This window comes from Atractosteus spatula, chromosome 7, assembly GCF_055471065.1.
Source record: "Atractosteus spatula isolate fAtrSpa1 chromosome 7, fAtrSpa1.hap1, whole genome shotgun sequence".
Lineage (NCBI taxonomy): Eukaryota > Metazoa > Chordata > Actinopteri > Semionotiformes > Lepisosteidae > Atractosteus > Atractosteus spatula.
Window position 1 is genome coordinate 1,383,252 of NC_142712.1, and position 109,767 is coordinate 1,493,018.

General features: G+C 47.6%; 8 protein-coding genes across 20 annotated transcripts; 5 read left to right on the top strand and 3 right to left on the bottom strand.

Moving 5' to 3' along the window:
- Positions 1–2,022: 2,022 nt before the first annotated feature.
- On the bottom strand, positions 2,023–19,737 carry LOC148830049 (immunoglobulin superfamily member 5-like). The gene is made up of 9 exons (XM_088921500.1): positions 19,602–19,737; positions 18,239–18,318; positions 15,934–16,242; positions 12,041–12,340; positions 10,633–10,770; positions 6,542–6,575; positions 4,972–5,069; positions 4,384–4,454; positions 2,023–3,513 (listed from the first exon to the last, which is right to left on the bottom strand). The coding sequence occupies exons 2-9, from the start codon at positions 18,282–18,284 to the stop codon at positions 3,403–3,405; spliced, it is 1,107 nt and encodes a 368-aa protein (XP_088777626.1). The 5' UTR covers positions 18,285–18,318; positions 19,602–19,737; the 3' UTR covers positions 2,023–3,402.
- A 758-nt stretch (positions 19,738–20,495) lies between these two features.
- sh3bgr (SH3 domain binding glutamate-rich protein) lies at positions 20,496–30,937 on the bottom strand. Of its 9 annotated transcripts, XM_088922520.1 has the most exons (11): positions 30,770–30,937; positions 29,484–29,669; positions 29,170–29,250; positions 28,950–29,021; positions 27,835–27,873; positions 24,778–24,804; positions 23,968–23,994; positions 23,584–23,610; positions 23,013–23,042; positions 21,989–22,050; positions 20,496–21,249 (listed from the first exon to the last, which is right to left on the bottom strand). In XM_088922520.1, the coding sequence occupies exons 1-10, from the start codon at positions 30,812–30,814 to the stop codon at positions 22,027–22,029; spliced, it is 558 nt and encodes a 185-aa protein (XP_088778646.1). In that variant the 5' UTR covers positions 30,815–30,937; the 3' UTR covers positions 20,496–21,249; positions 21,989–22,026. The 9 variants fall into 9 exon arrangements, with proteins under 9 accessions (XP_088778646.1, XP_088778648.1, XP_088778647.1 ...); XM_088922522.1 differs by lacking the exon at positions 24,778–24,804 and having other exon boundaries at positions 30,770–30,935; XM_088922521.1 differs by lacking the exon at positions 23,584–23,610 and having other exon boundaries at positions 30,770–30,935.
- Positions 30,938–32,392: 1,455 nt separating this feature from the next.
- Positions 32,393–35,042, top strand: LOC148830051 (lebercilin-like protein). The gene is made up of 3 exons (XM_088921447.1): positions 32,393–32,530; positions 33,286–33,627; positions 34,444–35,042. The coding sequence occupies exons 2-3, from the start codon at positions 33,303–33,305 to the stop codon at positions 35,040–35,042; spliced, it is 924 nt and encodes a 307-aa protein (XP_088777573.1). The 5' UTR covers positions 32,393–32,530; positions 33,286–33,302.
- Positions 35,043–35,204: 162 nt separating this feature from the next.
- On the top strand, positions 35,205–38,465 carry LOC148830052 (lebercilin-like protein). The gene is made up of 5 exons (XM_088921463.1): positions 35,205–35,384; positions 36,174–36,243; positions 36,527–36,639; positions 36,986–37,103; positions 37,443–38,465. Exons 1-5 carry the CDS (start codon positions 35,205–35,207, stop codon positions 38,141–38,143), a joined length of 1,182 nt encoding a protein of 393 aa, XP_088777589.1. The 3' UTR covers positions 38,144–38,465.
- Positions 38,466–39,631: 1,166 nt separating this feature from the next.
- get1 (guided entry of tail-anchored proteins factor 1) lies at positions 39,632–45,012 on the bottom strand. The gene is made up of 5 exons (XM_088922535.1): positions 44,631–45,012; positions 42,047–42,212; positions 41,065–41,132; positions 40,798–40,912; positions 39,632–40,571 (listed from the first exon to the last, which is right to left on the bottom strand). The coding sequence occupies exons 1-5, from the start codon at positions 44,718–44,720 to the stop codon at positions 40,498–40,500; spliced, it is 513 nt and encodes a 170-aa protein (XP_088778661.1). The 5' UTR covers positions 44,721–45,012; the 3' UTR covers positions 39,632–40,497.
- hmgn1a (high mobility group nucleosome binding domain 1a) lies at positions 44,994–52,020 on the top strand. The gene is made up of 6 exons (XM_088922536.1): positions 44,994–45,346; positions 47,703–47,729; positions 48,483–48,512; positions 48,613–48,648; positions 49,751–49,858; positions 50,630–52,020. Exons 1-6 carry the CDS (start codon positions 45,329–45,331, stop codon positions 50,675–50,677), a joined length of 267 nt encoding a protein of 88 aa, XP_088778662.1. The 5' UTR covers positions 44,994–45,328; the 3' UTR covers positions 50,678–52,020.
- Positions 52,021–53,708: 1,688 nt separating this feature from the next.
- LOC148830055 (bromodomain and WD repeat-containing protein 3-like) lies at positions 53,709–77,436 on the top strand. 5 transcript variants are annotated; one of them, XM_088922529.1, is made up of 43 exons: positions 53,709–54,212; positions 54,322–54,380; positions 54,485–54,514; positions 54,682–54,741; positions 56,127–56,277; positions 56,670–56,768; positions 56,894–57,054; positions 57,339–57,560; positions 57,741–57,841; positions 58,069–58,139; positions 58,580–58,680; positions 58,775–58,815; positions 58,989–59,087; positions 59,476–59,629; positions 59,812–59,946; positions 60,248–60,376; positions 60,855–61,080; positions 61,287–61,460; positions 61,897–62,080; positions 62,373–62,460; positions 62,819–62,965; positions 63,289–63,377; positions 63,539–63,734; positions 64,075–64,179; positions 64,385–64,492; positions 64,998–65,122; positions 65,519–65,601; positions 65,882–65,993; positions 66,465–66,526; positions 66,740–66,895; positions 67,566–67,686; positions 67,883–68,008; positions 68,188–68,257; positions 68,561–68,614; positions 69,254–69,379; positions 70,048–70,200; positions 70,291–70,460; positions 70,715–70,917; positions 71,464–71,601; positions 72,312–72,458; positions 72,778–73,125; positions 73,455–73,586; positions 73,732–77,436. In XM_088922529.1, the coding sequence occupies exons 1-43, from the start codon at positions 54,164–54,166 to the stop codon at positions 75,786–75,788; spliced, it is 7,362 nt and encodes a 2,453-aa protein (XP_088778655.1). In that variant the 5' UTR covers positions 53,709–54,163; the 3' UTR covers positions 75,789–77,436. The 5 variants fall into 5 exon arrangements, with proteins under 5 accessions (XP_088778655.1, XP_088778657.1, XP_088778658.1 ...); XM_088922531.1 differs by having other exon boundaries at positions 63,542–63,734; XM_088922532.1 differs by lacking the exon at positions 54,485–54,514.
- A 1,467-nt stretch (positions 77,437–78,903) lies between these two features.
- On the top strand, positions 78,904–108,905 carry LOC148830056 (mitochondrial intermediate peptidase-like). The gene is made up of 19 exons (XM_088922289.1): positions 78,904–79,284; positions 79,849–80,022; positions 80,196–80,284; positions 80,365–80,451; positions 80,888–80,951; positions 81,043–81,225; positions 81,596–81,752; positions 81,843–81,891; positions 82,480–82,540; positions 83,201–83,253; positions 86,618–86,771; positions 87,237–87,314; positions 87,819–88,023; positions 88,623–88,732; positions 90,338–90,412; positions 91,758–91,874; positions 98,335–98,456; positions 99,487–99,560; positions 107,909–108,905. The coding sequence occupies exons 1-19, from the start codon at positions 79,138–79,140 to the stop codon at positions 108,004–108,006; spliced, it is 2,097 nt and encodes a 698-aa protein (XP_088778415.1). The 5' UTR covers positions 78,904–79,137; the 3' UTR covers positions 108,007–108,905.
- The last annotated feature ends 862 nt before the right edge of the window (positions 108,906–109,767 follow it).

Here is a 109,767-nt window from a genome sequence, read left to right on the forward strand (position 1 = left end):
TCAGCATTTTAAAAGTCTGGTAAATTGTGCTGAAAAAGTTGCATCATTTTCATTGTGAAATATGAAAAAGGACTGTAGAAACAAAATATATATATTGAATATGCTTATGAGGACACAATATAGCTATTTTAAGGTGAAGCAAGTGATATTAAATTTACTTGGCTAAACTCATAATATCCTAGTACTGTTAGAATCTGGGCAGCAAATCAGCTTATAAAACGGGAAAATGGATTTTAAAATTAAAAGTTATATAAATACACAGTAGAAATGATGGACGAGTTTCATCTCTTCATGGATACTGTACCTAATAAAAAGCACCACTTTCCTCCATCTGGAATGTACAGAGATTATAGACAGACCAAGCTACCAAAATCTGATCTCTCACCAGATCCCTCCCACCCCCCGCAAATATTCTGCTTAATTAGGCAGGTCTGAGAGTGCACAGATCTCCGCTCACACACAGACCCGCGTCAGTTCGTCAGGCTCAGCCTGTGGACAGAGCCCACCGCAGTCAGAAGATCATAGGAATGGTTGCAGGCAAGACCAGGCTCATCTAGCTTGTTTGGTAGTTAGAAGCTAATTCAACTGAGGATCACATCCAGGGTATCAGCTTCCAGAGCACAACCATGTCTATAAAGAAGTGATTCCCAGTGTCAGCTTTAAATGCCCTTGCCCTGAAGAGAGTGAGCATGTGTTGCAGGGAACTAAATGTTATTAAAGAAGGGCAAACAAAATGCTGAAATAAACTGTAGCTCTAAATAACTAATTGCTTACTGTTGCACACAGGCCCAGTGAATGAGGCGCAGATTTTGATTTCATTTTGATTTACACGTAGGATGCTTTCCTAAACAGATTGCTTTCACAGGACCTCATACAAGCAGACAATTAACCAGAGTGGGAAAACTAAGAAATAAATCATCCGGGCTGTCCCTGTTCTCCAGCACGAGCCAGAGCACGTGGGCCTGCAGCCGAGCCGAGCGCTGTCACGCTGCGGCACAGGGGCTTTTCCAGGGAGGGCTGTAGAACACCACCTGCCGGGGTGACCCCTGTTGCAAAGATAGCTGAGCTTCTGGACGATTGACTCCAGAGAGGCTCTGTGTGTGAGCCTGCCCCGCTCTGCCCCGCTCTGCAGGGTAATCTGCAAGAAAATTTGACGACATCTGCTAATCGCTATGAAAGGACAATCGAGGTTCTCCTGAAAGCAGATCAAATAATACAAACTTGACTCAGTGGGGAGGAGCACAGAGTGATGAAGCCAGTTCAGAGATGGGGCTTATTAGGAGGCCATGATGGGTAAAGGCCAGGGGGAAATTTGGCCAGGACACCGGGGTTACACCCCTACTCTTTTTGGGAAACACCCTGGGATTATTAACGAACACAGAGTCAGGACCTCAGTTTTACATCTCATCTGAAAGATGGCACCTTTTTACAGTATAGTGTCCCCATCACTATATAGGGGCAGTAGGACCCACACAGACCATAGGGTAAGCGCCCCCTACTGGCACCACCTCTTCCAGCAGCAACCTTAGCTTTCCCAGGAGTCTCCCATCCAGGTACTGGCCAGGCTCACACCTGCTGAGCTCCAGTGGGCTGCCAGCTGTGAGTTGCAGGGTGATATGCATGATATTTATACACAGCAGTTATAATACAAGCCTGAGCACGTGGTGGTGGAAGCACTGGGGAGTTCTTTCAGCTGAGCCCTTAACCAATCCTAGAAGTCTTTGGAATCTTGCGAACCATGTGAGCCAGCAACTGCGATCACCAGCACCAGACCGGGGGAGGGTTTGAACACTGGGTTTCCCTGCTACACAGCGGGTGAGATATTGAGTCACAGCTGGAGCGATCCACTCACTCCTCTCGATCATCCTCGCCTGCGTTTAAAGGGAAGGACTGGTTCCACATGCAGACAACTAACTGATAAAAAATGGGAAAAAAATGATACTCCAATGATACTTGATACCATGAGTAACCATTTAAACTTGGTTAAGTGGACCAAAATGAAGAATATACTAGCTTAGAACATTTTAAAAGACCTGAAATGTCTTGGCATTTTATTTTTATTATTATCTTAAACTGCAAAACACAGGAGGATTTAATGTTCAGCTTTGCACAAACACAAGGTTTCTAGCCAGCATACACCAGGAATGAGAGTTGTGGCTTGACTGTAGCTCTCGTTTTCGTAATAAAGATCACAATCAGGTGGTGTGTGACATGGAACAGTGAGGAACAGCTGCTGGAGGGCAGAAACTGCAATGTGCACACAGTGCAATGGGTTTAGAAACACATAATGAAATGTTGCAACATAATCTGAGGTCTCATTAGCAGCCAGTAATGGCCTGCATTTTTCTGGTTTGATCACTGGGGTATGGCCATTCCAAGGAATAAATGTAGCAGTAATTAAATAATGGCACTTAGCAATAATTTGACAGATGATGAGTAAAGTAAAGGCAAATTGCAGATCCTTTCTACAGACTACAAACTGATTAGCTCACTGCTCTTCGTGTGGTCAGTAGTGTAGAAGGGCATGCGGTGGAGAGGTGCTTAGTGGGCTCTTCTCAGATTGTTTCAACACAACACACAACCTGAACAAGCCACAGCTCCTGGTCCCTCCCTGCCAGGATCACACGAGCCAGCTCTGGAGAAGAGTCACTTAATCACCGCAGTAGAGCCATATGCATGCTTTTGTCAGGCAAGGGAAGCCCTTGATTTTAATGAGGTGTCAGGGCCCTGATTTTATGAGCTGCCCACAGAGCTGGGGAAACGATCTTTGCAGAAAATAGGCATTTAATTTAAAAAGATGAACAGCCCCCCCTGCTCCCATAAAGGAGCCCAGTGGTACTAAAGTAGCCCTTAGCATGACATTTAAAAAATGTACCCAGGTTTATACAAATATTTCTGGTCATTTCTTGCTGAAGAACAGTGCACTGCTACCTGTGAGATCTCTATGCCGCCTGCCTCCAGCCTAGTAACCCTGCAATCAACAGCAGCAACATTTATTTCTAAACAGTACCTCTGGCCCCAGTCTCGCTCCCTGGATGTGCCCCTGGACTGTTCCTGTGTGTCCACTCTCTGCGCACTGCACGCTGGAGGAGCAGCTGCCATCCCACCTGTGAGTTTCTAACAGGTACAAGGTATGCGAACCACAACAGAATACAGGAGGACCATTTGAATTTGCTAAGACCACACAGTACGAAACCTGCTCGGAGCACGCAGCCAGAGGAGGGTGAGACGAGGGTGACTGTAGCCCTTTCTGTGCCAAAAGAAGAGAACAGGGGAAGCTCACTATGGAGGAGGGAAAGGAGAGACGGTTTTGATCAATTCCATTACGGCACCCCAGCCTGACCTGTGACCTTGCACAGGTCCAGGTCTCCGTGTCCAGCTCCTGTGCACACTGTCCTTGAGTCAAACAGAGGTGACGTGCCTCACTTTCTTGGCACCATCTGGGTAGACTGAGCCTGTATAGTTGGTTTGCGAAAAATTTGAGCAGAAACTCCCTTGAATTACATCAGGTATCTGCAAAAGAAAAAAGTGAGAAATACAATGAAAACGTTTCCTCTGAGCACTTACTGTACAACAGTAGAGTCCTGTTAAAAAACTGGCACGCACACATGAAAAGAAAAGTGAAAACTGTAGTGAACCAGAGGTAGTTGTGGGAAAACAGAGAGTAAACAAAACACGGAGACACGGGAATGTGCGAGAATTGTGGTGAAGTACACAAGTGCACACCAGACAGAATCTGTCACAAGGAATTTATGTGTTACCATACAGACAGTACAGATCAGTTTTTCACTATAGCGATTCTTTCACTGGTAAGTTTGTGGGGCATTTTTGGGTGAAGTGACAAGCAATAAAACTTGAACTGAGAAGTGGGATCTCCCACGTGTCTCAATCAGCATAAGAAGGCCCCTCAGGGTGGGCTGGGGGTCTCTCCTATCAGGGAAACCGCTATCCTGCCACCTGCTGGGCACAGTGAGGCTGGCAGTACAGCCAGTAAGAGACCAGCCGTGCCTCCAGTCTGCACAGACTCTCCTGTCAGGCCCTTTCCAGGAGATTCCAGTGTGGCCCGGACAGGTCTACATCTTGCACGTACTCATTCTCCTTGGGAATGGTACAGGAGAAACTGCAGTGAAGAGGGGTCTTTGAAAAAAACTGGTCACTCCCAATTGGATGGCTATATCAACAAAAATATTAGTCATGTCCAGATGTCTAAGTAAAATAATCTCAAGGGATAGCTAGACAGATTTAACACTGCCCGCTGCATGCCTGTTGACCTGCCCGGGCACAGCAGTGTCCAGTCTGCTGTCCTCGTCAGTGAGCCCATCACTGGTGTCACGGAGAGCTCTCTGAATAATTGAAGCACCAAGAACCTCGGGCTTCTGTTACCTCTGATCCCTCCATGGAGTTTTTCTGGTTCCTGTTACTGTTGCTTAGAGCGTAATCATTATAGTAATGACCTGTGAAATAAAAATTTACATTTTAGATAAGACTTCAAAATCTCTTCAGTGCTCACACTTAAACCGATGACGAACGTACGTTGTATGGGATAATGATGATGATGACGAATGTATGTTTTATCTGATGATGATGATGAATGCATGCATGTTTTATCTGATGATGATGATGATGAATGCATGCGTATTTTATCTGATGATGATGAATGTGTGTTTTATCAAAAAGTCTGCTTCTCTTACCCCTTTCGTATTTCTTATTGCACCAAATTATTTCTTCTTGACAGCTCGCTGCTGTAGTCCACACTTGGACAAATTGCCATGCTAGCTAAAATCAGCCAAAACAAAACAGCTTCCTGCAAAAACTATTTCTCAAAGCTGGAGGAAAATAATCTGAGTTGGAAAAATGGAGGCAGCACAATCCTCTGAAGCCAGCTGGTGACCCCATCTGTGTAGACCTAACATGCAGTGCACATAGTCTCACTGGGCTCTCACGTCCCTCCAGCACAGACCCCAGTCTCACCTGCTGGAGTGTTCTTGGAGAATCCCAGGTTGTCCTTTCCCTGGATTGGCAGTGTCTGTGGGGCTTTTCCATTCTGTGCTCTCTGCTGTGAGTCTTTTCTGTGAAGACACGGGCAGCCTGGGTCAGACCGGCTGGATATCAAGAACTAGAACTTTAGAAATGCCAAAGGTTCAGGGTCAAGACAGTGAAGAGAGCCAAGGTGAGGTACAGTGATGTTGGGATTATTGAGATATTGTTCTTTACCAACGCCGAGTATCACATCACATTTTAACCTACACAGTGTGGGTGATGTTCTGCCAAATACAGCCCCTCAGCATGCTTCCAGTTCTTCTGTTTGGAACCTTTATTCACTATATTGTTATGAAGTTATGGACCCTAAAACTTCCTGTTCAAAATATTATTTGCATTATGCACAATGAAGCCCTTAAAAAAGTACATATAAAAAAATATCAAAACATCGTTCAAATGAATCTGCATTGTTTCAAGGATGCTAGCAGACATGGCACCCTCGATGAAACTGCGATTGTTTTTTCGAAGTGCTTGGTTCCAGTTAGAAGGGCTTGTTCGCTATGCTTGGGTGCTTCCTCCAGCCCAGCAGCTTGTCGCTGATGTCACAGCCCATGCCATGACCGAGAGCCGGTACATGGAGGAGGGTGTGTTCTACACTGAGGTCAGGTTTTCCTAGGGGAAAACACACACTAGTAGCCACACAGAAGGCCAAAACACAACCAATGCAAGTCTCAACGCCCCTTCATTTGTTTCTCGGTACATCTGAGAGTAATCCTTAATCAAAAGGGACTAGGCAAAGTCCTCAGTGTCTCTTTTTCAGACTGTTAGGACTGAAGACAAAATGGACAGTGCAAAGTACTGGAGGTGATTGGGGTGAAAATTCACATTTTCAGCAGGATAAGCAGACACATAAGGACAAAGCTACATTGGAGCAGTTTCAGATTAACAATCCTGTGCATTGTAAGAATCTGTGGAAAGTTTTGGTGACTGCTGCCCATAAACAATTCCCAAGACATGAGAAAGCTCAGGCAAATCTGCCAAGAAGATTGGACAAAAATTGCACCAAGACAGTGTGCAAAGTTGGTAGAGACTCCCCCAAAAAACTGGTGGCTGTAATTACAAACCCTAACCCTAACCCTAACCCAAAGGTGCCTAAATATTGAGTTCATGGGTCAGAATACTTAAGCAATCAACATATTTAATCTTTATCTTTAGTATTTGCTTACATTTACTGTAACTTATCTTACCCTTCAAAGTCTTTAGTTTGAACATTCAAGATTTGAATAAAATATTATCTTATTAAAAACTCTTTCATGCATCATTTTGTAATTTCACAGAATGGGGCATTATAGAAAGGGTATTCCCTGACTGTAGGGAGTGAATTTTTGTTATCATTTACAACTTGCATCAGGCCCTGATTAATTTATTGTAATTTTAATACCTAACATACTCATAGGGTTTTGGATGTGGTTAGTGGGGAGACCTGACAGTGAAAAGAAGTAGAGTCTTTCAGTGCTTTTGAAGCTGCAGACCATGTCAGTCAGCCAGGAAATTCACTTGCCTTGTTTCCTCCTCATAGCTCTCATAGCTGGGTTCTGAAAGAGAATGAAATATGGCTTTAATATAGAGGATAATTGCATGATTTGTCTTGGGATTCATAAAGTTTCTTTTTCCGATTGTGTGTGTGTGAGAACGTGAATTAATATGATATAAAAGGTTTAATAACCTCGAGAGAAACAGCCTGATCTGGATGAAAATGACACCACATTTCTCACAGGCTTGCCCCTGGCCCTTTGGCTATATCTATTGTCTCCGTATCAAAATCAATTCAGCCGATGTTGCTTTAGATATGCACAACTGCAGTCCGCAGGCGGTCCTCAGTCCCAGTAGAAGAGACTGCTCTAACCATGAATGAATCGCACCGCAGTGGCACGCTTCTCCTCCCCCCCCGGGTTCACGAGGAGGTAAGAGTGCTTACAGAATGGCACGGCGGGAGGTGACTGAAGGGCTGGGTCGTGTTGAGAGGAGCACAAAAGAAAGATCCTTGGAGGAGCAGAACACGATTCGAGATGTCTCCCTGGGCTACCAGCCTACAACGTCCAATTGTGTGGTTGTGCCGTGTTCTAAAAATAACGCCAGTGCAGTGTTCTGTCAGTAGGTTATAGACAGGCTTGACGTGAGTCATCTACTGCATTTCCGAAGCAAGCTGTGCTGTTGAGGGAGCATGTCAAGCTGGAACTGCACTGTGTGAAATTCAAGTGAAAATGGTTTGGGGTGCTATATCTAGGAATTCTGATTATCTAAGAAGTGTGATGTGATATTTGCAATAAACTAATTGAGCTAAACAAGACAGTCCAAAAAATGTATGCACAAACCGTAGAACAGTTTTGGGCTACATTTTGTTGAAGTCATTTTAAACTTGTGTTTAGGTGTGTATACCTGTCTAAAATTGGAACTCGGCACAAAGGCATGTCCTTGACTTTCTCTAGTCCTCAATCTGTCACAGATATTAAACCATTTTAATACATGACTCACAAGCACGTCTGTTATCACAGACATACAGGAAGCTTCACTGCTGAGGACACCTATCTATTTGGGATGGCTTCATAAGACTCAAGGAAACATCTTAACAAACCTGCTACCTGGCCAAAAAAACTGCAGGTTCTTTGGCTCATGGGAGGCTCAGATCTCAGCAGTAGTAAGTAGACACAACTTTCCAGCCTTGCTTGAGATTCCTGTTTTTTATATATGTTTTTGTATATCTTTTATACTGACATAGGTTTAAAGGATCCTAATAAAACACCTCACCCAGATCCATTACACTATAACTTTAGTTGCATAGTAGATAGGTCCTGGCAACAGTTATCAATAACGTGTGCTGTGGATCTGGCAATACTGTCCTGTTGCACACAACGGCCTGTGAAGTCCTACGTCCTTTTCTTCAGAGCTGTAGCATTTGAAATGAATCTTACTACTGCAATGCTGAAACTGTTTTGTTTTCATCAATGCAATTATATCACCACATAATAATGCAATAATGCAAAAAAATGTTTTTTTCTTTAGAGCAATTATGAGCAATTATGTAAAACCACACCATTCCTGTGGAACTGAGAGTGTATTAAAAATCTTTTTTTTTTCAAAACATGTGTCAGATGCTAACAAGCAAAGGGCTCAGTTGAGTTTAGTGGAAAGGGAAGACTAGTAAGTATTGCCTAAAGTGGAATTTAAAATCCTAGTTTAGTACTCCTGCAAGTTAAGCTTTGTGGAGATCCTCAGATCTGCTAAGGCCTTCAGAGCTCACAGCGTGGGCCTGAGCTGGAGCTCTGCTCTGAGCTGAGCTGTGACGAGTGCTCGAGTGTCATGTGATGAGGATCTCTGCCACTGCAGTTGTTTCTTTCAGGAACTCGACTTGAAATCAGGCTCACAGAGGCAACACGAGGTACTGGTTCTGAGAAGGATCTCCGGATCACACCTCAGCTTCCTGCCTGCGTAAAAACCTGATTCCCAGTCCAGGCGCCTGTCTCTTCCGGCTTTCATGCAAATTCTGCACATTCTTATTTGATTTTAATTAATCTTGAATTGAACTTTTTTATTAAAAAATCACTTCAGCTCTTAAATACAGTAGTCACAGAAAACGGTGTGATCCCTGTGCCAGGGGCCAGTTTTCAGAGTTTCAGGTGAAATGATTAGTTCACAACCTCACTAAAAATGCGGACTATGGGAACATTTGACACGCGTTCCTCCCACCTCTTTCCATACATCATGACATAATAATCAATTAGGTACTATTTAGGAAAGCACGAAGGAACAGTAATCTTAAACCTTGTTGAAACAAAGATCTGGTCACTCCATCCTGGAAATACCTTCAAAAGAGATTATCTGTGAAACTAAGCACTGATTAATTGGCTAAATTATGAGTTCAATAATGAAACAAATTACAAGCTCAGCTGGAACAAAACCCAGAAGACACATTTTTACTGCAGGACCAGGACATAATACCGCTGTCCCACAAAAGGGCCACAAAACTGCAGCTGCTCAGGTTAATCTTCTGCGCCACTCAGCTTCTGGGAAGCACTTTCAAATGGTGTTACATCCCCAGTGAAATCCAAACATGAATATGTTTTACACTTCCCATAAAAGAAAAAAATGAGTCATTGAGTTATTCCTCAAGAGATAGACAGAAGCAATTCTGTAATAAACCCACATCTTTAGGGTGGTAAGCCTGCCCTCCTGGGTTGATTATTTGGGATGTAGCGCCACCTGGTGGTGGGGAGCTGACACTAATTTTTCTTCTCCAAGAGCACTGGGTGCTGACAGGCCTGTTTTAATTGTCGCCGCACGGACCACAGCGAGAGTGTATATGACGGGACCTGCCTTGCTGTGAGCCTTGTGTTTGTGTGGGTGGATGGCGGAAGCTTAATTTCAGAGGAGGATAAGACAATTAATCATTCTAATTAAGATGAACTTGAACTTGAACTTTATTGCCATATGTAACCGGTACTGGTACAATGGAATTCTTACTTACAGAAGGTCTCTCGATTGTAAAACAAGTGTAAAAAACAAAACAAAGTGCAAACAGTGCATCAAGACAATGTACAAACAAACAATAGACAATGTGCAAGTAAACATGTAGACAGTTTGAATGTAAACAATACAGACGTGTAAACAATGACTGGAGATGTGCAACAGATAAGAAATCATAATGAGGTAGATGGTGATGGTGTAGGTGTGGTCCGAGGGGCTAAATGTGTTCGCCAATCGCCCTGCTTGTGGATAGAAGCTATTGAAGAATCTAGTGGTAAGTGTCCATGTGCTCTTATATCTCTTGCCTGAGGGCAGTGAAGAGCTCATGCCCGGGGTGGTGACTGTCCTCTGTGATGGCCAGAATTCTACCACGGCAGCGGTCCTCATAGAGCTGTTTAATCTCGGTGAGACCGCAGCCGATGATCTTCTGGGCCATATTGACCATTCTCTGCAGTGCCTTTCTTTCTCGCGAAGAGGTGTTGCCATACCACACGGTGATCCCGTTGGTGAGGACGCTCTCGATGGTGCAGCGGTAGAAGTTCACCAACACATGTATTGGCATCCCCCATCGCTTGAGGCACCTCAAGAAATAAAGGCGCTGCTGAGCCTTCTTTATGATAGAGTCTGTGTTCACAGTCCAGGTTAGATCTTTAGAGATGTGAATTCCCAAAAACCTAAAGCTGGTGACTGTTTCCACTTCCGTTCCATCAATACTGATTTGATTTATGATATGATTTAAAACGCCAGGAGCTGCTGATTGAGGGCTGCAGAGCATCAAAGGGACTCAGCAGTGTTGAACTTCCATTCAGTTACCATTACTTTTTTTAAAATAACATCCTTAACCAATTTGGTTAATTGAATTAACTGGCAATCCATGAGGCACCGACGTAGTGAGTTCTTCAGTTTTCCATAGAAGACGGGTATTGAATAAATTTCTAACAAAATATCTCTTTACTTTTTGAAGTTGTGGGTGTAAGTATTGCAATGGAGTTTAAATTGTCCCCTGCATAAAAACATTTGAAATATCCTACAGGATCATGAATTACTATCATTATCGGTTTTCTGGATTGAGGGGAAGATTCCCCGGCCAGGGAAAACACTGTACAAAGAAACCAAGAAACTACTCACGGGGTCTTCTTTTCCTTTTGCAACAGAACACAATCAGTATGACAAGCAGCACCAGCAGAATAGCGGCCGAGACGGACACGGTGACTGCTATCAGCACGGTCCTGTCGATCCTGGGCTGGCCAGGGGCTGGAAAGAGAACTGGGGGAGGAAGAGGGTAAGACTTTGGCTGGGGTCAGTGTGTCACACTCACTCACGACAGAACTCCACTCGCATTGCTGTGACGTCACCTCATCCACCACTGTAAGTGCTTGTTATGGCAGAAAATCAATACCACCTGCTCATAATGAGGATCGCACTGCACTGGATGTTTAAGAGAAGTTTCCACACCATGCCCTACATCTTAGCTTAGGCATTCTCTGGTTTGTTTTTCTCTGGTTTTCGGCTTGGCTCTGTTTTGGTTTGGTTTCATTTTCATATTACCCCTGTGTTTGCTACTGTGCTTCGTTACGGGCTTTGCCCGTCCAGACTTATCCTGGATGTTAAGACCAGTTCTAACCGGACCCTGTGCGGACGACACAATCCAGAATAGTGAGGAAGGAATACACTAGGGAAAAGTCATGCAGGAACAGGGATGGACAGGGGGGCGTGTCCATATGGTGCTGGTGATCCGGGGAGTTGTGGCCGAGGCGAACAGTCCAGAATAAATCCAAAAGGGGGAATCCAAAAACGAAAGCAAAAGGTCCAAGGCTGAGAAATCTGTCCAAACAGGAGATTAAAATCAGGTGCCGGGTCGGGACCGGCGGGGGGGACAAGGACAGGAGCAGGAAGTTAAAAACATGACGGAGCCAGGCGCCACCAGGTCCTGGGCTCGCACGATGCGGGGATCAGATGCAGATGCGGGGATCCTGGCTTTTAAAGGCGAACAGAAACAGGGAAGAAACAAGGAACAGGTGGCCGGAATGATACAAACGAGGAAGGGCTGGAGCGCCCTTAAGAGGAGGGGTTGCGATCGTGACACTGGATTGTTTCCCTCATCACCGATTTCCCCGCTTCTGGGCTCAAACCTGCTACATAGACTGTTGCTCTGCTTCAGATAAGAGCAGCACATTACCCAGTCTTGTGAAGAGGGACAGGAGCCACAGCTAGAGACGGGTTTAGCTTTAGCGCGGGGTCGGGGGGAGCACAGACACTGGGTCATGGTGAGGGTCGAGAGCAGGATCGGCTGCAGGGGTGCAGTTAAGGGTAAATCTGGATTAAAGTTCGGGTTGAGAGTTAATGTTCGTGTTAACTCCCCATCTCACCCTTGGTAATGACAACACTGCATTATAGACGTCTCAGCACTCTTAACTACAAGCACGTTCATCTTGTCTGCACGGTCATGTTTACTGTAATTGCACACAGCTGGAGCTCGTCCGGTAGAAAGGGAATGAAGGGACATGCCAGCACTATGCCCAGCTACACTGCTCACCTTCCGTCACGACCAGGGAGGCGTTGACACGGAGAGGGACGTGCAGGACGGGGATGGAGGCCTGACACTCCACTGTGAGGTTGTGGGTGGGGGTGATGTGCAGGGTGCTGGTCGAGACGTACAGCCCGGTGTCATCGATGCTGCTCTCTGTGCTGTAGCCGCCTGGGTCAGCGGGCGAGCCGTCCAGCATCCAGGCCATGCCAGGACATGGGTACCAGCCTCTGGCCCGACACAGGACGGTGGCGGACTGGTTCCACTGCACCTCCAGGCTGTTGTTCAAGATCTCCAGCCTACCCGGCACTGGAGACAAACACAAGCAACACCGAACAGCTTCATGCACACTCACTGCTTTGTGGCGTTTTCTGTTGTGGCGGTCTATGTTTTGCTCCTGCACATCTGTGCGGTGGCTCTGTGGCTCAGGATCTGTGCCTGTTGCTGGAAGGTTGCCGGTTCAAATCCCACGGCCGGCAGAGGAATCTTACTCTGTTGGGCCCCTGAGCAAGGTCCTTAACCCCACCCGTTCCAGGGGTGCTGTGCAAATGGCTGACCCTGTGCTCTGACCCCAAGCTTCTCTCCCTTTCTGTGTGTCTCATGGAGAGCAAGTTGGTGTATGCAAAAAGACAAATTCCTCATACAAGAAATTGTATATGGCCAGTAAAGTGATCTCATCTCTTACCTGTACCACCTGCACTACCAGCTACCAGGCCTTCAGTACTGTGTGCAAACTTGTTATTGTAACAGTCACCAGCTGGGAAGGTATGCACTCTTTGCTCATGACTAACACACTCTCATCAGATCACAAGCAGACGCTCTCCTTGCTACCAGTGTTCAATGTAACTGTTCCCAAAATAAGGCACATGACTAATGAATGATCTTTCTCAGTCAAGTTCTCACTGTGCTACTAATTCTTTAAAAGGTAGTATGATCACTTGCAGCTTAGAGTTCCTTGGAGGTTTTTCTTGGATGACAAATGAGACCTGGGAAATGCAGAACAGCTATAAGAGAGGTCAATCGGAATAAAATAGAAAGAAAATTGAGTGGTGTGTGTAATGCTACAGTTTATAAAATGACTTAACATGGCAAGCAAATGTGAATTCAAACATCAGAATAACTCCAAACAACAACAAATGCTTATAGGGCTGAAGCACTTCTGGTGACCTTTACTGGAAATTAATGCACCCTCTAGTCTTTGCTTACCACTCATTTTTCTAAACTTGGCATGCTGTTAGCCCATCACAGATGCAGTCTCATTGTAATCAAATTCAACTTGCATGTTTCAGAGACTATTAAAAATGCAGACATGCAGCACTATAGACAGAGGATGAAAAATAAATCCTGACAAAGCAATTTGGACAGCAGAGAGATTGTCTCTCAGAAGAATCCACATTAATGACTGCGCTGCTGTCAAAACTCTGGCGTATCTATTAATTCCTCTATTCCACACAGCTTTTCTGATACAGTGGGGAAAATTATTAGCAAATGACAAGGATGACAGTCTAAGTGAGGCATCATCCTTCTTGGTAGAACAGGTTGGTTTATTTTTTTAATAACATATGGAGGAGTAAATAAAGGTCTGATTCCCTCTATGTATTCACCAACTGCTAAATGAATTGATTAGCAGTGAAAGACTTTAAAGCTTGCTGTTTTTCAAAATGACCCAGCTCTCTCAACTGCCATTGCCTCATGAAATTTGCAGGTTTAAATACAACATTTAATCTGTAAGAAGGATGACCTCTGTCTTCATTAATTCTGCTTTCCTCTCTTTCTCTCACACTTGAGGAGTGTTAAAAGCCCGTTTGCTGCTAATTTCTGCATTACATCATGGGCTCGATTGCTTTCCCACTATGAAATGTAGTAACTTACATACAGATTCATACAGGATAATGAGAATGAAGTTAAAAAAGCAGGCTTACTTCTTCGAAAGATTTGTGGATCCCATCCACCAATAAATTGAAATGAATGTTCCACAAATCACCAGCTCACTTGCTGACTGTTCACTTGCAATGCCAGGATGCACATTTAATTAAAAAATCAGTCTGTATGGAAAGTTCTTCTGGTCCTTCATTGAAGTATTTTATCTACCATATAATATTGTTAATGGCTATTCAAGTCAGCAGGAATGTGCAGCACCGTCAATACTGAGCCCCACCAGGTAATATATTAAAGGCAAAGGGTCATTGCTTTGTTTTCTCAACACCTCTTCTTCTTCTCCCCAGAGTGTCCTTCTTGCTTTTAGCTTAGATCTCACCTCTGAGCACATTAGGTTTATAATACAGGAAATCTGAATTTGCATCTCAGTGATCCAGGTAAAGCTCTCGAAAATGATCTCCCAGACAGTCATTCCTCTCAGACTTTCACTAGCAACTTTCACCCCATGAATAAGTCCTGCATCTTTATCTGAATGTACACAGCACAGCAAATCATTGCATTCATTCTGCACAGCAGGCCCTCAGCTCTCCTGTTATCCTGAAGGCACAGAGGCTGCAGGACCTGGCCACGTCTGCAGAGCGAGGGCTGAAGGAAGCTGCACGTTACCGGTCCATACCGAAAAGGCATCAGTGCCCATCTACACGGCAGCTCACCTTCAGATTCCTAGCCTGAGAGAAGCCTGGGCTATTAATGACTCTCCAGAGATGGACTAATTGCAATACGAAAAAGTAATGAATTATTTTTGAATTCTTATCACTCAACTAAATTCATAATTTATCAGTATGATTACGAGCTTGATATTATTTCCATAACCATTACTGTAGGTCTGGTTTGTTGCCCATACTTATGATGAATAATCACACTACTTAACAATTTCATCTTCATCTGCATGTGTCTGTGAATAGAATTTGGCACATTTATAAACATTCCTGCTCTATTAGTTTACTGTGCAGGTAGGGGCATTTTGTTCTTTTGGGTGCGAAAGCTCGCTCCAGACATGACAGATTTATTTGCTTGAAAAAATTGAAAAAATGTACGTTTTTGCTAAACAGTATTTTTTTTGGTATGGTATGGTAGACAGTTTGTAAAAGCAGCGTTAATAGTGCAATAAATCAGTGCGTACATGGAATTCATATCTAATAAAGATCAGTTATAGGCACACAGCCCACACTCTGTAGCTCTACCCCGTGATGAGGTATTTCTCCCACTGAGGGGGGTTGACTGTGCAGACAACTGCAGTGAAGTACAGTAAATCTCGGGAAGAGTTACAGTGCCCCCCTGGCAGTCCTGGCTGAGAGACAGTATTTCTTACAGCACCATCGATCTCCACCTGACCCCCACAGCTCAGGCTATGCTAATGAAGGGACCTGAGGCCTCAGAACCGTTTCCACAGCGGTCTGTCACCACCGGCCAGAACCGTTTCCACAGCGGTCTGTCACCACGGGCCAAAACCGTTTCCACAGCGGTCTGTCACCACGGGCCAGAACCGTTTCCACAGCGGTCTGTCCCCACCGGCCAGAACCGTTTCCACAGCGGTCTGTCACCACGGGCCAAAACCGTTTCCACAGCGGTCTGTCCCCACCGGCCAGAACCGTTTCCACAGCGGTCTGTCACCACGGGCCAAAACCGTTTCCACAGCGGTCTGTCCCCACCGGCCAGAACCGTTTCCACTGCAGACAAAATTGCTGTGGTCCTGGTCAGCACACGCAACATAGCCGCCACCATGGAGCCCCCAGGAACGTACTCTTCTGTTCCAGAGCACTGTGTCTCTCACCACATGCAGTCTGCACGGACTTCTTTTTCCCTCACCTGTCTTTTGCAACGTGACCAACAATGACAATAAGATCCACAATCTTATTCAAAACCTACATGTAATTTTTCCTAAAGTACTGAGGTACTGAGTATAAAATAAATCCATTGCATTTCCTTGCTATTGCATTGGCGATGAGATTCAAACAACCTACCTTCGACAGACAGATTGGCGTCCTTGTTCCCCACGTTCTGCAGCCCGCAGGTGAGGGGGCCGCTGTCCTGGCGCGAGACGTTGTGGATGATGAACTCGGAGGTGAAGGTGTCCAGAGTGGTGTAGTTCTGCACGTCGTAACGGCCAGAGACTCCCACGGGCCCAACCTGAGCCACGATCGTCAGCATAGGCACATCCTTGAGCGCCCAGATCAAGACCAGCCAGTCCTTCGACACAGTGCAGTTGAACCTGGCGGTTCTGCTGAGCAGCACTGTGGCGTCCTGAGGACCTTGAATTAACCTGGCAGCACCTGTGAACAGCACACAAGGAAGTGACCATCACTGGCCTTTGCATGACAAATGTCTGTGGGGCTTCTTAACTCTGTTGCATTATCGTCCCTGCTACTTCAGTGCTGCTGAACACACACTCGAGAGCCCCGGCTGAGAGTACGATGCAGGCTCTGACTTCATCCAGCCCAGACGCGCACAAGGTGTTGAAGCAGTCACATTTCTAGCCCAGTACGTCCTTTAGTGCCGCTTATTGTCATTGAATTCCCATTACACCCCGAGCCAAATAGATTCTGCCTCTGTACGGGCTTTTTAAAAATATCTCCTGATCGAGAGTGTAGGATGGGTGTGTCTGAGGCCCCGAGAGGGCAGGGCGCTCTGCTTTGTGGTGTTTCTGTTTGCTGTAGGGGCGGACAGGGCGCTGTCTTGACTCCGTCCCACAGGAAGCACGCTGCTGTGTATTGGGCAGGATCCACTGAAGAAAAAACCATTAGTGGCTGGTAGGTCACCCAGAGATATGGAGAGAATTATAAGTAAATGTCAATCAATCTCGACTTATTAATTCATGGCAATTGTACAGCAGACATTAAAAATAACAATCCTCAGAATCAGATCAGAAATGAGAGCAATAAAAAACTAATATTGGGAATAGACGTAGCAGTACGCCATCAGCAGCATCATTAGTTTGTCCCCAGACATGACCAGAATGTGTTTATAAGGCAAAACGTCCAGCTTGGAGCTGCAGGTGCTGTCTGCTGAGCTCAGAGGCCGAGGGAAGATCACAGGCTCTGCCTTCGACGGGAACCTTTCTGGTCGCTAAAGAACAGCCGCAGCCGCCAGGGTGGCGCGGGGGCAGCGCGTGGCCACCAGGCCCTGCCCTGAGGCGAGGTCTCGGCCAGCGTGCAGAGACTGTGTTTACTTCCAGAGCAGACAGGTTCTGAGTAAGAGGAAATCGACCAAAGCGAAGGAGCATTAATAATGGAAGGGAGATAAACAAGTGCAGAGTGTGGCCATTAACTTTCCTCCCCAAGTGTCAAACTTTTCCCACGTATTAATTTAAATGGCTCTTCTGTAATTAAGTTTTGTAATTGCTATTGTATGGGACAGAATATAAATGGTTTTCTTGTGGCATTTGCGCAGCGTTTAAATCAATCCCCAGGGCTCAGACTCTTGTGCAGCCACAATCCTGCATTCATCTTTGTGCTTGAAAGCCACATGGAAGTTTTCTTATCGATGCGCAGCTCTGCTTCTACACTTCTCTCATTAAGTGGCAGCAGAAAAAAGCCAGTCCAGCCCCGTCCTGATGTCACTGAGCTCTCAGAGCTCCAGAGGTATGTAGAGGGTGGGGGAGGATTGACTACGTGTAGGAGACACACCCACTTAACCAGTCGCCAGCCAACGTAAAATCTGTGCACTTCTGTAACACTCGAATACACACGAGTTACTTCAGATTCCGGCCCCAACATTGGTATTTCATTATGATATTCACAGCAATGTGGTCAAAGAATCTATAGTAGTCTTTGCTTTATAGGCACAAATGATGAAACTGTGCTTCTGAGCAAACAAGCTGAGAATCTCAGGAAAGTAAGCAGTTACAGCACAGTTCTAACAACCCCATCGCTCACCTTCGGCTGCAAGAGTGACAGTGCGCTGTGCATTATGGGCCTTTCAGGACAGCCTTGACATCTCAGTGGACACGTTGCTCGTCCCCTCTTAAATGCTCTCCGTTTGTATGTTTTCCTGATACGATTCCACCTTTCAGTTATTTGGATTGACTTGGTTTCATGTCCATGGTTTGGTCTGAGCAGCCTTGTGTGTTTTTTTGTTAAAAAATAGGCAAAATCAATAAACGCAAAAGGTTAGAAGAATGTGTCTTTAAATCATCCAAAATGACTAACAGTATTTATTTAATGACAAGGGGGCACTGGAAATAACTGTCTGAGTGAAGGAGGAAAGAGTTAATCCTTGTGAAGGAGACAGGTATGCTGGAGGACTCATCCCTGCAGGTTTAAAGCTCACCTATGGCTGAGGGCAGTAAAACAGCCAGGAAGACAAGGCTGCGCATGGTGTCCCAGCACTGCTCATGCCAGAGTCCGGAGCTGAAAGGAGAAACAGGCAGGAAGTGGGGGAGAGAACAGCTCCGGACCTCACAGAACCTGTCACTCCCTGCTATTGTCCTGCATTGCTGTGAATGTAAGCACGCTGCTACAAGATCAGTATGCCTGCAAATATCCAATATCAGTGCTCTGCCTGAAATATTATCATAACTAAACTGACATTCCAGTTTTGCTCTTTTTAACACACTTGGATAGATGAGGATTATAAATAATTCACACTTTAAGAGTCCATGGAAATCCGTGACATGAACATTAAATTCGTGATGATTCTTAATGAATAACATTCCTGCTGGAGTGCGAAAACTATTAAATGTTAACAATGGTAATATTTTATTGTATCCCCATGAAATCTTGCTTAACCAAATAAGGATCTCCACAGCACTTTTTATCTGTGCGCTGCAAATGGATTTCTGCACTCTGAAAGCAAATGCAAACTGCAGGTTCTAACATATGGATTGAGATAAGATGCATTATTAACACACATTTCAGTTAATCTTCAGAGTTCACAGAGACGCTGGCAGGTCTGTTAATTGTGTAATTAATGCAGATACGTGCTCAGAAATGCCAGGAGGTCCTAATCCACTTCTCCCCCATTATGAAAAATAATTTTTACCTTTCAGTTGCAAGATGCACAAAGACAACTTCCTTTAAAATGAACTCTGAGAAAAAAGCAAAGAAAAAGCTCCCATACTGAGCACGTCTGAGTCTCATGTCATGAATATATTCCACTGACGCACTGTGCAAATAGGTTACAGAAAGTGTGTCGATTATTGTCGCAGTCCTCCATTTTAAATTGTCCAGCTTTACTTTGTAAAAAAATATTAACTGAGCTGGAAGCATGAAAGAGGAACAGCCTTCTCTAAACAGGTGTCTTCTATCAGAGAAAAGATCAGGTGACAGAAGGTGACAACTGCAAAACCAAAACTAGCCTTTATTAGTATCAAGGTAGAAAGATGTGCTTTGCTTTTTATTCGCTTTAATCTTTGTACCTCTTCAAAATGCATGTCTTATTAGTTGATCACGTTTGATCATTTTCGTGAAGCATTATCAAACAGCAAAGCTATACCAAACGAACTGCTGCAAACTGAGAAACGCTCTTCTCCAGCACTGCCAGAAATCGAGTCAAAAGGGAGCACCAGCTCCAAGCCTTCTCTCCCAGGGTGTGCGCTCTCAGAAAAAACAGCTTTCTATTCTTTATCTGAGACGTAAAAAAAACAAGTAGACGCATTTTCAACAGGACGGTGCTCTCTGGTTAGCAAACCTACCTTTTATGTAGGAGCTTTACGACAGCTCACAGGAAAGATCTGCTGGTGAAAAACGCTGCCGACGCAGATGCAAATCAAGGTTGTCTAAGCAGAAAAACAAAAAGCTTCAGTGTGCCATGTAGGAGAACAGGCTAATGCCTTCAGGTTCACTGCTGTACTAAAGAGGTCAAAGTCCATCTTCCTGCTGTAATGATTAACTACAAACATGGAACATGAATGGACACACAGAAAGCAGCTCCCCTTTCTTGTGAGGAAGCCAGCAGGGAAACCCTGTCCTTTACCTAGTTTTGCATGTGCTCACCAGCTGAAAGTCGATGGCCAGGAACTATACTGTAAAAGCTGTACCATGATGTCACTCAAGGTAACCTGTCTGCTGGAGAGATTACTATGCATTCTGCCCATCTGTCTCTGCACATCCCCACCCAAATCTCATTCAAAGCACTGAATTGAGGGCAGGGCGCTTCGCATGTGGCTCTAACAGATGCATGTCGTCAATATTGCACAGGCACTACTAAGATAGCAATATGTCATAGGTGTGTTTCTTTAGGGACCAGTAAAAGATATCAGCATTTGTGCAATCAGTTTTTCAGTGAGAGCCAACTTACGCCAGCTGCATTGCATTTGCAGGTTTTTCAATCTTTTGTTGCATCCTTTTGTATTGTAGTCGAGGCTCAGACAACCATTAATATATTCAGGTTGCTGCATGATCTGAATTGATTTAATACTCAGAACCCGTTGGGATGCTGGTATGAATTCATGACTACATCTGGATCCAAACACCCAAAGGTTTAACAGGTTGGTTTCTTTATAGATATACTATATCACAGCATGATTTATTTCCCACAACACTTCACCACTGTCTGACAAACATACCCTGTCCTTGAAAACCACCATCTCAGTCACAAACTTTATTGACATTTTTTACATACAAGGAGAACTGAAAATGAAGTTACCACGTTAATACATCCAACAAAAGTATGCATAATTTAAACTGACAATGCTATTTAGGGAGCAGAGATAAGGACGGAGACACATCACTAGGAGAGATAAGTGAAAGTCTAATTGCACAAAGCAGGGAAGCACAGAAACTCAACAAGTGTCTTATAATTGAGCCAAACATTTGACATAAAAGTCCTGAGAGATTTTGTGCTTCTTCAGCTTAGCCTGTGCAATTGCCCATCACAGAGGTGCAGCTGTCAAATGAGCATGATGACCTGACCTAAACACTGATTAGTACATAGTGCCTGTGACAGCCCATGAAGGACATTAAGTCATTTTGTGATGCAGTGCCAGTGATAATAGTTAACTACATTTGAGAGCAACGTGTGTGCGCACAAACATCGAAGAGCAATAACAGTTGTGTCTCCAGGGTGAACTGAAGAGCTGCACAGAACACAGCACAACTGATAGCACAGCCCCCATAGTGCACTACAATCTGTGGCTACACTGTAAGCCTCCTGTCAGAGCTGCACACGTGCCTAATTAAGTCATCTTGAAGTCTGCCTCCCTACACAGTGAACAGAGACAAATCCATCATTGTGCTGAAAAGTGTTTTGGAGAAACGGCTTGGAGTCTTCCACGGCAGGGGTGTGGGGTTTCCGGATGCCTGCTGCTGAGCCACAGTGCTGATCCGCAGGTGGTCGGGCCTCTGCCAACCGGAAAAGACAGAAGGAACAAGACAACTTACTGCGCCTGTGCTGAGACCCGAGGAGCACCGCTGACCAGACAGAACTACCGCGACAACCCTCTGTCCCTGCTGCCACACAGTCTGGCACACGGTGCTGGCAGCAGGAGCGCACACCTGCCCCATCAGCTTCCGCAGTTCCTGCTCAGACAAAAGCCTGACCTCACACTGAGGTACACTGCCCTTCCCACCACACCTCCGCCGCAGCAAAGAGCAACGTCAGCAACACTACACACACTCGCTCACACACGCACACACTCGCATGCATGTTCACACACACACACACGCTCACACACGCACACACTTCTCAAGAAGTGCTGCTCCCTAATGATTCCAGGCACCACAGCATGGAAAGACTTTCCCAGGGCTTGAAGTTGCACCTATTGCACCTAAGTTCTATTTATTTCAGAATGGGCAATTCTTTGTGTATTTCCACCTCATACCTGCAACTCTCTTTTCCATCACTCTAGGAAAGACACCTGTCGTTCTTTCAAATATTTCAGTTAATTTTTCTTTACTTTATCCAAACGATAAGAAAGTTTATATGTCTATACACGGAGGTGCACTAATTCAGAAGTGTTGTTCTCGGTTAATTTGTTTTACAAATCCCAGAAACTAGACAAACTCTTCTTCCCTATCGTCTATCGCCACCTAGTGGCTCAAATCTGCAAGCACGTGGCCCAGATGGGCTGGCCGCCATTACCTGAGGGGCAGCAGACAGAGGCCCCAGCCCCGACAGCATTAAGAGTCTTCCTCTGCTTCATCCTGTGCAGGAGAGGAAAGGTGAAAATGAGGGCTGGATGTCAATCACTGTCTTCAAGATACGTGACTGAAAATACTTGAAAACAGGACAAATTAGTTCACAGGCTTAAAGAGAAACTCTGAGATTTAGGATACTGACTTTTATCAGCCAAAAAGAAAGTAATGAGTTTTCTGCAGGCTGCTGTGTAGGAATCTTGTTCTGCTTTTAACCCAATCTATTAACTGTCTTTAGCTCCAACACACAGACTATTGTTTCCCTTGAGTTTGTGAAAAAAAAGGTTCTCACAATGAAGACTAGGTAAAAAAGAATGGATATATGATCATATTTCATAACTCTCCATGAAACCCGAGAGAGCTATTGAAACAATTCTCAGTCTGTTTGAGAAAGGTGGAGTGCAAAGCGAGAAGCAGACTGAAAATCACAGCAAGAACAGGAAAACCCTGTGACATCGTTTTCTGACCAGGAGCCCATGTGTGAGTCTACGGCAGTTCTAAACCAAAAGTCTGAAACTCACTACATGAAGAAATGATAAAAGCATTTTGGTGAATTCTGGCAAACTAGTTGTTGTTTTTAAAAATATAGAAAAGGGTATTGAAGCAACAAGACTTGTAAGTCACTTGGCCGTAAACCTTTCCAAGTACAGACACAATGTGGGGTCTCAGACTGTAGGGTACAATGGCGGTGATACAGGTGTGAGGCGCTCAGGAAGCTGTGATACAGGTGTGTGGCGCTCAGGAAGCTGTGATACAGGTGTGAGGCGCTCAGGAAGCTGTGATACAGGTGTGAGGCGCTCAGGAAGCTGTGATACAGGTGTGAGGCGCTCAGGAAGCTGTGATACAGGTGTGTGGTGCCCATGAAGCTGTGATTTACACACAGCATCAGGGCACGGCCAGTGCGATTCTACGGACAAACAGACTTTACAGCTTGTGGCAAATCAGAGCGGCTGATAGTTGTTTCATTCTACCTCTGCTTCTACAGCATCGTCTTCTTCCTCCTGAAAGAGAGACAGAAAGGAGATGTGAGATGCGAAGGGTGCTGGCGAGTGCAGAGGAGGGAGAAGTGAGGGTGTTAAGATGCAGTTAGATCTCACAGGAAGGGAAGGGTCACAAAGGAGGAGAAACCACCCAGTCAGGACTTTAAATCTTCACTTCTCGGTTCTCATACTGTACATCGACACAGGACTGTCACACAATAATAAGTGAGAGATTTTTACCAGCAGAGATATGATTATTCACCTCACCAACAGGCACCATCCTCAAAGTAGTTACATTAGTGATAGTCATGGAACTGCACTCATTCCCAATTCACGAGCAGACAGGCGACTGTCTCCTGGCACATGGACTAAGAGTGAGAGGGGGATTGGCTGACCAAGTGCCATAAAGAACACTGCACAGCTGGAATCCCACACGCAAGGTTCATGTCATTAGATCAACCACAGCAGATCCTCTTTGACACTTCCAACGCAGTCGTTCCTGCCTGATTCTTCCAACCATGACCAAACCGTGCACTGAGGCGAGTGCGACAGAGAAGACTACCTCTGTCAGAGGCGCCTCCTCTTCGTCCTACAGGAGTGGGGGCCCGATCAGAAAGAAGTGTCGCCGCAGCGGAAAGCAGAGAGAGACAGTGAACACGCAGGAAGGGACAGGAGAGAGAGAGAGAGAGAGCTAAGAGACGAAAGCTGAACGCTTTCTTTATTCTGCAGGTCAGCAGTGACAAGAGAAAAGCCCACAACACTCTCGAGACAGACACTACATTTGGAGGCTTCATGCATTGGCCAGGAACGCGGACAAATAAGGAACAACACCCAGAGGGCGATTAGAGGCAAAGAAAGAGGTGATCACAGTGGCATTTTCAGGGAGAGAGGAGCAAAAGAGCTCTGAAGACACAGGCAGGCAGACATTAAAACCCATATGAACTACCTCCGTAACAGGCTGCTCCTCTTCTTCCTGCGACAGGGAGGCACAAGGAAGAAAGAGCTGATTTTAGCAAAGAAGCTACGTACAGACACAGACAGAGAGGGCAGAGGGCAACACGAGGAGACCCAGGGCAAGCAGGGATCACTGGGAATGAAAACAGACAGGGAAAACAGCAGGCCAGGACTTCACATCATGCTTTTCACAGTTTAACAGAGCACACTGGATGGCTGCTCAGACACTGGAGACTCATACACCTGGCATCCAGGGTTACAGCTGCGAAGCACTGGGGCGCTGAGTCATGACAAATCTCAGGTGACACTGAGCTCATAGCAGAGGAATTCGGTTTAGTGAGAAGTCAAGTCTAAAGCTCAGTGACGGATGAACAGATGAACAGACAAGGGTAAGATATCTAATTAGAAACCAGGGCAAAATGCATGTGAGTTGTTTCTGACAAACCATTAGGAAGAAAGGAAAGTTAAGGCTTAGATTATGAGCTGCAAATAACCTGCTTTTTAGCCTTTCAGAACTAAACAAATCATAATAAGTGTATTGATAGGATGGTAAAAAGGAACATTTAGCAGTGATTAAATGCATGTTTGTTCACAACAGTCAGATTACTACTATGCAAATGCTTTCGTAATGCACATTTGAGTGTTAAAAGACTGTTAAAACTAGTATTTATAACCCTGAAACAAAAGGATTGTTAATATGAAAGGAGCCAGAAGACTGAGGTGACTGTAGGAAGAGAAAGGAACCAGGGTGTCTAATTTTCTAAGGCTCAGCGAAGCAGCACAGCAGGCACATGGACGTCACCTCGCTGACTCGCAGCTCGTCTTCCTCCTGGAAAGGAACATAGCGTCAGTACACTGGGGGCCGCAAGCGTCTGTGGCAGGAGTGGGGCTGACGATGGCCGAAGGCGAGAGGGACATGGCAAAGGTGTGTGCCATTGAAGGGGAGCGGGCGCACTCACTGGCCAAAATTCCTGCAACCCCTCATGTGTCAGGCTCCACGAGGGTGCAGAGATATACACAATCCCATGGCTTCCATCAGGTACTGACCTATTTACAGCCCAATCCCACAACTTCCATCAGGTCAGTCTAATATTTACAGCCCAATCCCACGACTTCCATCACGTTTGAAACTATTTGAAGACCAATCCCACATCTTCCATTAGGTTCTGAACTATTTACAGCCAATTTACAGCCCAATCCCATGACTTCCGTCAGGTTCTGGACTATTTACAGTCCAAAACCAATCTTCCAGCACAGTGGCCTTCAGAACAAACTGTAATGAGGATGACGGCATCAGGGACTACACGGCACATGGCACCTGTTCCCCCACTTTCCAGTGGGAGTGAGGTACAATTGGATAGTAGCTTATTGACCCATCCAGCTGCTCCTTGAAAGAGTATCGACTTCAATGTTATTGGCTGGGTAGCTTGTTCCATGCTCTCTTTGTGTAACAGAGTGCCTCCTGTTCTCAGATTTAAATGCACTTCAATGTAGAGTCCACTTGTGTTCTCCAGATCATGTTTCAAGATTTTTTCAGACTCATTGGTGTCCACATCTTCTTCCTCAAAGCAGACATGGTGTGCCATCAGAAGAGTCTCTTCACTTTACTGGGAGAGTATAATTGTTGCCAGTGAGCATAAAAAGAACAAAAAAGTCCCACTAAAAACATGAATGCATTGGGAAGGAAAGAAGACAAGGTTACAACTATTCTATGTACAAAACCAGAGCATTTTACCACGTCTTCGATACAACACACAACAGACAGACAACTGAACTCAAAGCAACCCCACATAACAGGAGAGGAAGAATGGGGTGAAAAGAAAGGATACCTCAGAGACACACCACTCATCTTCCTCCTGGAATGGTGAAGCAGAGAGATAGAAGCAGGGAGCGATATTTACCAAGAGCTACCAGGCAGAACGGGCACACAGCACTTGGACAATGGTGAGAGACAGGACTGACAAAGCCATGTTTCAAAGCAGTATAAAGAAATAAATGGTGAAAAAAACATATTGATTCTGTGATAGAGCTACCTAAACTGATACTTCTCAATAGAGCAGCAGCTTCTGAGAAAAACAGCATTTACATTAAATACCCTTTTAGAAGTAATTCTACAAATTCCTTACATTTATATAGCATTTATCATCTCAATGTATCCTACACATTACAGCATGTGGCCCACGTCATCCACTACTGAAATGCTATCCCACCTGGGAGACGCACAGCAGCCTCACCTGGGAGACGCACAGCAGTCCCACTATTGAGACCCTCAGCAGCAATTCTGCACCAGCAGCCCCATATGGGAGACACAAAGCAGCTTTTCTGCACCAGCAGCCCCATATGGGAGACACAAAGTAGCTATTCTGCACCAGCAGCTCCACCTGGGAGACAGACAGCAGCCTCACCTGGGAGACACACAGCAGCTATTCTGCATCAGCTGTTCCACTGCACAGCAGATCAGGGGTGTGACACTACTTCACTGACTGGATTAAGGGGGAATTTTAAAGAGGCCAGATTGTACAAGCCCAGTGTGGAATTCAGCCAGGACACCTGTTATAAACAGTGGCCTGGGACCTAAACCGAGTCTGAGGAATTAGAATTAATGTTTCATCTGAAGGACGGCACCTCCTTCTACAGTGTACCCAGTGACCACACTATGGCATAGGTTTGAAAGTTTTGACTTTCATAGTTAATCCTCCATTTCATAAATGAAAGATAGCCATTCCAAAAGAGAAACTCCTCCTAGTAGTCTCAACATGAAGACAGCAGTTCTGTCTCTATGACTTGTTCGGAAAAATGACACTCTGCTCTGAACATCTGTAGAGGTAAGGCTACAAAAAGAAGACAAAGAGGAGAACTGACTGAAAATTAAGAGAAGAACATTTAAAAGAAAGAGAGATGTCACAAGAAAGGGTAAAGACTCTGAGCGAGACCATGTTCAGAGTTTAAACTGTAACAGCAGACATGTATGTCAAACATGTATGATTTGAATTAAAATATATTCCAAGCACTCCCCTCAACAAACCACTTGGTGTTTGATCAAGAACTGTCTGTAAGAGGACACTCTCACAGAAGGTAACTGCTCAATACACAAACCACTCTGACACTAAGAAATGATTTTAGACGTTAGGTTGCAAAGTTAAATCAAAACACAAGTCACCCAAACTGATATTCTGTTAATCAGGGGATGAAGGAAGATGAGGCCTTAGTGCACACATTAAGAAAAATCAGACTGGCTGGGAGATTGGGCACTTTCCTTTATCTGAAACAATCAGTTGCAAAGTTATTTAAAAAAAACTCCCAAAAGTTTCAAATAGCTACAAGTGATAAGGATGACAGAATTAGATTCCTGGAAACATACTACCTGAAAGCTCTCAGCAGGAAAACATTTCAACTGGTCTTTAAAAAGCAAAAAATTAAACATCCTCAAATACATGCTTCGATGTCTTCATGGCACCTTAAGAGTCAGCTGTCTCAGAAAAACCAAGTCAGACCAAAACTGATGCACGATTTGCAAGACACTGGCTTCACGGCTGTCAAAGACAAGGAAAAGCAGCAATTTGTTTGCTGCTCTTTCCAAGGGTTTGTACTGGGAGTCTAACAGGAAATCAGCTTTCATATTCAGGTTACAATGCATAAGTATTTTTTTTAATTTTGCAGAAGGTGTTACAAATCTGTGTATGTATGTGTGCTGTGTTACTTGGCATCAAGTCCTTCTTGATGCAGTTTAATGCGAGAGATGATCTTAGAGTCTGTATCATGTACAGAGGTCCTCCTCACATGACAAAGTCAGTCCCTGTTACAAACACGTCCCCGAAAGACAGACACCACAGTGAAGCTACGGACAGTGGTACTGCACCTTGACTTCTTCCTCCTCTTCGCCATTTAGCTCCTCTGTCTGAAAGAAAGAGGAAGAGAGGCCCCAGTCAAAGCCCACAGTTACACTCCAGCATGCCAGCCTGCTGCGGAATAGAACTGACGAGCTCAGCTACAGGAGTCCTCTTCTTCCCACAAAGCTCTAGAAAGAAAACTTCTAACTCTTAAATTCAGTGTGTCATGGGGATTGTGATAATTATGAATTATCACACATGTGCATAATAAGATAACTCTAGTCCCCTCTGCCTCCTGCCCTGTGTTTCCCTGTTACACTGTTCTGGTTGGACCATGGACACGAGCACACTAGCAGAATTGGGACTCTAAAAATCCTACATCCCAGAAAAGACAGCAAAACATACTGGTCGCTGCCCGTTCTCCCTGAATATCTCCAGAACATGATCAGAGTGCTGAACCTTTCAGGGATTTAACATGATAGTTTATGGGAGTAGGCAGTTTTAAATAACAGTATTTAATTAAAAATGAGATCACACTATACAGTATAAAGAATTCTGTAACTGCAATTCCCAATGCTGCTCATGTCAGTATAGCAAATCACTGGCGTCCAACAGGATCACTGTGAAACAGGGACTCTCGTTGCTAACAACAAGCTCATCTGTCCACCACTGTCCAGAATTACTTTTCATTTCCAGCATTTTACAGTCACCTCCAGCTCCCAGACTTTGCACTGAACGAAACACACAACTTTCCATCTGAGGGACAAGCAGTCAAAAAACAACAGATCTCAGGAAAGACTTACAATGGGAATATTTAGAGCACTGGATAAACACACTGATAGGTTTACACTCCGCTTCCATAGAAAAACACAAGCTGCTTAACAAAACGTGAAGTCTGACACTTCAACCACATCCACGCTTAAACAACGATGGAAGGACAACCCAAACTGCATGCGACGAGCGGGGTTAGTAAGCGCCATCTTCTGCTTCCAAGTTACAGTCACGGCAGACCGAGCTCAGGACAGAGGGTGGAGAGGACAGAGGAGATGGTGCGGCAGGCTGTGTCATTAATCAGGACAGGGCTGTATGCAGAGGGGGGGAAGGAGGTGATGGTGATGAGAACAGTGCAGAGAAGTGAAATTACTGGCGTTTCATGGTGTTCTTCTGGACTTCTCCCATTCTGAAGAATTAGAGCCTGTTCTGCCAGCTGAGCTTCCTGTACCAAACAAATCAGCACATTTTAACTTCACACTTCACGCGATAACAGAATTAATATCTGTTACAGCTCTTCTACGCACACTATCCTGATATTTAGGCGGCCAACAGGTATACGCAAACAATAGAAAAAAAAAGCAGAGCCCAACCTTGGAGCCTGGGGGGGGCGCCAGGCCCAGGAATGCAAAGACTTGATTCTCCTCCTTTGCGTTGAAGAACGTCTCGTAGTCCTGTAAGAGAGGAGCAGGGGGTCTGGAGACCGCTCACGTGTTGCTGCTGATGTCAGTTCTCCCTCTCGGGGCTCAGCTGGGCAAACCCCATTCTTCAGATCAAACACTGCAGTGAGCCCTCCACTGATACATCCCCACACAGACTGACAATGACACACACAGACTGACACTGGCACACACAGACTGACACTGGCACACACACAGAACCACACAGACAGCAGCGAGACTCTTACTCCGCAGTAGTTCTCGTCGTTGAAGATCTGTGGGGGCAGAGGAATTCCATTGGTGGGCTTCTTATCTCCAGGCACGTTCTCTCTCATCCACATGCGGTTCTCCTCGCTGCCCGCGATGTCCATCTGGGCGTAGTCGATCTTATTGGCCTCCAGGAAGCCCACCACATCCTGCTGCTTCTTCTTGATCTGGAGGGGAAGGGTGGAGACGCACACAAGCACCCACACGACCTGTCAGCCCAGGGGCTGTGCAGCGCACGGGACTGACAAACGCCTCTCTTCGGGTTAAACGGCTCGCATTCTCACAGGCGCAGGGTCCTGTCAGCCTCAGGACCACCGTGCAGAAAGAGGAACAATTCCACCATGTTACTGCAGAACACATCCTCGCCCAACTTGTTCCAATACCTGTCATTTAATACGGCACGACTTCAGACATGACTGCCAGTTATTTGGGCAGCTTTGACACTGCTGTCCACTACAGTGTTTACAGACCAGGCGACTCTGTCAGGTCTGTGATAGTTCAACGAGCCCCATTTCAAACCAGTGGCCATTTATGTAACTGACCATACATCCCTGCCTAACACTATTTATTTCTTGGGTGACAATTTAGGAGGCTCTTTTAAATACCCTTGAGCAAAAAGAAAACACACGCACAAAAATTGGGCCGGCTCAGCTGACCAACGGGCCGTCTGCTCTAAAGGACGGTGGCGGCTTTGGCCCGGTTCTCCGAGTTTCCGGAAGGGTCTGGCCGTGTTCTGACAGACTGCTGAGGCAGGTCAGGAATGCAGCGGCAGCTGCGGCCGAGATATATAAAGAAACAGCTACAGTGAGCTGCTTTCTATCTCTGCTGTCTCTGAGCCCCCGGACCGAGCACTGAAGCGCTCTTTGCCAATCACAAGAAAGAAAAAAAAACCAGTTCAGTGACGCGTTGCACACTGGCTGTTCAACTTCCAAGATGCCTTTCAACTCCAAACATCTCAGCCGTCTTTCAAACTTGTGCGCAACGGGACGCTAATCCTGAACTCGCGTCTGTTCTGGAGTCCATGTTCTAGAAAAGATGCACCTAAATTGGGCCTGTGCAAAAGCATTCCTTAAACCCATGCAAATGACCAAACTCGGGATAAAAAGGGCGACGTATTAATTTCAAAGCGATCTACTAGTTGACGTGATTAAAAATGGCAAAACGCTCACTTGGCAGGAACGATTCCCCCAAAAAAAGTGTCGCTAACTCCAAGGTGCCGAGGCGCAAAAATGATAACAGAAACAACACGGGACGGTCGTGCGCTTACCGCAGTGGACCCAGACGAAGTGGCCAAAAAGACTTTGATCACCATGTTTGCGGGGCTGAAATGTTTCGCGAGTGGCTCACGGGGTCTTAAAGGCGCAGGCGGTGTCTCCCCCGGGCGCTTCCCCGCGGCCGGCTCGGTCCGGGAATGTCGCCTCCGGCGGCCGGATTGGTGGGCGACGGTGGGGAGGGGGCGCGGCGGGCCGAGCGATTGGCGACCGCGGGTGTCTGTCGGACTGCGCCCCTCGGCGGCGGGGCGAGGCGAGGCGAGGGCGTGGAGCAGGTTCTGGGCAAATAAGGACAGAGGAGGCGAGAGGGACGGGGGGGACCGGGGCAGTGGGGCAGTAGGGAGCACCGCGCACGGCCGGGAGAAATCAAGACAGATCTCCTGCGTCTCTGCAGGCGCAGACCGCCGCTTGCTGGGGCATCACTCGGGCATCTCTGGGGCATATCTGGGCCATTACTTGGGCATTGCCAGGGGCATCGCTGGGGGCTGGCCGCCGTCTCTGTCCTCGCCTCCGCCCGCAGCACCTCCAGTGACCTGGCCGCAGTGATCCCCTCCGCAACAGTGACGTTTACAGATGGATAAAGTTTCCATTATCCTTGCGAGAGAAGGCGCTTGTTTTCACGCAGAAACAGCTGTTGTCCTCAGATCGGTTTTCTTCTCTTCAGTTGGATTAACATTTCAAGTCGCTAAACCCAAACAACCGACAGAACGACCCCCAGTGCTGGTTTGGGTTGCCTTCACACTTATGTTTGCCATGATAACAACATTAGCTTTTATATCTCATTTTTAATATTATTGTAGCGTTTTTGAGTTCACGCAGGACAACGGTAAATGGAAACGCAGTGTTCGGTCTCTTTCAGAGGCCAGTCGGCGCTTGACAGAGTCCGCTAGCGTCTGCCACGGGTTGTCCATCCTGCCCGCTTCTGACACCAATGTAGCGCTCTCGGGCTCACCTGGGTATGCGCCCTTACCGCTGCTGCCTCAGGCCGGCCCCCCACCGTTGGGGACTCGAACCCGGGCCTCCGGCGCCACTCAACAGGGACCCAGCCGCTTGAGCCAAGGGGAGATCTCTGCTAGTCACAGGGAAGGGCGGTGACGTCACCGCGCTGGTAAACCGGCTCGCACAACCTGCAACGTCCGCCTTACGCGTCACATTATCCTATTTAAAGTTATTATTTTTATTTTTATGTTTACCCTTTACTGATGTTGTTTGCTTGTAATACATTCTCAAAAAGTGGAGAGAAGCAACTTTTTTCGTGAATAAATACCGAGAACCGCTTTATTGTGAATATAACATTTTTTTATGGATGTTCCTAGCTGCCCTTCCGTTGCCATGGTTTCGAGAATATTATATTTTTTAAAGGTGGGAACCGAACCGCAGCATGATCGCAAAGAGCCTTGGGACTTGTAGTTCTTGAGAAAGAACTGGTGCAGTCTAAGGTTAGGGTTTAACAGTTCAGAAGCTTACAAACACTTTTCTTCAGTGAAAACAGGTTGAGCGCTCCGTGCGCTCTGTCTCTTGTACATTACACGTTTATTTTCCTTATGAGTATTAACAATTTCATCGCTTTAAATCCTGGGATTCTTTCACCTTGTGACTACATTTCCCATAGGCCCTAAGAAGCAGGAGGGTCTTAATCTCCAAGGAAACCGATAAATAAAAAAATACCCACACAAGAAAAGTTCTTAAGCGAAAAGAAACTTTACACGACGGCAATGAAAACAAGGAGTCGCGGGTTTCGTTCAGACAAGAATACAGTATGTTTTAATTTACCATTTAATGTATTATTACTACCTACTTTTTAAAGAATATAATAAACGTTTATATCCAAATATCTTAAAGCTATTCTAGTAGAGAAGTTATATGATAGTTATGTAACTTGATGCTAAACGCAGTTTAATATGCCATAAGCACAGTGGTAAAGGAGCTGTATCAATACTGTACCTCCCTCAAATAATTGCTTGAACCACGTACTTCAAGTGCCCAGTACTGAATGTGTAGGTATTATACATTTATTATATTAATAATCTAAGAAACTCCTCTTTAGGGCTACGTCACTGCAGTGGAACTACATTCAGGGCACATAATTGCACGTTTTCACTCCCTCGGAATAGCGCGTTCGCACCTGTGAAAAGTAAATGCCTCCACATTTGGAAATCTCTAATAGCTTCGTTTTTCAGAGCATTTTTCTCGTTGTTTTAGTACCACGTTTAAATGCATTTTACTTTGTGTGACGCCTTTCGTAGTAAAATGATCTCACGGCACTGTACATTAAAACAATCAAAAGGAAGGAGACGGGCATACACGAACTGGATCAGAACACGAAACACGAGCTCGAACAAGCAGACAGGCTGGGGAAAGTGGCGAGTGTCGTGCAGCACTTCTGCATCTCCACACAGCCACCCCTCAGTGCACCCCAACTTTCACTGGAGTAGGATTTCAACACACGTTGTGCTGGGGCTCAGTGGGGATCGCCTGACTCTCTCTGTCAGTGTTGGTCTTCTGTTTTCAGATGACGCAGTAGAGATCATGTCTCTCAGAAACCCTGGCGGAGAGATGGAGGGGAGCCCCGAAAACGAAGGAGCAAGAGGGGATGGCGCCATGGTGTCTTACCGCCCAGAGTTCAGCTCCCCAGAGGAGTACAGTCCCATCAGGACCACCGCGAGTGTCTGTACTGGGAGCTCCAGCCCACAGAAAGGGCTTGGGGGAGCCAGCTGTGAGCCGGACTACTCTGATGACTGTGAGCCAGAGGACAGCCAAGAATCTGGCAGGGCTAGCTCCACCCTGACCTCCCCTTCGCCGAGGAGACAGCAGGGCGAAGAAAGAGGCCCACGTAGGTCTCACAGTTTGAAAGGTATCGGCTAAAGTGTTAGTTATAAACACAATCTAATAATTAAAACCTTGTTTGCATTCATCTGCCAACAAAGGTCCACTGAATCAGATGGCATTAGTCCAAGAGACTTGCGTCTAACTGGATGAAGAAATAGTTTTGATTTGCACCAGGAAACCAGACATTAAAATCAGTGATAGCTTGAGGATAAGTGTAAACTACTATTGATGGCGATGGAAATGTGAGGATTTTCTGTTAGTTTCTGGATTTTATCCCAATCCTGAACCAACCTTTTACCAGATTCCCTCTAACTAGCACAAACTGCTTCTGTTTCAGACCGTATTGTTTTAATTTTACCTGTCTGCTCCACAGGGCTCACAATCTGAGCAGCTGTCCACTGGAGTACAGTACATGACAAGTCAACACTTTAGAACATCTCAACACAAGTGCACCTTGTGCACTGTTGGTCCTGAGCTCCTTATTTTAGTTCTTGCTCCTGTTTTGTTCTTTAAAACATCATGCTATACGCATGGTGATCCCCTCTGTGCATCACTGTGGTGCTGCTATTGCATTATATTGCTATTTGTGCTGGTGTTGTCGTTAATTAGCTCTTGCACTGTGTAAGCTCCTACCCTGCGTTTTTGATAAGTACTAAACTTTGCAACACTGGATATTCTGGTACATGTGCATAACGCATTACACTTTTCTTATTGCGCTCAACTGTTATAACTCGTGTTAAAACATGTCAGCCTGATAAACTGGGTGTAAAGTGATTACGATGCTTCCTTTTAAACCACCGGGCGGTTTCAGTGCAGCAGCAAGGCCATGTTTTCTTCCCAGCCCAGAGCAAGCCGGCAATCAGGAGGGCGCGGCGCTGGATTGCTGTGCCAAGCCACAAAGCTCGCAGCCTCTCCCACGTCCAGGGGTGCGGGCAGCCCCCAAGAAGAGGCCCCAGCCAGCGCATCATGTCAGCGCGGCTCCATCGCATCAAGGAGTTAAGCAGCCAGGTGTGGGACCTGCAGCAGCAGCTGAACGCCACCCTCCTGGAGAACCGCCTGCTGAAGCGGCTGCAGGGCCGCCACACCGCCGCCCTGCGCAGGTTCCAGGACTCCCAGAACTGCCTGCCGCAGATGATCGCCAAGCACAGCGGCGAGGTGCGCGCCCTCAGGGAGCAGCTGCGCAGGTCCCAGGAGCGCGGTCTGGCCGTCTCCCGCAAGCTGCGGGCCGCAGAGGCTGAGCTGCTGCACATCAGGGACGCCCTGCAGCGGCTGGAGCAGCTGGCCCAGGACCGGAGCCTCGAGGAGCGGGACCAGCTGACACACAAGCTGGGCCGCCTGTCCCTGGACATCGAGCTCAAGACCAGGAGGATACAGGTACGCAACCTGGACCACCTGTGTCTGCAGCTCAGCCTGCCCATGCACACACGCAGGAGACACTGATGTCAAGTCATACCTGCCTTCAGATGTTTTCAGCATTAGAAGTATTGTGCTGAAATGATTTTGTATCTGGAATATTGATGATGTTTTGACTCATACGGTAAATTTCTTAGGGACTTTCTGTGTGATAGGAGTGTAATTCTAATAAACACTGCGTTAACGAAAATGATCTTCGCGACTAAAGGTGAAAGGATCTTATCGTTCCAGGAGCTGGAGAAGAAACTGAAGCTGAACAGTGCTGCATTCACACGTCACCTTGCAGCAGAAAGCAGGAAGACCCTCGAAGCCCGAGACCTCACCAAGTTCCTGCAGATGGAAATTAATCACCTCTCACAGAAGATCCAAGTGAGCTGCTGGCCTCACATCTCCGAACACTCACACCTACCAACCAGCTAGTTCTCAATCACAAGCCAACAGCCCTGCAATCACAAAATAATTCTCAACATTTATGCTTTAATGGCTGCAATAATACACGACGAAGATGATGTCTGACTTTAGAATGTCTTTGATGAAAACAAGCAAGGTGACGCTGTTTGGACCAGAAGTAATAATAATAATAATTGCTTACACTTGTATAGCACTTTTCTGGACACTCCACTCAAAGCGCTTTACAGGTAATGGGGATCCCCCACCACCACCACCAGTGTGCCAGTACTCGACGGCAGCCAGAGTGTGCCAGTACTCTCACCACACATCAGCTATTAGTGGGGAGGAGAACAGAGTAATGAAGCCAATTCATAGAAGTAGCCAGAAGTAGCTCCTTCAGAACACCAGGGGGAGTCTGGAGCATTTCTAAGCACATGAAAACTGACGCAGCCAGTTAGGGGCTCAGTGAGATATAAATAGTTGGAAAAACCGCTGACAGAAAAGAAAATATGTTCTCAAATATTTGGTGGAAATCCAGACAGGAGTCAATAAGACATACCCTGACAGACTGGGAAATGAATGTCAAGAAAAAAGACTTCCTGAGGAAAGCATACAAAGTTGTAGTCAGTACTAACTGTAGCCTTTACAGATCAGCAGTACACATCTGAATTGTACAGACAACCTTGTCTTGAACAGAAAACAATTATATAGTGGTTGCTGGCATTTTATTCATTGCTGTTTAACTGCTTATTCGTTCATGTATTTCAGGAAAAAGAGCGAGAATTAGAGATTCATAATATCTATGCACACAGAGTTCGTAAAGGCTGTCACAAAAAAGGTAGGGAGGGATCTTACTAAATCTCAAATGTTTGACATAAAAAGTACCTCAAAGATTCTTTCCATTAGATTGAGCTCTGAAGATCTGTAATCTGTCATACTGTGATGAGCTTTCCTGAAAAGAGGTTAGCAATTTAAGAATTCTGCTCTGAAACGTGAATGTTTAAAGGAACCGGGGAAGGTCGAGGTCAGGGGGAGTCCCTGCCCATTTTAACTGTGGAGCATCTGGACACATGTGCACCTTGTCCTCTGCTGATGGAACTTCTCGCTTTTCCTCTTGTCAGTGACGAAAGAAAGCAGATGGGTTCAGACAGAGCAGCTCTGCCTGCCAGCTGCATCGCCCTGTTTCAGAGCCAAGACAGAGGACGGGTCGGTAGAGCAACAGGAGCTGGACCGGGTAGGACTCAACAAGCACTTCCTGCATCAGGGACCTGCACTGGAGTTACGCCATTTATATTTGATCTCAGGAAAACTCCCTTTTCACACGATGATGTTCATCAACAGCATTATGCAGAAGAAGTGCTCTTATGTGCTATATGGAATCATGAAATGTCAACATGCTACCTAGTGTAGAGACAGACTGTCACTCCGCAGTCACGGTCAGTTCATTAATCCACGAGTACAAAACATCCACACATGTAACTGCTGGGCAGGAATGAATAAGTAGGGCTGTCTTTTCAGTGGTCAGTGTCTTAGCTTTTGCACAGCTGGACCTCAGAGCTCAAGAACGGCTTTACTTGCAGGTCTGTTTGGCCATCAGTTACACAGAAACCCACGAGATATCTCTGACCGAAACACTGGAAGAGTCCAAAGGGGACAGGAGCCCAGACCGAGAGGAGACAGGTCACAGTTCAGCGCAAGGTGAGTAGAAATGCCCCCTGGAACCCCCCGGCCTAGCGCTGGCCCCTTCATAGTTCACATGTCACACCAACAGAGGATGTATTTCAAGCACACCTTGACCCACTTGAAAACTCGCATTCTGTGCTTAGTTGTTCATTCCCAAGGCATTCAATACAGTCTTGATAGCACACTTTAATAATAAATGTTACAAAAATATACTAATAACACTGTCAAATAAAGTCACACATTATAAAATAGATGTGCGCCTTGACCATTTTCCCTTAGGGGTGTAGTTAGTTTTTTTACTAATTAGCACATTTAATTTTAATTTACCCAATACACAATACTGATCCACTGCAGAGGAAGAGGAAAGCAGCGACGCTGAGGAAGAAGTAGGAGTGAATACGGAGATGGAGGACGGGGGAGGTTTCCTCTATGGGCTTCCAGAGCCCACGGAGGCAGGAATAGCTGAGGAGGCAGCCCAGGCAGAGCCGGCGGATCAGGAGGACGGCGATCTCCTGCTAGACCTGGAGGACTTCCTCAGCTCGGCCCGCAACGGCAGCAACCACTGCGGGTCTCCTGCCAGGGGCAGGCGCCTCTACCGGTTTAAGGAAACCGTGCAGAACCTGCACCATGGAAGGCCGGCTTACGGCACGCCCACGCCCGCCGCGAGGAGGAGTCCTCGGACCCGGGGCCGCGGGCAGCCCGAGCTGGAAGACCTGGGGCTTGGCAGCTACGAGCCGTCTTTTGCAAAGCCCCCTGCTGGAATCAGCCAGGGGGGAGGCAGACCAGAGGCGAAGGCAGCTTCGCCGAGGAGCAGGAAGAGCTGCCTGATGGACGAGCTGTTTGGCCAGCGCACGACAGCCGAGGGCACGGGTACGAGGAGGAGCAGGGGCAAAGACACGGGCCTCGTTAGCACGGCGACGAGGCTGGAAATCGAGAGTCGCCTCCATGGGGGAGCGACTTCGACTGCGCCCTGCCGTACGCAAGGCGAGACGAAGAGCCCAGGAAGAACAAGAGCGCCGACCTCTTCCTGTAGTCCCCCACTCTCCTTTGACTGAAACTGAACATACGTGTTCACCGCCCCTGAATGGATTCAGATATTTTGATCATTTAAGTCGTAGCTGAAACCAAAAACAGTGTTGTTTTTACTGCACTTTTTTTAAAGAACAGATTTGACATCATCTCTACTTAAAACTCGTTCATTAAACAATGCTTTTTTGAGCACCAACCCAAATTCCAAATGTTGACAGTGTTGAAAAACTGGCTCCCAAGCAATTGCTTTAGTTTCTCTTGTAGCTGTTTAGCATGCAGCCATTCTGGTTACATTACAAAGCATATAGCCAACCGTATTGAAAAACAAACCAATAAAAAAAGATATCAATAATTGGTTTTGAATGGTGAAATCATATATACACTAAAACAATTAAAAGAGAAGAAAATGGGTATATGTGTAAATAACAAATAGCATGCTGTGTACGGGAGGAGTACAACTTTGTACTGATACACTGTAGTTACACTGGGACAAACTGTCATTCAAGTGATCAGAATGCCAAACCCACAAGTTGCTTAAGGACAGTACAGGCAGCGATGTCTTTGAAGTGCGGTGAATGTTGTGGCTCCAGGAAATAAGCATGGGACATGATTGTAGAAATGAAGGACTTAGCTAGTGAAGTCTACATGCAACAGAGTGAAGCAAATACAGTACATTTTGCAAGGGAGATACTGTTTATAATGGAATAAGTCATGGTCAAAAGTAAAGTCAAGCAGCAGACGTATTCTTTACATGACATCCGAGATTTTCCATGCAAAACTGACACTGGATTCCCCTTTTATATCCTCCTAATCAGAACACATCTATGCTTTCACCCCGAGTGTGATTACAGCCCACAATCATAGTGCCCGTCAAGAAGGCACTCATCCTGCTCAGAATTCATTGATAAATAATAATCCTTATACCTCTATAGTGCTTTCTATACATTTCTCCACTCAAAGCACTTTACAGGTTAATGGGGATCCCCTCCACCACCACCAGTACGCTCCCCACACACCATCTCTCAGTGGGGAAGAGAGCAGAGTGATGAAGCCTGTTCAGAGATTATTGGGGATTATTGGGAGGCCATGACTGGTAAAGGCTAATGGGAAATTTGGCCAGGATGCTGCGGTAACACTCCTACTCTTTTCTGGAATTTTTAACGCCCACAGAGAGTCTGGACCTCGGTTTTACAGTAAAACAAGGGTGCACCAGTTAAAATTCTCTCTCGAGACCCCTTGTCTTCAGCAGCACAGGGTTTAGGGTGGCGATCCCCAGCTATGGGATTCAGTTCCAAGCATACACCTTTACCCTCCCGATGAGCCATTAATGAATCCTGCTGTTCTCAGGTGGCAGGTTTTGTGTGTGAATGTGCCGAGACGAACAACCACTGAAAGCTGCTAGCTTGCAGCACCAGGGAGTTCTATACAGCATCTAGTCCTTCACAGTGTGAAGTGTCCTTCTAGTGTTCACCTCTACAACCCCTCACCAGCAATCAACATCACCTGAGCGGGCGTTTTTGTAGTTGGTTTATTGGTGCACAGTGAAAACACGTCACCCACTGAAAAAAACACACTGGTACAGTCCTGAAAACTCCGTAAAGACAGCTCAGGCTGAGACGGACAGCAGAAACAAACCACAAGAACCATTCCTGAGTCTGTGTGGGCTTGGATGATGCTGAACTCCAGACTGCACCGCTGTAGTGTTAAGATACACCAATCATTTTGTCAGCATCTCCAGCAAAACCAGTGCAGGGGTGCGATTCCTGAATCAAGACAAAACTGGCAGAAAGACCTCTATCTTGTAAACAAGCCTCATATCAATTTGATCCTTTCCATCAAGTCTGTGTTAGTGTAGGCAATTACTGTAGAGTTTAATCTACTAGACACATTTCACATTCACATTTCAGTAGTTGATGTGTTCATTTCGAAGTGAATGCATTTTCAACAAAACTACAAATAACTACCATTTACTTTATATTACTAAAAACAGACAAAATGACACAAAGCACATGTACACAAAATGGTCAGGTTAAGACTAAACGTTTTGCTTCCTCAGGAACTTCTTTTTGTATCCTGGTAGCTTTGCAGAGACACTAAACCTTGAAAAAGTGTCTCCGATTCCAGAAAGCTACAGTTCCTTTCCACACTCCCCAGTCCTGGTCAGCGGTGTCAGTGGTTGTACTTGAGGACAAGAAGGCCTCTTCAGTTCTCCAGAACAAGCACGGGCTCTTCCCCCAACACTCAGCCAGCAGGCCCAGGAGGGTCTTGGAAAAGACTGGAATTGGACAAACCCAAAAGAAAAACTGTACGTTCTGGAGTTGAGGCGTCTCCATGCAGAAGGGTTCCGCAGATTCCAGGGGGAGCGGACTGTGGTCTGTCCTCAGCCGAAAGCCTGAAGAACAATGGCAACCACTTTGTTGCACACCACGAGCCAGCATGTGATCCCCACGCCACCTGCGAGAGAGAGAGACGAGCTGCTGAAGCAGGGGCACCTGTCGCACAACCTGAGTAAAACACAATGAGAAGAGACGCAGGCCAGAGGCACCAGGCGGTCGGGTCATCAGCCAATATCGCACACCTACCATCTGGATAACACACTCACCTGTCCCGCCCCCCAGAACACACTCACCTGCCCTGCCCCCAGCCATGCCCCCAGCCATGCCCCCGAGAACAAACTCACCTGCCACGCCAGACGGAAAGGCCACCAGGCGCTCCAGGGGCGCGATCCACTTGCTGGGCAGGACCATCACCGGGTCAGCGTAGTACTTCCAGATCAGAGAGATCATCAGAGCGGCCTGGGGACACAACGGCCTTCACGCTCAATCGCAGGGCCGAGCTCAAGTCGCGCACGCCGCAGAGAGGCGAGACACACCCCGGGGGAACGACACAGCTTGCACAAGACAGACAGACACCACAGCGACGCGCCGCCCGCCCGCTCACCACTCACCTGCAGGATGTAGAAAACGATGTTCACCACCCACTTGATTTTGGCCAGCTGAGCGGTCCGCGACTTGACTGCAAGAGAAGCAAGCGGGTGAGGGGCTGGCGAGACATGGTTCCCGCGCAGCAGCCGAGGGTGAAGCCAGGCCACTGTTCTTTCTGATGCGCTAAGCCCGCCTGGCAAGGCCCTCCACAGGCATGATCGATGAACCCCTGTGCCACGCAGGCCCTTACTGTTGTGTGGACCCTCTACACGCTCGAGAGAAACTTCACACCTGACAAGCCGCAGCTGTGCTTCAACAGACGCATGGTTTTCCCACACATACTCCGAAAACAAAATCACTCTGAAACACTTGTGTTAGCATGGAGCTGAACACCACCTACTGTGCTTTTATACATTGCAGGGGATGATTTTGGGTGTGGAGTACTTCAGTGGTCCTCATCGTGACGAATTATGAAACGCCACTGTACTAAATAAATACTGCCTGGCTGCTCAGCCCCCTGATACAGGTCCTGAGCACACAGGTGCACTCAGCACTGGGGGGGACAGCCGAGCGAGCCGGGGGGCAGGGCCACGCTCTGAGCAGTGACGGACAGCTGGGGGGCGGAACCCAGGCGTCAGGGTCACGATCCCATTGGCTTTCCGATCCCATTGGATCCCTGAGTGAATCCGCCTCGTGAAACTGCAGATGAACCACCTTTCCTATGAGCGAGCTACAGCGCAGTCATTGAAGAAGGACGAGCAGAGCAATTCTGCTCAACAGCTCTAGCTATTGGAGACAGGAGCTGCAACAGAAACTGCTCCTGGAATTGCTGGTGTGGCCCAGGCAGCGAAGGGAGGTTGGCGGTACAGCCTAGAGCTCCAGTCTGCCCTCCAGCCCCTTTCCGGCTGCGAGGGCTCGTCTCACAGACCCCCAGCGAGCGCCAGTCCCCGGCGAGCGGGCAGCGCCCGCAATCCGCCCCCGGAGCGCGTGGGACGCGGGCCTCACCGTGGGTCTTCAGCTTGTCCGTCATCTTGTTGATCCTGCGCTCGAGCCGGGCGTAGCGGGCGAACTCGTCCATCATGCTGATGGCGGAGAGCTCCTGCCTCATGTCCTGGATCTCCATGCGCATCTGCGTCTCCTGCTCCGCGTCCTTCTGCAGGATCCTGGACAGCTGTGTGGTGGGAGGGGGGGGGACAGAAAGGACACTGCCCGGTCACAGATGCACACCGGAAATCCCACTGTGCCCACCGCTTGTCCTCGGAGCTTCAGAGCGCACAGGCAGCGGGCAGCTCCGCGACTGCCAGCCTGCACTGCTCTGTGGTCAGTGCCATTCTCCGCTGACCCCACTCACTGGCGCTGAAGATCAGAGAGCCGTGTGCGCGGCTGCCGTCCAGCAGGCTTATACACCACTGGAACTCGTGTGTTAATGGAGATGAGACAGAGGTCTGCAGCGGTATCACTCATTACTCTTTACTATATACCAGTACTGTGCTAAGAAAAAAGCCTGAAACTCAAAATACATGACACACGCTCACAGGGATCCCCTGTATCCATACAGCACCAGCCTCTCCAAAGGATCCCTAACACCCTTCCAACAGGAACTGGGAAAGGAATGACTATACTTCATATTGTTTACAGTGCATATGTCATACATGTATACATACAGTACAATGAATAGATGTTTCATACACCACACTTGTCCCCCTCCTGTGCCTTCAGCCCTAGTAAACAGCAGATCATAGGAATCACCGGAGAAATAAGAAGTTGTTTCTCACTATGCTGAGTGTTACTTTTGACGTTCTGAGGCACATAGCACCACCTACTGGTAGACAGTACATGCACAGCAGCCTGCTTTCCCTCAGTGGTCTCCCACCCCAGTGCTGACCAGCCCCGGCCCTGCTTGGTGTCTGGGGTCTGGCAGACCAGACCAGGCGACACGGAGATCGTGCTGATTTACATGAGGCTGAACTGCCTTCTGACTCTTTCTCCTCAACCAGCATCTGAGGCGCAAAACAAAGATTCCCCCCCCATCGATACTACCTGCTTGTAAGCAGCAGTGTGTGTGTGTGTGTGTGTGTGTGTGTGTGTGTTTACATTTTAAAAATGCTTTTTTACAGGAGAAAAAAAAACAGCTGCACTTAACGCGATCATGGAAGAGAATAGTATTAGGATACCATAACTGGGCTTAACCTGATAAGTGAGGACAATACCGGATCAATACTCTGTATTCTCTTCAGTGACAACTAATCTCCTTAAATGGATTTTCCTTGAGTTCACTGGCTCTGCTGCTAATACCTAGAATAGCTACACAACATTCAGAAGGGCAAAGGGGCATCTCTGCGTCACAGCTCCCTGCCTGAAAACACTGTCCCAAAATCGGCACTGTTTCGTAAGAACGCCCTTCTACCCAGGGACACTACCCCAGAACACACACATCCTGAACGACAAACTTCTGCCAGGTCTGCGATGCACCTTTGAGTCTGGAGGCTTAGCTGTTCTCAACAGAGCAGGAGAAACTCATTCTTCTTCCCTAATTAAACACCTACGGAGACGGCGACATCGAACCTATTTCTCGGTCTATCTCAGCACTTCCCAATTTTGTATTTTTCAGTTTAATTTTTGACACCTGCTTGTAATATCCTCCACTCGCATTACCGAACATCAAACACCTGTCTACCTTAGCCACCACCTGCCTAGTGTCTGCCCTATCTTGATATATACCTAAAGTCTTTTTGAATTTCATCAGTTGCTTTTAAAGTGTTAGTTGTCCTGATTTCATATCACTTGCAACCTTGACTAGTTCACTAACTATACCAGCATCCAGATCATTGACTTTGAAAGAGCTGTGCACCTTCTAATCACATCAGCCCAGCCAGAGTATACACCCCTCATCCGTGCCCCGTTTCATCTCTAATACCTAACTGTCAATCTAAACACTGCTCTTACCCTAAATGACAAACACCTGCAACTCAACGGGACAAAAGCCTTATGAGTCTCAGAGGGTTAACAGGACACAACATTTCACCGCACGTCTGACAAAACAGACGGCACAGTGCAACTTAGAGCAGCACCTTTTCAATGTGTTCTGCTACTTGACATCACACCCACACCCTCGAAGTGCGGAGGAAAAGGCCCGTGTGTGTCTCGGCTTTATTGCATGTTGCCAGCCGGGAGTGAAATGCAATCTCATGCACACCGGACCGGAGGAGCCCGGTCGGACAAACATGACGTCACCTTCACGCCCGGCTTCAGAGGCGACACGGAATGGAATATATATATATGCGAAGGAACAAGTAAAAGGTTTATTCCATGCTGAAAAAAAGAAGAAAGAGAACACAACGATTCGGCCGTGGAGCCTTCTTTCATACTTGGCAGCCTACGCATACTGTCGCAGCTACCAGCCTGAACTGTGCGTATATATATGAGTTGTCTCATTTAAAGGGGCCGTCTATACACACGCTTTTGCCGGATATTTCATTCCTGAAACGGGTGGGCGACGCGTCCTCGATGAGCGAACCCTGCCCAGTGCGGATCCCGACACCGCCTCCACCCGACCCGACCCGACCCGACCCGCTGGACCCGCACTTACGAGGGAGGAGACGGTGGGCAGGAGCGCCTTGAGGAGGTTGCACAGCAGCACGGACCCGAGCACGAGAATCCAGGCGCAGCCGTCCGCCATCTTGACCCCGCGCGGCGCTCGCGAGCCCGCACGCGCTGGCCTGTGGTGTTTCACTCTCGCGGCAGCGGCAGGCGTGCACTGGCTGCGCTTCAGCTAGACGGGCGCAGCCGCGGGGGCGGGGGGGGGCGGAACACCGTGCGGCGAGCCTGTCGCGCTGAGGGGCCGCTGCTCTTGCAGTGGGGAAGGAGGACTCGCTATCCGGGGGGGGGGGTGGGCACCGTCAGTCAGTCCGCCCTGCCGGCCAGCCAGCGACTCCCCCCCCCCCCGGCTGACTGGCACACTGACCTACCCACACAGGTGTCTTGCTTTGATTTAAAATCGTGTCGACGGCTCCCGCAGGCCAATCAATAGCGCCGGGGGGCGGAGAGAGCGCTGCCTGTCAGGCTGGCGCTGTAATGAATAGCGCGGAGAAGGAGGCGATCCAATCCGGTTTGAGCTAGTTTCTGCGCCGATGGAATATTAACGTCTGGCTGGGCTGTTTTACAACAGACAGTCCTGCTGCCATCTCATACGGGGGCATAGTAGCGCTTTATTTTGAAGGGTATTTCTGGGAAGCGAAATTTTGTTGTCCTCATCGTAAGGAAAGACGATCAGACGACAGGGCCACCATGCCGAAGAGAAACAAAGTAAGTGGCATTATTTAAACATTGCGTGCGAGCCTAAGGACGGTGTTTTGTAATGAAGCAATGCAGTAATTAGCCATGCAGCACACATTTTTACGAAGTACGTGCAAAATAAAATTAAATTCGCGTTGGTGTGCTGCGGCTGGGTGAATGTACCAGGGTTGCAGTGGGGATACAGACTTTCGGACTTGAGCTCACGGGGCTTTTAAACGTGTCTGCGCTCGGATTTAAGAAGTGGCGCCTCTTGTTGTGTCTCTGCTGCGACCCTTCGCCTCGACAAACTTGCAGTGGGCGACAGAGAGAGACTGGGTATTGCACGTTAACGGTAAAAGCACGCTCGATGGTGTTTTTAATTTGAAAAAAATTTTTTTTTTAAATGTACTCCCAACAAAGGGGCGTCACTGAGGTTCGGTGTTGATCGCCGGAACAGAACTTATTTTAAACGCATATTTAATTAACTTCTGAAATGCCCTTTGTGCTTCGCGCCCTTTTGGAGCACTCCAGCGCTCCGCGGAGGCGCGGCTGTGCTCTTGTTCCCGCACCTGAGAGGCGAGGCGGTGGAAGTGCTCCCGGGCTGGCGGGGCTGCGGGGCCGTGCGGGTGTCATGGCTGCGGTTCTGCAGCGTGTGCAAGCGGGCCGCTCGGCCCGGCCCCCCCCGAGCCCGCACCTGGGCTGCACGGAGCTGGGGAAGCTGCCCCCGCTTCCCGCCGCTCGCCGTGCGCAGCCCCCTCCTGCCCCCCGCCCGGCGCCGCCGAGCTCCTGCAGTGGCGACCCTCAGACAGCGCAGCGCCGCCGGGGCCGCGGCGGATTCTAGCACGTTCTGCGGCCGCCGCAGGGCTCGCGGAGCATCTCGGAGTTCGAAATTCGAACGCGCGGCGCGAAGGCCGAGCGGCCGGCGTGACGTCGCGGGGGGCGCTTTGAAGCAGCCGCCTCGCCAGCCAATGGGGGCGCCGGCAGGCCGCGGGGGGTGGGGGCGGGGGCGGGATTGTTGACTGTGACGTAGCTGGGAGGACCGGCGGCGCTGCGCTCCGGTGACAGTCGCTTTCCCTGCGTCGTGGTTCGCATGTGAAAGGCGCCGCGTGGAACCTTTCGGTCTTCCGCCCGCCCAGTCCACGGGCCTTTGTGTGCGAGCGTGTCAGGTGCGTGGGGGTTTCACACCCACTGGGCTGGTCGGTGAGCGCTGCAGCCGCTTCTCGGAGGGCGGGCCGGGCGTGTCGCCTCCTGAGCCCCTCGGCTAGGGTGTGGGGGCGACACACGCAGCCCAGCGCCTGAAGAACCAGACTGGCAGATACCCCCCCCCCCCCCCCCGATGATAGGTGATGGACCGGGTCCGAAAGTCACGCTCCCGCGGGCTGGGGGTGTTCTGACCTGTTGCTTGTGAGTCATCAGGCTGCTTGCTTGGGTGCTCACAGACCAGCTGTTCAGGCCTGTAGAAGTAGGGGATGTGTTTATAAAACCAGCTGGACGAGGGACTCCCCAGGACTAGGCAAGAGACCCATATCTATCTATCCAGTCCCATGACTGATGGATGCTTTAGTGATCCCGTGAGGGAAATTGCAGAAGATTGAGTGGGTAAGTGGGTTTTGTGGTAAAAACTTCTTAATGGAAAATGGGGGCATGTGGTCAGGCTTCCCCCAGATCACCTGTTTCTAAAGGTGGGCGTCGCCTGAAAGCTGTGGATCGATGAAGCAGGTAGCGTACTCGGGGTCTCTGGCCCTTGAGGGCGAGACGTCTGTTCTGCATCACTCCTGGAGCAGTGGGGGGAGTGAAAACCTACCTGAGCTCGGCGCGTCGGAAAAGAGACGGGTCAGAAACACTCTGGGAGTCCCCGAGGCCTCTGAATCTCCAGCACCCCTCTCCACCTGAACACTAAACCTGTTGCCCTGCAGCTGGTCAGGGCTCTGGGCCTGTAACTGGAGGGCTGTGGGCTCAGACCCTGTTGGAGACTGCTGCTGTACCGCTGAGCAAGGTGCCTGGCCCAGGCTGCAGCAGTAAAACACCCAGTGGTGTGAATGTGTGCAAAATGCAAGTCAGTTTGGGGAGAAGCATCAAGCACATGGATGAACCTGTGTTCATCCACACGTTTCCCCTGGAGATTGATACAAGCAGGCAGTTTCATATTTTCATGCATGACGTACAGATCTGCACTTTTGGAAAGATTGATTCTGGCTTTGACCTGTTTTCATCTGGTCTTCTTGAGTGTGTTGTTCACATCCTTGTAAGTGGTTAAGTCCTTGGTAGTCTCCAGTGTTTCCCCCCATATAAGTCAATCATAGAAATGTGTTGGCAGATTGTATCATTGTCCTGTTTAGTAGCCTCTGTTTATATCTAATGACTTCTACATCTTTTTTTTTTTCAGACAAACGCAGAAACTGAAGCAAATGAGGTGATTTCTTTTATTCATGTTGGTGTGAGGTTTATCTGTTTTGAGTTGAACAATGGTAGAAAAGAACTTGTTGGATGTGAAATATTGGGAATTATTTTGACCATCAAAATCTTTAAAACCTTACAGAAACAAGTTTTCTCCTTGCATGTCTTACTTTGGCTGCTTGTTTAAATCCCTGCCAGCAGGTGTCAGTCTTGAGCTTAGATGTGGCTTAGCTATTAATAAGGTTTACTAGCTTAACTAAAAAAGTGTTCTGTTTAAACAGTGGTTTTAGTGGGGTTTTTTTTTTAGTGACCAAATCCATCAGAGACTCTTAACTGCCAAGGTGTTTAAAAACCAGCTTAAAGGGGTTTAAGAGCAGAGGTGAAAACATAGAATTGAATTTTACTCTTGGTCCTATTGCAGCATCTTGCTGTGGTTTTGTACTTCTGCTATAGGTATTGCGCACTGTACAGGACTTCTTGCATTTTGAAAAGCACCTGTATGGAAATGATTGCTCTATGAGACACTCCACATTGTGTTTTTGGACTTAGTCATGGGTTGCTTCAGCTGATTGAGCCCAGATTGGTTCGAAGAAATGCATAAGCAAATTGTTGGAAATTAGATCACAAGATAACGTCAGCAAAAAATGGGGAGATCCTAATCCTGTGCCTGTTGTCTGCGCTGCTGGGTCAGGGCGTCGGGCATCTCGGTGGCCATCGCTGAAGTCCAGAGAGGAGCGTCCAGACTAATTTCTCTTTTCCTTTTTCACAGCCCAAGAGGAGATCAGAGAGACTGTTAAACGTAAGTGGCGCATTGCAGCACCTCAACGCTGTTTATTCTCGGTCTTCTGGACCGGACTGTGACTAACGGTTGGGGGGGGGGGGGGCGGTTTGTTTTGCAGAAACCTTCTCAACCAAAGCCAGAGCCCAAGTCAAAGGTAAGGAACATTTTCACTCTCCAGTTACAGTTCCTGTCATGTTTGTTGCTGTCTGTTGTGTCTGCAGGTCTTTATTCCACATCTGCTTTTTGCCATGCAAATTAGTTAATGGCTGGCTTAATGGGTCCAGTTTCACTCCTGTGAGCTAGGAGAACTTTAGAGACCCAGGATGCCCTTAGACACACTGGCCTCACAGGCCGAGAACTGGGCATTCCTGTTCTGATATTACAGTACTGTTAGGAGTCCATGCTCAGTGCTGTTGAGATATGGTTCTAGTAAACTTGAGAAGGGTACGCTGAGACGATGGAAACGCTTTGGGCTCTGGACTGCAGTGAGGGTGTAACCAGGTCCAGAGCTCATCGGTTACCTGAGCGATCAGCAGGCCCGGGTTCGTGAGCCCTCCAGGGTCTTTACTGTGGGTAGCTGTAATCACTTCATGACCGGTGATGAAGCCAGTTCAGAGATGCGGATTATTAGGAGGCCATGATGGGTAAAGGCCAGGGGGAAATTTGGCCAGGACACCGGGGTTACACCCCTACTCTTTTTCGAGTTGGGTCCTGGGATTTTAAAGGACCACAGAGAGTCAGGACCTCGGTTTTACGTCCCATCCGAAGGACACGGCGCCTGTTTACAGTCTAGTGTCCCCGTCACTATACTGGGGCATTAGGACCCACACAGACCACAGGGCGAGCGCCCCCTACTGGTCCCACTGACAGCTCTTCCAGCAGCAGCCTGAGCTTTCCCAGGAGTCTCCCATCCAGGTACTGGCCAGGCTCGGAGAGAGTAGGGACCTCTGTTTTACTTCTCACCCGAAGGACGGTGCCTTTTTTACAGAACAAGGTCCCCTTGAGTGCCACAGGGTCATTTTACACACTGCTCTTAACTACGTTTAAAAGCACTATCGTACGAAAAAGATGACGTTTTGTTTCATTGCCAGACCTTGGGAGCACTCTCAGCTTGCACAGACTGGAGGTCTTTGCTTTTCCTCCACGATATTTAAAGCTTTAGATATAGCCCTTTCGCGATGGAGGCTGGTGGGTGGTGGGAGTGTGCGGGGGAGTAAGAGCTGGCCCGCGCACTAACGCTCGCGCTCTCGCCACAGAAGGCGCCGGTAAAGCCCAAGAAAGCCAAGGTGAACGACGAGGCCAAGCAGGAGGAGAAGAAGAAGGACGATGTGCCTGCGGAGAACGGAGAGGCCAAGGCAGACGAGGTGAGTGGGGGGGGGGGGGGGTCCTGAGGCAGAAGCCCTCTTTCAGACGGTCAGCCGGAAGAGAATTCGGACAACCGCCCGCCGACTCCTCCCGCGTGCCATCGCGGCGGTGACACGGGCTGGGGGGGCCACTGTGGCCGAGACGGCGTCTTCCCACCCGCCCTGGGCCTCGTGTCCCACTGCCATCCGTGTGGGGAACCTGCTGAGCCCGAGATGAACCAGGTCAACCTGTTACCCGGGCGGGAAAGGTCTCGTGTAAATCCACGGGCACCGCAACTCGTCAGACAAGTCCTGCTACCTGAAACTGGGACTTTAGGTTCCGACTGGTAACTGCACCGTTAATCCCGAAAAGGTTTCTGTGAAGTTATAGTGTTTTGGGATTTTTTTTTTTGCTTTGACTTTCTAAAAAGGTAACCTAGGAACTAAAAATGTTATGACTTTCAAAACCATTAACATTTACATAACAGGAACCTTCAAGCAAAAAGGACCTTTGTATCTACTTAGAAAGCAGTGACCTCTGCACGCTTTTTTTCTTATAGTGGGGAGTTCCATGTGGAGTAAAATGTCTTGATGCTCTAGCACTGCTTTTCTAGTTCTGACGCAGCTCGGTGGATGAAATCGGGTCCTTCTGTGCAGTCCACTGTGTATCAATACACGCAAATCGATAGGTAAACTCTTGACTCCGCAGCTGGAGCGTCTTGTGGTGTGTCTGCGGAAGAACATGCAGCCTTGCTTCCCCCAGTCTGACTCCTCTCTCTTCTCTGGCTCCAGGCTCCAGCTTCAGACGAGTCCAACCAGAAGGACGGAGAGAAGGAATAAAATCCCTTCCGTGTCGTTTACCAGGGATCCCCATACTTCTTTTCTTGTACAATTCAGAGGAATATTTTTATCTACTATTTTTTAAATGCAAGTTTTTTAGTAGTTTGATTGTAGAAACACATTTTTTAAAAAAAGAGGCGGAAAGGGATTTCACCACATCCCACATTTTTACATTTCCGGAGCAAAACCTGTTGTGACTGTAAATGTCTAGGCTTCATTTTAAACGGGGGAGGGGGGAGGTTGCTGAAGGGGTTACATGCAATCATGTTGTTTTGGGGTTACTCTTCCACGGTTCGGAGAGCGCCGCCGAGAGACCAACATTCCGTAGGCCCGTGAGGAACGGTTTCTGATTAATCTAAGGTGGGGTGGCTTGAATTTGCCTGGGTCTTTTCAGCCCAAAGGAGCCCGAAGCGTGTTGCATGTGGGAGGGGATTTACTTCAGCCCCCGTTGAAGTGCAGCCCCTACGTGGGCGATGCACCAGCAGCCCCTCTCCACAGCAGCTCGGCGGAGGAGTGAGAAACCGCTGCACCAGCTGAATTCGGGGACAACTTTAGGGAGGCCAGAAGCCCCAGATTGGGACTCTTACCAAGAGACCTGTGGGAACTTTTGGGACCTCAATTTAACGGCACAGCCTACAGCAGGGCGTTTCCAGTCTGTGTACTGGGGCGCTCATACGGGGAGGATCGCCACCTACTGGTCCACCCGCACGACTCGCGGCTCCAGCCTGGTTTTCCCTGGAGGTCCCCCTGCCATGTTCCTGACGGGGCCAAGTCTTGCTGAGCTTCTGCCAGAATGGGTTAAAAAGAGGTTATCTGGGGTGGGGGTGGGGGGGGCGATATGTGGTTTTATTGTTTATAACAAAGTTTTAGAATGTTTGTAAGCTGTATTGTATAAATGTTAACCCTTGTACCCATGCAGTTTTCCCAATCGGTTGTTTTGCTAAATAAACCGGTTCCCTAGTGCGCACGTCCACCGTGTCCGAACTGTGCGTCCTGTGTGTCGTCCGATTGTTGGTGATAGGCTCTGCGATGACGGTGTACAAGTGCTGTGAAAGGATCTTTTAAAAAAATGTCTATGTGTGGTGTCATGGTACATTGTAAGGATGGTAAAATGGGATGCTGGTGTTCTTAGCAAAGCTAATAACTTGCCGTGCGCAACAGTGTTAAACTAGCTGGCGGTGTCCCTGTGCACTCCTGGGGCCGAGTGCTCGTGCCAGGATATGGGAGATAGCCACCTGTGGCTTTTCGCTAACAAGTACAAATGTACAGATTGTTTTTGTTCTTGGTCATAGCTGTGTTTGTGTAATAATGGGTGTAAAAGAACCAATAAAAAATGGTTATAAGTTTGGGAGTTGTTTACATTTTCTTGGGCGTTCGTGTATGTTTTCCCCAAGGTGTGGCAAACGTTTTGACCTGAGCACCCGTGGGGTTTGAGGAGTGTCGTGTTTTTTGGACGTCCTGCGAGGTGCTGGGGCCACCAGACCTACCTCCCGAGGAAGAGGGCGGCTTGGAGACCGCTCTGTGCTGCACGGGGCCGTGCTGGAGCGTGTGCCTCTACCAGAGCAGCTGCTGTTCTTGCCTGGTGCAAAGCTGAGGCCAACGCGTGCATTAGGAGTTCATGAGATAATCTGGGGAAGACCATGTAAAGGGCAAAATAAAGGAAGGCAAGAAAGCACTTTGGATTTGCTCTTATTTGGAAGGTGGATTGTGGCCCGGTGATGTGAGGTCATTAACTCAGGTAGAGGCTGCAGCTGATCGGCATTCGAAATCCCTCCTGACCACGTGTACGTGCAGTTACTACTTCCATTAGTGCAGAAAGAACCCAAGGTGTAGAGATGGTCTAATTTCTGACTGTCCATGTGACAGTCTGAAACAGCCAAACCACTGATTTGAATGGAACGCATTAATGTATGAAATCGTCTGCATGAAGCACCTGATGGGGAGCCGTGTAATTCTGACACGCGCAGTTTCAGGTGTCTACGCAGACTCGCAATTCTCTGGAAAACACTTCTGAAGTAAACTAGAGCAGACAGTTGGATTCCTGAAGGTCATTAGCGTCATTCTCTCTCGCATGCTTCTCTAGTGTCACACAAGGGGGGTTTCAGTTGGGCCCTAGATGCAAGGAACTATTATTGATGTGCAGGAACGAAGTGGGGCTGGAGCTCCAGCCTCTCCTAATAAGGTAGGGGGCAATTTAGCTGCGAGAGAAAAAGGGGCAAAACTATGCGTAATGGCTGGAATTGCCGTTTCAGAAGAGCCTCTACTGAACTGGTTCTGTTCTTCACCCCTCTGCTCCTGCTGTGTTCAGGACCCCCATCTGCGGTCTCCTCTCAGTGTATTCTCACTCACCCTGCGGACTGTGGGTCCTAATGCCCCACTGACACGGAGACTAGACTGTAAAGAGGCACCATCCTTCAGATGAGACGTAAAACCGAGTTCTTGACTCTCTGTGGTCATTAAAAATCTCGGGGCGTTTCTTGAAAAGAGCAGGGGTGTTACCCTGGTGTCCTGGCCACATTTCCCATTGACATTTACCAATCATGGCCTCTTAATAACCCCCATCTCTGAACTGGCTTCTTTACTCTGTTCTCCTCCCCACTGAGAGCTGGTGTGTGGGGAGTGTACTGGCACACTGGTGGTGGTGGAGGGGATCCCCATTACCTGCAAAGCGCTTTGAGTGGAGTGTCCAGAGAAGCGCTATACAAGTGTCAGCAATCATAATTATTCTCACTGTGCATATCCTGTCTATTTTTTATTGTTGTCATTCTGTAAAGTGCTTAGAGAAGGCGCTATATAAAATTTTTTATTATTATATTATCATCATGACGACTTCCCTGAGCTGGGCTTGCACTGGTCACGTTTAGCGGCTGGGCCCCACAGTAACAACTCAGCTGCTGGACTGAAGCAGAACCGTCGAGGAGCTGGGGTGGTGTTTTGTTTTACGGGCCTCGCCGTGGGCTGCCGGCGTGTTTACACTCCACACGCAGAGGATGCCCACGAGCACCCTCGGCGGTGACGTCACCCCCCCCAGGGCGGGCCGAACCACATCGCGGAAAAACACGGCCAGGCAGCGTCTCCCAACCAACCCGTCTCCGCACGGACGCGATTCACCCGGCATCGCCAGTGCGCGGCGCAAACAGCAGGGGGGAGGCCGGCCGGCCGGGGATCAGCGCGAAGCCTCCTTTCGAGCCGCATACCGTGTTTCTGTAAAGCGCGCCGGGCCCGCAGCCGCCTGGCAGCGGCGAGGGACTATTTTCCCTCTCCCCCCCACCTCCCCCCGCTTCCTGTGCGCCGGCGGAAGTATACACGGCGCAGCCCCGGCCTGCTCACTCCAATGGCGACCGGAGCGGGCTGAGCGCAGAGCGGGAGCGGCCGAGGAGGGGGTCAGAGCGCTGCCACCCGAAATAAATAAATATCTCTCTCTCCGTCTGCTACCGTAGGGGGGGAAACAGACCACGACTCCTCCTTCGCCTCCCCCACTTAACCATGGCCGGCACGACGGCCAAAAGTCAGAATGTCTCGCTCCTCGAGTCGGGTAAGGCGCAGAGGGAAAAGTGTAACAAAACACGTCGCGGGGAGCAGCAGCTGAAACTTTCCGTGCCGGCGGCGGGTCTCATCTGTGCCTCTTGTCCGTGTCGTTGCAGAGCTGTACTACCTGATCTCCCGCTTCCTGACGACCGGCCCCTGCCGGAGAGCGGCGCAGGTGAGCCCGCAGGGGGCCGCTCGGGGGGGCGCGCCGGGGGGCTGCCCTGCGGCCGAGCAGGCGCTCACCCGGCGGGGCTTTGTGTTTCTGTCTGTGTGCCGCAGGTTCTGGCGAGCGAGCTGGAGGAGTACGAGGTGCGTACGTCCCCGCCGTGGCTGCGGGCTCCCCCCCCCCGTCCCCGCTGTCTGACATCACGGAAATAGCTGCCGCTGCTGAGGCTCAGGCTGCGCCGGGCTGCGGGTGGGAGACGCTCAGTTAACGTTTTCACTCGCCCTCTCTCTCTCTTTCTGTCCCGAACAAGCTCCTGCCCAGGCGCCTGGACTGGCGAGGGGACGAGCACCCTCGCTCCTACGAGGACTTGGTAAGGGGCGGGCGGGCTGGGTGGGTGGGGGCTTGAGCCTTTTCTCCCCCCCCTTAATGTATTAAAAACGCTCATTTTCGCTCCTCTGGGGGGTGAGAGTTTCTGCGGGGATCTGCACGGAAAATAAAGCAGAAGGCGGCGAGCGACACACACAAACCCACGGGGGTTTTTAAAACAAAAACGGAGCTGCCGTTTTCAGCTCCCTACACCTCGATTATGACATGAATTAAAAACAAAGGTTCTGTTTGTCGGCCTCTAACATGTGCGGTTCCCGTCCCTCGCCAGGTAAACGCGAGTAATGAGCGGGTTCAGAGCCGCTCCGGTCCAGGTGCTGCGGTACCGTGCGGGCGGGGACGGCGCGGTGACGAGCGCCGACCCCGGCCAATCACAAGCCCGCTTGCGCCGCGGAGCTGCGCCCCGATTGGCCGGGAGCCTGTGAAGGCGGGCCCTAGCCCTGCGTGCTTTGGGGGGGCCCCCCGTGGGTCGCGCGGCTCCGCGCAGGTGGACACGCAGGGGTCCGTCTGCGGCTGCAGCGCGTCTGTCGGGCTTCGGCCCATGCAGACGTGCAGCCCTGTAGTCTGGTGGTAGCCGACGTTGTAGGTGGGAGGAGCTTTTCTGTTTGAAATTAATCGATGAGCCAATGAGCTGTTTTGTGTGTGCGGGGGTTAGTTCTGCAGTTTTACACCTGCCTGGGAGACGGGGCATTTTATTCAGCCTTGGGATTAAAAGAGGTTGTTGGACACTCAGGTTTTCTACACAATTAGTGAGTCCTAATGCATTGTAGGTTAAATGCAGATGTCCAGTAAGGACAGAGTGTTATTTCTGTCTGCGGGGCCCCTATGCACAGTAAAAATTAACTTGGGAGTCTTTGTTTAGTCTTAACTGTAGACTGGGGGCTGGATTGTACTGGATAATCCTGGTGAACCTTTAGTGTTGTGTTCAAAGCGAGATTGTAACGCTTGAGGTTGTGGATCTGTAATGTTTGGGGGAGACATTGAAAGCGTTGTGATAATGAGTGAGTCCTGAAGGATGGGCCTGAAACCTGTTTCCTGGCGGGCATGATGTCTTCTGGGATCTGTTTCATAGCTGCCCATATTGTTTATTTTACTTCCTGATTGTAATACATATAACAGCACTTCACAGTCTTTTATAGGGTATTATACCTTCAGTGCAGTGATCGCATACAAACTTCAACTGTAAAGGAATTACAGAAAAATCCTTCTTGTGTCTAGTAAATAGCCGGTCTGTCCAGATTGGCACAAAAACCCGACGACCCTAGCGACGGGCTGAGCACAGAGAGAGCGGGATAAACCCGGTTCTGATGTTCCTGTGATCCCCGCTGTCGCCCGGATTCTCACCCCGTCTCTCCGCTCCGGCTCCCGCAGGTTCGGGCGAACAGCCATGTGGCCCCGGACCACCTGCTGCAGATCTGCCGCCAGCTGGGCCCGCTGCTGGACAGACAGGTCCCCTCCTGCGTCCCGGGCGTGGGCTCCCTGCTGGGGGCGGGCCGCCACTCCGCGCTGCGCCTGGACAAAGGTGACGGTCCCGCCTCGGCGCTCCTCCCGCGCGGTCGTTGGTGAAGCCGCTGCGGACGCTGGGAAGGTTGAGTGGCCCTGATGACTGTGCTTGGGTTTCCCCTGTCCTGGGCTCCACTAGAGTCGCCAAGATGGAGTCCTGCCTGCTCCTCCCCCTTTTCACTCGGCTCTTGGGTTTCAGTTTCTGCAACACTTCCTGTAGCATTTCCGAGGGGGTGCATGTTTGTCGTCGCCTTTGTGTGGTGTCTCTCTGTCTGCGTGTGTGTGTGTCCTCAGGCAGGTTGGGTGCGAGTCGTTCAGGTGGTGCGTGCTGCTGCAGGAGTGTCTCCCTGCTCGAGGGCCCCTTTGTCCAGCAGCTGATAAGAGCCTTGTTTTTCCTCTTCTGTTTTGAAGATTTCAAGAAAGTCGTGTGGAAGGGCTCAGCTTTCGCAGCCCTGCGCAGAGGCAGGCCCCCGGAGATGCCGCTGACCTACAGCGACCCCCCGAATCTCGGTGAGGACCAGTAAGCACTTATTTGACCAGACTGAGCCCTTTCCGGGACGTCCTGCTTTTTACTCTCGCGCTCGGTCCTCTGGCCTTTCCTGCTCACCGCCCGGCTGCCCCCTTCTCTTTTACAGTGGAGATTTATCGTGCCAGAGAGCTCACGGGCACAGAGCGTTTTAGTTCTGCGTGTCCCGTGACCCACTATCAGCGCATGAAGATGCACAGGAGGATCCTGGGGCACCTCTCTGCTGTGTACTGCGTGGCCTTCGACCGCACTGGACTCCGCATTTTCACCGTAAGGGCGTCCGCTTGGTGTCCGCTGTTAGCCTGCCAGCTGCCTTTGCCACGGCAGGAAGCTGTTTATCCCTCTTCGCGGTCCCTGGAAAGACGGCCTGGTTCCTCTTTTCCAGCAGGATGTGCGCGTATGAGCATTGAGCTGCGAGCGGGAACTGTGTGCAGCGACGTGCGTTTGTTTGAGAGCGCCGGAGCTCGAGCCGCCGCGTGGTCGTGAGGTGTGCCGGAGCGGCGCCGCCAGGACCGCCTGACCCAACTGTGATCTGTGGTTTAATTCTCTTCAAGGGCTCTGACGACTGTTTGGTGAAGATCTGGTCCTCTTTCGACGGCAGGTTGCAGTCCACGCTGAGGGGCCACTCGGCGGAGATCTCCGACCTGGCCGTGAACTTCGAGAACACGCTCATGGCGGCGGGCAGCTGCGACAAGTCGATCCGCGTGTGGTGCCTCCGGACCTGCGCCCCCGTGGCCGTGCTGCAGGGCCACACGGGCTCCATCACCTCCCTGCAGGTAGGGCCTTCGCCCGCGGGACCTGACCATCGCTCAGCCCAGGGGAGTCATTTTTTATCACGAAACGTGTTTGACGCTAAAGCCCTAGTTCTCATACCCTGCGAACGAGCTGTGGCGTCTGATTAATTTATTACGGGGTTTATAAGTGTTCATAAGTATAACGATGCTGTTTCCTTTCAGTTCTCCCCTTGTGCCAAGGGCACAGTGAGGTACTTGGTGTCCACTGGCACTGATGGGATGGTGTGCTTTTGGCAGTGGGACGCAAGCAACACGAGTTTTGTGTGAGTATTCGAATGTGTCGGACATCTAGCACTGTACATTAGTGTGATGTACAGTCAGGCGCTATTCCTAGTGTCTCCCTGGATGGGGGAATTCTGTTGAAAATCTGCTGTTGGTTTCACGCAGCCTCTGAAACCGAGAATAGAGACAACCACATCTCGTATTTGTTTGACTGGTGCCAGGTGTAAATGTAAAAATGTGTTCTGATTGTCCTTTTTTTATTATTTAGAGATCGTCCGCACAAGTTTACAAAAAGACTCCGACCGGGTGTTCAGATGGTGTGTTCTTCATTTAGTCCTGGTAAGGAAAGATTAAAAACTTCAAACGGTTTTCTTTTTGCATTTTGCCAATAGGGAAGAAAACAAACTATCTCACCGTGGTGGGCTGTGTATATATATCTAAATAATCCAATGCATTTCATTACATTTTAAAAAAACTTGACACAGCTGAAGCAAGAATAGTTTCCTGAATGGCTCTCTCTTCTGTTGAGATCATGATTGAATCATGAGCGCACCCTCTTGTCATCTGTATATTGAGTGTTTTAATTTGAGGGTGAGGGCTTTTGCCCAGAGTCTTCACTGTGAGTGTGTTTAAGGTCTTCAAAGATGGCTTTGTTCTTGATAGTGTTGGCTTCCGTTTTGATAAATATGCTTGCCGTGATTTACCGTAAGATGACGGTGTCCGGCTGCTGCTGTAGAGTGTGTGAGACTCGGTGGTTTAAACCTGGGAAATGTTTCTAGGTGGCATGTTCTTGGCAACAGGAAGTACTGACCATGTCATCAGAATATACTACCTGGGTGGTGGCAGCCCTGAGAGGTGTTCAGAGCTCGAGGCACACACGGTAAGCCCCAGCCGTAGTACCTAACTGTCTTCTGGGATTTTGTCAGTTTTTTGGTAAATTAAGATCTGTTTTCCTGGCTTTTTATATTTTTTAGGATAAAGTTGACAGTATCCAGTTTTGCAATACCGGGGACAGGTAGGGATTGCTTGTTGTTTGTGGCATTGTGTAATGTTTTCTCGGGCTTCTTAGACATTTTTTCCGCAGTAAGATTTTCTCCTGTCTTGCAGGAGAATGCCCGTTGTTTTTATGACGGTGTTTATTTTTAGTTGCTGTTCGGTTCAGGGGTTTCCCTGTGTGCTCTTTCTCAGGTTTGTGAGCGGCAGCAGGGACGGTACAGCTCGAATATGGAAGTTCCAGCAGCAGCGATGGAGAAGCATTTTGCTTGACATGGCTACTAACTTACCAGGGTAGGTCCAGACCTGGTAACCAGCCTGGGTTGTGGTGCAGTAATTCGGGTTCTCCAGAGGCACCCCAGCATTCGTAGGGAGAGGGTCCCTATGGATGAGTGTTCACCTGAAACAGTGGCACAGCTGGTGGGATAGGAATCCGTCTTCTTTTCCCACAAATAGTGAGAGTTGTAGGAAAAGCGTGGGAAATACGATGGTGTGTGTTTTGTTTAAAACCAGGGAGATGTGATTCCGTGTTGCTGTGTAAAACGGAGTCGGTGAGTTCCTGTACTATAGGCTCTGCACAGATCGTTGCAAAACCGAAAAAACAGGTTGAGGGAAGAAGCGAGTTCACTCTGGTGACTGCTCGGGTCGTGCACTGCTTGAGTTCCCCTCTCCCTCTCCGGAGATCTGCTCCTGCGGCAGCGGAGGAAAGCTTCTTCAAGTCGAAGGTGACGATGGTCGCCTGGGACCGACACGACCACTCCGTCATCACGGCGGTCAACAACCACCTCCTCAAGGTGTGGAACTCCTACACGGGGCAGCTGCTTCACGTTCTGAAGGTACGTTTTTGCACGCTTTAATCTTCAGCTTTGGCATAAAACTGCGTTTTGCGAAGGAGCGCCGGAGGCTGTGGCCTACCTGAAAGTAAAACCGTGCTGTGCTTGGCGCCCGTGTGGCGTTGCTGCTGTCCTGACGGGCGTGCATGTGCACACAAGCAGTAATGGTCTGCGCTGCGTTGCAGGGCCACGAGGACGAGGTCTTCGTGTTGGAGCCACATCCCTTTGACCCCCGGATCCTGCTGTCGGCCGGCCACGATGGCAATGTCTTCATATGGGACGTCGTCAGAGGAACGAAAACCCAGCATTACTTCAACATGGTACGGCCATCGCCTGTAATTGGCTCCATTGTGTGGGATCTTGTTTTTCAGCTTTCCTCTTCCTGGAAGAGCAAGCCTCCTGTGTCTGTGTTGCATTTGTTGGTAGGTGGCAAGAGTTGAGTGCAGTAGTTTGCACTCACAGTACTTTTAGTATGGCCATCCTGCGAGGTGCAGGTGTAACTCTTGTAGCTCAGGTATTTCCCTGATGCGGATTGCTGGGGCATTCATTCACTTCTGTGCGAGGTGTGAGCCGTACTCCTGTTTGTTTTATCGTATTCCCTTTGTTCTCTGTCCTGACCAGATTGAGGGGCAGGGTCATGGGGCGGTTTTTGACTGCAAGTTCTCTCCAGATGGCCAGCACTTCGCCTGCACGGACTCCCACGGACATCTGATCATATTTGGGTTTGGATCCTCTAAGCCCTATGAGAAGGTGAGACTGGACGAAAGGTGAAGTTGACTTTTTAGAGGGAGCGCAGGCACTGCAGGATGAGCAGTAGCACTGATACCATTCAGCGATCATCCGTTCAAGAAGCTTGATGCGGCTATATGCACGTTTCACGAATCCCATTCATTCAAAACGGGATGTTGTGAATCAAATGTTTTGAAACGTAGAGATCGGCAGTTGAATTTGTGTAAATAATACATTACCTTTATTGAAGCATTGCAGTTCTGCTTGAGAAATTTTGCAATATTACATTTATTGTAATCTGGTTTCTTTTTAGCGTTCTTAATGACATTTGAGGTTTTTTCCTAGTTCTCTTCTAAATTCAGGTCTTATCCAAGGGCAAGAGATAATGATGTCTTTCAGGTGCTTCCAAGGCTAGCACTGTTATCAAGGCTTCTACACTGCATGATGCTGCCAGTTTTTATTCCGTCAACGAATCACCTACGTCTTTCCTTTCCTTCAGCTTCCAGATCAGATGTTTTTCCACACGGATTATCGGCCCCTCATCCGAGACGCGAATAATTACGTGCTGGATGAGCAGACGCAGCAGGCACCCCACCTCATGCCGCCCCCTTTCCTGGTGGATGTGGATGGAAACCCACACCCCCCCAGATACCAGAGGCTCGTCCCCGGCAGGGAGAGCTTTGCCGACGAGCACCTGGTGCCCCAGCTGGGATATGTGGCGACAAGTAAGAGTGGGACGGCTGGCGGCTCTTGGGGCTTTGAACCCTGTTGTTCATTTGTCTGGGTCAGTGGAGGGTCCGGAACGCCAGATCGGATGTGGGAGCAAGCCGGAGGAAAGTGCGCCTCTGATTGTTGATTCTGTGGCTGGCGAGGAAGCCGCAGGGAGGCGTGCGCGTGCCTCTGCTGAGCAGGTTTCGCTTGTGCGCTCCAGGTGACGGGGATGTGGTGGAGCAGGTGATCAGCCAGCAGACCGGGGATCACGACGATGCGGGCCAGGAGCCCAGCATGCTGGACGGCTTCATCCGGGAGCTGCAGGAGCAGCAGGACAGACAGAACGGAGCAGAGCCCGGGGCGCCCCCCAGCGTAGAAGGCACCCCTCGCAGAGGTGAGGAAGCAGTCCTCCTCCTCCTCAGCAGGGCCAGACATTTGTTGATGTTTCTTGGAGCTGCGTGTAGACATCAACCACAGTCAGATTGGTCCAACATGGCACAAGAGAGTGGCGACGTGTTGCTTGTTGCTCCTCGTCTGTACTTTTGTCTGTTTTATGTTATGGACCGGGTTCCTTTAATGTCTTTGTAGTGGAGCATACATGCAAATAAGCGTTTCATTGCATTTGTACATATGACAAACTGAACTGTTTAACCACAGTTAAAAACCTCCATCTGGTTGTGAGAACTGCTGTAGACCTTTAAACTTTGAGCAGCGGCTTGTGCTGGTGCTTTTTTTTCTCTCTCTTTGAAATATTTAATAACTACCTTGCGGGTTGCGACACAGGCTAGAGCCATCTCATTCTTTCTCCCCCCCGCCGTGCGTCCCTCCAGTTTTCCGAAGCCAGAGCGCGGACGTGCAGTCGTCTCCCAGCGTGGGGCTGCGGCGCAGTGGGCAGGTGGAGGGCGTGCGGCAGATGCACCAGAACGCGCCGAGGAGCCAGATGGCCACGGAGAGGGACCTGCAGGCCTGGAAGCGCAGGGTCGTGGTGCCGGAGATGTCGCCTAGCCTGTACCGGTGAGCCTGAATCGCTGGTGCCTTCGTTCGCCCGCAGGGTTAAACGTGCGCGGTGAAAGTCCAGTTCTTTGGGATTCCCTTTTGCGTGTTTTTCTAATTCTTGGATTCGTAGCGAAGCACAACAAAAAGTTTAAATATTCTGCATCTTTTAAATAAAGCAGACAAAGGGGTGTTGGGTGCTAAGGTTATTTTGTCTACCTTGATCAAAGATTGAAAATTTTTTTTTTGTTCATGGAGCTTTTTGGGGGAGGAAAAAGCTTCATGGTTTTTGCCAAAATGTTTCTCTTTGCAGGAGACAGGAGGAGTACAGAATCGGCAAGGGAGAAGAGGAGATATCGCTCTACCTGTTGAAGAGGAAGAGACCATCTCACGGGGCACGGGTAAAGGGGGAGATAATTTAGGAAAATATCAGTCTCAATTCTAAAGCTGAAATGCATAATTTCATCCTTTTATAGGTACTGTAATTCTACAAGTAATGTCATGAACTGTTTATTTTGGTGATCTAGTGGAGTGCCGCAGGGATCTATACTAGGGCCACTGCTAGTATCCTGGTATTCTTGGTAAAACAATTAAATTGACAGAGTACTTTGCCCAAGTTGTTCCTGTATGATACATAGCTGTATAAATGGGTGGAAGTTAAGAAACAGCTGTGTGAGATGCTTGGATCGTGATCTCGGTATTAAGCGATAGGCTTGATTGCTTCCTCCCTCTTGTAACCTTTTCTCTGCTCAAAAACAGGACGATTCTGACGATGACAAGACTTACGCGAAACGCACGCAGTCTCGCAGGCCGCGGGTGAGGAGCCTTCGGACCCGCAACACTGCGGCGGAGTACATAGAAGACTCTTGTGAGGAGGGGGAGGAGACCAGAAGCTCTGCTGATGAGGTTAGTGTTCACCCGTCTTGATGTGGGGTGTTTTTGGAGGCTTCCCTTGCTAGATGAAGCAGGATCGTTCTGTGAGTAATTTCTGCAGTTTTAATGTGAAGGGATCGTAAGCTGAAGAGCTGCCGTGCTGCTAGAGAGAGGTGTCAGTCAGGGGCACCTGACTGCTAAAAACATGAGTTTGGAATCTTTATGATGTAAGAAATTGTCATCTGAACCCCCATGAAACATGTTATCAGGTCTTGCGTCAGTGAGGGTGTTTCAGGACCGTGAAGCTCTCAGACGATGCGTTTTTCAGGAGGTGTGTTTTGCTTTTTACGGTCCAGGGCAACGAAACAGAAGTCAGCGGAGCACCTTCAGCGGAGTCTTCCAACGAGGAAGAGGAGGCAGAGGAGTGGAAAACCGACAGCTCCAGGTACTGATAACGAGACCTGTTCAGTGTGTAATTACGTTGAAATTGCTTTAAGAAATGTGGAACACTTAGGCACCCGAGTTTTTCCCCAAAATGTTTTTTTTTAACCGAAGAAGCAGGTGCGTTTAAAAACTGCAGGCGAGTGATCCGCGCTCCTGTCTCAGCAGCTCCTCCAGCGAGTACTCGGACTGGACGGCCGACGCGGGCATAAACCTGCAGCCGCCCACCCGGCTCTCATCCCGCCGCCGAGCGAGGGTGTGGATCAGCAGCTCCGAGGAGGAAGAGGAGGAGCCGCCCGACGAGGAGGAGCGCCCGCCTCAGCCTCTGAAACAGAGGAGGTCCAGGAACAGAACTCCCCGGGTAAGATCGGCGCCCCCACTGCGTGTCCTGCTCTGTCCCCGGTCCCATCGATTCAGTTTACAGCGCGACTGTGTCTGAATCTCATCGCATAGCGTGATTAGATAGGCCGTCAGGATGTGGAAGAGTTTCCTCCAGTGTGGTCATTGCAAAACGTGAACCTGTACTTTGAAAAGCCACCGAGACACAGGTTGCAGGTGATAACGAGCTCATTTAGAGAATTGTATCAACTGTACGTGTCGGCGAAGGAACTGATATTCCCCTACCAGTAAGTCGGGAGTCAAAACTCGCTCCGGGCTGTGGTGTGATCCAGGCTGAAACGTTTCCTTTTCTTTGTTTCCAGAGACCATCGTTTAACAGAGAGGTTTCAAACGAGTTCCGTCCCTCCGCTTGGATCACCGATGTCATTCCCCGGAAATCGCCGTTTGTTCCTCAGATGGGCGACGAGGTAAATCTTCTCCCGTGTCTTTCCTTCGAAAGCGCCCCCTTCTCCCGCCCCCCTAGGAAGGGCGGGTTGTAACTGGCGTGTGACGGGAGCGATGGCTCCAGGTGTCCTGTGTCGGGAGCAGTGGGGAGGGAGATTGAAGAGGGGGAAACTGCCCCGCTGTAGTGTGGCTGTAGTGTGCTTTCTTTCACGTCTCCGTCCTCCGCAGGTGATCTACTTCCGCCAGGGCCACGAGGCGTACGTGGAGGCCGTGAGAAGAGCCAGCCTGTACAGCATTAACCTTGAGAAGCAGCCGTGGAGAAAGATGGAGCTGAGAGTAAGTCTGTGCAAGCCCCAGTGTCCTGCGTGTCCAGTCCACACGGTTCAGAAACGGGGACCAACCGATGGGACAGTCGCCTAATTAAAAAAAAACACAGAAATGTTACATCCTTTTGAGTCCTAAAATTGTCATTTTTCCTAATGCAACGGTGAACAAAGGACGTATTAAAGCTCCTGAAGAAGGCTCCACAGCCGAAATGTTGTGTTCTCTTTTCAGCATGGAATAAACCTTTACTTGTTCCTTTAGAGCTCTATCAGAGTAGTTGCTTTAACACAGCCAATTGATTCTTTAGGTCCCATTTAACATTTAGTCCTCGCTGTTCATACTCAGCGGGGGCCTGGTGAACATGGGTTATACTCTGTATTTTTGAGGTGCAACCCGAGAGGGGAGTCCTCTGATACACTGACAGCATGTCCTCCTGGAACTGGCAGTTGTCTTTGAAAATCAGGTCACTTGCCTTTTTCACAATTGAATGGATAACTGTCTACTTTGACTTTGTCAGGACCAAGAGTTTGTAAAAATCACTGGAATCAAGTACGAAGTGTCACCTCCAACACTGTGCTGCCTGAAGCTTTCTCTTATTGATCACGGCACAGGGAGACTCACGGATAAATCCTTCTCTCTAAAGTAAGTACCTTGCACGTGTCAGGTCAGGACCGGGGTCGGTGCAGCTCTCTTCATGTTAGCGGGCTTTGTAGGTTTATAATATTTTCTGCTTTCTTCCTGAAGTTAAATTTCTCTACTTTTGCGGGCGTGTTTTTTTTTTTTAGGTGTTGTCATGCTTGTCGTTTATGTACGGTAAGCCTTCCATTCCAGACATGGAATAACAGCTTGTGTTTAGATTTTGTTCAAGTATAACAGGAAACTTGAAAATATATGCTTGATCGAGAAGAAAACGTTTTCAGAAGTAGGAGAGCTGTTCATTTGCCATGGGGACCCCTGCCTGCTCTTCAGGGAGGGCGGATTACAGAAGGCATGTAGTTAACGTCACGAATGTCATGAAGCTGTTCGCCTATTGTGCAGGTACCACGACATGCCAGATGTGATTGACTTCCTTGTCCTGAGGCAGTGTTATGATGAAGCCTGGCAGAGAAACTGGCAGCCAAGTAAGTTTAAAAATAATCACATCATTAAGGTTTGAGGCTCTTACTTTGAAATCCAGAAATATCCGTATCGTATATTCAGGGAGGGCTTTGGAAATTGTATTTTCTTTGTAGAGTTAAATGTTTTCATGAGATGGTCCAGTATATTGAGATATTATAGTGCTTGAACATAAAAATCGAGGGTACACTTGAATTATCCAGGGTATCTTTGGTCTGTACCAATGAAAATTGAGTTCTGTTGCAATGCATAGATGAAATGGGATTTCAACGTCTGGAATTTCAGATGACCGATTCCGATCTGTGATCGACGATGCCTGGTGGTTTGGGACTCTGGTGTGTCAGGAGCCGTACCAGCCGGAGTATCCCGACAGTCACTTCCAGTGCTTCACCGTGCGGTAAGGAAAGGGAAACGTCGCCCTGGAGTCTGCCAGGAGCTAGGGAAGAGGAGAGCAGGGTGCGAGATTTCATGGAGGATGAATTATAGGATGGAAAATTCCCCTCGCTTGTAAAATGGCGTTGAAAAGGAATCGGATTAAGTACCTGGCTTTTGAAAACCACGTAAAAGTACAAGTTTTTTTTTTGTCTCTTTGTAAAAGCTCAGCTGTAAGTATTCTGAATCAGTCCCAATATCTAGTGGCTTTAAACACACTGTTGGGGAAAATAGGCTTGGGAATGAGGTTGTTGGCAAAACCTTGCTTCGTGTTCCCTGTCACGTATGTTGAAGACTTAAGCGCTGGGGCTATATGTCAGTGAGAAGTGATGGTGGTCTTGGTTCCCTTCTGATATTCTCCCTGTGCTCAACATGGAGTGGAAGTGAGTGATCAAGATCAGACCTGTCCGCGGTTTCACACGCTGTTGTTTTTCAGGTGGGACAATGGAGAGACGGAGAAGCTCAGCCCCTGGGATGTGGAGCCTATTCCACCGAACGGTACAGTGAACTCATTCTGGCAGCTTGTAGGACAGCGGGAATGATACAGTACAGTACGCGTTTCAGAAAGAGCTTTAAAACAAGTCGGTGCTTCAGACGTTTCACACAGGACCGTTTTTCACGTCGCTGCTTTTCACTTCGCAAGCCGCCTGGGCTGCACGGCGGCTTCCGGTCCGGCGGGTGGGTGACGCGCCTCTGTGCCTCCGGTTTCAGCCCAGCACCCCGAGACGGTGGGAGGCAGCGTGCCCGTGACCTCGGACGAGATGAGCGAGCTGCTGTACCAGCCGCGGCGCGGGGAGTGGGGCCGGCGGGGCCGGGACGAGGAGTGCGAGCGGATCATCTGCGGGGTCGATCAGCTCGTGGCCCTCGGTAAGGCGCCCTGCGCTTCTCGCGCCTGTGCTGCTGGTCTGATGGGCCGTCGCGGATCTGTAATCATAATCAGCATAATAATTCCTTACACTTATATAGCATTTCTCTGGACACCACTCAAAGTGCTTTATTGGTAATGGGGACTCCCCTCCACCATCACCAGTGTACAGCCCCACCTGGATGATACCCTGGCAGCCGTAGTGTACCAGACCGTTCACCACACACCAGCTCTCAGTGGGGAGGAGAGCAGAGTGATGAAGCCAGTTTATAGATGGGGATTATTTGGACTCCGTGATTGGTAAAAAGGCCAGGGGGAAATGTGGCCAGGTAGCTGGGGTAACGCCTCCTACTCTTTTCGAGAAACGCCCTGAGATTTTTACTGACCACAGAGAGTCAGGACCTCGGTTTTACGTCTCATGCGAAGGACAGCGCCTTTTTACAGGCCCCCTACTGGCCCCACTAACACCTCTTCCAGCAGCAGCCTTAGCTTTCCCAGGAGTCTCCCATCCGCTGGGCTTCAGTGGGCTGCCAGTTGTGAGTTGCAGGGTGATATGGCTGCTGGTCTGACTGATGACTGGTGTGTGTGTGTGCCTTGAAATTTGAAGTTGCCCACGTGGCTTGGCGGTGTCAGGAATAACGCCTGGACCTGACAGCTTTCTTTGACCCACAGACATCGCGGCTCCCTTCGCTGGCCCGGTGGACCTTGTTCAGTATCCCACCTACTGCAGGGTGGTGGCGTACCCTACTGACCTCAGCACCATCAGAATGAGGCTGGTGAATCGGTTTTACAGGTCAGTGTTGCCCTCCTCCTGCCCCGCTGGTGCTCTGCAAATTGATTGAAGAGCAGCAGTACCCGTCAAAGCACTCAGCAGTTGGTGTGCCTTTAAGGCTGTGCTCAGATTTTTTAAGACGGTGCATAATTTTTTAAAATCTAAAATTGGCTTATTTCTGTGTAATGACTGATTTTTTTGTTTTATTTTTTTGCAGGAGGATCTCGGCTTTAGTCTGGGAGGTGAGGTACATTGAGCTCAATGCCAGGACCTTCAATGAGCCAAGCAGCAAGATTGCACAGACGGCGAAGAAGATCACCGACGTCCTCCTCAAGTTCATTAAGTAGGTGTTTATTGAGCTGCCGTGGGGAGCTGTTTTTGTTGGGCTGTCTTTTGAATAGGTGGAGTTATTATTTAGCAAAGGATGGACGTAACTTTAGAAAACCTATGACCTAGATGTAAACCAAATGACATACTGTAGAAGCTGTGAAATATATTGCCTTTTTTTTACTCTTTTTTTAGTAAAGAGGACTGTGTAGACATTTTGGAGATCTACAACACAATGGACGATCTGAGCTGCACTGAAGATGAGGTGAGGAAATTGAATTATAGGGTTACTCTTTTTGTAATTTCCAATTTGTGCATAAAAACCCAATGATGCTTTGCTCATGAAACTGTGCTACTTTAGCAATGAAAGGTCAAAACAATTACGTCACTCAGTATATAAAACGTTTGCATCACTGAATTTCTTTTTTGAAGAGTGGAGAGCCCAGAAACTAAGCTTTGTGCTGTTGAAAGTGGTCAGTGTTGCAGCTGTGGTCTCGGGGGAAGGTCTTCAGCAGCAAGTGGCAGCTCCTGTGCCGATACTGACAGGTGTGTCTGAACCTTTCTTTAGGAGCTGGACGACACAGATGCACCTGGAACTTCCTCGGGAAGGAACCTGAGACAAGTAACGTTCTTTGAGCAACTTTGCATTGTTGTGAAGAGCCTGTAAAGTCTTGTTTTAGTCCAGAAGGGAGTCAGGAGCTTGAATTGTGTGAGAACTCTGAGGAAAACCAGCGTACTTCATGGTTCTTCATAGTGTTTATGGGCCAGTCTGTGGCACTCTTCCACCCAAATTTCCAAACCAGTGCCCCAGTGCGATGATGGGGGACACTGCGCTGTAGGTGGTGCTGCTTTGGGTGAGATGTTAAAGTGGGGTCCTGACTGCTTTTAGTCATTCAAGATCCTTTGGAAGAGCAGAGGCTTAACCCTGGTGTCCTGGCTGCATTCCACCCTGGGTTTATACATGCTGGCCGCCTCCTGCTGTGTGTCTGCCAGGTGGGGCTGCACTTCAGTGGAGTATGAAGTGGACCCCTTTAGTGTAAAGCACTTGTATGCTCTTGGGACAAAAAGCACTGTATAAATCCAAGGAATTGTTGGGCTTTATAAGCACTTGGAGATGTCAAGAGGTGGAGTAAAGAACTGGCATTCGCTTCTTGTTGTCGCCAAATGAACTGTCCTCTTCCGGGTCTTCGTTCTTTTGGCTGCAGAGGGACTTGAAGTTTGTTCGGTGGTTTTATGTCACTGACTGTTTCTCTCTGCGCAGCGCGATATGGAGTTTCTCTACGACGTCGACGCCTGGAAGGACCGGTGCAAGGTGCTGGTGGACTACATCCTGGAGTGCGAGGACTCCGAGCCCTTCCGGCAGCCTGTCGATCCGGATGACTATCCGGTATGCGAAATAGCTGGATCCCAACAAGTCGCTGGTCCTTGGCCTGTGAACACAGCCTTCATTGCACAGAGTCCTGAGCTGTTCCTGAGAGCTGTCACGGCCTTCTAATAAATTGCCTACATCACTCTGCTCTCCTCCCCACTGAGAGCTGGGGTGTGGGGAGCGTACTGGTGCACTATGGCTGCCGTTGCATCATCCAGGTGGGGCGGCATGCTGGTGGTGGAGTGTGTTGAGTGGAGTGTCTAGAAAAGCGCCCAGAAAAAAGAGTCCAGAAAATATAAGTGTAATGAATTATTACTCTTGGCTTACATAAGTGGTGGGAGCTGCTCAGTCTCCGTCCAGAAAACATTGCCCACAAACATGGCCTTGTATGACGAATTCTTTACAGTTGCTTGATAAATACATGCAATAAATATGTTTTGGAAGCATATGACAGCAGTAGCATGAGCCGATTGCTATGTTTTTTAAATTGTGCAAAAAGTTAACACAAGAACCTCCTTCTGGGCACTTAATGATATAATGCGAGCATTCTGACTGTGGACAAGCTGATTTACTGGGTTTTAAAAAACTGGGTAGGCAATGAGTTGTTATAAAGTATTGTTCAGTAATACTGTGCATAGCTTTGTACTGATGGCAGGAGAAGTGATGGTTTCACGTGCGTATTTCAGGACTACCGGGACATCATTGACACGCCGATGGATTTTGGGACGGTGAAGCGGACTCTGGAAGAGGACAAGTACGAGAATCCAGTCGAGCTATGCAAAGATATCCGCCTCATCTTCCTTAATGCAAAAGCCTATACGCCAAATAAGCGTTCGAAGGTATGGGCGACGCCTGTGCCTGTCCGTCTTGAGAAAGTGCCTTATGCATCCCTGTGGATAGTAAGCCCCTCGTTCTTGTGGCTTTTGCAGATCTACAGCATGACCTTGCGACTCTCCGCCTTCTTCGAGGAGCGGATAAGGATGATCATCCCGGACTACAAGACGGCACTGAAGCGCAGCGAGAAGCTGCGGCGCAGCCAGCGGTGCCGGCGGAGGCTGCAGCACCGAGAGCCGCTGGAGTCCGGCTGCCGCGCTTCCGGGTACGTCCGCGCCGCGGTGGTCCGGAAACCTCTCGACGTACAGCAGAGCGCATCTTGTGTCTGCCTTGCGTTCCATCTCGGCTGTTTGTGCGGAGGCTGTCGGCATCCCCTGACCGTATAAATCCTGGAGGCGCCGCTTGTGCGCTTGTCTGTCAGCGCTGTGTTCCCTGTAGTCCTCAGAGTCAACATGCATATTGTACCTTGAAAACGCGTTGCAGAAGTGCTTATTTCCTGTTGTGTTTCGCACCTCTTAGTCGGAAAGGGAAGGTATTAAAAGCTCAGGAAGAGGTGGAAACATCATCCAAGACTTGTACGACATCTACCTCAGCCAAAGCGTCTGCCTCAGCGCGGTTCCGGAGGAGGAGGAGGAGAGGTGTCTCGTCTGGAGAAGATTCTTCAGCGTCCGACAAAGCCCTCTCCGCAGCCTCAGGGCACAACACCGAGGAGTCCACGACCAGTAAGACATTCCTCCAGATTCTAGTTTCCCGGCACGGTGTGTTTTTTTTTTTCCCAACAATTGTTTTGTTTTCAAAATGTGGTGCCCATGATAAAGACTGTGAGCTTGAATGAATAGGTAAAAGGGCTGTAATGAACCAGGTGTTTATGATTTAAAAACCTAAGGGTCATTTCTGTGGCGAGACGTAGCCCGTCCGTACATCTTCACATGCAGAAATAATTCGCATGGAAATTCACAGGCCAGTTTAATAGCGTGAACTAGTCTGGCACTGCGCTTCCCAGCACTCACTCGTAACCGTGTTTGTTACGGTCTTCCACGTGGAAAGCTATACCGGCGCTGACATTGTGAATCCTGGTTGGCATGTTTGCTCTGCTGAAGTGAGTATTCTCATGTGACGTGCAAAAGAGCTTGCGCTCCTCCGAGATGAAGTTTTGGTAATTGTCCATCTGCTGTACCTGAACTTGCCCGGCGGGCTCTGTAGAGCTTGCTACAAGGTGAATGGAAAGCACATCTGTGCCCAGAGCTTGTCCCGGTCGTGTTTTTTAGCCTCGGAGAGCGAGAGTGAGGCGTCTTCCAGCAGCAGCTCCAGGGGCTCGGCCTCCTCCTCGCGTCGCCATGGTAGCAGGGAGGTGGGCAGAGGCAGGGTGACCAGGAACAGGCCTGCGCAGCACTGGAAGAGGCCAGGTGAGAAACCTGTTAGCAGGCTGCTGTGCCCGCGGTCGGGCAGTGTGGGGGGGGCGTCAAGGTACGATCAGCTCTTCAGCCAGTCAGTTGCCTGCTAACAGCAACATCTGCACACGTACATCTATTCATCACTTTGGTAGGCACGGGTGGGGAAAAATGCTTTGTAAAACTGGTGAAGTGGAAATGTCCTTTCCAGAGGTTAAGCTTTAAAATACTGGGTTTACATGCTTTGCGCGCTGTAATTGTTCACCTTTTTTATTTCCCCCAGTCGAATCGAGATAGGTTTTAGTTTTTTTGCCTCGTCTCTTAAGTTCAGTTGCCTTTCGAGAAGCAGCTCACATTCTGTCAGAGGAATCTGATAAAGTTTTTCACAATATGGCTGATGTGTAACTCCCAACGCTGTGAGGTCCATACTTGACTGGCCAATAAGAGGAATGTGAGCGGGAGGCATTGTGGGGAAAGTATTTGTGTACCCCTGTGATCTCCGTGAGGTCTGGGGAACTGAGAAGTTTTGGAAAATGAAAGTTCACCCAACCAAAGGTGTATCAGTGTACTTTTGTCTGCCTTTCACTAGTACCAGTCCCAGATTTGTCAGACTTGTGAGCAGGACAGACAACTGAATGCAGTTAAACGGAACAGACAGCTGGGAGTCTAGTTGAAAAGAATCAGCCCTTTTCATTCACTTTGACCCCTCTGCCCCCCGGGTTCAGTGTCGGAGAGCGAGGCGTCTTCCAGCAGCCCGCAGGACAGCGACGATGGCAGTGCCGCACGCCCGCGGAGCAGAGAGAGGAGAGCAGCCGGGATGTCCAGCAGCAGGGTGACCAGGAACAGGGCTGCGGCCGAACGGGAAAGGCCAGGTAGGACTGGTGGGGAGGAGGCGTGTGGACTCGGGCAGCACATCCCCCTTCCGTTTAACTGCAGGGCCTCTCCGGCCGTGCTTTCTGTGACTGTTCATAGCTCTCGAGCCGTAATCATACAGAGCTGGTTGGACACACTCTAACTTTAAACGTGGTCCCACCTGCAGAAGATTAGTTTCTCATTCGTTGGAACAGTCCACAGAGTCAGAGCCGTTCTCTGGCCAGAGGTCCCGGATCGAAGGGATGTTGGTGGCTGTAGGCAGCCTGTGCCCTGATTGCAGTCTGCGGAGGAGAAAAGGCCGGTGTGCTCTTTCACCAGAGACCAGTGCGCAGGTGAACGGCCACAGCAGCAGAGCTCGCCGGGACGCCACGCAGGAGTGGGCGAGTGACTCGGATGGGGAGGGGCCTTCCGACTCGCAAACTGACAGCGAGGAGGAGGAGGAGATTGGGCGGAGGCCGTCGACCAGGAGGGCGGCTGTGGCCGCCACCAACAAGACGAAGATGATGAGCACCACCGAGGATGACGAGGAGTCGACCTGGTCGGAAAAGGAGGATGATGGGAAGCCGGGTGGCTGCCGGCCTCGGCGCAGGGCGAACAAGCGTAAGCTGAACATCCAGAGCAGCTCTGAGGATGAGGAGCCGTCGCCCCAGTGCGACCTTCGCTCAGGTGAGGCCGGGCTGCTTGGGAACAGCGTTACTTGAATAGAGGTACTCTTCACCAGGTCGTGTCCTTAAAGGAGTTTGAGAGATTAAATTTGTTAGTGTTTTAAGCCTGACTATAAAGGCATTGTTATTATTTTTAAATAAAACCAGATCTACCAATTACATGCCACTGGACTTCGTATTTCAGCTTAGTTTTAGCATGTTTTTTTTTTTGCTCATCCTAAGAGGTGGCATGTTAGCATTCCCTTGATACACTGACATTAAAAATACAGGTAGCAAGTGCCAGGAATTGCTTATCACTGATAAACGAAATCACTTTATTTAATTTTGAAGGGTCAAGAGAAGGTGAGCAGTCTTCCAGCAGCTCGAAGGAGAGCCGAGATGAACCCTTGGCCTCGTCTTGTCTCCATCAGAATGGGGAGACAGGAGGGACCTGCAGGGGCAGGGCAACCAGGAGCAGCCAAGGTGAGTCGCCCCTGACACCCAGATACTATTGCATGACCACATTTGTGGTTTTTAGATTTATTCTACTAGTAATTGATATGCTAGAGTAATTTGACCTTGTGGCTCAGCTTCATTTGGCGTTTACTGTGGCCTGTTCTCGTTGTAGAGAGAAGTGCTCAGGTGAACGGTCACAGTCGGACCTCTCGCACGAGCAGAGCGAGGAGGCGTGGGAGAAGCCCGGCGCGGGGAGCTCGTCGTCCCATGGGCGCCATCGCCGAAGAGGAGGGAATCAGGCGGAGGCCGTCGGCCAGGAAGACGGCGGTTGCTGCTGCCAGCAAAATGAAGATGATGACTGAGGATGACGAGGAGCTGCCGCCCTTGGGAGAAGGGGGTGGTGGGCGGTACCCTCGGAGAACCACCACCAAGAAGGTGTTGAACACGGAGAGCAGCTCCGAAGAGGAGTCTGTCCTGGACGTGGAGGCGGGAAATAGCGGCCAAAAGTGTCCTCTCCAAAATGGGAAGAAATTAACGCAGAAGAAGGGGATTAGAGGACACACCTCGGAGAGTGAAGAGCACGTTGGAAACGATAATAAGGGGAAAGTGTCTTTGCAACATAAAAAGGGTAAATTGCCCTTAAAAAGCCAGAGGCTTGAGTCTGGCACAGAGGAGGAAGAACCACAGCCCTCCCATTGCAGAAGGCCTGCGGCTTCAGCTTCTAGATGGAAGGTGTTGGCTTCTGCCGAGGAAACTGAAGAATCGAGCGAAGAAAACCAGCACAGACGGTCGAATGGCAGGAGCGAGGGAGCAGAGTCTGCCTCGAGCGAGGAGGAGGCCAGGCAGCCTTCTCGGAGCGCAGCCCAGAGAAAGACGCCGACTGCGAAACCTGGGGCGAGGTGGACGTCTGAAAGCGTGGACTGCAACAACAGGGCTTCCTCGGAGGAGGGTCTGGCGCAGCGCACCAAACGCAGGTACAACATGCGGCAGGCTTGCAGGTTTGCCGCTGACGGGGGCGAAGCCAGTCACAGCAGGAAACAGTTTTTCCGTGCTTGTAAAAGCAAATCCTTCGCAGCCCTGAGGGAAGACTCTCTGTCCGAGAGCGAAGACCCAGGGGACCTGCCCACTGCGGCCGCCTCTGAAAGGAGCACTAGGCTCCAGCAGGAGAGAGACTCGTCTGAGGAGCGTTCAGAGCCTGCAGAGGACGCCCTGCGCGAGACCAGCAGAGACCAGGATCATTGTTCTTCCAGGAGACACGGTGGCAAGCTGGACTGTAGGGGTAGCCGTACTGAAAGCACTGTCTACCGGAAATGGTCTTCCAGTTACTTAGTGGGCACAGGCGTGGAGGTGGAGGCGAGCAGTCGGCGTGATGCGGGAAAATCGCATTGCACAGACAGCGACTCCCAGGAAGAGCAGCCTGGCCGTCAGGAGAGAGCGTTTTCCGGCAGAAAACCTTGTCTTCGAGCCTTGCCCCGGAAAAGAGATGCCACGGAGGACTCGGAGGAAGAGGAATGGCGGTCCGAAACGGAAGGTGGCTTGGAAGCCAGGAAAAAAGGCCAACTCTGGAGGACCGGTGCTCGGGACGAGGGGAGACGGCTGGAGCCGAGCAGTCGGGCCAACCCCAGGAAGAGGCGCCTCTCAGATTCCGAGGATAACCTCCCCATCAAAAAGAAATGCCTGCGGAATTTGGAGCGCCATTGTAGAGGAAACGGAGAGGAACGGACATTTAGAAAAAAATACTGTGAAGAAGAATCGGCAAGCGATTTTGAAGCTGAGGAGGGACACGACGACGGGGACCGCGATGAGAGCGACGGGCTCTCAGAGGACGAGGAGCCGAGATCCAGAGGCAGGACGATCCGGTCGGCTCCGAACGTTGCAGCCGCAAGGAACAGACGGAGGTCGAGCCAGCAGAGGAGACGGGAAAGCAGCAGCGGCAGTGGCGGCTGGAGCTCTGGGTCTGGCAGCGAGGAGGAGAGCGGCTCTTCCGCGTCGCTCCTTTCGGGGCCACATGCCCGAGTCCGTGGCGGTGGCAGAGGGCGCCGCTTCGGGAACACGGACTGCAGCAGCCAGGGGGCCGCCCGGCGCTCCGGAAGGAAGCGGAGGAAGGTGTCGGCCGTCGACAGCGATGGCGGCGAAGTCTTTTCCGCCTCCAGGAAGCCGCGGCAAGCCTCCCGCATCCGGACGAGAAATCGCGGCAGGCGGACCGTGTCGTATCGCGACAGCGAGTGAAGGGAGCGAGGCAGAGCGGCGCCGGGCTCGTCTTCGGGCATAACTTATCGGACACTTTCAAGACGCGTGATTGTCAAGGAAATGTAGTAGCACTGGAAACCTTTAGAAAAAATGCTGTGAATCAGTTTCATTCAGGGATATTTATATTTTCTATGAAAAGGTTTATAGAGCTTAGGAACTGTTACTAAGGCATTTACTTGCTGTTTTCACAATGGTTAGCACAGATACCATATTGTGCCTCTTTCTTGGGGCAAATATTAATATGTCCACAGGTTTAATTGAGCAAAAAAATCTGTTCACGTTCAGCTTTTGTGATTTTGGCCAGCTAGTCAAAGGTTTGTGGGGAAGCATTAGCAGCTTGGGTGCTATCTTAATATACCTCTTAATAATTAACCTGATATTGCTGGCTGGCTTACACTAAAATACAGAGGCGTTTAATTTACTAGTCTTGCATTAGAAACTCAGGGGTCAGAAAAGTTTACTGAACTCTCATGCATTCTTTATGAAAATCAAAGCAACCCTTTCTAAATAAATTCAAACATATGCACTGGCCTTGAACAAATCTGCCCCACCCTCCTGACACTACTCCAGAGAGCCACGAACTTTGTACACTGCAAATTTGACAGCTGTAGAAAGATGCTTAAATTTAATCTACGAGCCACATTGCACAACCATTGAGCCCTTTTTTGTCATATCAAAAGCTTATCTGTGGAAGTTAGGGAAAACCTTAATGTCTGTCCTAACACTTTGGGGAATGGGAACTTTGTGGGGCATGTAACCAAGGTGTTTGCAGAACCATAATTCTACCATAAAATTCAAGTATAAATGAAATCTCTTCAGGTTCTGGAGTTAAAGTGCCAAAGAACCATCAAAAGGCAGTCTCTCAAACCAGTGGGTTGTGCGGAGTGGCTTCAGCAGTGTCTCCGACATTCATATTTATTGTTCAGCCTTGTCCTATTTCCAGAATTAGTTGGTAACTTGCCAAGTGCAGAATACCAAAAAAAAAATCCTCCCCATTCTATCCTAGTTTCTGTAGCATAACAGTTTCTCATATTGGGAAGACTCGCTTGGGTATAGGTCGTCCTTGTATTGTTTCAGTATTAAAACCACCGTTGAGACCTAACCCGGAGTGTAGAACTGTACTTAACTCAGACTTCTTTGAATTTAGAATTCAGAACGTGTTCTTGAGATGTGGGTAAAATAGCATTTTTTGTTTTGAATAAAGATGAACTTTGAATTTTTATGGTTTATTTTGCTTTACAATTTAAAGTTAGGAAAGGCTTCAGAATGTCTTTACATCTCATGTTTAATTTTCCATTGTTAATGACATGTTCATTGTTCGTTTGTGTTGGCGTTGACCCACGGTTGAGGGGAGCTGCTTTTGGCTTATAAAATCACAGTTGCCAAACTACAGGTATTTGTGATATCTGAACGTTAAACCCGAAACTGGGACTGCAAACTGACCTTGAATGACCTCATTCAGAGGACCAGGTCTGCTTTGCGTGTAGTTAAAAGCTGTTGAAGCGAATCAGAAATTGAATTGCTGTATAGAATTAGTTTGGTTTAAAATGTTTTTTTTTGTTCCATTTGTTGTTAGTGGTTCGGAGTATCATGCTGTTTGCTCCAATAAAGCAGATGGGAGAGTAAACAATTGCATACTGAATTCTTTTTATGGATAAAGGTAACTTTGTGCCATGTTTTTCTGAGATGTCTAGTAGGTAATGGTTTGTCTCTGATCAAACTGCTGGTACTTCAGAGCATTTTTATTTTCAAGGCCAACAGCACTTGCCTGGAGGCAATTTAGCTGCAAACCAGCATTGTTTCAGAAAGACCCTAACAGATGTCAAATGTTTGAGGAGAACTATTACATCACCCTAGGGGAGGTCACTGTGTCATTCAGAAACATGAGCATTAATTAAGAGGACAGCTGCTTTATGTGAAATTTAAGTTGCTTGCCACACTGTAGTGGAGCCCTAGGCGTGGTTTTCTGTCATCTGTATAATGAGGAACATAAACATTATCCCAACTTAAAATAATTTAGGCAAAACTCAGAAAACCATTAGTGTTTTACGAATTTGTAACTAGTTCACATTTCTACTGAAAGGTCTCCACAACTATTACTAACTTTACCCTTCAACTGTACTAGTTTCAGAAAACAAAAATGTTAGGTATTGGGGTGGCTGGGTATATACGAGCAGTGTGCCGATAAAGCTTCCCGCCCCCCGTGTCCTGGTCTCTTCCGTTGGGGCGCAGTCTGCGGGCTCCGCTTCCTTCTCCAGAACACGCCGCTCCTGCTGGTGGCCCTCATCCGATCGTACAAGACATGAGGGGAGGGGGGGACCCCACTTCGGGATGGGTGGCTGTTTACGGGGAAAGTCAACCGTTTCGCCTAAACCACCATCAAGAACGGCGATTAGAAAGGACCTCCATGCCCACCAGACAGCGCCGCCAACTCAATCAAACGGGGTACAGATCTCCCCGTTTTGTTTTTGAGACTAAAAGAAACATCAATTTCGGTGACATAAGCCGATGTTAAGTGTTAGCGTTTTCGCATTTTGTTGCAGATTTTTTTTAACGCCGAGTACCCGCCAGCTATACAGTCCCACAACTGTCTCTCTGGGGTTTAAGGTGCTGCCCTCAATCGTCTTTTTCTCTTTTAGACGCTTAAATAAGCACCATGTCCCTGATAGAAACCAACTGATTTTTTGTGTGTGCTAATCTTACATCTCGAGCACAGTTGCAAACAGAACACAATTTAAATGTTACAGTTCAATATTTCTATATATACTTGCTTTAAACTATATTTCAACAGAGTACAAAACCCGTTGCAGAGGAATATAAAACAATAATGTGATTTGACGTAGTCGCAGGAAAATGACGTCACGTTTGCTATCGAGGGAACCCTGGCAGATTCGCAAATTTGAAAACTATGAAATATATACAAAAAACACTCATATGTTCTTTTATCAAATAATATACAATTTATACAAAGTTAAATACTGTGCTGTTTACAAGATGATGCATCGGAGTAATTATTGTTATGAAGAAAATCGAATAGTCGTTTCTGAAAGCCCCGAATGTATTTACCAATATGTCTGCTCCCAGTGTCGAGCAGCGATGTTGAGTATTCCGGACAGGCTCGGCTGACATTTGTGAAACTGTTTCAAAGACTGCGTGAGTTTTTATGGCAACGGAAATCGGCGCATCAAATTATCGCTAGGACGTCGTGGATACATTACATCTGGCGTTTTGATCCAAATTTCGGAAGCTCTTCATTGCAAACATAGCTCATTTAGCTTAAATCCCAACAGGCTAATAGTTATTTGAATGCTGAAACACAGGACAAATCATGATGACCAGTAAACGATTTCTGAGTATTTTAAAGCATGCGAGCCTAAGGACATTCGTTAGAAATGTCACGACGTCCTGGTCTCCGGTAGGAGCTGCCTTCAATGCGAGACAACACAGAAAGCTGGATCTTCTCGGTAAAAACGTGGTAAGCAAAAAAAGAATCCTGACAAATACCTCTCTGACGTGTTACATGTGACCTATGTCCTGGTCTGTATGCTAGTGTTTAGACCGACCAGTCATTCTTGGCGATATGAGTTATGCTTAACGGCTCTGTCTGCAGTGTTACGATAGGAAATGCACCTAAGTTATTTCCCTTAATACGCTCATTATCTTTGTAATTGGTAAATTGATGACCACGAAGGAGGCTCCATGCATTTGAAGATTTCGAGGAAATAAAATGACTTAAAATTAAAACTTAACTTGATCGCCATTTTAGGCACAGCTCTGTTCGTTTCCACACCAGTGAATTGCTAGACAGTGGCTAAGATATCCTGCTTAGTCCCATTGCACTCATCACTGTTCGTGGGGGCGCGGTTTGTGAATGATTTCTGAACCTCGCACGCCCTCGGTCCCAAGAGCAGTCAGTTTCCAGCCGCTCTCCAGGACACAACCCCCATGGAAACGGCCTCACCGCCAGCACTGTGTGGTGGTGGGCTCGTAAGGCCTTCCAGCGGACACAGTACAGGAGCTTTCTGTTTTCCCTGGAAAGGGCCTGTTTGCCGTGCCGGAGCTGAGCTCTCCCGAGGGGTTCGAAGTCGCCCAGGAGAAGGCCCTACGGCAGACGGAGCGCCTGGTGGAGAGAGTCTGCACCTCCAGGCCTGGGCCGCAGGTCGTGGAGACCTTCGACCAGCTGTCCGACAGCCTGTGCAGAGTGGCCGATCTGGTAAAGCTCCCTTTCTTGTGTGCCCCACCCCACCCCCCGCCACGCACGCACGCCCTTAGCTCAAGGTGTTATTTCTCAAATATCTCAGCCGTCAGCGCCCAAGAGAAAATCAGGACTACATGAAATGAGCGTTGGCTTTTACCGGACATGGGGGTGTTTGTCTTTTCCCGTAGGCGGATTTCGTGAAGGTTGCACACCCTGACGCTGCGTACCGGGAGGCGGCGGAGAAGACCTGCATCAGGATTGGCACGGTGGTCGAGAAGTGAGTATCGGGACGGTCCCAGCGTGCGCTGGAAATATCCTGCCACGGGAATTCTGTTCATCCGTCCCTTTTCTCCGCAGGCTGAACACAAACGTCGACCTCTGCAAGAGTCTGAAGGATTTGTTGGATAACAAGGACATTGTGGATTCCCTGGACCCAGAAACCAGGTACCTCTGTAAAAAAAATAAGAATTGTGGTTGTGGTAGGAACATCAACCCAGTTCCAATCTGCAGACCCAGTGAGAGTTGTCAGAGCCCATTAAAATCCCCATTCCCATCACTGGAGTGACCTTTGCCTGTTTTTAAGAACAAACATATCCCAGAATGGTGTTCCTTGCGAGATTGTCTGTCTTGTCAGGGATTTGTCTCCCCGGTAAAATAGGCGCAGTGTAGTTGTGACACAGCAGTGGACCCAGTTGGGGAACGCACAGGTTTAACATAAACCTCACACCTGACATCTCCAGCAAGATTTCTGATGTCTGAAAACTCAGACATGTGAACAGCTTACAGTTTCCGAATGTGATGTTTCTTTTACGTTCCATGTTGTAGCAGAATTGAAGTTGGCAGTGGTGGGTTTCAGTGTCGTGCTTTGCTGTGCTTCCAGGAGAGTCGCGGAGCTTTTCATGTTCGATTTTGAGATCAGTGGAATTCATCTGGATAAAGAGAAGGTAATGCCACCCTCTCCCCATGACCGGTGCCCGAGCCTCGCTGCTGCTCACGCCTCCCGCCTCCCGTTTGCTAACGTCTCGCGTCCCACAGCGCAAGAAGGCCGTGAGCCTCAACGTCAGGCTGCTGGACCTGAACAACGAGTTCCTGCTGGGCTCCCACCTCCCCAACAAGATCGAGAAGCGGGCCCTGCCAGAGCACGTGCGCCACTGCTTCTCCCTCGACGGCAACTACATCCAGGTCGCAGGGCTGCACGCCGACTCTCCGGACGACCTGGTGCGTCTGCGCTGTCACTGTTCACTGCTGCTGTTACAATGTGCTGTGTGTTTTTACTTTGTGTTATAGGGGTTAACTGCCAAATACCAAGGTACGTGAACCCTACCTTGGTAACTGGCTGAACCCTTGATAAGTGGGGGTTAAGAACTATTCCTCCAACTTAACCACCAGGTGGCGCTAAAACATTGCAGAACGGTCTCATCGGATGTGTATTTACAAGTGAAATGGTCGGACCTTTGACAAAAAAATTGTTTCAAACCAGAACTTTCGTAATTTTTATAGAAACTGGCAAAGATTAAACAGAGAGCAGAGCACCCTCATAGACAGAGCTGAAGCGCTTTGTTGGTTTATTTTCAAACTGCACCATTAGGTCCGGGAAGCTGCGTATAAAATCTTCTTGTACCCCAACCCGGACCTCCTGTGCTGTCTGGATGAGCTGCTGGCTTGCAGGAACGAGTTGGCTAGACTGGTGGGCTATCAGTCGTTTGCTCACAGAGCTTTGAAAGGAACAATGGCCAAGACCCCAGGTAAGAGACCATCGCAGCACCACTGCCTGCTGAACTGGGACCCTTTCACTTCGCGTGTGACAGCTTTTACCCCCTCATTTTTTTTTGTAGAGACCGTCATGGAGTTTCTGGAACTTCTGTCTGAAAAGCTTTCTGACAGGTATGTTATTTCCTGCTGTGTTCCTCCCACAAGGAACGTTTCATATTAACAGAAGTGAAGAAGAAAGCTGTTAGACTCTGCTCAGCAGTGCCTCAGCTCTGCACGTTGCTGAGGATGCTGTGGGTTTCAGGCTCTGTCTCAGTACTGAAATCCAGCTTGGCCCTACAATCCTGCTCTATGTGGACTCTTCAGAAACAGCCTTACTTTTTATTACTCAAAGGAAAGTCAAAGCTTGATGGGACTTCATGACCATTTCTGTTGTACTTCTTATAATTATAGAAATAGATATATAACTAGGTACTCTTCTGTTATAAATTCTAAAATCAAAGCTGGATTTTCTTTCTTATGAAAAAGGAGCACCTGCCAGTGAACTCTGATACTGGCTATTTTTCATTTGGGCTTTTCATTTACAAGATACGTGCAACAAAACTCTTTACATTCAAAGGCTTGAAGATGTACGTGTCTTCATCTCACTTTTAACTTGGAATTGGAAGACTTGCCAATACTGTGAAAAATTACATGAGATTCAGCACCTCTGTAAAATACACAAAAGCAGGCATTGCATTGATCTCACTCTACTTTTTGCAGAGCAGCAAAAGATTTTGAAATGATGAAGGATATGAAAACAAAGCTGAACCCAAGAAACGCAGTGAGTACTGTAACAGAGAGTCCTTATACAGCAGTGCTTCCTAATCCCAGTCCTGGATCCCTACATACAGCACACTATCTGCTGGGTTTATAAAGCGAACCTGTTACTTATCTGGCTCCTTTGGTGAAACTGAAAAAAGTTGCTTGTTTGGAACCCTTGCAAGTTCCTGCTTGGGTGATGGCCATTTGAAGTTGCTTGAAGGGCATCAGTTAAAAAGGCAACACCCCCAGTATGAGAAGTGTCAGAAGTGAGAGGTTTCAAGCTCATGCTGTTATTAGACCAGTTCTGGGCTGAGTTGTGGAGGAGAGCTCCGATGGAACCAGACCCAGCAGGTGTGTGACCCCCAGCTCCAGGCCAGAGAGCTGCTGGTGTGCAGTATGGGTCCCGTGTGTGTGTTTGTGTGCAGAGCCTTCTAAAGTGAGATTCTGTATCACCATGTGCAGCAAATTAGCAGTTAACATGTTATTGTCTTTATAGTTATGAAAAAAGTCACTTTTAACTGTGTATGTCAGAAACCTAGACAGCCTATTAACTTTTAGCTATTAGAGATCCCACTTTATCTGGGAGAATACAGATATTAATGAGTGATCACATTTGTGATCTGAAATGATAAATAAGATTGTAAACAATGATAATTGAAAATCACTTTTTTTCTTTTAGGACCTCATGCCCTGGGACCATCCCTACTACAGCGGTGTCCTGCGTGCTGAAAGGTCAGGTAGGATTTTGTTTGTAGGTCTAGTCAGTTTTAATGCACCGCCGGTGTCTTATAAAAAGGGGGCCGTCCATGTGTATTTGAAGATTAAACTGCAGCATTCCACTGTCACAGCTGTAACTGCAAAAGGATTGTAAATAGAAATACACAGGTTTTATGAAACGTTGCCTACTTTTCACCATTAGTTAATAAGTGGTCAGTGCAAGATGGAGTAATACTACTATGTAACGTGTGATGCCTCAGAAGATGAATTAGATTTAATTGAAAGTTTTCAGAACAGTCAGAAGGGCTGATTATTTTATGTTTTATATTAACTTGTTTACTCTGTCTAACTGGCACTTCCAGCTACTGATTGACAATCCAGGAAACAATATCACATTCCCCTCGGCTCGAAGCTGTGATATTACCCACTGAAAGGATGTGGGATTTAGTAAACAGGCTTTTTCTTGCCATGCAGATGCTCAGAAATGCGAATGTGTTGGAGTTCATTATATCCACACTGAATCGCTTTCCAAATTCACAGCAGCTGATGCATAAGGAAATTCTGACTTTGTGATGCTCTGTGATACCCCTGTCTGAACATGAGTAGAGCACTGGCTCACTGCTTGCATCAAGGAAAAGGATTCTTCCCTAGAATACTCTAGATTATCATCTACCCGTGAGGGAGAATATCTATTGTTAAAATTAGTCATCTCTGAAAAAGAAAAGCATAAATTAAAAAATAGATGCCGTTGAACTTTGGTAGCACTCCAGTTTGGACCAGACAGTTATTTATATCTGGGTGTTATTTAGACCCCATGGCTTCTGTCAGCAGTGCTGGGAACCCAGTCTGCTGATGAAGAAACGACAGGACCTCCTGGAGACACAATATGAGCTGATTTCTCTTTATTTTAATGCCCGTTTTTCCTTCAGGAATGGAAACTGGAAGTTAGCTGCTGTGGTTTAGCCAGTGCAGTACCAGTCGTTACTGTTCTGTTACTGTACAGTATGGTGAAAATCACACTGGCTGTAGTGTAGATGTGAGGGCCTTTGTTGATTGCTTGTCCAGGCTTTCCTGACCCCTCCGCTGCCTCGTGATGTCTGGGTCCGTCTTCACTGTAGTCGTGCAAGTTCTCTTCGTGATGATCAGAAGCAACAGGTTTTGTGGGGTCTTGTGGGGGCGAGCAGGGCTGAACGAAGACTGCTGCAGTTGTTACTGTTGTGATGAAGGTTCAGTGTTGTGTTCATTCACTCAGAGACCTTGTTAATGAGGTGCTTTTCCTCCCAGCCTCTCACCTGGGGCCAGTAAACCGAAGTGCCAAGTGTAGTAAATATTGTATTTAAAATCTTTATTGTAGACCTGCAGGGTCCTGCCGGACGTGAGTGCTGTTTCAAACTGAGATTCTGGCGTGCAGGGCTGACTCGTTATTAGGGGCACACTGGAAGTGCTCACAGGACGTTTCCTGATTAAGTTTTGTCCTTCATTTTTTTTGCACTGCGTTAATTTAAAGTTTTGCAATGTTGTGTATGGCTTGTGAAGAGCTGAAGGGTTCAGGGGAGGGCTAACAACTCTTAATGGCAGAACCGTACTGCTTGTCCATAGACTCTAAAGTCTTCTTCTGAAGAGCTAGCCTGATAACCACATCTCCAAATTCACAGTTTTCCTGATTCCAAACAGAGCGATTCTTTTTCCATTGTGCAGACCTGATTTTGTCAGAGCCTGCACAGTCTTGGCATGCTTACTGAAATCAGAATAAAAGAATGCTTTAAATTTATGAAAAAGAAAGCTATTAAGACTTTGTGTGGCAGATTTCTGATAAAGGAATTTGCCAGCAACACAGGAATAAATCCGAAACCTAAACTCTGATGTGATTTTCTGTAGTCATGTGTGCTCTGATATGTAAAAAAAGATTTTTACATTGATTTATGTTGACTGAGGATACCATATTCATGACGATAAACAACTTTTATAAAAAAAAGTTTTGGCAACATAATAGTGTTATGATGACTAAAAAGTAGCGTAACAGAATGCTGCAGTGTTAATGAGCGCAGGTGTAAGACAGAAAATATTTAATCACACAACAGAAAATGCCTGCAGACACAGAGGCTGAAAATCCCAGCTCAGTCTGCAGCATTGAAGTGATCTGGAAATGTACGACAGTGCAGTTATTTTCTGCACTTGCATAGTCTACATTTTTTGTGTTCTTAAACTTTAATTTTTGAACTTAAAATGAAAGAGGCAATAAATCTCATATTGTGGCTTTCTCTGAAGGCAGTTGTCTGAGATTTTAGAAAAGGCTTTCATTAAAAATGGAGTTCTGAACGCCTCCCTTTGCCCAGGGGCGGTGTATTAAACTGCACAGTTTGTCCACACGATTTAGGTAATTGCACAACTTCACAAGATTGGCAGGAGCCTTCTGGTTAAATTGATAAGCTCTTGATGGGTGCTGGTCGCTTACTAAAGTCACAAAATATTTCAGTGTTGGTGTGACAGGCAAGACAAACGATCCTTCTGTCAGCAGCAGCTGTCAGTCTCCTTAAAAGACAAAATAAATGCTTGAAGTGGAGTCCAGCTTTGGAATTTCACAATCTGTAATTCTCCTGGTGCGTATTTGTACAGGAGATTGCAGGATTCATGTTCAGAGCAACTCAGTGTGTTGCGTGTCCTGGTGCATCCTAATGACACAAGGGCTGTTGTGTGAAGTGTCTTACTCTGCATGTGCTATCTTGAGCAGTACTTGTTTAAGACCTTCTAGGTCACAGTGGAAGAACAGCTTTTTTCACTGTTTTTATCTTCCATGAGTATAAAGACAGTAAAGACAGAATAATTTTAGGGGAATATAATGTGCATATTTCTCTTAAGAGTAAAGACTCATACCGTTGGCTACACAATATCTTTTGTGTTCTAGGATAGGCATTTTCATTCACCACTGTAGCTATTTTGATCATTAAAAATAAATTACTGTTTTCATTTTTTGTGCTTTTTTGTGTTCGGCAAACAGTGTCTTCCATTGGTCTTTCACAGACTCCTTTACCCACTGTGACGCAGGCATTACAGCTTATGCTTCTACTGTTAATGATAACTCAGTTACTTTGTCTTTCACCTGTTGTCAGCTAGGATCCAGAATCTCTGCCTCTTCCCTGGTATAAATCCTGAGAGGCTGTAGTCCCTAAAGAAGAAAAGCAAGCCTGCGTTAATGGTTCAGGTTGTGCCAAGTGCAATACAGACACTGCAGGCAGTGCGGGTCCCCTCTACAGGGTAACCCTATAGTTACACAGACTTCTGTATTGAAGAGGAACTTGGAATCAAAATATCAGCAGTTATAGCTTCAACTGTTCCCTGTTTTGGGACCCACAAATTAAACACTTTCTTCCTCTTTCAGGTACAATATTGAGCCCGGCCTGTACAGCCCGTTCTTCTCCCTGGGGGCGTGCATGGAGGGCTTAAACTCCCTGTTCAGCCAGCTCCTGGGCGTCAGCTTTCAGACAGAGCAGCCCGAGAAAGGAGAGGTCTGGTGCGAAGACGTCCGCAAGCTGGTGAGCGGGCACTGCAGGCCGCGTTGTCAAAGAGCACTCCGTGAAATCAGTTCGGTTCACAGGCGCCTGTGAAGCAAACCACAGTTTCCATCAGGTCGTTGGTACAAAGATAGCCTTATAGACAGAGATACGGCTTCTTAGTTCAAGACAGTGTTGGGCTCTGAGCAGCGCATAAACACCAGGGAGCTGCAGAAGGGCTGTGTATAGTTTTTTAAGTGTTTTTATTTTCCAATTGGAAAAAATAAAGTCTGTCACAGCTGTTTGAAATTATTTTAAAATTAATCACAACCATTTAGGTTTCCTTAAATATTTATAAAGAAGGATATCTGATCTATTTAAACTTTCAAAATGTTTGTGAGTTGGGGTTGTTATGTTTTAATGAAAATCTGAAGGTCCAGACAGCTGCTGAGCAGATGGTTTAAGCAGTTGTGCAGTTCTTACTAAGAGACCTGATTGTCTTGACAGGCTGTGGTTCATGAGACTGAGGGGCTGCTGGGCTACATCTACTGTGACTTCTTCCACAGGCCTGACAAACCCAACCAGGTAACACAGCAGTTTCCTGTGGACTTACCCAGCGCTTATCAGTGGCAGAATTGCAGTTAAAAAAGGGCACATGATTGCAGCCTGCAATTATAAATGTTTTCCTTTGTAAGCTTCATTTTGTCTGAGGAGTTATGATGTTTCTGTTCAAGTTACAACACATAACCTTCTCAAAAGCAGTGGGAGATATGCAAATTTTTTCTAGAGTTTGTGAAGCCAGGCAGTTGAAACAATCAGCCTTTGTTACAAGAGCTCACAAGACACTGTTAGGGCTCTGCCTCTCAGTAATGGGCACATTTTGCCTCCTATCCTAAGATGTTGTTTAATTGAGTTGCTAAAATGCCATTGCATTCCCATTTGCTTGAGGCAGATGTTGGGAACATCGCATACACCAGTTTATCTGGAGGGGAAGACTGAAAGGACAGCAGATGCCAGCTGTTTTATGTAGCAGCAGGAATGAGAGTGTTTCTGAGTCTGAGCCCTGGCTGTGCTTGCATGCGTGCGCAGGACTGCCACTTCACGATCCGCGGGGGGCGCCGGCTGCAGAACGGCCAGTACCAGCTGCCAGTGGTGGTCCTGATGCTCAGCCTGCCCCCGCCCTCCAGCAGCGCCCCCGCCCTGCTCACGCCGGGCATGATGGAGAACCTCTTCCACGAGATGGGCCACGCCATGCACTCCATGCTGGGCAGGACCCGCTACCAGCACGTCACAGGTCTGGGGCAGCTGAAAGGGCACGAGCATCTTCCACATGTCTGCCATGGTGCATTGAGAAAATAACCCCTTTCCAACCCTGTTAGGCTACTAAAATGTACCCCCACTGACTAAGAGTCAGCTTTAGTGTTGTCTGTTTTCAGTGGCTTCAAGAATCATAGAGTTCCTGTCAACACCGTTTGCTGCCTGTAGCTATATCTCCAAGGACCTGTTCTTTCCAAGTTTTCTTTCCTCTTTCTTTTCAGATATAAACGGCATCCATATGTTGTTTTGATATCTACTCCTTTCATACGAGCTGCAGCTTAGTACTTAGTGGCGTGAGATAGATGCAGATGACATCAGTATGTGCAGTGAATATTTTGACTTGGTAGTGTCCTGCTGAGCTGAAGAGCATTTACATTTGTGTGCTGCATTTTTGGCTTTTGAAATTGTGAGAGTTTGAATTTTTCAGTCCTAAATCATTTCAGATTTTTAGTTTGAGTTTTCATAGTGTAGCCATGACAGGAAATGCACATTTACCAGTATCCTGCTCTTGTTTGTACCTGGTTCTTATATTTTCAGACTGACAGTAAAAATTCTTTGCTCTTTCTTCTCTTGAAGGAACCCGCTGTTCAACAGATTTCGCTGAAGTTCCTTCCATTTTGATGGAGTATTTTGCGAGTGACTACCGCGTGGTGAATCAGTTTGCACGACATTACCAGACAGGACAGGTATCGGCACCTTTCCCTCCAGATTTCAGTTTGATCCAGGTCTCCTCCAGGTCGGTCCAGAATAGTGGGGTGTGCACTCTTCAGCTTTCAGCGGCGGGATCTGATTCTCTCTGTTTATTTTGCAATAATGTTTAGGGTAGACATGTTTTGTACTTGGCTCCCCCTTTAAGTTAAGGAAAAATGCCATGTGTTTTCTTTCTTAGTGAACTTTCAAATATATTCTTGCAGTAAATGTGCCTCGAAGATCCTTGAGTGAAACCGACAGAGTTTGCATTACAATAAAAACAGTTTTACCTTAGCTTCCTGAATTAAGAAAACAGTTGAATTCAGGTACTCACTGCCGTGACAGGCAAATTAATGAAATGCAAACAACATCTACAGGCTATATCAAGGTGTGGTTGATTAAAGTTACAGTTGTCTTTGTCCTCAAAGCTAAATCCTTTCAGCCTGGTGAAAACATTTGGTTACATGCTCTGTGCTTGTGCTTATCCATTACTTCCTGGATTTGTCTAAAAGATCAAATCCAGTGAAAAATTACCCAGGTTCTTCAAGACACATGACCTGACATGTACGAACACTTTCGGAGCCTTCATTTGTGTGGGATGAGAGTGCTGCTGGCCTAGTTATTGTTTCTTAATGAAAGAAGTTTGAAATAAAGGACGAAATGACTTTATTACTTTAACATTGATGGTCTTTCTATGAGTGTTGCCATTTCACCCAAGTCCAGAATTTAATTGTGTTTGAGAGATGTAAATGACAAAAAGCAAAACCTGAGAGTTTAAGGTGCTTTATTAAATACTAGCTAAGAATATTAAAAAAAGACATCATGTTTTTTCAGCTGGTTTCATATGGGATCCATTTTGTTTCTCTTTAAGAGAATGTGCACTAATTATCTTAGAACAGAGGGAAGGTAACCCCTTGACCCAGGTGCTTGGTCCAGTCTATCACATTAGTATCACATTAGTATCTTAATATGAAACAAGTCTCAACAGGCAGTTAAACAGAAGGAGAATCAGGAATGTCTGTGCTTTCATGGTCTGCGCTGGGTAGCTTTCTCCAGCTTCACTGTGATTCTAACACAGATGTGTTTCCGGTCACCAAATCCGTATACAAATTATTAAACACGGATTTGCAAGGCTAAAGTGAAGCGTGTTTTTGTTTTCCATCCATGATAAGACTGATAAGAATGGCTGAAATAAGGCTGTAGTATTTTAAGTTTTCTTCCATAAGAGAATCAGTGGAACCTGAAACAGCTGGCGGGTGTTTTGGTTTAGTTCCGTTTCCATCAGTGTACCGATGAAAGGGAAGACTGGTTGTCAAAGTATCAGCTTCATTTAAAACACCCGAAGAAGGCTCTACAGCCTAAACGTTGTGTTTCTTTTCTTCTTCTTAAAACAAGGTGCTTGAAAAAGACACAGTGTAAATTTGCTGATTAGCAGTTTTTAAACTTATTGGCTTTTACAAATTATCACAAATATAATTGGTAACTAATTGTTTAATTGTCAATGTGTGGTGGCAGTTTTCTGTGGCTGCATTAGATGTGAAAACGCAGACCTCTGGTTTGTAAATTGTACTGAGAATCTGGTGCTGCTGTTTGTGTTCCAGCCTCTCCCTAAAAGCATGGTCTCCCGCCTGTGTGAATCCAAGAAGGTGTGTGGTGCAGCAGACACACAGCTCCAGGTGAGAGTCGCCATCTTTTGATGACAGGTCTTTCCTGTTCCTCTGCCTCCCAGATTGAGCCTCCGAATCACTGCGGCTGAGCTGCTCAGAGCGGGGAACATCTCGGCCTGCAGGAAAGCGCTGGTGTAGATTGTAATTTCCAACAGAAATAACGTTTTGGAATAGTTGCACAGATTTGTGAATACAAACCACAGAACTTCACTTAACTTGCCCAAAATCACAGCTCATTTACATCTACAGACATATATTACTGAACCCTACACAGACTGTGTCTCTTTTCTTTTCCTTTCAGCAGGGAATAAACCTTCACCTGCTCCTTTTCTTCACAAGGCTGGGAGGGAAGGTTCTGGGGGGAAAGGCTGCAGTTCTCTTTCGTGCAGTAAACCATCAGTGTCGCATCAGATCTTTCTTCAGTTTAGGTCTTCCACGAGGAAATAGTGCGTAGAGCATTCATCTGTTGTTTAATGTATTCAGCGGTGCTCAGTGGTGGTCTTTCCTCTTGAAAGACGAGGGATTTTGGGTCTGGCAGGTAGTGGGTGTCTAAGGGAGAGACTAGTGCCATTCTAGCCAGAGGATCTGCACAACCTTCCAAGTTGAGAGCTCAGCAGCTCCAACCCCAGGGGCTTTCTTGTGAGCCAAGGAACCATCACTATCGCTGTCTCGACCTTTCAGATACAACACCCTGCTTTCATTACTGACACCAAACCACGGGCCCTCCAGATCTACAGCCACCAACAGTTTGTACTCGCTAATAATTTTATTGGAACGTTTTTTCAAAAAACGATTTAATTTCAGTTGCTATTTGTGAACTAAATCTTGCATCTATGAAACATTATTTTTACTTTAAGAAATAGTGAAACAGTGAAACAGATTAAAAGTAGTATGATACAAGCTCACATGTGAACTTCCGTTTATTTAATTTAAGAGTTTGCCTCAGACATTATCGGTATGAGCTGTGAGGCTGCACAGCTGGCACGAGTTTTGAAACTCTGGGCTCCGTGGAAGAAAGACCACAACAGAAGTCCACATCAAATCTGCAATGGTTATTTCTGATCATTGAAAGTGCAGAGAATTCAGATTTGCACAGACAGGAGGATGAAAATGGGCTGAGGGCAGTTTCATCTCTCTCCCCTTTTGCTGGGGAGACAGGGAGGTAGTTCAACCACTGATTGAGAACCCCTGCTTTAGACCAGTTAAGGTAGTCTAAGGTAGTGTTAAGGTTAGATCTCTTGAGGACTAAAGATGAGCAGATGTAGCTTCACTCTGGGCCAGGGGAGATCACCACCGAGGCCTGTCATGAGTTTGAGGCTTCTATCCAGACTCTAACATCTTTTGATGATTTTAGGTTTTCTATGCGGCCCTGGATCAGATCTATCACGGAAAGCCCCAAAATCGGTCAACGACTGAAATTCTGAAAGAGACGCAGGAGAAGTTCTATGGACTGCCATACGTTCCCAATACGGTAGGTGCTCGTGTGTTGTCCTTCACTGCTGTGAGACCTGCTCTCTGTGGAAGGCCTTGTGATGTGGTCCCTTTCAGCCAGTGGAGTTCTCTCAATAAAAATACATAATTGCTATAGAAAGAGAAAGAAACCTCAGAATTAGTGAACCACAGAAGTATTTCATTAAAACATTGTGGCACCGTACAAAAGAATTAAGTACGAGCAGTAAACAGAACATACAGTTTTTGTCTTGCAGATGTGTTACTTACAAAATCCCCGCGGAAATATAAGTCTGACAGGTGTCTTAATTCTGCTACTGGCGCGTTTGTTGTCCAAAAGAATATTGTGTTACATCGTAGTGTTAAGTGTATCAGTCACGTTGACAGGTAATGGAAGTTTGGCTCAGAGAGTTTTTTCCTGAGGAAGTCTCGGAAACGTCAAGCACACATTCCAAATGTTTGGAGGAACACAGAAAGAAGACAATAGAACATTATTCCAAAATTCCTTTTCTCTGTCTTTTTCGCCCTCCCATTGTTCTTCAAAAGACAATGACATTCCTGACAGGGTGAAGACTTTGCAGTAATCTTAGTTCCTCCAGTGAATGAAAGACTGGCTTTACTCTGATGAATGGAGAGCCTTTCATTAACTGTTGATCCTTAGGGGTGTAGCAGTGGCCACCAGTCGGATATGGCAGAAATGCCTTTTAATTTGTGTTTTGTTAAATCATTCGATAATCATTTAAATTAAGACTTTAAAGAGCAAGTTGCAGCTGCAGCTGCAGCTTTGTGAATGTTTTTCTAGAAACCTGAAGCTGAACTCGTCCGATTCTTGCGAGAGGAATTTGTGTGGCTTTTAGGTTGTGATGAAATGTCTGGTTCTGTCTTTCCACGAAGAACCTCAAAGGTAGTGAGACTGCAGTGAATTCTGCTGGTGTGATACCTTACAAAATATTTCTCTTAGTAAATAAAATTAAAGTTTCAGAGTCAGCTGTTAACATCAAAGTCTTTGTAAAGTGTTCAACGTTCTATAGAAGATGCATCCAAACAAAACTTCCTGGTTTAAATCTTTTTTCATAACTGTGGGTTGGTGGTCTACTGAACAGTAATGCTCATAACAGCTTTCAAGGTTAATGAATGTTTACAAAACATTCTTGCCTAATCCTTCCATTAAAAAAGAGCGTGTCTGCTGCCTCACTGTGCAGCGCTCAGAGGCAGAAATCCTCAGGCCAGTCTCGCGGTTACTTGTCTCCCCTCTCTGTGGTTTTGTACCTCTTACCCAGCCAGCACTGCATTTAAGGGATTAAAACCTTTTTTTTTTTGACCTGCTAAAATAACAAAGCAAAGGGATACTTTGAAAGACTACACCCTGAGGGAAATTTCTGAAACTGTAGTTTTCTCTGTAGTTGTATAATGAGAACGGTTCCCCACACTCGAGCAGCTGTGAGCAAGCACATCGCCAGGAGGGAATATATTCAAATGTGGCACATTTTCTGGGAACAGCCTTTGTACGCCATTTATTTCAAGCTGTAATTATGTGGCCCATCAAACATGTTGAGATCATTCGGCCTTTTTTTTTCCTTCCTGAACTTGGTTTCCACCACAAGCCCCTTTCTCTCCCCACAATCCCAATGTGTCCCTTTTATTTTCTTTTTCCATCTTTGGGAGTCGGAATGAACAAAACTTTTCCCTTCCCCTTCGATGGCTGTTAGTTGAAATTTAAAATGCCGTGGACATAGTGTCTGCTTTGCAGTTCATGTTTTCATTGAGAAAAGCTGCTCTAGCCTGGGACAGATCCTGTTTGTGGTCTCCTCAAGTCAGGTTTTGTTCTCAGGCTCTATAGGACCATTTCTTCTATAGTAGCTTCTATACTTTGGGCTGAGGAGACTGAGAAATCAAGCAGGTAAATATATTTGCGCCAACGGACGCAGCCAAAATGTCAGCTTGCAAAATTTGTAGTATTTTGCCTTCGTGGCTTCTTGGTAAAATTATCTAAATCTATTCAAATAATATTTAAAATATCCCGAGGAGTCCAGGGTAGTTTGGATGTGCACACTGATTTTTTCACATCATAGACCAAACTTCGTATTAATATTGATTAAATGTAAAAACATGCGTTTTGACAATTTCATTCTGGTTTCGTTGGAATACTTGTGTGTCCGAAATGGGAGAGTTCTGCTCTCCCCGCTCCGGATCTGCTCTCGGGAAGCTCACAGCCGTGTCGGCCACGTTCCGCGGGGGGAAACGCATGCGGGGCTCAGAAGAGGGTCTTTCAAGGGTCACTCCAGAAGAGCATCAGCCAGTCGGTTTGCTGACCCGTCTGGGTGTAACTGTGTTTAAAAAGCCTGTGCTGGGTTGGCAAACAGAACATTCTATCTGTAACGTTTACTGGGAGGCAGTACCAACTGGGCAAGCGAACCCTGAGAGAGTCTGTCCAGACTTTAGTCGGGGCCTGATCTGCCCACGATCTCTGCCCTCTGCAGAGATGGACTGCTTGTCCGTGATCTGTTCCTGGTTTGGACAGGTGGTACGTGAGCAACTTCATTTTTGGAAGCAATAAGAAAGTATTAGTAAACAAAAATTAAAATGTACTGGATAAAGCGGTTAGAGAATGGGTGGATGTGACAGGAGATTACAGTGACTGACAGCAAAAAGACCTGTTACTGAAAGTGAGGAGTTTATTCCTAACATTTCTAACCTTACACATCCGTAAACTCCTATAATCCGAGGCATTGTTTGTCCTTTCTCCTCTTTCCCTCTCTGTTTCTCTCTCTTACCGAGATGATTTACATCCGCTGGGTTGTGTGTGCTTTCTGGGAGCTTGAGATGAGTGTTGTGGTTGCACACAGATAAGGAGTGTCGGCAGTAATAATGTGTTAGGAGTAAAAGAACAATCACAGGTTACACATTCCAAATGGTAATCCATGTTTGCTTGATATTGTAAGGAAAATATCTCAAGACATGAAATTCCTCAGGCTTTGTTGATGTTCCCTTATCTACAGAGCTTTCTCTGGAAAGCAAGAGACCAGCCTTTTCAGCTTCACGTGAAACATCCTGTGTGTCCACGCCCTTTCCACAGATTTTAATAGATCAAATCAAAAGCCGTTAAATTCTTAAGGCTTCTAAAATGACAACTTGTCAACTTTCTTGACAACTAAGTTTTAGTTAAAAAGACTCAAGTGACTCAAGGTTTTTTTTTTTGCTCTGCTACCTCATAGTGTCCTTATGCTTGCAGCACAAATGTTGCTGATGACATTTTGTGATAATTGTTGGCGTACTGGCTTATATGCCATTGAAATCCACATTTTGGATACTCAGGAACAACTTGGAGTTCTGATTACATAGACTGTTTAAAAATCTTTTTGTGTCTTTTTTTAAACTGTTTACATCATCGCCTTGATATTTACTGAACCGTTTCACTTTTACTGATGGGGGGGTGAGACCTAGACATTGGATCCCTTCTCCCCTGCGTTTTCTGAGTGGTATTAGTTTTTCATTTCAAACATTCCCTTCATGCTCCTTTGACCTTTGACCTCCTCTCATAAACACGCGCCCTCACACATTCCGCTCTGCAGCAGCTGGCCAAGAGCCGTCTGGGTTTTGCACGAGGTGTCTAGAAGTGATTAAGGAGATGCTTAAGAATAAACTGCAGTTCTCTTGAGTAGCTTGTCTTTGTCTTAAGGACATTAAAAATCAAGCTCTCACACTGCTTAGTGTAGGTGTGTTTGTAAATATTTAATTCATCCTGCACTGTTTAGCATAGTTTAGGTTTCACAAGTTAAACTTTCTTTCAGCGAGGAGAGATGTTTACTTTCATTAAACTCATTAAAGGCCAGATGTAACTTGTCATGCTAACACCTAAGACCTTGCAGGCACTGGGGTTTACGAGCCGGTCCTCCAGAGCCCATGTCCTGCGCTGTGTTTGTGGAGAGAGATTTATAAGCCCTGCACAAAAAGAGCACTTTGCGTGGCAGCTCTGTCAGCTGGAATGACCATGACTTTTTTCCGATTTACTCAGTTCAGCAGAACGAAGTTTTGGCAACTTTCCATAACTTCGGGGCTTTCCGATCTGAAAGAAATTAGTTTGTAACAAATATGTGGACTCCCGTCAGTGTTCTCCATCTGTGGACAATTTCTTTTCATTTTTTCACCTTCCTTAATTTATTTTTTTGCTGTCTCAAAACTGGACCACAGCAGAGCTTCAGGAGCATCGTGTTGTTATCCCAGTTATCCCGGTGAAGTGGTGTATAAGCCTTCTACGAGCTTTTACACTCCTTTTTATGAAAGCTTATATTAGGGAGTGGTACATACCGGAGGCCCTGAATTAACATCATTTTTTATTTTTAAAGGAATTATATCATATGATGTGTGCAAAGAAAAGTCTGACTTCATCTGAAACTGTCGTTTTTGAGACAACAACCATTTAACATTTTGTGATTATTTTGTTTTTAATTTAATGTTGCTAATTTTGTTACTGAAAACTCTTTCAATTTATTTTCTAATGAATCTCATTGAGGCTCTCTCAGTAAGCTGATGCCTCCATACGGCCTCAATCAGACCGTGTGCGAGCACTGTAACTCCAGTTCTCTGGTTCCTCCAAGCTGTTCCGCACGTGCTGTTTCACTCGTTGTTGCAAATAAACAAACCCTCTTTAATCTTTTTCTTATATCAGACCAGAGATTAAAGGCTTCCAGATGTATGAAATTCTTGAACTCCACAAGAAGGCCGTGCAGTGAGAGTTCAAAAGGATCCCATTAAACTTCCCAGCTCTGAGACGCTCTTATCAGCTGTGATCTTCAGGGGAGGGTCTTTGCTGAGAGCAGGGGAGGATACAGAGGGCTATTGTTGTGCGTTTCCTATAGAACTGCTGGGCACAGAGAAACGTCGTGACGGTGGTGCCGGTCATCTTATTTTTTTTAGTCGAAGTCTGTGCTTGATGATTGGCTGTGAACTTTGTGCAAGTGCGATGGATTCAGAACCTCAGCTGTGATTTAACTGAGCAGCCAGAATGGCCAGGCCTCGTCCTTCTCTGCTGTAACAGGTTTTGGAAAAGCAGGAGAGTTCCCTGAGCCAACACACACACACACACACACGGCGACCACTGTCTGCCGTGCTCTCTGCCTTCCCATCCCGTTGGAATGGTGCGCTCCCAGGAGGTGCCCGGGCTGTCCGCTTGCTGGGACACGGCTCCGGACTCCAAGACAGGTCCCGGTCACACTGGGGGGTTTTTGTAGCTGGACCGCCGCAAGCAGAGTGTAAATATACACAGCAGGTTGAGCAGGTGACTGAAACACAGAAGGCGTTTTTTTGTGTTTTAGACAAGGTTTAATGGACATCGCAGATAAAAGTCATTTTGCTGTTTTAAAGAAACATTCATATTTGTCACGTATCTTTACTGTATTTATTTACATTTTTGTAATGGACAGCCTCAACACAACTATTTCATGTGTCAATGGATTTGTGTAATCCATCTCGGAATGGAATGGGAAAGGTGGGCTTAATCCCTGAACTGTGAGGAGCTGGTCGTTCCTGAGGGGAGACTTGATCATCGGGCCAAGAGAACATCCTGTTCTCTTACTGATCATTATATTCCTGCTGATCTCCTGTCAAATACTGGCAGCTGTGAAGTGAAGCTCAGGGGGGGGTCATGCCCTATAGAGTTTTTAGTGTGCCCTTTCCTTGTTTTAAGAGATTCCGAATTTATGTAGTTTCTTAACTAAGAAAAGCAGTAATTTCACTTTGACGTATTGAGCTCTGTTCATGCTGCTGCTTATGATGCTGATTTGCACGCACTCTTATTATTGGCGCAGGCAGGCACGTTGTGATCTGAGGCTGTGTGCGGCTGCCCAAGGTGTAGGTTTTTAGAATAAGTGTTTTTAAGTGGAGTGTTTTGGGCGGGGAATACTTGGAGGAATGTGATGCACATGAACGTCAGAGCTGATTCCAAGTTGCACAGTTGTGTTCTGCGAGTCCCTGACAGAAGGATGTCTGTGCTTGCCTGTCCTTCAGCGATATCTTTGGAGGGGAATGGTTCAGCCCTCTAGATGCTTTGCCAGGCAGCGGTTCAGGGCTTATTCCCTGTTTTTGGGGGGAGGAAGATGAGGGGCATGGGGGGGGACAGTAAGCAGAACATCTTGCTGGATGCAGCAGTAAAACCAGTTTGAAGAGTAAATATTTGAAGCCGGGCAGCGGCCATCAGGAGGGGAGGCCGGGGTTCGGCCTGCTGAGGGGGCGGTGGCTGTCGGGAGGGGAGGCCGGGGTTCGGCCTGCTGAGGGGGGGGTGGCCGTCGGGAGGGGAGGCCAGGTGTCAGCAGCTCCAGCTCCAGCAGGCCCACCCGTGTAGTAGTTCCCCTCCAAACCTTCTGCGTGTCCGGCTGCCGGCTCCCTGTCGAGCGCAGCCACCCGCGGCCTGCGATGATGGGAACCCGGGGGAAGGCAAGGAAGAAGGAGCGCAATGTTTTAACCCTTTGTCTCTCGTCCCCCAGGCCTGGCAGCTGCGCTTCAGCCACCTGATCGGCTACGGGGCCAAGTACTACTCCTACCTGCTGTCCCGGGCCGTGGCCTCCATGGTGTGGCGGCAGTGCTTCCTGAAGAACCCCTTCGACAGGTGAGCGGCCCCCCGTCCCCCCGCCCCGCCCACAGGGGCAAGGCCGAACCCTCTGCAGAACGGCTCCCTCCTGCAGCTTCTTTTTCCTTTCCCAGATTTCTCTGACCCACGTTAGTAAAATTTGACCTTTTGTGCCGTCGGAATGGCTTGTGGGTGGCTAGGAAGCGTTGGATCTGATGTGCTGGGCCCTAGGACTTCTGCTCTGTGTTCGAGCAGTTTAAAACCCATAACAAACACAGCCGGCGCTGTGAATGCGCCTTCATCGCTTATTCCAGGGGTGTGTTTGATCAGCAGCAGGTGACAACGGTTGACTCTGTTTCCACAAGATGCAGGGATTCTGTTTCTTCCCAAATGCATTGAGCTGGATTAGAAATACTGTTCCACAGGCAACCCGGCTCAGTGTCAACACAAAATGAAGTCAAAATGTGCATGCCTGTAAGATGTGTCATTTCTGCTGTTTTCTGATAGTAGTGAATGGCTGTGAGTTATGCAAGGATTGCTTAGGGAGCAGCTGTGCTCTGATTACAGTTCTAATTAGAAAGTGCAGAAGTTAGGGATAAACAACAAAATGAACTCGGCGGGCGTTCCGTGTACTGCCAAGTCATAACACAGACATTCAGGGGAAACCTTTTCGGGTTGTAGTTGAGCATTTCTCGTTTAAAAAAAAAGTGTTTTATCTGAGACTAAAGCGCTGTCAGAACACGTTCAAGTGTCCAGTGATGTTCTTCCATCCCGCCTCGACACAGAACAGGCTGCACAGCTCCGAGACACAGAGCTCCAGGGCAGCATGTGTACAAACTCAGGGCTGCGATACTTATTACTCTGTGCTGTTGTACAGTCTGCTGCGTGCCATAATCTGCCCTGAGGGGACTGTGTCAGGACCTCCAGCTTGTGAGGATGGGTCTTACTGTTTCTCTCGGGCTCTGTCATGGCTCAGGTTTGTAGAACTGGGTGTCAAATCCCCTCTCGGACATCAGTGAAACGCCAAAGCGGCCGAGGCTGACAGCGCGTCTCGTCCTCCTCTCCGCAGGGAAACGGGAGAGCGCTATCGCAGAGAGATGCTGGCGCACGGAGGAGGAAAGGAGCCCATGCTCATGGTGAAAGGTAAGGCATGGGGCTCTGGACGCGCCTGAGCCTGCTGCCGCAGCTGTGCTCTGGCTGGCTCCGATCAGATCTCGCCTCGTCCAGCAGCCGTGAAGCCATGTGGCCCCCGGGCACCAGTCCACCTGCAGTCAGATTCTACTGCCGTGTGCGTGCTGGCTGGATTTCAAACTGGACAGGAGAAAGACATTCAAGTCTGTTAGAGGTGCTTCTCCTGTAATCATGTCCACATCTTTTGTCGTCTTTGAAAAGAATCGGTAAAGTATTATATTTAGTTTTATCTAAAGTATCAGTCCACTTAAAATTATTTTCCCATTATTCCATTACCACAAGCCCCTCATTACAGGAATACTGTTTCCAGATGGGAATTTTGAGAATATGGGAAATTTCACATTCATTTGCCTGGTCGATGAATGACAGCTACTCTCTCACTTACTGTATATCTCAGAAAAACCAGCGTTTCTGCCAACTGTGTGAGGCCTTCCAGAGAAGTTAATCTTGAATCAAACTAGTAATGGCACCCTGGCACAGCGACAGCTGCGTGTTCGTCGCCGTCTTCGTTTGCGTACTGCATGCAGCGGTGTGAGCTCAGTGCAGTGGTTTTGCCCTGGCAGCAGCTCAGCGGTGGAATTGCACAAGATGGTGCCAACAAATTCTGCGCTCTGGAAAAAGAGAACACATCAGGCCGCAATTAGCCACATAAATTCCATCTCTCAGCTCACCAGACTTTATAGTTAAGCATCTGCAACCCCTTGTTAGAAGTCTCAAGTGGAAGCTACGTGGAAGTGATTTAGCTCAGAGAACAGGAGGCACTTCTGTGCCCAAAGGGCTGTGGGAGTCCTGAACGGGCCACCAGCGTGGGGCTGAAGCTGGTACCCAGGCTCCTTCAAGAAGCGCCTGGATGAGATTCTGGGATGAGCTGATGGTCTCCTCTCACTTACTTCATGTTCTAACCCTGCAGAGATGCACCGATCTTGGCAATCGGAATTGGTGTTCTTTAACCCTCTCCTTGTTAGTGTGAGACAAGTTAGACCATTTTCATCCTGTTTCCTGTATGACTTTTTTCTTTGCCTTTTCTCTTTTTTAAAATTAGTTTAAATGGAGATTTCCACAGGGAACACACAGGATATATTTTATAATATGTTTTTTGTGCACTAATGAAAGCCTCTGGACACTGCAAGGACTCTGGCCATGTTTACATTCCTTTTAATCCTCCCGCATTGAGCTGAAAACAACTGCTGAGCAATATGCAGGGCTGGCGCGTTTCCTGTCACCCTGTGATTTCCCACAAGCAGTATTGTGCAAGCACTGTGATCTTCTAGTGTGTCTAGTTTTAGGTAAACACGCCCATACAGTTTCATCTGGACGAGCCTTTGGAAAAGCACAGTAATGTGGTGAGCAGCTTGTCCTTCTGCCTCTTTATGGTCCAGACTTCGGCAGTTTTCCGTCTGAGCTCTTGTAGCGACAGAGTTAGCTCCATCACTTTGTTGATTGTGAAAGTAAACATTTTAAAAAAGAAAGAAAGAAGGAAAATCCAGCTGCCGTGTGTTTAGTTGAGCTGATTTACACATGAGTTAGAAATCCTTGGATTTCCTCTTACTGCGCCTCCTTCAGGAGCCCTGCTCCTCGGCAGCAGGGAGCCTCCTGGCCGGATCGCTGGGCGTGCAGAGCACAGCCGGATTTGCGGTTTTCCGTCAGGATCACAGGGGTGCCTGGAGACGTAGGACGTTTGTGGTCATACATGAAAGTGTGAAGTGCCATCTGTACAAAAAATATTTTCACGCATTTAAAAATACGCTTAGACCATTTTTTCTTCTTTTGTCCGGCTCTTTTTTTTTGTTTTGGGGAAGGGGATGATAAAGGAGCTGTAGTTTGTCAGGCAGTGGCTCTGGATGGCGGTGTGCTGAAAGGCAGCAGCAGTGAATGGCTGGGGAGAGTGAAAGGTGATGGGCTGACAGCACTGGTGACTGAAGCCCTCTGATCCTCATCATGGCAAGTACAGGGCAGGCTTTCATTTCTACAGCGTTCCCATAATCCCTACTCCCTCTGCTGCCTGGCCACTGATCTGAGCTGGAGAGGCGGGAACAATGGTGCACCCAGGGCCTCAGTGTCGTCTCCACCCTCAAGACAAATAATGATAATTCCTTACTTTTTCTGGACACTCCACTCGAAGCGCTTTACAGGTAATGGGGATCCCCTCCACCACCACCAGTGTGCAGCCCAACCTGGATGATGTGACAGCAGCCATAGTGCGCCAGTACACTCCCCACACACCCACTCTCAGTGGGGAGGAGAGCAGAGCGATGAAGCCTGTTCAGAGATGGGGATTATTAGGAGGTATAGGCCAGAGGGAAATTTGGCCAGGACACCGGGGTAACACCTCTACTCTTTTCGAGAAACACCCTGGGATTTTTAATGACTGCAGAGAGTCTGGACCTCAATTTTACGTTTCATCCGAAGGACAGCGCTTTTTTACAGTATAGTGTCCCAGTCACTATACTGGGGCATTAGGACCCACACAGACCGCAGGGTTAATGGTCTTTAGTACATCTTCCAGCAGAAACCTTAGTTTTTCCCAGGAGTCTCCCATCCAGGTACTGACCAGGCTCACACCTGCTGAGCTTCAGTGGGCTGCCAGTTGTGTGTGTGTGTGTCACTTGTGAGACCCATTCCAGGGCTGAAATACACATTTCACTGCACACTTGTGCAGTTCTCTTCAGGTTAGCATACACCTCAAAGCAGTAGGACTGAACTGATGGCTTGCTCTAAACCTCTGCCCTTTTTGTAAGATGAGACTGGTTTGACTAATAAAAAAGGGCTCGTTGCCTTAGAAACATCAGAAGGCATTGTACTAGGTTAGTGTCTTATCTGCGGCACAAAACCACTAAGGAAGGATGTGAATGAAAGCATCTTGCTTTTTTGGTCACTAGTAGTTCAGTGATCCAAGAGGTCCATCAAGCCAGTATCCCAGCCCCCAACTATATCACTTGTAAGTTTGTTCCAGACTTCTGCAGCTCTGTCTGGAGATGTTTCCTATTCTGAGCACTGCTGAACTCGGTTTGTACATGTGTGTAGTCACAGAACAGTGCCAGATCTTCACTGGCCAACCAGAGCGCTGTAGGAGCAGAAAAGCTGAGTGTTTTCAAGTTTCCCAGGCCAAACGTTTTGTGTAATGGGAGCAGAGCTGCCACTTGAAGAAATGACCAGAACTGAATTGCTGGAAATTACGCTACCCAACATGTGAGCCGTTCCTTTTGTTTTTAATGGTGTTTGTATGCAAAACCAATTTAATGCAAGGCGTTTCCAAAATAACAGGTTTCCTCAGCTTCAAAGATGTAATTACAGGAGCATCAACGTAAACCGCTCTTGGCTGAGGGTAGAAAGAGGGAAACTGTCTGCCCTCTGTAACACACACTATCGCTCACTGCCTTTAAAACCATCAGGGCAGAGAGCGGACAAGTGCCACATAGGGAAACGTGATTAAACCAGTGCAAATAATTTTTGCAAATATTTTATGTTCAATACAGTTTGGACTGTAAATGATTTCATAACTCAGAAAGTGTGATTGTTCATCATAGTGTCCAGTCCAAAGACTAGCAGTGGCTTTTATAATATTTTGATGGCTATGCCCATGATGTCATGAGAGTGCAGTGGAAAAATGGAGTCTGCTGTAATAGCAGAATAGACAAGGCTGTCTTGCTTTCACACAGCTCACTTTCACCCCCTGCCCGCATGAAGATGCATCATTTTGAGTTCAGTGATTTTGATATCCAATGGGTAGTGGAAGAAAATATCTCATAGTTAAAGAATAAAAGGGAGGAACTTAGAGTGGTAATCATAATTAATAATTTAATAATAATTAATTTAAAAATAGCAATACGATATTTTTTAAAGTGTGCTCTGTAGCGTGTCACAGCAAAGAGATTCTGTCTCAGTGTAAGTCCAGTTGTGACAGGCGGCTTCTTGCTACGTTGCTAATCTCGCTACGTTGTTCATAGGCGCGTTATTCCAGGTGAAAAACAGGCCAGCGACTGGAAACGGAGAGAGCTGAAGTCTTGTGATCCTGGGAGACGCAGGCGTGCTGTGGGGATGGGCCATGAGGTGTGGCACGGCGATCAAGTCGAAGTAAACAGCTACGCCTTTCTCTGATACAGCGCAGTCCAAAAAGACAGATTGCTGTCCCTAGGGCTGTAATTAAATTGAGCTCCTGGGAGTGTAGGTGCTGTAGGCATCCTGTGATGTATTGTGTTTGTTGGCTCTCCTCGGTAAAAAGCGCAACAGTGGTACAAAGTGACTCAGCATTCAGTGCAGATGTTTTTTTGTTGTGTTTTTCCATCTGGTGCTGCTTAGTGGGAATGAGGGATCTGTTCCGGGTTGAAATAGTCTGTTTTTCTTGTCCTTCAAGCCCCTCCACCCAACGCTGTCTTCTGAAGCCATTGTGAAGTATTTGTCTTTGTGAGAAGTACAGTATGTGGCACTCAGCGCATTGGGTTTGCTATATATAGTCCTGTGCACAACTGCAGTTCTCTGACTGGAGACCAGAGACTTTTTAAGTTCTGCCAAGAGTTTCTCAGTGTTCATTTCTGGTGTGAAATGTGTCTCATTCTCAGCTGCTGTCCACAGCTGTCACACTAGCTACAGAGCTCCGCCACATTCCTCAAGAAACACCTCCAATACAAGCCACCTGAGACAGGCTGGGAAGATCTTCTTCAGACAGGAAGACTTGACCTCTCGGAACACCTCTCTCTTACCGTCCAGCTTCCATTCTGTTTCTGGAGGCCGGTCTGCTGGAGATGCATGTTTTCAAGATTAGCGAACTTTGTTAACCAGTTAGACTGGCACATGTTTTAAAACATGTTGTGCGACATAAGCAGCTGATGCAGCAATAAACAGCAGTGCATGGCAGGACCCAAGGCACAGTGTGCGCACAGACCAGGTCTTGGGATGGGATTTTCAGCACAGCCCGAGCTGCTGTAGATGCACGACTGATGATATGAATTAATGGGAAGCATATTTTAAAACAAGATTATAAATTGGTTCTGTAAAAAAAATCTATTTTGCATATTATTAGGAATAATGATTGGTTAGAGACAGACACAAAACCACTTCACCTCTTAAAAAATGGCAGTGTGTCAGCATCAGAAATAAGAGAGACAAACTTAGTTGTTCAGGTAATTGTGCCCTATCAAGCTTTTTTTTGCAAACAACTCTGTGATGATTACGATGAATGTGTGTCTCTGTTTTGCTGGGAGGTAAACTAAGTCCTGGTTTTATGCATCTTGATACTAAAGACTAAAAGACACAGCCTTTTAGATCTCCATTCTTCCTCTTTCATTATTTTTTTTAAGTCTTTGTTAACACGCACAGGCTAAAATAAGGGAAGGAGAGTCAGAGAGTATTGTTCAGTCCTGTTTGAAACTGCCGGTGGATGTCTCAGGGATTCGGGAAAAGGAGCTGGGAACCTCACTTACGCCACAAAGGCTTGTTAGGATGTTTCTGAAGGTGAAGTGGGATGTGCAACTGGCAAATTATTCACTTCCTGCTCAAACCACACTTATTAACATTCCTGGCGGTAATTTAGATTTCTGGGTGGAGGGAGGGGGCTCTTGCCTTTCACAGCTACCTTAGCAATCAGCTTGTGTTTTGACTGGCTCTCTGTGAGATTTCAGGCAGCTGCCCCACTCCTGGGCTGTTGGCTCCTATCGTCTCCAGATCAAGAACAGCCATCTGTCTGGGGACTGAGTGGTGAACCACAGGGTACACTTTGTGCATCAGCTAACTAAACCTGCTGTACAGGCGACAGCTGCAGTTTAAAATGCATGCATAGCAAAACCTGTAGCGTTGTGGATTACTGCAAGTATGGATTTTCCTGAGTGCATGCTCTCAAAAGTTGCTGGACCCAGTGGGTCAAGTAATGGGTCAACAGTATTAATTCAGACTGCCTTTCAGCACAGTGCTGTTCGGTGTGTGATATATAAACTTTCTGCTGCAAATCATCCATTTTGTGTCATCTTCACTGAATAGTTTTCGCAGAAACCAGCTTGAAGTTCCTGCTGAGAGCTGTCAAGCTGAGTGGCCTATTTTCGCTTTCCCATTCTTTTCTGTTCTCTATAGGCCAGGCACGTTCTGACACTTTGACACTCGGACACAAGGCTTTGGAGACCTTCCGAGGGGCCTGGCCAGTGCTCACTCAGCCAGTCATGAATCTGTGTCTCGTTATCACTCCCATTTGCTCTGGGGCTGCGTGCCGTTGTCTTTACCATACAGTAGCTTCACTGTGTGCTGTAATTCCTTTATCAGCTGGGGAGGAGAAGCGGAGACTCTTATACCGTCAGTGGTTTCAAATGACAACCCCTCTGTCTAAAAAAGCAATAGCAGTGCAGAAACATTTGGATTGATTTCTTGGCATTTTTTGTCCCCGTTGTTACTACCATAATTAGCATTTAACACTTAGTGGATTGCAGAGGAATGAGAAGGATTATTAGACCTGCAGAATGACGCTTGTAAAAGATCATTCTATTTATGAGACCAGTCCTTTCTGTGGTGTCACTAGAGCCCAGCTCTGCCTGTACAGAGGGCACTGTGCTCTCTGTCAGTCTCTGGACAGCCTGCCGAGCAAACATTCAAACAAGCACCGTCCTCCACACAGATCAGGCTGACACTCGAGCTGTCGGGGCAAGAACTGGAGCTGGCTTCTGCGTTTCACCGGACGAGCGACTTCAAAGCGCAGCCCTGTAACAGCTCCAGGCAGGGGCACGGCCGCCTTGTAATGAGATCCCAAGGTCTGATCTCATTCAGATACGGTGCCAGTTGATAAACTGCAGTCCGGGGCCCCAGTACAGTATCAGCTTCCACCCGTTCAGTGAGCTTCCTGGGAGTGAACTTGGAATGGGACAGCGGGGTCTCCAAGCGAGTACAGCCTTCACAAATTCTTCAAAGAAAGAAAAAAAAGCCCGTCCTCTTCTGATTGCCAGTTTTTCAGTTTTTGTTGGGTTTCTCACATTCCCTGTCCAGTCCCAGCCTGAGTGACTCATTGCCGGGTTTGTGTGGAGCTGGTGAGAAGTGTGTGGTGGGTTTGACCTCGGAGGAAGAGGGGAGGGGAGGGACGGGGGTGTTTGCGCTGGCAGCCGTGCAAGGGGAAGCCAGCCGACTTCAAAGCCACAGGGAAGTGGAGTGGTTAGATTAGTGTGTGCTCCGTTCAAGAGTCAGCAGCCAGATACTTAACACAGGCAGCTATTCCTAGGACTACACGGGCTCTTGATAGTAATGGAACCCTGTGGGTTCTCCGAAGGGGACGTAATTAAAGTCTGACTGGTGCAGGTTGTTCTCTCCAGGTTACAGGCCTTTCTGAGTCGGGTATGAGGCATCAGACATGCATAACCCACACAGTGTGTTAATCGTGCAAAATGTGTCAACCACGCTGGAAGAAAAGCAGTTCTGTTATGTGCGTGCGATTCTCCAGAAGGCTGTGTGGTACGTTACCCCTGTCTCAGCGTGATAAAGAGAGCAGCTCCCAGCCAGTCTGGGGACGGCAGATGCCTCTTTTGTCTGCCCTGTGCTTATTACACGAGCTGTGATTTATCACTCTTCAGAGCTGCTCCTCTGCGGAGCACTGGCAGAGGAACTAGTCAGCCCAGGGAGGGATTTTCAAAAAAATTACTTCAGGCCAAACTGGTATTGTTTTTTGCAAGTAACCGCAAAACATGATTTATCTTCAGTGAAATTCCACAAAAGTTCTAAAGGTAGTTATATATTATACTATATAAATCTGAAACAGTCAGATGAAAGAAATATACATCAGAGCATATGAACTACGATTTATTGCAGAAGCTTCTGGTTTGACTCCCTTATGATCTTCATCTGGTGAACAATGTCAGAGCTGCAGTGTTTTTATCCCTGTCAAAGCTGAACCTGATTTCAAATCTCTATAGGCTTGTAACACATCACATCCATGCAGTATTGACTTGCAAGTGTTTTGAACTGGGGTTTGAAAGTAACTTTTTTGCAGCTTGTTTAAATTGACTATTCAATTTATACTTCCTTAGCTTTGAAGAAGATCAAGTCTTTGTCAACCTGTTATTTCATGTTTTCTGTTTTGTGTGTGCTATGTTCTGTTTATTATTATCAATCATTAAAAAATACAGCGCTGGTTCTGGGGAGGAGTGAATGTGGTGAACAGGCTCGCTCTGCAGAGTGATCCAGTTCCCATTGTTAGTCCTTTCTTGACTGGGCCTGGTGTACACACTCTACCTCATATTCTGTGTTCAGAAGCTATAAAATAAAGTATTTTATTAGAATGGCTAGTAAGGTAGAGGACCCCGTCATCTTCAGGCTTGTGTCCTGTCTTGCAGGCATGCTCCAGAAGACCCCCTCCGTGGAAGACCTGGTCGACGCGCTGGTGGCGGACTTGAATCCTGACTTCGAAAGCTTCCTCATGGATTCTGAGTGAACAGGGCCCCCTTTGTCATCTCCAAAATCCTTTTCTTCTTTTCTGGCAGTATGTGCAACATTCCTGAATTAAGGGAAATGGGTAGCTCACCTTCATTGCGTCACTAGCCGAATGAAAATAAACTGCCCGATTATAAATCTCCGATTAGAGGGCTGACAGGAGGGAGAAGCAGAAGAATCTGCAGAGCTCTAAGCTCACACCACATTTTGATACATGGAGTCTGCTTTTCTGTCCGTTTAACCACGTTTCTGTGTGCACCTCTCAAATCTCATGGAGTGGAATTAACAGAGAAGGGTATTGGTTAATGACAACACTAAATCTGTCTGAAACCATCAACGTGTAAAAAGACTGAAGATGAAAATATTTCAGGGATTGTATTTATACTTCTTAAATCCTGGACCCTTTACATTGTTGCTTTGTTCCGGGTGACAGATGAATATGAATGACTGGTTCCTGTGGGTGCACAGCTGTGGCCTGCCCTGCTGGTGTGGAGATCTGTGGCTGTTATCGGATTCTGATTTGCAGATGTTGATGAGTGCCGTGTTCTTACCGGCCCAGCAGGTGTACTGCAGCACCTTTGCAAGGAGAAACAGCTCAGACACACATTAATAAATTTTATGTATTATGTTGGAAGTCAGACTTTTCTGTCCTGGTCCATCAAGGATATATTTTTTTTGTACAGAGAATAGTAACAACCATGTAAAATTAAAAACCTTGGGTCATAATGAAATGAACTGAACTCATGACTTTTACATTTCTGAAACTGTTTTAAACATAAGCTATTTTTGAGGGCTATTTTTGAAGTAACACCCTGCCATTGTCACAGTATATGGTCTGATGAACGAAAACCATGTGCTACCTTTAGAAAAGGTCCCAATTAAAATAGAGCAGTTGTGAACTAAGTATTCTGCTCCTCGTGGAATTTTTTGTGTGAAAACTGCAGGTCTGACCATGTTTATTGAAATACATTTTTCAGGACTTCTGATACATGTGTTTTAGTTCATGTCCAGTAAAACAGGAAGAATATAAATCTGAGCTCTTAGTCATTGTGCCAGTGTTTTGACTTAGAAAGAAAAATATGGTGTCTCTGTTTTGTCTAAGGTTTGACTGTGGAGATTTAAAAAACGGTGTGTGTGACTCATTTAAACAGTGATCTAACTGGCTCAGCTTTGCTCTTTGAGAGACTTTGCTCATCTGCGGTTTTACATAAAGAAGCTTTTCCCAACAAAATCAAGTATTACCTGTAATTTCATCAGTTCCAGCGCGTTTACCTGGCGCTTATTAAAAGGTGTATGCTCGTGCTTTCCAAATCACATTCTTTCCTTCCATTAAATTTAACCCCATACTATTCATGGAATGAGCCCTTTTCGTAATATTGCTTTCATGTTTCGTTATTGCTGTTATAATACAATGCCTGTTAGTGCTAGGGGTTGTTTCATACCATATGGAGTGAAAGAGGAGAGTTATTGCCCTTGTGCAGCACAAGAATCTAACGAGTCTAAGGAACATGCCTGCTCTGCAGCTCAGAAGAAAGCTGTTCAGTCTGGGCAGAGAAGTAGATCATGGTGTGCAGCTGGTGTCTGCTAACACTTCGCTTGGTGGCTTTCCTGCCCTTTCTGCCAGGTCTGTAAGCATTCAGAGGAGCGCTCTGAAGCTTATTGTAGCAATTCAGGGTTTAGGCAGGTCTAACATGCACGGTTTCACACCTGATGGAAGATAATTGTTGAAAAGAATGGGAATTCAAGTCAAAACTCCCAAGAC

Excerpts from the sequence above, each read along its gene's own strand:
- LOC148830051 (XM_088921447.1), top strand. The coding sequence starts at position 33,303 with ATGTCTCTCAGAAACCCTGGCGGAGAGATGGAGGGGAGCCCCGAAAAC. Across the intron at positions 33,628-34,443 it reads TAGGTCTCACAGTTTGAAAG|CCCAGAGCAAGCCGGCAATC; the intron begins GTATCGGCTAAA and ends TTTTCTTCCCAG.
- LOC148830049 (XM_088921500.1), bottom strand. The coding sequence starts at position 18,284 with ATGCGCAGCCTTGTCTTCCTGGCTGTTTTACTGCCCTCAGCCATAG. Across the intron at positions 10,771-12,040 it reads CTCCCTGGTCGTGACGGAAG|TTCTCTTTCCAGCCCCTGGC; the intron begins GTGAGCAGTGTA and ends TTCCTCCCCCAG. Across the intron at positions 6,576-10,632 it reads CAAAAGGAAAAGAAGACCCC|AACCCAGCTATGAGAGCTAT; the intron begins GTGAGTAGTTTC and ends ATTCTCTTTCAG.
- LOC148830052 (XM_088921463.1), top strand. The coding sequence starts at position 35,205 with ATGATCTTCGCGACTAAAGGTGAAAGGATCTTATCGTTCCAGGAGCTG. Across the intron at positions 35,385-36,173 it reads ACCTCTCACAGAAGATCCAA|GAAAAAGAGCGAGAATTAGA; the intron begins GTGAGCTGCTGG and ends CATGTATTTCAG. Across the intron at positions 36,244-36,526 it reads TAAAGGCTGTCACAAAAAAG|TGACGAAAGAAAGCAGATGG; the intron begins GTAGGGAGGGAT and ends TCCTCTTGTCAG.
- hmgn1a (XM_088922536.1), top strand. Across the intron at positions 48,513-48,612 it reads GATCAGAGAGACTGTTAAAC|AAACCTTCTCAACCAAAGCC; the intron begins GTAAGTGGCGCA and ends TTTGTTTTGCAG. Across the intron at positions 49,859-50,629 it reads GAGAGGCCAAGGCAGACGAG|GCTCCAGCTTCAGACGAGTC; the intron begins GTGAGTGGGGGG and ends CTCTGGCTCCAG.
- get1 (XM_088922535.1), bottom strand. The coding sequence starts at position 44,720 with ATGGCGGACGGCTGCGCCTGGATTCTCGTGCTCGGGTCCGTGCTGCTG. Across the intron at positions 40,913-41,064 it reads TCGTTTTCTACATCCTGCAG|GCCGCTCTGATGATCTCTCT; the intron begins GTGAGTGGTGAG and ends TTGTGTCCCCAG. Across the intron at positions 40,572-40,797 it reads CTTTCCGTCTGGCGTGGCAG|GTGGCGTGGGGATCACATGC; the intron begins GTGAGTTTGTTC and ends TCTCTCTCGCAG.
- sh3bgr (XM_088922520.1), bottom strand. The coding sequence starts at position 30,814 with ATGGTGATCAAAGTCTTTTTGGCCACTTCGTCTGGGTCCACTGCG. Across the intron at positions 29,022-29,169 it reads CGCCCCCCCCAGGCTCCAAG|GAAGCTCAGCTGGCAGAACA; the intron begins GTTGGGCTCTGC and ends TGTTTGGTACAG. Across the intron at positions 23,043-23,583 it reads AGGAGGCGCCTCTGACAGAG|GAGGAAGAAGACGATGCTGT; the intron begins GTAGTCTTCTCT and ends TCTCTCTTTCAG.
- LOC148830056 (XM_088922289.1), top strand. The coding sequence starts at position 79,138 with ATGATGACCAGTAAACGATTTCTGAGTATTTTAAAGCATGCGAGCCTA. Across the intron at positions 81,892-82,479 it reads TCTGAAAAGCTTTCTGACAG|AGCAGCAAAAGATTTTGAAA; the intron begins GTATGTTATTTC and ends TACTTTTTGCAG. Across the intron at positions 91,875-98,334 it reads TGCCATACGTTCCCAATACG|GCCTGGCAGCTGCGCTTCAG; the intron begins GTAGGTGCTCGT and ends CTCGTCCCCCAG.
- LOC148830055 (XM_088922529.1), top strand. The coding sequence starts at position 54,164 with ATGGCCGGCACGACGGCCAAAAGTCAGAATGTCTCGCTCCTCGAGTCG. Across the intron at positions 60,377-60,854 it reads CCTCTAAGCCCTATGAGAAG|CTTCCAGATCAGATGTTTTT; the intron begins GTGAGACTGGAC and ends CCTTTCCTTCAG. Across the intron at positions 62,966-63,288 it reads CCAGAAGCTCTGCTGATGAG|GGCAACGAAACAGAAGTCAG; the intron begins GTTAGTGTTCAC and ends TTTACGGTCCAG.